We start from the raw sequence: 111,483 nt of genomic DNA, 5'->3' as shown, positions 1-111,483 counted from the left end.
CTCAAATGTGAGAAGACTACTCATTTAGAACTCTAGGAAAATGGTGAGCTCTGGCCATCCTCCTAGAACCCCGAATGAGGCTCCGCTAAAAACCTCTCCTAAAAATACGAACAAGTCCGAAGTGACAACGTAGACGGGACAGTTAGTGAAAATTGAGCAAAACTGATTTCATAAACAACACAATTCAAATTCAAAAGAAAACAGGAGTGTCATGTACATTACAAACAAAACAGTTACTTCGGACCGTTCGAGCGAGAGCGGGCACTAGGCGAGAACTTCAGCATGTTCTTTTTTTTCTTTTCCAAGTTAATTTACAAAATACGGCAGATACGCTATAGAAGGAGTGAGTGGCTTTGGGTGGTCCGGGGGTCTGTGGTACCTATCCTTACGACCTTATCATTTCCCGCCTACCCGTGATTTAGTGCTAAGGGGAAAAATCCTAACTGCTTTACGTTAAGTCAACAAATTGAGGTACTCTAAGTTCATCGGTTGAATTGAATATGACTATTTCAGAGCAAAAACAAACGACGCTTGTCAAGTACCACAAACTTCGAGAACAGATTCCCATTCCGGAAGTTCTGTGCCAAGGAACTCGGATTCAACTTACACCATGAGCGACGTTGCGGACCAGCATTCAGCAAGCCCCGCCAAGCGTTATGGTTTTCGGGTCTCTCTTGGGGCACAACATGTTAAACGAGGGGCCGCGGGGTCGTGTTCAACGATTGGATGTTAGGAGCAACTAAACCCCTCAAACAGAGAGAGACCCTCGCGATAAGGAAGAATTGACATTTACAGCAACTGGAAAATGTGAACGAAACCGCGACAAAACTTTGTTGACGGAGTAATCTAAGAACACTTTCAGTTTGGGATGGAAAAGTGGTAACAACCAATAACACATACATAACAATAAAACAAAAAACACAGTCCAGTCGACCCTAGCCTATTAGAGCCGGATCATCGACAAGGGGCCCCCCCCTTGAATAATATGGAGGGCGCCCCGGGACTAAACGATGAAAATACCTAAATGTAGAAGATCCCTGGATAAGGAAAAAGCCCGCGCAGATACCTGAAATATAAACCCAATTGGTTGCTACCGGGATGGAAAGTGGAAACTTTCAAATTTTGATTAAAAATGTTAAGCAATAAATAAATACTTGTTACACCAAAAGCGTCACTCGGAATAATTAGAAAGGGGATCAAAGTGAGGGAGTGCGCTGATAAAAAGTGAAAGCCACAGACCCACGCTAAAACTTGGTGTCATTTTCTTTTAGGAAAATTAGTGAATTGTAAAAACCTGCTTTGACAACAAGGGGAAAACGTGATCCGTCAATTTTATAAATTTAGCAAAACTAGAACCAGGCTGCCTTACGCTCCTTCGCAAGCTTATAATGTTAAAACATAATACATGGGGATGGTCGAGATAAATGTGGATTTTGTAAAACGTGGTGGAAACCCACGTGCGACCCATTTGTGTCTTATTATTGTTAAACTACATTTCGCGCGAAGTAGAACTAATTTTAGTACCCCAAACACATACCTAGTTCAAAACAGAAGTTGGACAGCAACATTTAGCACAGTTAAATAAAAAAAACCAACTAAAATCGCCCAATTAGCACACAGAAAAATACACGGTACTTCTGTACTACTCTGCGGTCAAGAAAAAAGTGCCCTCCAAAAAAACATGGCCGTTCATCCCCTGTCGACTTTCACCCACGCCCCCAAGCGGTCGCCGACGGTACCGAACGCCGGTAATTCTATAGCTTCATTGGCGGTTAGTTTTGAATTCAAAAGCGGTTATCTCACAAGATATTAATTTGAAGTACCCCTTCAACTTTTAAGACATTTGTTGTTATGGTTTTCTAGAGATCTAATCTCTCTAGAAAATGCTGACCATCAATTAAAAATCGGTCTGTTATGGTGTTAATAACAGGATCTCGACTGGGATCGTCGGAGGCAACCTCAACTTCTAAGTTATCATTACTAAAATAGTGTGAATAGAAGTCTCACATATACTTTTGTAACTGCTCAAATTCCTTGTTTGTAACTCTTGATCAGTGTCAGACATGTGCGGGCGGTTTGATGAAAGAGAAAACGTATATTACTGTTTCGGACACTATTTTCTAACGAAAAAATTAAATAAAAATCGATTAAGTATTAGTAAATATGGCTTAATCGTCGCTGTTGACCACTTTTTGATTTTTTTTGTTTTTAAAAAAGATACAATGAAAAAATTTTTAAAGGAAGAAAAAATAAAAAAAGTAAAACGTTGCCGCAATTTTCAATAATGTTTTAAAGACATTGCCCTTTTCAGATTACAAATTTTTCGCTTGGTTTAGCTAAAAACAGCTAAGTAAATCCCGCGCCATCTGTTGACCGAGAATCTCACTAAAACCTCATCCCGATTCGCCTTAAGGTGAAGTGTGAAGCTACGAAGTAAATTTAGCAAATATAACACTTACATTTTGGTAAAAAACGTACACTCACGAGTACAAGTCCAAAGTGTTGAAGACTTCTTCATTCTACTCTTTTCTTGAAAATAAGCCAGAACGACATTTTCTGTGGCAGTTAACGCTCCTTTTTCTCAGCACCATGCACTGAAAGCACCATACTTTTATTTTATTACTTTTTGTCATAATGCCGGTTTGGATTTTGCCGGCAACAAATTTTCAATAGCAGCAATTTCGCGTATATCAATAATTCAACATTATTTTCGGCTGTCATTTTAAACATTTAGCACACGAGTGACAGACATTGTTGAATTTGTTTCACGGCTACCTACTAGATTATTTTCATATTTAAATACGAATCGTCAATTTCTATTACCAACCCACGCAAAAGTCCCTAGTCTAATATGATAACTTGAGCAAGTCAGCGTCATTTCTTGATAAAAAAATACTAAATTTATTAAAGTATACAACCATACCCTTGTTAATTCGGACTAATTCATTAGGAATAATGAACCTGACAAAATTCTCGATGCCACCAACATTACATATTCGCAACTTAATATCTATTCACTTTGATTGTGACCACAACGAAAAACATAGTAGGCGCTGTTTAGCTGTGTGCTGCATACGTTTTACACTAAATATTTGTGTGGTGTGAACATGATGTGAAAATGTCAGAATTGTCAAAACTTGACCATGGCAGTAAACCAATGATTTTAATGTATTTATTAATATTAATAACGGAAATCAATATTTGAAGTAGAAGAAACTAAAAACGTCTGTCTAATTCTGTGATCACGTCTGTTGAAAAGTGGGGTTATATCCAGGTACAGATTATTTAACGTAAAAACTTCGGAATCACCTCATGCAATTCTCGATATTAATGAAAAACGAAGGAAATGGTCATTTGGCAGTAAGACAAACGCGAAAAATGCCTGGGGATTACCTGCTAAAAGTAATCAGAACTTTCAATTAGCATTGATTAATACAAATATTTTCAGATAAAAACTAATCAGACAGAAAGTACAAAAAAATAATTTACAGGGGATGAAAAGGCAGAAGGTATCAAACTACAACACTTACTAGCCAAAATGTACTACAAAAAAGCACAAATAGAGTTAACTTTATTGGTGATGTTAGTCTTTGTGAGTTGTTTTCCCGTTGGCTTCAATAAATGTCTCGAAACAAGTCAATATTAACCGTTTGGTCCCAACTTTGAGAAGACGACGTGGCATTTTCTTTTTGAATTCTAAAATTTTGTACCAAAACTCAATTTTATAGATATGCGCACAGTGTACGTCGAAAAACGTTTGCGCAAGTCGTCCTCCGTTCTGTCTTCTGTGAGCGTGACGTTTCTGTCAAAATGGCGCCTCTGAGAGTTGCCAACTGCGGCTGGATTTAGTGTTATCTAAAATTCCCTATCAATAACATAGCAACTGAAAAGTTACTAGGGAGTGGTCACAATCAAAATGAATAGATTATACTTGCAAAGCTTTTAAAAAAATTACAACTTGGATACAGACGTGTATTGCTGGTTGCCTAATCCACAAAACTTACAAAATATAAAGTATTTGTTAATTTAATTAATATAATAGTTCACTTATGATGATTCTGATTCTATGTTTAGTGATTTAAGCTTTCTACGTTGGATGTTAGTTTAAATAGATTACTGTTATCATTCGTTATCTTAATATCCTATCAATAATATAAATACACAATATGACTCTTCTGAACAAACACAAATTGTTCTTTGTAACCTGTTATATTCGAAAAATGTATTTTCTGCAACATTTTCGATTGGGTGTCTGTTTAAATTAATTTTTAACTGAAATTTTTGTTGAAATTAATGTGCTTCGTTGTCACTTGTGGAAATAACTTTTACAGTGGAGTCATGTTTTAAATAAACAAAGTTGATGAAATATCAATGAATTATCAGTGATGAGTTTTAAAATGAAATAATAATGAGAGATCGATTTGAAATAGCCACCACCAAATTCGATTTCCATTGCCAACGCAACGAAGCGCGCGGCAAAAGTCCCCAGAAACGCCAAACAGCAGAAGGCCACAGCTGATTTCGCGAGACGTCAAATGCGTTAAACAATAAATTCTAGTGGTTGTTTTCAAATTTTGCACAAGGTAAAGTGTTCAACGAGGCAACGGCGCTAATCGGGTGAGTTCCCCCGTCCCACACCGTCCCCCTTTGCCAATCACTCAACCGACAAACCTCGCTCAGTTACCGTTAGAGTTCATCGTCAAAATCAAAAAACTGACGTAAACTCGCCGCTTACACAACGTCGCGATTTGCACGAAGTCTCGCGGCGAACTTTGCCCCCGCAGCCCCGACATGTGCGACCTATCAGAGGGACTCAGTCTCAGTCGTGTTCCAGCTGTGATCTTGCCACCAGCGAGGACAATGTCGCACTACAGCGATGCCGAAGACTCCATAGACGTGGCCGATTTGGGCCTGCGGAAGCGGAAGTTGTGGGACCCCGAGACCGAGTCAATCACCTCCGAAATCAAAGAGTTGCTCGATGAAGATGTCAACTCTTTGGTGGAGGAGGACTGCATCGGGTGCCCCCTGCCGTCCACCCCCGAAGACGAGAACATGCTCGACTCGGAGATGAGCGACGTTCTCAAAGCTGCCGTTCTAGGTACAGGTAGAATAGGTTAGAAACTTTTTTTTTTTATTTATAAGGGTCCACCAGTTTCTGTACGACTTGAGATTGTAGACAGACAGATTTTAACAAACTGTCTCTTTTTCGTTGTGCGAGAGAAGCAAAGGGGCGACTCTTGTGAAGTAGCTTTAATCAGAAAGTATTTTTTAAATTAAATTTAAATTGATTGAATTGAAAACTTCAAAGTGGTGTTGGGAAAAGCCTGATTTGGAATTTTTATCTCTTCTAGGAACTGTTCTCTTGATTCAGTTTGTAGAGAAGTACGTACATGCGCATTTGCGAGTTAATCTAATAAATCAAATAGTCACGTGGTGGTGAAGAATGATCGTGATTCGAAAACACTTTTGTTAACACTCTAATTTCATGTCAATTCAAATATTCCGATTAAGATGTTTACCGAATAACATCTCCGTTGTGTAGATTTCGTCTTGAATTAAATTCAATTTTAATTTTTAATTTAATCGAAGTGAACCCTTGCCAGTAAATTAAATACTGATTAGAGATGATAATAAGATTGCTCAGGTGATAAAAACAATTAAAACAATGCAAGAAATTGTTGGGAATTGAATAACGGTGAAGCCAAATGGACACCTTGTGGCACACCAAACGTAGATTTTTACAAAATGGAATCTTGATTTTTTTTTTAATTCTAATAAGTCTTAATTACTTCGAATTTTCTGGAAAAGCTCTGAATTCATATGCGTTGTCTAAATAAAAACCTGATCAAGAGTGCTTTGTCCCAAATTGTGTTCGTTTCCCGTACGTCGTAGCTTGCAGCTTCTGAACTATCACTACTGTCATTGTTGTGAAGTTTAACCTCGAATGTGTGATTTGTAGCTATGTTTTTCATTTTGTTTTGTATTTTTATGAAAAACACGACTGGCGCAAGATTGACGTCACAGTGGTTTGTCACTTAAATAAATGCAACATATTATGCGACCGTAAATTTTTTTAAAGCACTCTTGATCGATTATTTAGTGTCGCAAAAATGTATTATAATGCAAAAGAGGATTTGTAATCGATTGTTTTGTTAATTTATTTTGCAACGCTGAGATGTATTATTATCGGGAAGGAACAAGGTGGGATGTTATGAATTCATCGATTTTAGCCTGAAGGAGTAAGGTGAACTGACTGTTTTAACCTGTTGCTACGCCCTCCTTTTAACACAAAACGTAAGTAATACAATGGGAACAATGTAAAATGATTTAATTTTACGCTATCTTTTTGAGCTCGAAATTTAAATTGTTAAAAAATAAAAAAAATATTCGTGGGTTTATCTGCACCGGCCTCGTTTAAAATATCATTTGTGAATTCAAATTCACTTCAAAATTGTGTGTTAAACACAGTTCACGTTGTTTTGGCATAATGGGAGGCCATGATTATTTTTTTTAAGCTTGGACACACTGATTTCCGTCACCAAAGCGTCGGACATGCGGACCTGTCAAAATGAACATAACATGTTGCTGAATTTCCCGCGATCTGAGTATTTTTCTATTGCAAAACTAGTAAAACTGACAACAAAGCACTAGACATTGACGCTATTTATAACCTCAAAGTTAGGAAAAAAAATCTATTTCCATGACCTCCCAATATGTCAAAACAACGTGAATGCATTTTATGTGAGAAAGTTTTTTTTACTAGCGTTTTGTTCCATGTCGCTTTCACTTTTCATTTTATTTTAATAGTTCAGAAAATTGAAGCTACCAAGACGTTTTATTTTTTGAACATGGAAATGTAATAATAATAATAATACGGACTTTATTAAAGAGAGAGAAAAAAAGAAGCATACAAGACAATATATTAAAAAAATACAATATAAAAATTTAGATAAACAAAATACAAAGATGAGGCGAAGTCTAGCAACAGCTATCCTACTTAACCTCAAAGAAAAGAAAAAAAAGAAACAATTAAAAACAAAAGTAAAAGGGGAATAAGAAAGTTAGATAACTAATATGCAAAAGAAGAAAAAATCCTATGTGTATAAAAATAAAGAATATATTCTTAGAGTAAGATTTAACAAAAAAAATCAATTCACAAAAATAATGCTTAGTGTAAAAGAAATCAACTAAGACAATATAAACTGAAGAAATTAATACAACAAAAAATAATTACATGTAATACGGTGCGATCAATTAAAAAATAAATCGAATCGGCGTGTTACCTATGGCAACCCATGCTATAGCATAGGCTCCAAAGCAAACTCGATTTATTTTTTAAATGATCGCTCGGTATAAAAATAAAAGAAAGACTTTTTTTTTTCTAATTTCTTTCTCCTACTACTCTTCTCCATCAAATAACATCAAATATCATTCAGAAGAAAGAATTGCTTTGCTTTTGCACGGAAGCTGTTTACTAATTTTTCGAAGAGGAGCGACCCTTTTTGTCCTTTTTCCTCTTGATAACGTCGCATTCTTTGGAAATCAAGGGTAATTACGTGGGAGTTAGATCCGGTGAATAATGAGGTTGGCTCGATATTTTTCAACCTTCTTGTGACACTTTGGAAATTAATTTATCGTAATATTCATCTGTTACACTCTGGTTGCCTAGGTGCCGTGTAGTAAACCCAAAGTGTTCAATTAGAAACTCCCGGAAATGAACCACGGGAAAATTTCAAATAATGAGAATGAAAATGAAATCAGTCAAGGAAACGCATAAAGAAAAACAAAGCATTTTTTGTAGTTTATTAAATGATGTTTTACACCAAACTGGACGCTGCAGAAATTAACTTAAATTTGCAATTGCGACTCTTAACACCAACTCCCGTGTTCTCGTTCCCCGAATTCTCCAGGAAACATCTTCCAGAGTGGTCTCTCCCGGATGACGAGTCATTCGACATCACCTCCGTTCGCGACCCAGGTGCGGATCCGAGAGAAAGTTTCAAGCACCTGTTGATTATTACAACACTTACGAAACAATTTTTTTTCTTGAATAATTCCTTTCCTGTTCCATACACATTTGTGGAAACCTTCGAAGCATCTCGGACAAAAAAAAAAAAAATTTGTCACTTGAAATCCACCGGTTCCCCAGTTGTTTCCAAGTCGTATATTTTTAATAAAAGTGTGCACAATCACTTCTAGTTGTTGTTTGTTGTTCAGACGAGTAGCTGAAAAAACTTGATCGATGTGCGAGGTAGGGACGTAGATACATCAAATCATTTCAGAAAGGATAGCGTGCGCTAAAAGTGTCGTAAAAACTAGAACTAATTTATTTAGGGAAACGTTACGAATTAAATTTTTCACACGAATCTTGTCGAATGATTTTTTTGAAGACTGCACGTCTAAGTTAATTGGTTTTTTGTTATTTGAAAAGTGCTGACGTCAAGGTTACACTTGTAAACAATAACATAATTACATAATTCTTTGAAATAAATTTGATGTACAAAATATCGGGTGTTCATTTAAATTTCTCCTGAAAGTTGGCGTTGAAGAGTCGATTGTGAACGCACCACTCGTCAATCTGCACAAACAACACAAAAAGTGAGGTTAGATGTAAACAGCTCATCTGTGGTGCGATCACAATCGACTCTTCGAGGCCTACTTTGAGGATACATTTAAATGAACACCCGATATATTGCAAGTGGGAATTTTTAACACTGAGTGATTAAAGTAATGTCTAAAATCGTTGTCTTTTAATTTTTTTTTTTATGAATAGTTTGCATGTTGTCAACAGACGCATAATAATATGTATTTAAATTTTCGTTAATTCATGAATGAGAACAATACCATTTTGATTTATAATTTTTTGTTAATCTTGGCATTCCGAGAATTTACAACCGTTGTTGTTGCAAACATTGGTGTTGAAAAGTGACTAAGGGCCAGTTTCATAATAAACTTAAAGTCGACTTTATCTTAAAGTGACTTTAATGGATTGTTGCAACAATATGTTTCTATGGTAAATGGTAAACTTTAATGTTAAAGTAACTTTAGGCTGATTATGAAATTGGGGGTAACTGACTATTTTTAATCGACCGATAAAATTTCCACAATTCCGGAAAAAAAACGATTTCTTATCTGCGGCGGCACATTTCCGAGCGTTGCATTTATTTCTTTCAGTTTTACCACGGTATCATCGCACACCCTGTATAAAACTTTTACTTTGGGAAAGCGCCGCTTTGATATTTTATTTATGAGATTGCACAACAAGCGTGACAAGCGAATCGTGAAATAATTTACTGTTGCATTAATGAAACTGCTATTTTTATCACAATTAGAGAAACGAAATAATGAGGAATTAAATAAAAACAACATGATGAGATCGTAATCGAGATATTTTGGCTTCGAATCATCATTTCGAGTGGTTCTATTGTCGTTGCAGCATCGTACAAATTTGTAATTATCAGTACAACGGATCTTCTCGTTTTGGACAAACTTGTTTTTACTCGACTTTTGTAAACAATTCAAATGGAAAAAGATTTCACGTTGTCTGTGATTATTTTCACGGTTTGTGATTCGGAACGTGTACTGTGGAAAGTTTCCAGCACTAGACAGGCTCGAATTTCTCTTTTGGAGTTCGTGCTAGACGAAGAACATTTCGATTGGTGGGGGTCGGTTATGTTTTGGCAAAATTTTCAAAAAAAAAAAAATCGAAGTGTGGTTATTTATATTAGAGTACGGTAGGGGTATTTTACAGCGCGAAAACTAGGCGTCAGGCTCGAGGCAAAGCCGAGGGCCTGATTTTGTCAACAATTGAACACGTTGAGACCACATTGATCACAATCATTTCCCATTAAGAATACACTGTGAAGATTTTTTTTCAACGACAACATCTTCATTTGAATCTATGACAACTTTCAGCACTCCAAACATTATTATGACTCGTGAAGATCAACAGCTGATGTAGATTGTTCTTCTAGATCCAAGGTTACCACTACAACTAAAGCGTCGGAGGGGTTTGGCCCTAAACATCAACGAAAGATAATCGACGTAGAGTTTCACATCCTGTTTGTGCTGATAACGCACCAAGTCGTCGCACAAAGATGTATTGTTTACGTCGTGTTTAATTTTTATTTTGTTTATTCGTCTACGTTTCAAACGACACTTTTTATTTGTTCATGCTAAAAACGTATCGACACGTAAATTTCGTTTTGCAACCTTCGAAAATGTCCCGGTGTTATCTTTTCGACTGGTCCACATTGTCAGATTGTGTCAACAATTTTATCTCGTCGACGGCGCGTCTCGAAATGAAATCTTGAGATTTTTCATAATCGACGATAAATTTCGCTCGACTTATTTTTCCCGAAGAGTTATTTACCAGAAAGTTTTTCGAACATCTCGAGATAAAACTCGTTCCAAGTTTGTGGAAAAACAACAACACGACTTCGGTTGTTTTCCTCACAAATCACCCTGTTTACACTTTAAATTTACGACGAAGCAAACACACCACGAGGTGAACGCCTATGTTGTAGCCACGATCCACTTTTTCCGAAGACAGGAAAACTTATAATCTGATTATGTAATTAGTTAATATCGATTGATTTATTTGGTGGTTCAACAGGACGAAACGCTCGCTCACACGGACGAACCACTCCGGTGACGGTTTTCGGTCATTCGATCTGTTTTTCGGTGCGACGTTTCCGGGACGTGATCGAGTTGTTATTGAATAATTTACGTGATTTTCCGGTCAATGTCGATGAACTCGTCCGTTGCGGATCCGGAGGGCTCCGGATCGAGATGTGGGACGTGTTCTCGGCGAGTAAATAAGAATGTTGGGAGGCGAGGAGGCCGCCACCATCATCGATTTTCGTTTGTTTGACTATACGGGGTGTCGCAAAAAGAGAGACACTTTCGGTGAAGTTTCGATTTGAGCGTGCGCGATCGGGATGCCACGATTTACAAGAAGTTGTCAAATTTGATTTTTTAATGAATTTGTTTCTCAAATAAGGTCACCAAAATAATAAAGATTTTTTTTTATTTTTCAGCAAAATGTTCAAATCTTTTTTTTTTAATAATAATAATAACATTGTTGTTTTATTGCCCAATAGAAAAGCAATTGCAGGACAGTATTTAATAAACTATTAATTGTACATAATACATATAAAATAACGGAGTAAACAAGTCTAATACAGTTTCGCAAATTAACGAAGAGAGAGAGAGAAAATACATAACTGTAATTTTAGAGTAGATCACCTTTCGATAATGATGAGAAAAAAGAAACAGCTTAATTGAGCTAGTTAATTCGTTAATTAAGTAATTCGTCTTTACATTCACCTCCGTTGGCGACACAGGTGCGGATTCAGAAGAGGTGCAAGCACTTGTTCTTCCCCTACCAATATTTATTTAAAAAAAAAAAAGTTTCTTTCCTGTTTTGTACACTTTTGTGAAAACCTTCAAACCATCTCGGTATATTTTTTCAGTTCAATTCGTTTAAAAATGTCTACAAGATATTTAATAAAAGAAATTTGATTTTGATACCTATAAATAATTTATTTTTCGTACATGCTGCACAGAAAAGAGTCGATGACGCAACAACAGTTGCAAAAGATATTTTTTAGGCGCCCTTAATGAAAACGTTAATTTTACGTACTCACAAGCGGACGAAAAGCAACACTTTTTCGGACGCGCTGCCAAAAGCTGCCTTTTGACCTAGCCTGTTTTCAAAAGCCTCGGCTGCGCCTCGGTCAGAAACTTAGACTCGGACGAAAAAGATGCACTCTTTGGTCTTGTTACACTAACAATATTAAACATGGTGTTATGTACTTTTTGAATGTTTTTGAGTCAGTTCTTTGTAAATCAGAATACAACGTACGTAGGTGGTCAGGTGACATATGAATCTAACCAATTATTTATTTCCAGCGTCTGCAAGTAATCAACCGTTGCGTGCACGTGAAACAGAATAAATATTAAACCCAGTGTAGAATGTAATTGGTTTTTTGCCTTTACTAGCCTAGATTTGTTTGTTGTCGCACTGACGTATTTTAATGCTTTTGCAGATGATTTAATTTTTTGCGTTGTTGTTCGTACGTTTCTAAACTGGTGGACTCTTTTTATTTGATTTTTGTTTTATTTTTTGTTCGGTGTGGTTTCATCGGACAAGAAGAGTGGAGACTGTTTCCATCGTCCTTTCCAGGTGACGAGCTGGACATCACAGCTTTGGCCCACAATGCCGCCAGTCAGGCCGAACACGTGGTCAGGAAGATGATCCAGGCAGGCTGGTCTGTCTGTCACTTTCGCAACCTGCCAGCCTGGCTCCAGGACAACGATTTTCTCATATTCGGCCACAGGCCGCCGCTGCCCAGCTTCAGGGCATGCTTCAAGAGCATCTTCCGTTTGCACACGGAGACGGCCAACATCTGGACCCACCTCCTGGGATGTGTGGCTTTCATAGGTATGTCGAGTGGATCTCTCGAAGACCGCTTGTGTCTTTTATCGTCCTGTGTGATTGAGAGATAGACTGGAGAGGCTTTTTTTTTTCGGTGATCGGAGTTTGCGATTTTTATCAACGTCACGGAGGTTGTTTCTTTATCTCCATTTAGAAGTGATAAGTTTTTCCACGGTATCAGTGTGACCTGGTTGTTGGGAAACGTTTTTTTTTTTTTGTGTCATATCTGCAAGTGTGATAAAAAGCGATAAGAATGGGATTGAATCGAGTTTTATCACGTTTTTTGCACTGGCCAAATAATTTTTAATTTCACCGAATTTCGCAGTTGAATTCGTTATTGTAACAATTTCGATGCGATTTTTCTGTGCAAAATTAAATCGAACAAAATTAAAATTATGAATATTCCTGGTTTCGCGGAAATTTGGAATTTTGATTTTTAAATGAAAAATTTTCCATTAACCTATATTTTTGAATTGACAAATGTTTTTCCAGTAGACTTTTTAAAAAGTTAAAAAGACGCTCTGTAAACCACACGGCATATTTCCATCTAAATTTATTTTGTACTAACTTTTGCCTCTGCTAGTTACTAAAGCGGTGGAAAAGAAAAACAAGTATCTGCAGTGAATTTGAAGACATTTAAATTTGTTGTTTGAACTCAACTTACCCAACCTACTCTACGATATTAAGATGATTGATCACGAATTAAGTAATTAGATGTGAGATTTGGATTGAAAATGAACTTGTGACGTTAGGGTTGTAACTTAAAAAAATATAAGACGTCAGATGATACGATATCGCTCTCTTTAGATTAAAATCGACGAAACAGAAATGAGCGAGCAGAGCTTACTACACCGCACATACTCGTACTTGGCACAGATGCGTCGTTACCGCGCCGCTCCATGACGTCACATCGTGATCAAACAAGTGCAAAACACAATCGATGATTTTTTCTTTCTAGTAAACTTTGTTCAAAGAAAATCGGTCGATTGGTTTTTGAGTTAAGTGAATTCAAACAGAAAACCAGACAAACAAATTGTAAAAACTCTTGAAATGTCTTAAAGTTTGAAGATTTGTTAAGAATGAATGAATGAATGAATGGATGACTGAATAAAGGGTTTATTTTTCCACAAAGGAACATTTTAAAATGTATACAAGGTTTTGTAAATTATAAAACTATACTAATCTTCAATACATAATATACAGGGTGTCCCTGATATGCACGGCAAAATTTTAACCACGAGCTACTGGCTTCATGTAGAAAAAATATTTTAAAAATTCTGTCAAAAAATAAAAAGACATTTAAGTTTTGAGGTACAATTTTTTTAAATTGCTTTTAGTCTTCTACGTTGACCCACAACCTCGTAGTTAAAATTTCGGCACATTTTAAAAATACATCCTTGTATATCATATTTTATAAAATATATACAGGGTGTATTTTTAAAATTTGCCGAAATTTTACCTACGAGGTTGTGGGACAACGTAGAAGACTAAAAGCAATTTTAAAAAATTGTAGCTTAAAAATTACATGCCGTTTTAGATTTTGACAGAATTTTTGAAATATTTTTTCCGAGTTCTACATGAAGCTAGTAGCTCGTGGTTAAAATTTTGCCGTGCATTTTAGGAACACTCTGTACACGTATTATGGTAGATAGAGACGTATTGATTGTCGTTACGATTTTCAGATGGTAACATTTTTTCCACTCTTGGAAAAAAAAATTTAAAAAAAATAAAGAAAACAGATAGAACAATGCTTTCTTTTTATAGCTCAATTTTTTTTTAATAAAATGTGTTCCATAAATACAAAAAAAATCAGAAGTTTTAAGTTGTAGTAACTCGAGTATACGAATAAGAAGTATGACGTTTGGTGTTTTCTTCGGGGAACTTATTCATACTTTTTTCCTGTTTTTGCTTTCTTTGCTGTGTTTTTATAAAGAATTAAATAAAAACAGTAAGTTAGACGAAAGGAATCATCTAAACACCGTTTCCGTTGTTTTGGCATAATAGGAGGCCATGATTATTTTTTTTAACGTTGGACACACTGTTCGATTTCCGTCACTAGTGTCTGATATGCGGACCTATCAAAATGAGCATAACATGTTGCTGAATTTCCCGCGAACTATTCTTCTATTGCAAAGTAGTAAAACTGATAACAGTGTACTAGACATTGACGCTATTTATAACCTCAAACTTAGAAAAACATAATCTAATTCAACAGACAGCTTTACTACCAAATTAAATGCAAAATTTCCATGGCCTTCCATTATACCAAAACAACGTGAATGCATTTTAGTACGGTTTTATCTATACATATCTTTTTTTATGTTGATTACGACACATTGTTGACATGTTTCATGTCACTTGACTTTTTTTCTTGTTTGGAATCGTTCTTGTTTCTTTTCCAAGAAATTCAGCTGTGTCATCGTTGGATGATTATTTAATTTTTTTTCTGAAGACTTCATATTTTTATTTGAGTTATTTTAAGACGATCGATCGTAAGACTGTTTTTTTTTTCGTTGAAAAAATTAAAATTGAAACGTTTTATAAAGCAGAATAAAATACAAAATCAAAATATCTAACTGGTAAACTGATTAAACAATGAATAAACTAGTTACGTGTTGCATTATTAGATTCAAATTTAATTTAAATAATTTAACGCGTCAATTTAAATTCAAATTAATTTTGCGTTAACCACGAAAGTTATTAACTGAATGTGTAAATGTCTACAATAAAAAAAAATATATTGTTAAGAGGATAAGAACAGGCAATGATCGTCAGATTTTGATGGAAATGGACTGTCGGAGGTTATTGCTTCTGTCGTGGTTAAAATCGTTGCGACATTTACAAATCAATTTTTAATTGCGGTTCCTGCTGATAATTTTTTTATCGATCGTTGGCTGTCGGATTTAAATGTTTTAATGAGACGCGGGGGCGCACGTTTTGTGTAGGTGTGAGAAATCCGACACAAAAAAAGATTTCATCCGGTGTAGGTACCGAAAATGTTTTCAACAATAATTACATACTTAAGTGATGATAATTTTTTGATAATTTTAACTAGATGCACGAATCTTTGTTGCTGTAGAAATCTCATGAGTGGACGAAGTCCACGAGTGGAATTTCTTAATAGCAACAAAGATGAGTGCTAATCTAGTTAAAATTATCAAAAAAATTACCATCACGAATGTAATTTGGCGTGATTATTTTTTAAACTGTCAAATCTCAAAAGCGAAATCTGAATGGTACTCCATAATGGCGACGGTGCTGATTTTTTACTGTTTATATTGAAACAAATAGCTGCGCTACCTTAGCAACGGAAAAATAGTCAGTGTAATTTTGATCCTATTGGTCCATTTGAAATTTTTCCTCATTACGATTGGCTGAGAGGACTGTTGAAAAAATAATCACAAAAATTCGTCCGCTCGCTGCGACAAAAAATGTGAAATTTTCTCAACGATCGATAACACTCCGACTTGTTTTTTTGTTTTCTAGGCCCGTTCGAGTTCAATCAATCTTTTTTCAAGTTTAACACGGGAAGAATAAAAAAAATAGCGAGTACGAAAAATAAAAGATGACGTTTGAGATGGATTTGATCTAATTTGAAATGTGAGAATATCGTCGAATATTGGCGATTTTGTTGTTGTCGTGTTCGTTCAATAAGGCACGACAAAAACAAGGGCGCATCGTGAGCAGTCAAACGTTGCACTACGTGGCCTTCGGCATTGGTTACACAAACAATGGAAGATGTGATTGTCTATTTTAAGTAGTACTGTCAGCCATTACGCTATTTTTAGTTAATTAAAATTCATAAAACTAGCGCGGCGAGGGCAATAATTACACGAGGGATGTTAAGGTTCAATTTTAATTGCGAAATCGTCTGGATTTTACTGCGTGTTTACCGAATGCTCGCATAAAAATCTACCGACGTGATTATTTACTTACAAGGTAATAAGAAATTAATCGGAGTTTTTTATCGCCCTGTATTAAATGTTGTCGTGGGCCGGAGTTCATACACTTTTTATCACTATTAATATTCCCGTTTTATTAAACACGAATCAAAATCGTAGATATGCGTTCATTTAAGTTTATCCTCAACGTTGGTGTTGGAGAATCGATTGAGAACGCACCACTCGTGTAAAAGCGTAGATTTAAACAGCTGATCTGTGATCATTTATCCGTATAGTGCGTTCACAATTGAGTCTTCAATGCCTACTTCGAGGATAAATTTAAATGAACGCACGATATCTTGTTCGGCATTCCGTTACAGAGGGGAGCGATTACAATATGATTATTTATTACTTCTCCATAAATTAAAAACGTCACATGTTTGTTTCAGTTTGTGTTTTTTAAAATGCTTAAATTTTGTTTCTAAAAGCAAGATTTTTTTAAAATTATTTTACAACGCGATGATGATATCCGACGGCATTATACACTTGGGGAATTAAAATCCGAGGTACGTGTGAAGTGAGGAGATGACGAAATGGGGACAAACGCGAAAAGAAAATTGATCTCAACTTTTGACATCTGCAGACGGAATACTAAAGCGATTGCTAAGCTGCTGGTGATTAACCTGACAAGATTATAGAGATCATGAGGAAGAGGAAGATAATAAATATTACGATGTGCTAGGTGCCTTGACACACGATTAAGAAAAATTGAGACAAATTCAAGTTGAGTCGTTGATTGGTGCATACAGCGGTAACTGTCAAATTAAAAATGAGCCTGCTTTATTAATAATGGTTATGTTCTACGACCAGTTTTTTAATAATCACATGTCCACAAAAGTACGTTTTTAACGAACAAAATGGCAGCACTCAAGATGGCCACTCCGTTATGCACCAATTTTTTTTTTATATTCATAAGAAATACAACGAATTCATAAGAATTTGAGGTAATTGTTCACTTTAACTACTTCTGGAATTTTCGCGTTTTTTCTGGATAGACAGCCTCAGGGCGTCCTCCTAGATCGTGTACCACCATTCAAACCTTGTGCAAATGCCTTTTTTTTTCTCTCTTGTTGTGTTGCAAGGTCGCGTCAAGGTCGCGCCAAGTCTTAGTATAACTAAAGGGTAAGGAAAATTTTCATTTGCACAAGGTTTGACTGGTGGGAAACGATGTAGGAGAACGTCCCGAGGCTGTCTAGCCAGAAAAAACGCGAAAATTCCAGAAGTAGTTAAAGTGAACAATTACCGAATTTGACATGAATGTTTGTTTGAATTTTATTATTATTCATAGCTTATCGCCCAGTATAGTCGGTTGGTGTGTTATCGGCACACGTGGACAACGAAACTGTCGAATTGAACAAAAAACAAAGGTTTTTCATCGTCCACGTGTTCCGATAATGTGACCTAATTTTATCATAACGTAATTTTCTTTTTGTAATCGCAACATCACTTGTAACGGGTGTTTTTTTTTTAAATTTGGCGTCGAAATTGGCATTGACGAGTCTATTGTGAACGCACCATTCGATTACAACTCTGATCAGCTCAAGGAGGTTAAATTTGATCATTTTAACCTCCTTGGATCAGCTGTTTAAATATAACCTCACTTTTTGCGTGTTTTTAATATGCAGTTAGAAAAATTTCACCAATTAGTCTTCTTTTAAGACGAGCGTTTCATCAGCTCTTTAAATGTAACCTTACTTTTTGCGTTGTTGAAAAATCAGTGTTTTAAGACGCGTGGTTCATTCACAATTGACTCTACACCGACTAGTTTCGACGCCACATTTTAAAAAACACAATTTACAGCCCAACAGACGTCTTTTATGAGAAGATTCAAGTAAAATGCGGCAAAAAGTGAGGTTAGGTGCAATTTCGATACGATGCTGACGGCAGTTTATGGTCATCTGTTTTGGCAAGGGTCAAGGGTTTTGCATTTTGTGTGAGACATAACCTCAGATAAATAAGAGAAGATTTTGGCTCATTTCACAATAAAATCTAAATCATTAACGGTAGACAAGCTCTGTATTTAGTTTGACAGTTTTCACCTTATGAGACGACCGTTCAAGTAGCCTTTGTGGGTGTTCTACTGAAATAAATGATAAATGTCTATTCAACTTTGAACTGAACAATAGTTTGTCTCATTTCCAGATAACAGATTCAATCACTCAAAGTGATTTACATATTACTTTTGAACTTTCCTCAAGATCTAAATCAATCTCGTCATATTAGGAATAGTTCAGATAGCTCATTGCAAGTCAGCCATTTTTTAAAACTTGACGTATCCTTGACACATCCCTGCATTCCTATGCATTCTCCCATTTTTCAACTTCAAAATCTTCGTTGCTTCACTTGGAGGATTTTGAAATCGTTCAAGGCCATCGAGCAACTGTCGATGTCTGCTTCTGTTTTTTTATTTTAATTCCGTCCATGATGTTAGTTTTCTCACAATTTTTGGTATCACTTCCTGGTGCTTTACAGCTTCGTCTTTCTTTGTATTCGCGTGTTCGGACCTGACCATTCTGCTTTAATGAAGGACAAAAAGGAATGAGAATCCTTGTACACAGTAAACACGTTTTGACATTGTCGCTCTCACAATAAGAATTCAATTTCGTTTTCACACTTGAATCCGACTTGATCTTTTTTAAGGAGATTTATTTGTCATTATTTCGAAGGTCAAAAAGTCAAATTCATTTATTGACCGTTACATGTGTTCGTAGTGTAGAGATCAGTGTGTCAGCAAATTGATGTCGATTTGCGGTACAATATTTCTAACTGTAACGAATTCATAAAAAGAAATTGGCTTCTTTAAAGGGACATCTGTACCTAAATTATTTCAACACGTTTTTCTTGTTTTTTAATTACTTAGACAAAAAACCTGCGGGACTTTGTCGTTACTCGTTATGATTGTGTTAATTGAAAGCACAACACAGCTCGCACAACCCGACAAATCTCTTTTACGAAAAGAATAAAATAAAATACAGCGGAAAAGTTGGGTTAGGTTGAATTTTGATACAACGCTGATATAAAATAGCAGCTTCCATTTATTGTTATTCTGTGGGAAACATAACCTCAAATAAATAAAGCAACATTTTGTTTGTTCATTTCACAATAAAATCTAAACCGTTATTTACAGACATTTACTTTGACAGTTGTCCTACGAGTCGACTGGAGTCGACCTTTTCCCTTTTCCTTTCCGTTTTTGCCAGTCAAATGGTTGAACAATAGATCGTCTTGTCTGAATCTTCATATACAACACTCGTCACTTAAAATGATAGAATTTTCTGTTATGTCAGATTGAAAATGACTAAATGCAAACTTGAACTTGAGATACCTACTTGTCCATTTTTTCTACATATTTTCCTCAATTTCAAGAAGTTTTTGTTACTTGGGGGGCTGAGCATGAAGTTCAACTCCATTTGTAACTCTAATTGCTTTGCCATATTTATAACACGGTAGCATGTTCAAGGTTAACAAACTCTGCCAAAGTAACCTTGAAGTATTGATACCATGCATCCCTTACTGTTTAAATCTTATCAAAGACGGTGGCGTTTTGATAACTTCTTTACGACTCCAGATTCTTTCTTAGCTTCGCCATCATCAGATATGCTTTGCTACACTAATACGAAGTCAATTTAGTCTTCGTCGTAAAGCGGGGTATGATTCTGAAGAGTGATGCATTGTTTGTTGTCAGTCCAAATATCCCTCGTTGCTCCTTGCTCCTTTATATCACCGTTAAATATTTGTTTGAATCGATTTCCATTTGCAGCGATCGCAATATTCTTCCTGATGCGTCCCACCATGGAGATCGAGCTGCAGGAGAAGATCGTGTTCGGCGCGTTCTTCGCCGGCGCGATAATCTGCCTGGGGATGTCGTTCATGTTCCACACGGTCAACTGTCACTCTCAGTTCATCGGCAAGCTCTTCTCGAAGCTGGACTACTGCGGCATCGCCATGCTGATAATGGGTTCGTTCGTCCCTTGGGTCTACTACGGCTTCTACTGCCACTTCCGGCCGAAGGTGGTGTACCTGTCGGTGGTGTGCGCGTTGGGCATCACCAGCATCATGGTCAGCCTGTGGGACAAGTTCTCCGAGTCCGGGTGGCGGCCGTTCAGGGCGGCCGTCTTCATGACCTTCGGCCTGAGCGGCATCGTCCCGGCCATCCACTACGGCATAGTCGAGGGCTGGTTCAACAAGGTCAGCCAGAAGTCGCTCGGCTGGCTGATCCTGATGGGGCTGTTGTACATCATGGGGGCGATGCTGTACGCGCTGAGGGTGCCCGAGCGGTGGTTCCCCGGCAAGTTCGACATCTGGCTGCACTCGCACCAGATCTTCCACGTCTTCGTCCTGGGGGGCGCCTTCGTGCACTATCACGGTATTTCCGAGATGGCCATGTACAGGGTCACGATAGGGCAGTGCGAGATGCCCGACATACCCATCTACTAACCAAAGAGCTTCGAATGCACGACACTGTTTCCATTTTCGTTCAGTTCAATAAATCAATTGCAAATCAAATGATTTGTGCTTTATGTTATGGTTCGTTGTTAATTGTTGCGTGTAAGATACAGCACAAGTCAGAAGACTGTGCGAACAAGACTCGACACTACTTACTACTTACCTTCCGTTGTAAGTGTAAATGAGAAGCTTTTGGATGAGGCTTTATAGTATACATGTCTAAAATATAAACGATAACGATAATAAAATATATATTTTGCTATTATCATCAAAATTTTTGAGAAGGGTATATCGTGTAACTGTATTATAATATATCAACATTGTAATAAAGAACGGAGTCTAGATATATTTTTTGGGTGTTTTATCTGTACTTAACTTCTGAAGGTGGTCTCGAGAAGATGTTTTCTTTTTTTTTCTTTCACAGATACTACACTTTCTTTAATGTAGATTTTATTTTTCACTTGTTTGTTGCTGTCGGTGCCCGATGTCGGATTCTTTTGTGATAATTTAAACTAGATCGTCTATATTTATTATTATATTTTAGTAACTATGTTGTAGATAATTGTTTTTAAATATTAAAAAGAATGTAATGTTAAACATGGAAATATATCACGTGGTGACCAAACTGTTCGTCTTTGATTTGAACAAGATGACCTCCACCTCGGAAGTTCTTCCACCAAGAGAAACTTCCAATTCTGACGCTTGATGACCAATTTGAAGTTTCACAAGATAGTGACAATTGCTTTAACAGGAAGATTAGAGCCACTCTAGAGAATCTAGATCAACAGAGAAACAGTGACGAGATGTTCGCATTTATTGGAATTGCAATCGTTGTATTCCAAGAGATATAATTTCAACGTTTCGTAATCGATTTAAACCATTTTTTCGTTTCGTGAGATTTGATGACAGAGAAATGAAATGTGAGAGAACAATAATAATGATAATAGTTTCTTAGTGCTTATATTTACAATAGAACTTATATACGTCAAGACTGTAGGTATAGAAATAAATTGTTAAACACATTTATTGAATAAAATTACATATTCTATAAGAGCAATTTCATTGTAAAGGTGTTTTTTTAAATTTGGGGTTGGAGAGTCGATTGAGAACGCACCATTCGTGTAAAAGCGTAAGATTTAAACAGCTGATCCGTGAGCGTTATCCGTATAGTGCATTCACAATCGACTCTTTAACGTCAACTTCGACGCCAAATTTTAAAAAACACCCGTTATAATTTTTCTCTGTATTGAAGATATCGCTATAGGCTGGTGAACAAGTGTATAATTTAATAAATATTTGTTACTTATTATTTTAGAAAAAAATGCACAGACACGGATCGAGTGGGAGTATGACTCTTGCAATCTGTCAACTGTATCAACAGTGTGCGCCCCCAACGCTAGCCGAAATCGCCAATTGAAAACGTTTTGTGTGGTGCACGAGAGGGTTTAATTTTCATTTGGGAGAAATGTTCGGTGTTTGATGCAACTTCTGTTTAGTACAATTCCTTGTCTGATTCTTGCGCCTTGTGGGATTTTAAATATCTCGGATATCCACCTATGAAAGCAATGTTTGCAATGAGTGATGGAATTATCGGTCTATTCCTTATCAGCGGCAATTTGATATTTGATATTACGATTTAGGAGGTCCTGATGCTGCCAATCAATGCCTGACCGACCTGCCTGACAAAAGATAACTGCTGTTACTATATTTTCTTATAATTAATAGCGCTATTGAAAAATATTATTTATACAAGGTGTAACAGAAATAAGTACATTAATTTTAACCAGGAACAGAACTCGTCATGATGAACAATTTTTCTATGTACCATTTTTTCTAAATCGGCAAATTTTTTTTAGCATTTTCCCCCTCATAAATTAACGAGCCGGTTATGTAAACCTTCGAAGCACAGGTTCTAACAATGGGCAGTATAATTTTGTTTTCGTGAAAATGCTTAGAAACGGTCCCCACAGATATTTGCCAAATATTTGCAAATGTCTGTTTTTGTTTCGTCGATTATCCCTGTCGACCAGGTAGCGTGGTCTCCAGTGGCGGGTAGCGAAATTTGTGGAAACTTTTAAACAAATTTAACTCATTAACGAGAACGTTTACAAAAAAATAATATTTAGAAAAGTTGTTGCTCTTGATGAGTTTAATTACCAGTTAAAATTAATGTACTTATTTTTGTTTCAAGCTGTATACTGTGTGTCTCAGCTAAGACTTTCCAGCCTAATATCTCGGTTATTTGCCAACGTATTTTTATGAAATTTAAAATACGCATACTTGTATTTTAGACGGTGAAGGTTCAATTAGTAGAGTAGAGTGGCCAAATATGGAATACCATTTTTATTTTTATTAATAAAAGTTGAAAATTTAGGAAAAATTAAAAAATATGAATGCAAAGTATTTGGGGGAAATACTATGAAGCCAATTCTAGCATTTTTGGTAACAAGGCTTTTAAAATTTAACAGTAAATCGTAATATTCTGAAAAAAGTATTTCTGCAGTTAGTAAAAAAAGTGTTCATAATATGGAATACCGCTATGGTTAATATGGAATACTACAAATTATGATTATAAAAAATTATTAAATTCTTTATTATTTTAAGAAAAACACAAACAAATCAATCAAATAAAATATTTAAATAAAATAAAAACATAATTAAATAAAAAAAACAATTCTAGATGCTTTCCTTAAAAAACGTCAAAATATCAAAAACAATAACAAACAAATCAAATAAAATATTTAAATAAAATAAAAACAGATAATTAAATTTAAAAAAACAACATATCTGGATGTTTTTCTTAAAAAAAAACGTCAAAAGATACGTCGAAATATATATTCCATATTAGGAACTAACATAATTTGAGAATGAATAAAATTTATAGAAACATCGGTTACATATTCGTGAAAAATAGTATGAGGCATGTTAACAGTCATCCCACTGCATGCTCATGATTATAGGGTAATGAAGAAGTTCCTGTTATTAGCACTATATAATAAAATTTACTCACCCGACAAAATAGTTTTAAATCTCACGAAAACAAATAATTACCGTTTATGTGGTGAGTTCTGGTACTAAAGTGTTAAAATGTTTGGGGCACCACACTACTGCTTCCAGGGTGTTACTTCTTGATGAAATTGTTAGATGCCACTAGCATTAAAGAAAATATTACAGTATTCCATATTAAGTACCTATTCCATATTAGGATATTAGGTCACTTTACTCTAATAATAAAATTACCTCAAGTTAAAAAATATAATTTTAACACATGGTTCCTTTATCGAAAATTATGCGCGATTATTATTAGATTGTTAAACATTAAAAAGTAGGTGTCTACACAAACAATTAACTAAATCACTCGTCTGATTCAACAAAAAGATTAGAGTTTGTTGTTAAAAATGTAATCTAAATTTTGAAGGTATTTGAGCAGTTACCTTTTGAAACAATTGATGAAAAGTTGCCAAGCAACATTTTGTACACTTAAAATCTGTCAAAAGTGGGAGCGCTTTATTAGAAAAGTCAGACTGTGTAAATTTATTGAAATATTGTTGAAAAAGGAAATAATTTTTGCCAATGGAGAGTGTCGTAAGAACTTCAATGACACAGTTCGTTTTCTCGTGGAACACTATCCAAATGTAGGCTTTAGAAAATTTAAGGTTCAGAGAATTTATTTGAAGACACAGGAAGCGTACGTGAACTAAATTACCTTGCCAAAACATCCCGATCGTGTTTTAGTCCTTTATGGAAGAATTAAATTAATTAAGCATCCAGTATAATAAATTACGTCCAAATGTTGTCTTTAACTTTGTAAGTGTTTGTAAGGTTAGAAAGATAAACGTCAAATATTACGTCACCTGCGTTTGTGCGAAGAGGTGTGACCAAAATTCGGCGATAGTGCGCGTTTGTTTCATACGCGTCTACGTTTTTGCATCTGCAGTCACGTTTACCACATTTTTTTCTTTTTCCTTGCAAATCAGACGTCTTTGAAGGACGAGTTTCTCCTTACAGCATTTTTTATTGACGATAAATTTTTTGATATAAATCTTAAGTGATCCAACATTTTAAAAAAGCATGTAAAAATTACGTTTTTAAGATTTGGGTAATTGCATTAATGGGATCTTACTCTTCACCGTCTACAATATCTGCATGTTAAATTTCACAAAAATCCGTTTTAAAATAACGATATTAGGCTCGAAAGTCTTAGCTGTATACATTACCTACCTTAATAATTTGGAAAATTAGTGAAGATTTAATAGCGAATCAATGCTTTCCAATTTTTGTACTCAAGAAGAGCGAAACTATCGAGTAGAGTGTCTTGCCGATCTGAAAATTGAAACAAATATCGGATCGATGATATCCTCGCCAAGAGTAATACTCACAAACGCAAATAAAGTGAAATTTATAATAAAACTGTCTGTAAATTTTATGCTGATTGGTCTAGTCGTGTTGGTCAAAATCGTCAACAGAAGCTTTCTATTTTTGACATTCCAGGTGTACCATTTTGGGATGGAAAAACTTTTTAACATTTTCTCCGACTGGAAAATAATTGTACATCAAAGTAAACATTTCAGAGTGAATCACCTCGTCTTCTAAAAAGTGTCCAGCTGTTATCAGACTTGTTATGGTCAAAAAGGCACAAACCGCCATCAGACAACTGCGCCACGATATCGTATCCTGCAATGTAGACCAAGTGATAGGTAAAACCTTTGAGAAAGTCGATACCTTTCGCATCCGGGTTAATCTTATCTTATCAAGAATCAATCGACTTAGAATTTGCCGAACAGGTGGCGTTAATAATATTTTCGTCGTGCTATGCTGTTAAGGTATGAATAACGTTCAACAATCGACAATGTCAACATGTCAATAACACCCTGGCAACGCTCAGATCGCATTTTTTTAAATTTTATGTCAATAACAATAACAAAAAATAAATAACACTCAGATCGCATTTTTTTTAATTTTATGTCAAAAACAATAAATTTTATGTCAATAACACCCTGGCAACACTCAGATTGCATTTTTAAAAATTTTATGCGTTGCCAAAGTAACAACGCTTTGCCAAAGTGACAACACTTGAATTTTGGAATAATTATTTATTATACAGGGTGTCTCAAAATTCGCGAATTCCGAATTCAGAGCGTTGTAGGGGATCGCTTCAGTAGTCCAAATATGGAAATAAAAAATAAATCGAGACTCCCCCCACAGATACATTGATCTGAAGGTGCACTTTTGAAGTGCGTTTTCTTCAAATACAGGCTGAAAAGGTCAGTGTTTATTGTTATTTATGGTGCAGATGATTGTGGAAAATAATAACGTAAAACAATTTTTTGAAGAATAGTTTTACCTACTTTGGAGTAAAAAAATCTTATTTTTGTAATTTTTCGTAAAAATGGAACGGCAACGTAGCTAGAATAGTAATTTGTCATTGTGGATATGAAGGCTGCTATGTACTGAACAAAATTAAAGTGCTTATATATTTTTCAGGAAGAGCGAATTTTTTTTTTCAAAGTATTTTTCGAGCTGCACTGGGTCCTTCCCTACCACGCTCTGAATTCGGAATTCGCGAATTTTGAGACAGCCTGTATACCTAATGTTTAAAGTGATTTCGCACGATGAAAAAAGTTGTACGTACTACGTTCTGTTAAGGGTGGGAGCATTAACAAACAGCTCCCTTGCTCGTTATGGCCTTCTTAATACGTAAATAACTACAGTGTGGAAACTACTTATGGAATAAATTCAGTAATTTCAAAACTAATGACATTTGTCGGTAACGCTGAAACAGGTCAATTTTTATTTATGATAATGCTTATTTTAAGTAGCTTCACTTGTTCATGACGTCATCCATTTATGAGCTACGACGTCACACTCATTTTTTAGATAGACCTTTATACTAGTTAAACGATGAATGAAAAAAAAAGCTACTTTAAATAACAATTTTTTTGAGAAAATGAGAAATTTTACTTCACACAATTCAATTTAATTTTTAACGTAAAAATTATTTTGTATGGGTTTATTTAAAATAGAAGATTTATTTTAATGGACCAAACAATTTAAAAGATTACGCTAGAGAATTTGCGCTGAAATGAAACAAATCAGCCGTGACATTATTGAGCGCAGTGTACAAAGTGTCGGTGAGTGCCAAATAGTTGGCGGGGGACAATTTCAACATTTGCGTTACATTTTATTGTTAACCTTAGATCTTTGTTTGCTTTTGTTTAAGGTCAATTAAAATTTTTACATTAAAAATTAAATTAAATTTTTGAAGAAAAATTTGTCATTTTCTCAAAAAAATTGTTATGTAAGGTACCAATGCAATGTTTTTCATTCATCGTTTAGCTAGTAGGAAGGTCTATCGGAAACAGGAGAAAAAAGTGAGGGTTGTCATTTAAAAAAATTGGTGAAGTCATAACTCAAAAATGGATGATGTTATGAACAAGTGATGTAACTCAAAATGAACATTGTGAGAAATAAAAATTGACCTGTTTCAGCGATTTCGACAATTATCATTAGTTTTGAAACTACTGAATTTATTCCATAAGTAGTTTCCACACTGTATAATGTGGTTAGCAGAAAGAGAAAATTTAGAGAAGCAGTTTCTTACTTGTAAAAGGGAAAGAGCAAGACTTGTAGTGATGACGACGGCGCCCAAAGTAAATGGCACTATGAGATGCTTCATTAGAAGCAACATATTATCTCTCCATCTGTAACAGAAGAGTTTTATTTGATATTGGTAAATGTTGTAAAAAGCTAAGAAAACAAGAGGAAGACCGCTTGAAAAATTTAAAAGTCAAAAACAGATCAAAACGTGAACGCCAATAATCAAAAAAGCTTCAGATGAAGAAAAATGAGAAGAAAATTGAATTCAAAACATGGGAGACTACGAATTGAGATGACAAAAATGCCATGAACAATTAATTACCGGATAAAGTCACAATGTCTTTTGATTAAAGACTTGAGTCTCGACTCTATCAACTGTTGATAATCAACATTATAAATTAGCGTCTCCTCAGAATCTGTACCATGGGTCATTTCTTGAATGAATGTTTTACACATGTATATCTGAAATTTCACGTGCTGCGTCGCATAAATCACTTCATAACAATGTGCTATCATGACAAAAATTGCTAAATAAAGCGTTAAATTAAAGAAAATGAAAAGAAAGTCGGCTTGCCGAGGAAACAGCAAGTGAAAAATATGTCGAACAAAGACCGTCTCTGAGGGATTATGGGAGAGAAGATGACTGGTAGCCCACGTCACAGCCAGGATGGTGTTGATTGCCACAAACATATTTATTCGTTTGGATTCTCTTGTGATTTTCAGTTTAGTTTCTTCACCGGCGGAATCGATCTCCCACAAATCGATCACTTCCATAACTTGTTCTACAATTTTATTTTTGTACAATAGAATGGAGATTGCGAATTCGGCCTAAAACAAAAACTTTAGGAATAAGTTGTGTCGTTTCTGGACAGGTATTACGTAACACATTTGCAAGAAGAGCGGTGCATGATTGATTAAGTTTTCTGTGGTCGCTGCCAGAAAGAAGAAGTAGAGTTGAGCGACTAACAATGCCAAGTAGAAAATAAGCGTAAACTTCAGTACGAATTTACCAATTCTTGTCTGATAAATATCGCTGCCCAACACACGAACCATATTCATGGGGTCCTCTAAAAAATGCTCACGAGGAAGTTGACCAGTAATGTTTTAATGAACTTACCATTTAGGAGGTTCTGATGCAGGTAATCCATAACTGTTGATTTTATTTTCAAAAGCAAGGTATACATTGTTACACCATTGTGGTATCGTTGGAAAAACAAGCAGCGAATGAAGTGTGTTACAGAAAGAAATCGAACATTTCAATTATATTTTTCCAAAGTATGGATTGGACAATTTAGGTAATCAAAAACTAATGAGCTTATTGCGTAGTTCAGAGAAAAGCTTCGATAACTATTTACCTATGTTACTAGTTAGGAAATGTGTAACGAGTGAGATGCTAACAGAAACATACAAAATGGCATTTCCTAACGTGTTTTGTACAAGATGTACCTTAATTCGACAAAATAATTAATTTGACTATTCAATTCACCTGTTATTTTTCAAATATTAACCAATAAAATAGCAGAAATTTACTTTCGTAGCCTAGCAACAGAAAATTCCAGCGAATATTCCACTAGTGAAAATATAACTGATAATTTAATTCATGTATAAAAAATCCCATAAGCCGCGATGCATTTGTCACTTTGACATCGGATAAAGTTAGCCCTAACTTTGCATCTGGATAAAATGTGCTTAAACTTCCATGGCAAACTTTTTCGAACCTGATTATTGTCTGTTGTTATGATAACGAACCAACAATCTTAAACATTGACACAGCTTGTAATAAATTGACGTGCAAAATGGCCAATTCAATTTTTCATAATTACCTACCTATCATTATTCATTAAATTATCTCATCGAATTACGCTCGAGATTTTTTTCGTCCAGGATAAAATTTCATTTTTTAAACTCTAATTTGGTTTTTTTTTGGTAAATTGACTCCACAAACCACCAGATAAAAAAACTCGTCCTTCGGACTCGTTTTTTTATCGGGTGGTTTGTGTCGTCAATTTACCAAGCAACCACATTATCGTAAAAAAATTCAATTTTATCCGGACAAAAAAAGACCTCTCGTGTAATTACAGTCGACTATTCCACTAGTGGTCGAGGTGAATATTTTAAACAAATCTTGATTATTATTTTTATTCAAGGAAATTATTACTTTCTTACGAAGTTAACTGAACAATGAAATCATGTGTAAGGCAGATTTGCGAACTAGTTTTGAAAATTTTTATATTAATCATTCATGGTCATTGCGCTTTTGAACACCATTCGTGCTACGCACGCATGGTGTTCATAAAGCGAATGACCATTCGTGATACCACCACAAAAATATTCGACAATCTTTGACTACTCGTGGTATTATAACTGATTATTTAAGTGGAATATCAAGAAGTTACGTTTATTTATCAGGTCGATTTGAAGTTTCATTTACACAGGTGTCTCCAAAAAAGAAGATGAGTCCATAGCTCCCTTATTTATTAGGCGATTTTAATTATCAATGCACCAAATTAAATAGTTGTGAATAGGCTACAAGATGGCCTACTAAATTTACGGAACCCACCGGAATTCAGCCGGAGTCGACCCAGAACGCCACTGGAACCGACCTGGAACTCACCCGGAGTCGACGTGGAACCCACCCGGAGCCGACTCGGAACCCACCCGGAGCCCACTCGCAACCCACCCAGAGACGACCCGGAACGCACCCGGAGCCGACCCTTCAACCCACCCGGAGACGACTTGGAACCTACCCGGAGCCGAGCCGGAACCCACCCGGAGCCGACTCGGTATCTACCCGGAGTCAACCCGGAACCCACCGGTAACTCACCCGGAGCCGAACCGGAACCCACCCGGAGCCAACCGCGTCACTCGCCCGGAGTCGACACGGAGCTCCCCGGAACGGAGTCAACCGGAACCCATCCGAAGCCGACTCGGAAACCAACCGGCACCCGCCCGGAGTCGATTTGGAACTAACCGGTGCCGACCCGGAACCCACCCGGAGCCGAATTGGAACCCACACGGAGTCAACCGGAATCCACCCGGAACCCACCCGGACCAACTTGGAAACCAACCGGCACCCGCTCGGAGTCGATTTGGAGTTCCCCGGAACCAACCGGAGCCGAACCAGAACCCACCAGGAGCCGACCTGGAAACCACCTGGAGCCGACCTAGAACCCACCCGGAGCCGAACCGGAATCGCCCCGGAGCCGCCCCGGAACTCACCCGGAACTCATTCGGAACTGCCCCGGAACTCACCCGGAGCCGACCCGGAAATCAACTGTCATTCTCCCGGAGTCGACTCGGAGGCCTCCGGAACCAACCAGAGCCGACACGGAACTCATCCGGAGCCGATTGGGAACCCGCTGGGAGCCGACCCGGAACCTGCCCGGAGCCAAACCGGAATAGATTCGGAGCCGACCTGGGACGTTCCCGGAGCTAAACCGGAATAGACCAGGAGCCGAGCCGGGACTCACCCGGAGCCGACCCTTAACCCACTGGAGTCTACCCGGAACTCACCTGGAGCCGATCCGGTAATCAACCGGCATCCGCCCGGAGTCGACCCGGAGGCACCCGGAACCAACCAGAGCCGACTCGGCACTCACCGGAGCCAATCTACCAGCTGCAGCACATAAAACTTCATTTTGCTCCTCATAACATATATGTACTATTTTTTCTTCAAACCTTCATAACAAATTATTTAAGACATGTTAAGAAACCAGGTAGGAATTTCAAATGATTTAGCTAGTTTACTTTACTGCCGCTCATCAGCGGAGATAATAACTTCACGGACGCCCTCAGCGGAGATAATAACTTTATCTGCCGCTCGTCAGCTCGTTAGATGCCATGACAATGAAATGACACTTTAGCGTTATCAATGCAGCAGGATAATGTCCTAATTTACGGACGTTTGAAGAAAAAAATAATTATTTGTGTATCAAGGCCAAAAAGTCCATCTTTTTCGTCCCAGTTTGAGTTTTCTGGCCGAGGCGCCGCCATATCCTCTGGTGAATATTCTTGGGTCCATTTCCTTCCCTCGTCAAGAATTTGAACGCGCTTCTGTGTTCTAGCTAAATTTCACTAATTTTTTGTTGGTTAAGGCTACACAAAAACAACAAAACTCTTTGAATGTGAATTAAATTTGGTCAGTAAGCATCATAATGTCACAGCAACAGGGGATCGTCACTTGTTTTCGTCATGGCTGCGTAGATAATATAAAAATCTCCCCTAGCAGTTATCAGAGTTTTTTGTGAACTACTCAATATGTCCATTTGTTCTTGATTACCTAAATTGCCCAGTCAAAAAAAATATAATTGAAGCGTTCGATTTCGTTCCGTAACATATTTTTGATTTGGTGCCTGTTTTTATAACAATCCCTCGATTGTATTATTCGTGTAAAAATTGATTCCTTACGTTTGGAAATAAAATCAAGAGTTACGGATTACCAGTATTAGAAACTCCCAAAAGTAAGTTACCACAAAAAATGCTTGCGCAGAGGAATCTCCCTTTTTCACACTATCACGATAGAGTTTACGTTTAATCTGCCAAAGGTACGGTTCCGACTCGTAAATCTTGATAAACTCTTGAAGAAATACTCAACTCATGTTGTCTGAATGGCGCCTCAGTTAAACTGAACTGACAACGCCACACACACTGCGGTTGGTTTGACATTTGGAACTGCACAGTTATTCAGAATCGTTTTTTCATTCTCATCCGGCCGCCCGAACAGTCTACGCAGTTTTCTACCACAGACGCTCCGGAAATACGGAAGGCCTGGACTGCGCAGTTTTTCGGAGAGTGTATCGGGTGCATTAAAGAAGCAGTTCACGTTATGTTCATATTTGCAAGTTGTAGTTGTATGTTACGTTATGTAGTTTATGTAACGTCAAGCATATTTCAAACCACAGCCAACACAAATGTGCTAGATTGTGAACATCCGTTATGTTAGATTTTAAAATTTATTTCTATTCATCTCCGTCAAAAATGTTTAAAAACGTAAGTAAAATGATGTTCAATTTCTGCTAAGGTACTTTCTAAATCAGAAAGAATTGATTATATTTTCTGGTTGTTATAATTATTTAGAAGATTTACTGCACAAGAAAATGATGGTGGGGTAAAATACTGTTCATTCACTTTGTTTGTTTATTCTATGCAAATTAAGTTGTTTACTTTAAATATTCATGTGCTTTGTGTTTAATTGTTTCACATGTTCTATTGTGCCATAACATTTAGATTTGAAAAATATTAATCATACAAATTGTAAGTGTTAATGAAAAAGAAAAAATCAATTCGTAGAATAACCTATAGTACTTGTTGAACTGTCAAATTTCTAAATTGTTACAAAAGATGATTGGTGTTGTTACATCTTGTAATAATTAATAGCACTATTGAATAATAAATTCTCTTAAGACATTCGGAATGTCAGTGAACAACAATCACTAAAGATTTAATAGCGAATCAATGTTTTCCAATTTTTGTACTCAAGAAGAGCGAAACTATCGAGTAGAGTGTCTTGCCAATCTAAAAATTAAAACAAATATCTAATCGATGATATATTCACCAAAAGTTATACTCACGAACGCAAATAAAGTGAAGTTTATGGTAAAACTGTCTGTAAATTTTATGCTGATCGGTCTGGTTGTGTTGGTCAAAATTGTCAACAGAAGCTTTCTGTTTTTGATATTCCAGGTGTACCATTTTGGAATGGAAAAACTCGCCAACATTTTTTCCGACTGAAAAATAATTCTACATCAAAGTAAACATTTCAGAGTGAATCACCTCGTCTTCTAAAAAGTGTCCAGCTGTTATCAGGCTTGTGATGGTCAAAAAGGCACAAACCGCGAACAGACAACTGCGCCACGATATCGTATCCTGCAATGTAGACCAAGTGATAAAACCTTTGAGAAAGTCGACACCTTTCGTCATCCAGGTTAATGTTATCAAGAATCAATTGTCTTAGAATTTGCCGAACAGGTGGCGTTAATAATATTTTCGTCGTAAAGGCGGCCTTACACCAAGGCAACAATTGGCAACATGTTGCCTGCAACATTTTTTAGTAATGACTGGCAACATTACTAAAAAATGTTGCAAGCAACATGTTGCCAATTGTTGCCTTGGTGTAAGGCCGCCTTAAGGATCTCGATGATAAATAAGGTAGCGACAACTCATTGTTCATTTTTGAGACTCCAATTAAAAGAGAGGACATTATCGACAAATGTCGTGAGTGTGACAAAGACAGAAGTATACACAATTTTATGGGGTGTTTGTATCGCGTGAAACAGATTAACTTGCATAGACTCCAAATTAAGTGAGATGAAAATATTGGCGCAACCGTTGTCGTTACCTTTTGTAATCGAGAACCTTATTTCGTCGTGCTATGTTGTTAAGGTATGAACAACGTTCAACAATCGACAACCGTTAAGATGTCAATAACACCCTGGCAACACTCAGGGCTGTTAGAGAGGTTTTAACCGCCCGCAAATTTTAACAGACCGATTTTTTCAAAATTTTATGCGTTGTCAAAGTAACAACGCTTTGCCAAAGTGACAACGCTTTCCATGATTTTCAAATTCTTTTCATTCAAATGCTGAATCTTTGAATAATTAATTATTATACAGGGTGTCTCAAAATTCGCGAATTCCGAATTCAGAGCGTTGTAGAGGATCACTTCAGTAGTCCAAATATGGAAATAAAAAAAAATCGGGACTCCCCCTACAAAGATACATTGATCTGCTGAAGGTGCACTTTTGAGGTGCATTTTCTTCAAATACAGGCTGAAAAGTTCAGTGTTTATTGTTATTTATGGTGCAGATGATTGTGGAAAATAAAGCTAGAATTGTGACTGTGGATATAAAAGCTGCTATGTATTGAACAAAATTAAAGTGCTTATATCTTCTTCAGGAAGAGCGAATTTTTTTTTTTAAGAGTATTTCTCGAGCGCCACTGGGTCCTTCCCTACCACGCTCTGTATTCGGAATGTTTAAAGTGATTTAGCACGACCAAAAAAGTTGTACGTACTACGTTCTATTAAGGGAGCATTAAGGCCCTCCTTCGTCGGGCCTCAAACAGCTCCCTTGCTCGTTATGGCCTTTTTAACAGCCCTTAATACGTAAATAATTATAACGTGGTTAGCAGAAAGAGAAAATTTAGAGGAGCAGTTTCTTAGTGCTTATTCACAATGGACATAAGCTTGACATAAGGCATAAGAAATTCATAATACATGCAGTGGATATACTATTCATTTTTACGTAACTTATGAGAAGTGACCTCAGTGAACATTAATGTTGTGTACAAAAAGGCATGAAGAATCATATTTGAGTTATATGGACATATAAATTATTTTCCAATTGCCCAAATTTACAAATTATTCTTAGGTATCTCTTATGTATTTCTTATGTCTTATGTCCATTGTGAATAAGCACTTACTTGTAGGAGGGAAAGAGCAAGACTTGTAGCGTTGACGACGGCGCCCAATGTAAATGGCACTATGAGATGCTTCATTAGAAGCAACATATTATCTCTCCATCTGTAACAGAACTGTGTTATTTGATATTGATAAATGTAAAAAGCTAAGAAAACATAAGGTAGACCGCTTGAAAAATTTAAAAATCAAAAACAGATCAAAACGTGAACGCCAAGAATCAAAAAGGTTTCAGATGAAGACAAATTAGAAGAAAATTCAGTTCAAAACATGGGAGATTACAAAAATGCAACGAACAATTAATTACCGGATAAAGTCACAATGTCTCTTGATTAAAGACTTGAGTCTCGACTCTATCAGCTGTTGATAATCTGCATTATAAATTAACGTCTCCTCAGAATCTGTACCATGGGTCATTTCTTGAATGAATGTTTTACACATGTATATCTGAAATTTCACGTGCTGCGTTGCATAAATTATTTCATAACAATGTGCTATATTGACAAAAATTGCTAAATAAAGCGTTAAATTAAAGAAAATGAAAAGAAAGTCGGCCTGCCGAGGAAACAGCAGGTGAAAAATATGTCGAACAAAGACCGTCTCTGTGGGATTATGGGAGAGAAGATGAGTGGTAGCCCACGTCACAGCCAAGATGGTGTTGATTGTCACAAACATATTTATTCGTCTGGACTCTCTTGTGATTCTCTGTGTAGTTTCTTCACCGGCGGAATCGATCTCCCACAAATCGATCACTTCCATTACTTGTTCTACAATTTTATTTTTGTACAATAGAATGGAGATTGCGAATTCGGACTAAAACAAAAACTTTAGGAATAAGTTGTGTCGTTTCTGGACAGGTATTATGTAACACATTTGCAAGAAGAGCGGTGCATAATTAATTAAGTTTTCTGTGGTCGCTGCCAGAAAGAAGAAGTAGAGCTGAGCGACTAACAATGCCAAGTAGAAAATAAACGTTAACTTCAGTACGAATTTACCAATTCTTGTCTGATAAATATCGCTGCCCAACACACGAACCATTTTCATGGGGTCCTCTAAAAAATGCTCACGAGGAAGTTGACCAGTAATGTTTTAATGAACTTACCATTTAGGAGGTTCTGATGCAGGTAATCCATAACTGTTGATTTTATTTTCAAAAGCAAGGTATACATTGTTACACCATTGTGGTATCGTTGGAAAAACAAGCAGCGAATGAAGTGTGTTACAGAAAGAAATCGAACATATCAATTATATTTTTCCAAAGTATGGATTGGACAAATTAGGTAATCAAAAACTAATGTGCCTATTACGTAGTTCAGAGAAAAGCTTCGATAACTACAGGGTGTCCCAAAAATGGCGTACTAACGGTGCACTACGGTGTAGAAGAGATTACCGTAAACGTCAGAAAAATGTTAAAAAAATTCTATTGGACTTATTTGCTGATTTGGCGGTCTTTGAAAGTGGCACTTAACAGGTCAATTATTTTGAAATATTAGTATGAAATTGTCATGGCAGCTACCTCTTATCGTACATATTATCACAAAGTACAAGATCACTCACTACCAATATCTAATCTTGCATAACAGAGAATTTAGAAGCTTTGGAAATCGAAAAAATTATTTTAAATCCACTAAGGTAACATTTCAAGGTAATGATGTACGTATATGCCTTTGTTTAGATTGTATTAGAGCCATTCCACGATAAATGAAACCGTTTCAACAAAAAATGAATTTAGCTATTTTTTAGAATCGATTTGTTAATAATGTCACTTTGGATTTAAAATGTCCAAAATCACATTTGAATCTGAACGTTTAAATATTTTTTTTGATTTAAATGAAAAAACACTTTCGTAATGAGAGCGCTTGCAAAAAGCTTCTAATTCGCATCAAAATCTAGTTGCTGTGTAGCTACTGTTTTCGGATATTTTGACATGTGACAAAAATGTTTTTGTGTCATACAATTAAGGCGTAATTGTTCAGTGTGTCTTTGTAACAAAGGTATGTATGCATATTTATTTACACAAGTTTACAAAAAGTATGTTTTTCGTGTCCCGTCCGTCATGCAAAACTCAAGATAATTGAAAATAAACCATAATGTCCTTGAATCGGTTATTGTTACTTTTATGTATTAAAGTAGAAGGACCGATATATGAAGAGAAACTATTTAAAAAAAATATATGGTGCCATTTGCGAACATTAGAGCACCATTTTTCCTGTCCCGTCCGTCATAAAATAAATAATAATGTGAAACATGTGATATAAAAATTACTCCTATAATAGTTTTTAGTTATTTACATTAACTTTTGCTACATTTTTTATTTTTCTATAAACGAAATCTGCCTAATAAATGGTTTATGCATATTTTTTGTACATATAGACAAAAATGGATGCAAAGAGGAAAGAAAGATTCAAAAAACAAAATAAAAAGGCTTCGCGGCGATACTGACACAAGATTACATCAAGTAATAAGGGAGAAGGGTTTCTATAACATGACGCTCAAAGAAAGAGAGTGGAAAGAGCAGGAGAAAGAGTTTCATTGAAGAGTAATGCTGTTTTATCGAACGAGAAAAGAATATCTGAAAGGGCTCGTAAAAGAAGATTCAGGAAAAAGTTGAAGAAAACAGGAGGAAAAGTTGAAATTATCAGGTTCTCAGTTGTGTGCCTGCAAATGTCCTCAAACATTGAGTAAAGCCTTCAAAAAAGTTAAAAACCCTTTACCGACAAGTACTCATAAACAGAAAGTTTTCTTATTACGATTTTTGAATTTTGAACTTTGTTTATAAAATGAAGTACGAATTATTGTTATTTTTGTTCATTTTGTAGTTAAAAGTACTTGTTTATTGTAATGGTTGGTAAAATAAAGTATATTAAAATTGAAAGTAATTATTGTCCCGTCCGTCATGTCCCGTCTATCATGATTTAAAAAAATCAATAATCACTTATTCATTCACCATTTCTTAAATGTGACTGCTACATTTCATTGATTTAAAAATTACAACATCAGTGTAATATTAGTTCTACTTGGTTTATTAATAATTTCGCATATTTTGTAGATAATACACTTAGAATTTATTTTAACATTATGTTCATGTCCCGTCCGTCATTCAACTTTGCAATTAAAAAAAAAAACAAGTAAACAATAAAGGCGATAAAACTTAGCAATAAAATGAATCATTGGATCACATTGAACAGTACTGTCAAATCTTGTTTCAATATAAGTACTAATTGATTAAAAAAAAAAGAACTTTTGAATAAATGTTTCCGATTTGTCCCGTCCGTCATAATGGAATGGCTGACTACCGTTAATAATAATAATAAAAATAATTGATTTTTTTGTCGGAAACATTTTTTCCATATTTTTTTCATGTACATTTAAACATCCTCGATAAGGTAGTAAGTAGTTTGAACGCCATTTTTTGTACACCCTGTATTTACCTATGTTACTAGTTACGAAATGTGTAACGAGTGAGATGCTAACAGAATCATACAAAATGGCATTTCCTAACGTGTTTTGTACAAGATGTACCTTAATTCGACAAAATAATTAATTTGATTATTTAAGTGGAATATCAAGAAATTACGTTTATTTATCAGGTCGGTTTGAAATTTCATTTACACAGGTATCTCCAAAAAAGAAGATGAGTCCATAGCTCCCTTATTCATTAGGCGATTTTAATTATCTATGCACCAAATTAAATAGTTGTGAATAGGCTACGAGATGGCCTACTAAATTCACGGAACTCGGTATCTACCCGGAGTCAAACTTAACCCCTACCTGAAACTCACCAGGAGCCGACCCGGGACCCACCCGGAGCCGACCCGGAAATCAACCGGCATACGCCCGGAGTCGACCCAGAGGCCCCCGGAACCAACCAGAGCCGACCCAGGACCCACCCGGAGCCAAACCGGAATAGACTCGGAGCCGACCTGGGACGCACCCGGAGCCGAATCGAAACCCACCCGGAGCCAAACCGGAATAGACCCGGAGCCGAGCCGGGACTCACCCGGGGTCGACCCTTAACCCACTGGAGTCTACCCCGAACTCACCTGGAGCCGATCCGAAAATCAACCGGCATCCGCCCGGAGTCGACCCGGGGGCCCCCGGAACCAACCAGAGTAGACTCGGAACTCACCGGAACCGATCCGGAACCTGCTCGGAGCCGACCCAGAACCCAACCGGAACCGACCCAGAACCCACCCGGAGCCCACCCGGAATCGACAGCGGGCTCCGATTTTCCAAAAAGAGAACCGGCCCGGGCTTTCCAAAAAGACAGCCGTTGTCGATTTGTGGAACGTCCGGGCCAGTTGTTGATTTTTGGAAAGTCCGGTCCCGTCGTCAATTTTGGGAAGGTGAGTGCCCTTTCCGCTTTTGAAGGTTCGGGTCGGCTCCGGGCCTTTAAAACGCCCGTTTCACACGCGTTTTAAACTGGCCACTCATGCCATAAAGACCCCAAATTACACACAAACTTGTTAAATAAACTACTATACTTCATCTAAATGTAACCGTATAAAATACATACATATTTAATGGTAAACGTATGAGAAATTTTATTTTCCTTTTTAGTAAACCTCGGAAATAGTGAACCAGTTTTAAAGTTCACTATATCCGGACTCTACTGTATCAAAAAAATTGTGGTAAAAAGAGCTACCGCAATGGAACTACTGGCCTGGCAGCTTTATTAACAGAAAAAGAGGACAAGGGGCTAAAAGGAAAACAACCGCCAGAGAAGATCACTACATACAACTGCATGGGGTCAATTCTTGACTATGATCGTTTATTTGCGAATGCGCATTTTTGCGAAGAATAAATTGCGAATGGTGGAAAGAAAGCCTATTCTTGACAAGTGTTCGCAACACATTTTTAGGCATTCGTAAAAAAGAGTACAGTTTATATGGCAACACTGCAAAATACAACAAATCGAAGTTGTCTAACGTAATTTATTTAATAATTGTCATATACAAATTAAAAAGCTGGGAACAAATGCAACTAAAAAGCAAAAGCAAATGTTGGTGGATCAGTGTGAAAAAAAATCACTTCTTTTGAATATTTTTGAAAAAAGAAACTAAAACAATTTTAGTATATTCCTTGCACAAATCTAGAAAAACTGTTTCCCTTACGCTTGTTTAATATTATTTAATTCTTCAAGATTATTTGGGAACGCAACTCATTCATTTAATACCATTGGATTGTTTAGAGCTTCAACTACCTCGTTGATTCAACAAGACATTGACGCTTGGGACGTATTTATACAATATTTATTTGAAACAACATCATTGTAGTAAGCCCCACCAGCGGCACCAGCGAAAGTACTATTTTCACTACGATTTTGCGTGTAAAAAAGTGCCACTTTCATTATGATATGGAAAAAATAGTATATTATACGAGTCTTATAAGAAGCATTTTATCGCACGCACGGTTTTAGAGCACGACGAGCGTAGCGAGGAGTGCCCTAAAGGAGTATGTGCGATAAAATGCCTTATAAACGAGATGGCATACAGTATTTTTTCTACTTTGCCACTTTTTCAATAAAAAAAAAATAATTTAAAATTTAAAACCGTTAAAGTTGAAGGATTCCATCCAAGGTCACGTCTGCGGTCTGCCGCGACACCACAGTATCCGTCAACATTAAAAAATTAAATTTCACTATTTTTAGTATTATTATTATTTCACGCCTTTTCCTATTACGATACGCAAAACAGTATCGTAATAGCATCAGTACGAACGCAAAGTAGAAAAAAATAATTATTTGTGTATCAAGGCCAAAAAGTGCATCTTTTTCGTCCCAGTTTGAGTTTTCTGGCCGAGGCGCCGCCATATCCTCTGGTTAATATTCTTGGGTCCATTTCCTTCCCTCGACAAGAATTTGAACGCGCTTTTATGTTCTAGCTAAATTTCACTAATTTTTTGTTGGTTAAGGCTACACAAAAACAACAAAACTCTTTGGATGTCACAGCATTTTTCGTCATGGCTGCGTAGATAATATAAAAATCTCCCCTAGCAGTTATCAGAGTTTTTTGTGAACTACTCAATATGTCCATTTGTTCTTGATTACCTAAATCGCCCAGTCAAAAAAGATATAATTGAAGCGTTCGATTTCGTTCGGTAACATATTTGATTTGGTGCTTGTTTTTATAACAATCCCTCGATTGTATTATTCATGTAAAAATTGATTCCTTTCGTTTGGAAATAAAATCAAGAGTTATCGATTACCAGTATTAGAACCTCCCAAAAGTAAGTTACCACAAAAAATGCCTGCGTAGAGGAATCTTCCTTTTTCACACTATCACGATAGAGTTTAGGTTCTTTTAATCTGCCAAATGTACGGTTCCGACTCGTAAATCTTGATAAACTGTTGAAGAAATTCTAGACTCATGTTGTCTGAAAGGCGCCTCAGTTAAACTGAACTGACAACGCCACACACACTGCGGTTGGTTTGACGTTTGGAACTGCACAGTTATTCAGAATCGATTTTTCATTCTCATCCGGTCACCCGAACAGTCTACGCAGTTTTCTACCACAGACGCTCCGGAAATACGGAAGGCCTGGACTGCACAGTTTTTCGGAGAGTGTATCGGGCGCATTAAAGAAGCAGTTCACGTTATGTTCATATTTGCAAGTTGTAGTTTATGTAACGTCAAGCATATTTCAAACCACAGCCAACACAAATGTGCTAGATTGTGAACATCCGTTATGTTAGATTTTAAAATTTATTTCTATTCATCTCCGTCAAAAATGTTTAAAAACGTAAGTAAAATGATGTTCAATTTCTGCTAAGGTACTTTCTAAATAAGAAAGAATTGGGTAGCTCGGTGGCCGCATGGCTGTGATTACATTTTCTGGTTGTTATAATTATTTAGAAGATTTACTGCACAAGAAAATGATGGTGGGGTAAAATACTGTTCATTCACTTTATTTGTTTATTCTATGCAAATTAAGTTGTTTACTTTAAATATTCAGGTGCTGTGTGTTTAATTGTTTGACATGTTCTATTGTGCCATAACATTTAGATTTGAAAAATATGAATCATACAAATTGTAAGTGTTAATGAAAAAGAAAAATCATTCGTAGAATAACCTATAGTACTTGTTGAACTGTCAAATTTCTAAATTGTTACAAAAGATGATTGGTGTTGTTACATCTTGTAATAATTAATAGCACTATTGAATAGTATATTCTCTTAAGACATTGGGAATGTCAGTGAACAACAATCACTAAAGATTTAATAGCGAATCAATGCTTTCCAATTTTTGTACTCAAGAAGAGCGAAACTATCGAGTAGAGTGTCTTGCCAATCTGAAAATTAAAACAAATATCTAATCGATGATATATTCACCAAAAGTTATACTCACGAACGCAAATAAAGTGAAGTTTATGATAAAACTGTCTGTAAATTTTATGCTGATCGGTCTGGTCGTGTTTGTCAAAATTGTCAACAGAAGCTTTTTGTTTTTGATATTCCAGGTGTACCATTTTGGTATGGAAAAACTTTCCAACATTTTCTCCGACTGAAAAATAATTCTACATCAAAGTAAACTTTTCAAAGTGACCAACCTCGTGTTCTAAAAAGTGTCCAGCTGTTATCAGACTTGTGATGGTAAACAAGGCCCAAACCGCGAACAGACAACTGCGGGACGGGATCTCATCCTATAATATAGATCTACTCAAAAAATTGACATGTTTCGTCATACAGGTTGATTTTATAAAAATTCATTCGACTTAGAATTTGGGCTTTACACTGTTTTTCTTTTGGTTTTCCTATTTTGTCAATTGTATTTCACTATTTCTCAAAAATATTTCCTATTTCTATTAAATGTCCAGAAATAGTGAAATACAATTGACAAAAGAGGAAAATAAAAAGGAAAACACTGTAATAATATTTTTGTACTCATGGCCTTGAAAGCAACGCTTCCAACATTCAACGCTCGCTCCGAAACGAGTGCTTCCCGGTCGACTCGAATGTAAAAATTGCAAAAAACACTGGCCCTTTGAGACATTAAAAAAAAATCTGGCTTGATAATAATAAAATTTAGTTCATAAAATACAACTTCCCTGGGTTTTCCTCCATTAAAAAATTACGGAAAGATTTATAATCGTTGAGAATTGTTACTACAAAATTCACAAATTATTGCAAAAATTGAAAATCAAGTGAAACAATTGTTTCCAATAACCAAAGATCACTGCCTACTTGGTTTTATGTTCGTTTATGTTTAATGTATTAAAACAAAAAATTTTAATTTAATTTTCGTACAAAAAATATTGTACGAACCACTTGCGTGAAGACATCTTTCGTTCATTCGCGCATTAATTAAAGGCACTCCCTCCTTCGTCGCTCGTGCTTTAAAAAATGCGCTCATGCGGGAACATCGTGTTCCCGCACTTGGTTCGTAAATAACTATAACGTGGTTAGCAAAAAGAGAGAATTTAGAGAAGCAGTTTCTTACTTGTAGGAGGGTAAGAGCAAGACTTGTAGTGATGATGATGGCGCCAAAAGTAAATGGCACTATGAGATTTTTCATTACGAGCAACGCATTATCTCTCCATCTGTAACAGAACAGCTTTATTTGATATTGAGTATTGCAAAGAGCTAAGAAAACATGAGGAAGACCGCTTGAAAAATTTAAAATTTAAGTACAGATCAAAATGTGAACGTGAAGAAACAAAAAGGTTTCAGATGAAGAAAAATTAGAAGAAAATTGAATTCAAAACATGGGAGACTATGAACTGAGATGACAAAAATTCCATGAACAATTCATTACCGGATAAAGTCACAATGTCTGTTGATTAAAAACTTGAGTCTCGACTCTGTCAACTGTTGATAATATGCATTATAAATTAGCATCTCTTCAGAATTCGTACCAATTGTCATTTCTTGGATGAATGTTTTACACATGTATATCTGAAATTTCACGTGCTGCGTCGCATAAATCACTTCATAAGAATGTGCAATCATGACAAAAGTTGCTACATAAAGCGTTAAATTAAACAAAATGAAAAGAAAGTCAGCCTGCCGAGGAAACAACAAGTCAAAAATATATCGAACAAAAACCGTCTCTGTGGCTTCATGGAAAAGATGAGTGGTGGCCCACGTCACAGCCAGGATAGTGTTGATTGCCACAAACATATTTATTCGTCTGGATTCTCTTGTGATTCTCTGTTTAGTTTCTTCACCGGCGGAATCGATCTCCCACAAATCGATCACTTCCATTACTTGTTCTACAATTTTATTTTTGTACAATAGAACGGTGATTGCGAATTCGGCCTAAAACAAAAACTTTAGGAATAAGTTGTGTCGTTTCTGGACAGGCATTACGTAACACATTTGCAAGAAGAGCGGTGCATGATTGATCAAGTTTTCTATGGTCGCTGCCAGAAAGAAGAAGTAGAGTTGAGCGACTAACAATGCCAAGTAGAAAATAAACGTTAACTTCAGTACGAATTTACCAATTCTTGTCTGATAAATATCGCTGCCCAACACACGAACCATTTTCATGGGGTCCTCTAAAAAATGCTCACGAGGAAGTTGACCAGTAATGTTTTAATGAACTTACCATTTAGGAGGTTCTGATGCAGGTAATCCATAACAGTTGATTTTATTTTCAAAAGCAAGGTATACATTGTTACACCATCGTGGTATCGTTGGAAAAACAAGCAGCGAATGAAGTCTGTTACAGATAGAAATCGAACGTTAATTATATTTTTCCAAAGTATGGATTGGACAATTAAGGCAATCAAAAATTAATGAGCCTGTTACGTAGTTCAGAGAAAAGTTTCGATAACTATTTACCTATGTTACTAGTTAGGAAATGTGTAACGAGTGAGATGCTCACAGAATCATACACAGAAGATTGTTATACATGTAAACGTGTGACAATTGACAAATGATCTTGCTAACTTGAAAGATGGACTTGGTTGCAGCAAATTTTCTTATGCATTTTCAAAATATCGTGGAAAATGTTAAAAATCAGTAAGTGTAATACTCACTAATACATATATAGGTCAAAAAATTGAATAATATGTATTTTTTTGCTATTAAGAAGTTCTGTTGTGCTTTCAAGGCCAGATTGAAATTAGAATATAAATTGATAAGAAATTAAAATAAATTAAATTACTAAAATAATTATGCTCCTTCTCCAACGTTTGGACCATAATTTCCATTTGCTGGAAGTTATTCTTCTTGTTCCTTTTTTTAACGTTAGCAGAAGAACGGCAAGAATCAATTTTTAAATTAATTAACGCGGATTTGACGTTTGACGTGAGCAATGTCCACTAGCTAAGGAAACTGCGCAATCGCGACGCTTGTTAAATAACGATGTTCATGACAGACCGCGGCAGTAACAATCATTGCTCAAATTTTGTGGGTAGAATAGGAGAAAATCATAAAATGGTTATCGACATTGTTACAACATTGCAGAGATAGCAATGTTGTTACTTAGCAATCTTGAATTAGACGAAAATGAGAATCGCACCGATTATTATCCGACACGGTTTTCACATTCTTCTTGTTACATCACTCTCAAAGTCACTGTAACATTTTTCATATTGCCGTTTCGATTTTTCAGGTTTCAAATGCGACACTGCACAATTTATAATATTTTTTTAACTCTGGATGAGTACACGGAACTGAAACATCGTAATTTTCTTCGGACATTTTTGCAACTTTTCTCAAAGTGAATTGTTTTATTTATGTCGTTTCATGTAGGCCGACTTTATTTTTATTGACAGTGAAGGAAATTTTTCTTGTTCATTTTATAATTACAAATTTTCGGGTTGCACACAAAATGTTGTGTACATTTGACGATCTCGAGATTGTCTTGCCTCGGCCGCAAAGCGGCCTTGGCGACAATTTTTCTCTCGGTTCGTCAAAGTACGATTTCGCATTCTTGATATACTATGGCAGACAAAAAATTTTGAACGCCTTGATATTCCTTTGACATATAAATGTAAAACTGGCTTTATGGTCAACTAAGCTCATTTTTTCTTTTTGTCTTTCTTGTCATGTCACCAGTGACAGATTAGTCGCACGACTTATCCCTCTGGTGAAGGGTTACTATTTTTGGCTTTAGTAAATTTAGATATGGCTGGGATTGTATCACTAAACTTGATAGATGTTTACTTCAAACGTTCAATTTTTCGATTTAATTTATAAACGTCATAATAACAGTAAAGGGCAGTTTACAATACATATTTTTGATGTGCCAAAATTTGATCATTCAAAATTTTTTGTCCGCCATAGTACAAATAACTATTGTGTAGGTATCAAGGCCAAAAAGTGCATCTTTTTCGTCCCAGTTTGAGTTTTCTGGCCGAGGCGCCGCCATATCCTCTGGTTAATATTCTTGGGTCCATTTCCTTCCCTCGTCAAGAATTTGAACGCGCTTTTATGTTCTAGCTAAATTTCACTATTTTTTTGTTGGTTAAGGCTACACAAAAACAACAAAACTCTTTGGATGTGAATTAAATTTGGTCAGTAAGCATCATAATGTCACAGCAACTTGACAGGGGATCGTCACTTGTTTTCGTCATAGGTGGGTAGATAAGTAATATAAAAATCTCCCCTAGCAGTTATCAGAGTTTTTTTGTATTGTATTGAAAGTATTGAGTAGAGTGCCTTGCCAATCTGAAAATTGAAACAAATATCGGATCAATGATATCCTTACCAAGAGGTATACTCACAAACACAAATATGGTGTAATTTATGGTAAAACTGTCTGTAAATTTTAGGCTGATCGGTCTGGTCGTGTTGGTCAAAATTGTCAACAGAAGTTTTCTGTTTTTGATATTCCAGGTGTACCATTTTGGAATGGAAAAACTCGCCAACATTTTTTCCGACTGTAAAATAATTCTGCATGAAAATAAACATTTCACAGTGAATCACCTCGTCCTCTAAAGAGTGCCCAGCTGTTATCAGACTTGTGATGCTCAACAAGATCCAAACCCCGAACAGACAACTGCGTCACGATATCGCATCCTATAATATAGATCTACACAAAAAATTGACATGTTTCGTCATCAAAAATCATTTGACTTAGAATTTGGGCTTTAATAATGTAAACGTGGTTAGCAGAAAGAGAACATTTAGAGAAGCAGTTTCTTACTTGCAGAAGGGAAAGAGCAAAATTTGTAATGAGGACGACGGCGCCCAAAGTAAATGGCACTATGAGATTATTAATGGGCCTGTTACGTAGTTTAGAGAAAAGTTTTGATAACTATTTACTGAGTGACATTAGGTAGAAGTGGATCACCAAGAAATAATATTTATTTTATAGTTATTTATTGTATGGATAAATTATAAGGCAAATAAAACTCTCGAAAATGTTTTGGTACGAGGCCGCACGGCCGAGTGTCTAAATTTTCAAGAGTTTTATTTACCGGTAATCTACAAATGCAATACGACATTTTATCCACAACCAGGTACAAAGAATCGCGTTTTTCCTTTCTTTTTTTTTAATTTTTATTTTACATTTTCAAATGACGTTTGTAATTTGACTTTAAGCGCCATAGTGTCTTATTACTTATTACTTATAAGACACTAGTGTCTTATAACATAAGACATAAGTGTTTTATTAATTCCAAAAGAAGTCTCACAAAACAGTAGAATTATGACTTCATAATGTATCGGTTGTGGATAATAGTTATTTATTGTATAAGTGTTTTAGATAGCGTTTTATCCACTCAAGAATGTTTAAAGTCGAGCGTTTAATTTTCTTAACTGAATAAAACGCAACATTTTATCCACAATCACACTCATTTCGAATCAGAATTGCTGGAATTTCATCCGATTTTATCAAAAAGTGATTTGACATTTCCCTCTGAGAGCGGCTGTCACTTCAAAAATCATTAAAATGAAATAAAAAATATCGAGAGGTGTTGAATGATTGCTATTTATTTTCGATTGTTTATCGACTGCATTTGTAAAAATTTGTGAAGTTGGTGAAAAATGCAAGAATGTTATTCTGTTTCTGAGATAATCCTTGAGGAAGCTGAAGAAGCAACTCTCCAATAATTATTGCCTGCGAAGTCCGGGCAACATTATGAAAAAGTATTTTCTGGATTTAATGACTGGAAAGAAAAACGGAGGGTAATTATCGCATTTCTTACATTTGAAGAAGAAGTATGCAATTTCATCTATGTGGTCGAAGTACTCGATGCTGAAGGCCGCTATAAAGGTTTATAAAAACATAGACATTGGAAAATATAGTAAGCTCACTGCCTATCTGAAGAGTGAGTCGAGAGGATGCAAGGCGAAGAAAGCTGCAGTATTGGAAAGAACACATGTGGAAGAATTTTTTTCTATTAATATAAATGTTAATGTTAAAATAGTGAAATTTTTTTAATAAACAATTGTCAATGTCAAAATTAAGAAAAAAACCATCCTGTACCACCCCAAAATGTGCACATATGGACCAGCTGTATAACAATTTGACAGCAAATCATAATTAAGGTTATGTTCATTTCACGTCCCGGACTTGTTTTCCGCGAATTCATTTTCAAAATAAATTTAATGACAAATCAGCGGAAATATTTTTCGAATTTGAAATAAAGTCTCGCTCGTCAGGGCACAGGCTCAGTTAGATTAAAAAAATGTTGACACTCAGTGTGACTAATCGTATTATCATGAAAATCACTATTTGGCTCATACCAACATGATAACGTTTTGACAATTGTTTATTAAAAAAATTCAATTATACCGAATGACTATAAATGATTGAAGCAAAATAGTGGATTGGCAACAATGATGCAGTTGGTAGTGCAAATCTTCTCGTGCATCATCTGTCAATCATTTCTATTTAGGTTAGGTTAAGTCACGAAATACATTGGCGTTAAAAAAAAAAATAGATTTTTTTGACGTTTGTTTCAATTTTGAAAATTGCGTGTGTCATGCCAACGATGTTGCCAACTAAAGATTTCAAATGTGTTACCAACATAACAAAATAATTTTCAATCATTGATAGTCACTCGGTATGTGTGTTAATTCAAAATTTGAAACTTCATTTTTGACATTTTTTCATTTCGGTTTGCAATTTTTTTAGATAAAATAATTTGAAACACGTAGCTACTTACATGCAGGAAATGTCTGAACAAGAAAAGGAGATAAAACGTAAGAAAACACTTTTAACGGAGAGCGAAAAGCAAGCAATTGTAAACTGTTGTTTGGAAAGAAGAGAAATAACTCCAGGAATTTTAAATAAGCAGTTGTATAAATTTGCTGCAAATATTTTTTTTGGTAAAATATTATTAACATGTCTACACAAATTTGGAAATGTAATAATTTATAGGTCAGTGAAACGCAGGTACACGAGATTTTGAAAAAGTTTGAAAACGGGGAGGTTTTAATGGGTGTCAGTCAGGGTAGAAGAAAAGAAAAAGATGATTTTAATGATTTTTTTACCATTTTTTAAAAGAAGATATTTCGCGGAAAATACATTAAAATGCATTACTCATCTCACTCGTTATATAAAATGAGGCATTTCCTAACTGGTTACATAAATAGTTATCAGAACTTTTCTATGAATTACTCAATATGTCCATTAGTTTTTGGTTACCTAAATTGTCCAATTAATACCTTAGAAAAGATATAATAGAAGCGTTGGATTTCTTTCCGTAACACACTTGATTTGCTGCTTGTTTTTCTAACAATCCCTCGAATGTATTGTTTGTGCAAAAATTGATTTCTTTCCTTTGGAAATGAAATCACGAGCTATGGATTTCCAGTATCAGAACCTCCTAAGCGGTAGTTCATTAATATACAGGGTCACTTTGAAAGTTGTGTAGAAATTTTAACCAGCGGTAGAACTCCACAATAAGTAACGACTGAACCAGTAATGCCTTATGCAAATCTTGATATTGTTCGAGAAAAAGGGGCTAAAAGTTTTTCAAAAAAAGTTTGGGAGCGCTACTGAATTTTATGAAATGGGTCAAAAGAAAAGCATAGTAGACCTTGTTGTTGTCATTTAATTCGAAATTAAGTCACTTTGACAAGAATCTCAATCTTAACCTCAATTTAAATCACAAATGGCTTTCACCAACCTGAAGGAAACTGATATGGTTTTGACCTCAAAGGATATTTCCCAATGCACGAACCTTTGTAAACATTGTGCAGCATCTTCGCGATTTCGAAAATCGCATTAAGTTGCTTATTTCAAATATTCAAGTGTTTTGTGTTTAATTGTTTCACATGTTCTACTGTGCCATAACATTTAGATTTGAAAAACATTTAACAAACAAGTTGTAATTGTTCATGAAAAAGAAAAATAAATTCGTATAATGACCTATACTTGTTAAATTGTCAATTTTGTAAATTATTATAAAAGATGATTGGTGTTGCTACATTTTGTCATAATTAACAGCACTATTGAAAAGTACATTCTCTTAAGGCATTCGAAAAGTCAGTGAACAACAAATGCTAAAGATGCAACAGCGAATCAATGTTTTCCAATTTTTGTACTCAAGAAGAGCGAAACTATCGAGTAGAGTGTCTTGCCAATCTGAAAATTGAAACAAATATTGGATCGATGATATACTCACCAAAAGTTATACTCACGAACGCAAATAAAGTGAAGTTTATGGTAAAACTGTCTGTAAATTTTATGCTGATCGGTCTGGTCGTGTTGGTCAAAATTGACAACAGCAGCTTTCTGTTTTTGATATTCCAGGTGTACCATTTTGGAATGGAAAAACTTTCCAACATTTTCTCCGACTGAAAAATAATTCTACATCAAAGTAAACATTTCACAGTGAATCACCTCGTCCTCTAAAGTGTGCCCAGCTGTTATCAGACTTGTGATGGTCAACAAGGTCCAAACCGCCATCAGACAACTACGCCACGATATCGTATCCTGCAATGGAGACCAAGTGATAAAACCTTTGAGAAAGTCGACACCTTTAGTCATCCAGATTAATCTTATCAAGAATCAATCGACTTAGAATTTACCGAACAGGTGGCGTTAATAATATTTTTGTCGTGCTATGTTGTTAAGGTATGAATAACGTCCAACAATCGATAACCGTTAAGATGTCAATAATACCCTGGCAACACTCAGGGCTGTTAGGGAGGTTTTAATCGCCCGCAAATTTTATCAGGTGCCCAATTCTTGAATCGATGGAATTAATTCTCATTGAAAAAATAGGCAAATTTTCTCATGAGAAATGCAAAAGTGTATTCTGGACTTATGTCAGACGGATTGTTCCACTAGTAATCCGGAGAATTATTTCACCTAGTGTTTATCATGGGAAAATAATTTTTTCGCGAGAAATTCGACTGTCAAATCTGACACTTTTGTTAATACATAATTGTTTGTAAAAGAAAAAAATGGAAGAATTCATTTGCAATCTAAATAATGGTTGGCCAAGCACAAAGACTTTATCCGAAATTAGACCCGTTTGATCCAAATTATCAACATATTGCATTTTTAAATTCTCACGTGAAATCATTTTCCAAACAGTTCAAGAATACAGAGATGAGAACATTTTAAATTCCACTGGGAATTTTAATTTTTTTAAATTTTATGCGTTGCCAAAGTAACAACGCTTTGGCAAAGTGACAACGCTTCCCATGATTTTCAAATTCTTTTCATTCAAATGCTGAATCTTTGAATAATTATTTATTATACAGGGTGTCCCAAATTCGCGAATTCCGAATTCAGAGCGTTGTAGGGGATCACTTCAGTAGTCCAAATTGGGAAATTAAAAAAAATCGGGATTCCCCCCACAAAGGTACATTGATCTGAAGGTGCACCTTTGAAGTGCGTTTTCTTCAAATACAGGCTGAGGAGTTCAGTGTTTATTGTTAGTTATGGTGCAGATAATAACGTAAAACAATTTTTTGAAGAATAGCTTTACTTTGGAGTAAAAAAATTCTGTGTGCCTCACCCATATAAGCGCACGGTTGAAGTGAAACTTCTATCGTCTTCGTTAACCACGCAAAGTGAAATTAATGTTATAGTATACAGTGAGCGGCAAAAGTATGGAATAAATTCATTAAAAATTAAACAAAATTTTTTTCAAAAAAATCTTTGGACAAGTCAATTTTCCCATTTCTTTTCGAGTTATGACGTCATCGATAGTTTTTTTTAAATGGAAACCCCCAATTTTTTTTCTTGATTCTGATAGCCCTTTTAAATGCCAGTATGAAAATTTTGTTACCTTACATAAGGAAATTTTTGAGAAAAAAAAAATAAATTTGGAAAAATTAAGCAAGTTTATGAAGAAATTCCCCCTGTTTTAGTTTTATCCCAGCACCCAATCAAAATTAAAATTTCTATACGTTGTGTTTCTGTTAAATGAGTCATTTTCGAAAACGTTTTGTAAAACAAATAACACATACGAATGAAATTGACAGTAACATTTGACTGTTTGATTTACTTACTTGATTTTTTGACTTGTTTTTGTTCGTTATAAAATTTATTTTTTCCAAATTTATTATTTTTTTTCTCAAAAATTTCCTTATGTAAGATAACAAAATTTTTATACTGTCATTTATACAATTAAAGGCGCTATCAGAATCAAGAAAAAAAATATGGAGTTTCCGTTTAAAAAAACTATCGATGACGTCATAACTCGAAAACAAATGACTGCTTGGAATTTTCTTTGAAACTAAAACATGTATTTTTATAAACTAAAATTGAACTGTGCAAAGATTTTTTTGAAAAAAAATTGTTTAATTTTTAAGGAATTTATTCCATACTTTTGCCGCTCACTGTACATTTTTTTTCTTTCATAATAAGTCTCTCCGTTATTAATTATTATATCTAAATAAGGGAGATCCGGTGATACTTCTGGATATTTAAATCAATTAGATATAAACATATTTAGTCGGAATAATTTTTTCAATAATGACTTTTTACATGTAAAACATACAATGGCACTATTTGAACGTATAAACATTTGGTAATATAGTACACAAATTGTTACTAGTAGAAGATGATGAAGTTGATGGATTATTTATATTCGAGGGTTTTTCTACTTCCATTGAATTCCTTTAACCTACAAAAATAACTTGTAATATTATAATAACAATTAAAAGAAGTTTTTGCGCGATTGTACTCTATTTGGTTGTTTACCACATCTGTTTCTAAGACGGTAAGCTATGTTTACCCGTTGCTAACGATAAACTCGACGGTAAGTAATTTTTGGTGTTTTAGAACGGTAAGTAAATTTATTCAAAATTAATCAATTATTATAATAATTTTTATGTAGACAGAACTTCAAGACAAGAAGTTGGGGCACTTTCTGGAAACTTATAAATAACATTAGTGGACTTGTCGCAACATTAGCATTGTCAAAATTGTCATACCTCGAATTTTCCTTGTCTTCTTGATTAAACATTGAGGTCGTTGGTTTAGGAAATTCTCTATTTATGTGGACAGAAGTTGAAGACAAGATGTTAGCACTTTCTGGAAACTCATACGGCTCTTGTAATCGGCTTTCCTTGCCGGTGTAATAAAATAACATTAGCGAATTTGCCGCGACATTAAAAAAAAAAAAATTTCATACCCCAAATTTTCCTTGTCTTCTTAATTACACGCTGAGGTCGTTAGTTTCAAAAATTTTTTATTTGTAACGCACCCCACATTCAAAGTTTCTTCTACAACATCCACTTCGTTTTCGGAATCACTAATATCACTCATTTTACTGCTTCTTTTTCAACACAACTGGCGATATTTGCGCACAAAAACTGCAATGGCGGTAGTTGTTTGCAGATTACCTTAGAAACGCGATACAAAAATCGACATTGTGGCAACACGATGTGAAGGGTATAAACACGTATCGCATTGGGCCTATTCTAGATGTGAATGTTTTGTAATAAATATTCAATTGCGCAAAAAATCTCATAAGCATCACGAACGTTAATGACAATGTACCGATCTCAGACAATTTTGGAGTCGTCGCAAGCTCCTCCTCCAAACAATTGTCTTCGATCGGTACATTGTCATTACCATTCTTTATACTTAATACTATCCCACCTCCACCCGGCGGCACGGCAATTTTGCCGGAGTACATACACTATTACGGATATTACTATCAAGTAATAGTGCAGTGCTTATCAACATAATTACCGGCGTCTTGCCTCCGCATTTTGACTTTGTTGTGTATTATGTTCTGTGTCAATGTTAAGGAACTTCCTCACGATGTGACATGAGTATAATAATATACCTTTTTGAATTTCAACTACCAATGTGTTATCTAAATCCAGAATTTTTAAATTTTTAAAAACAGATTGCGGTACTATTCCCGTTGCTGAAATTACAAGTGGTAAAATCGAAATTTTTTCTAAACACCAAAGATTTCTCATAGCAACGGACAGCTCTAAATATTTATTAATTTTTGTGTTATATGTCTGTGTTATATTATGTGAATTTGGAACAGCTATATCTAAAAGATATGCTTGCTTTTTTTGTTAATTTAAAATTATAATGCCTGGTCTGTTATGCTTAATATGAATGTCAGTTAAAATTGTTCTATCAAAATATAACTTGTAACTGTCATTTTCCAAACAACTTTCTGGTGTATAACTATAATGTGGTTGTGTATTCTTTAATAAATTGAATTTAACAGCTAAATTCATGTGTATAATTTTAGCGAATATATCGTGACGTTTTTTATATTCGCTTTGAGCCAAAACGGTGCAAGAAGAAATGATGTGTTCAATTGTTTCCCCTTCAGTTCCGCAAATCCTACATTTATCAATTATCGATTGTAAACCGCATATGTGTTTTTTATAATTTCTTGTATTTATAACACGACCTTGTATAGCAAATATAAAACCCTCCGTCTCAGGGTGAATATTTGATTTCTTAAGCCATGCATGAGATGCCTGAATATTAACTTCTGGTTGTTCCAGTTCTTTAAAGTATCTCCCATGTAAAGACTTCTGTTTTATATTTGCTATAGTGTCAGGTATATTTGGCTTAACAATATCTGAAATTATATTATCACTTAAATTTAAAGGTGTGTAGCCTTTATCGGCTGAAACCAAAGCATTAAAAAAGGTGTTATCACGAGCTCTATTGAGGAAATAATTTTTTAGTGAAGCAATTTGATTTTTTAGCAGTACTTCTAGATTTGAAAAACCCCTACCACCGTTTTCGCGTGGTAAATTAAATCTTTCAATAGCAGATTTAGGATGGTGTTTACTAAATTTGGTAAAAAGAACTCTAGTTTTAATGTTTATGTTCTGTAAATTAGTTTTGGACCATTTTATAACACCAAAAGAATAGGTCAACAATGGAACAGCATATGTATTAACTGCTTTAATTAAATTATTACCGTTTAATTTTGATTTTAAAATAGATTTAATTCTTAAATAAAATTGCTTTTCTAAATTTTCTTTTATAATTGAGTGTTGAATATGATTTGATTGATTAATACCTAAATATTTATAAAATTCTCCTTTATTTAAATTTTTAATGATTTCTCCTTCTTGAATTATATATTCTAAATGTTCGTAATGACCGCGACATATTGATTGCATTTTACACTTATCAATACCAAAACTCATTCCAATATCATTTGAGAAATTTTCAGTTATTGTTAGTAAAGATAAAATGTGATTCTTTTTTGATGCATAAAGTTTTATGTCATCCATATAAAGAAGGTGATTTAATTTGGATAGTGTGGTATTATTAAGTCTAATATTGAAACCATATCCAGTGCTATTTAATAGATTTGTCAAAGGATTAATGGCTAGACAAAACCATAAAGGACTTAAAGAATCTCCTTGATAAATTCCCCGTTTAATTTGAATAGGCTCGGATTTTAATTTAGTATTGTTTATTGATAAATTTAAAGTAGTTCTCCAAAATGTCATAACATGAGATAAAAAGTTAATCAAATCCAAATTAATTTTATAAATTTTAAGAATTTTAATTAACCATGAATGTGGTACTGAATCATAGGCTTTTATGAATGCGGTATAAATATTTCTATTATTTTTTCTAGCTTGTTCCATTATTACCGTATCTATTATGAGTTGTTCTTTACAACCAAAACACTCTTTAATACAACCTTTTTGTTCTTCATTAAGTATATTTAATTTTTGACAATGGTCGTAAATTATTACTTTAATGCAAGATGTCATAATTTTATAAATTGTAGGCAGACATGTGATTGGCCTACATTTTGATGGATTCTTAGTATCGGAATCTTTTGGTTTCAGATATGTTATACCATGGGCCAAAAACTCTGGAAATGTGTTAGGTTCCCTAATAAATCCGTTAAAGTGATCAAGTAAGCATTTATGAATACAAGTAAATTTTTTTAACCAAAAGTTATGAATTTGGTCACCTCCAGGGGATTTCCAATTATGTGCAACGTAGCTAGAATAGTATTTTGTGACTGTGGATATGAAAGCTGCTGTGGATTGAACAAAATTAAAGTGCTTATATCTTTTTCAGGAAGTATTTTTCGAGCTCCACTGGGTCCTTCCCTACCACGCTCTGAATTCGGAATTCGCGAATTTTGAGACACCTTGTATACCTAATGTTTAACGTGATTTAGCACGACGAAAAAAGTTGTACGTACTACGTTCTGTTAAGGGCCATAACGACCGCGGGAGCTCCCTTACTCGTTATGGCCTTCTTAACAGCGCTTAATACGTAAATAACTATAACGTGGTTAGCAGAAAGAGAAAATTTAGAGAATCAGTTTCTTACTTGTAGGAGGGAAAGAGCAAGACTTGTAGTGATGACCACGGCGCCCAAAGTAAATGGCACTATGAGATGCTTCATTAAAAGCAACATATTATCTCTCCATCTGTAACAGAACAGCGTTATTAGATATTGATAAATATTGCAAAAAGCTAAGAAAACATGAAGAAGATCGCTTGAAAAATTTAAAAGTCAAAAACAGATCAAAACGTGAACGTCAAGAATCAAAAAGGTTTCAGATGAAGACAAATTAGAAGAAAATTTAATTCAAAACATGGGAGACTACGAATTGCGATGACAAAAATGCCATGAATAATTAATTACCGGATAAAGTCACAATGCCTTTTGATTAAAGACTTGAGTCTCGACTCTATCAACTGTTGATAATCTGCATTATAAATTAGCGTCTCCTCAGAATCTGTACCATGGGTCATTTCTTGAATGAATGTTTTACACATGTATATCTGAAATTTCACGTGCTGCGTCGCATAAATCACTTCATAAGAATGTGCTATCATGACAAAAGTTGCTACATAAAGCGTTAAATTAAACAAAATGAAAAGAAAGTCGGCCTGCCCAGGAAACAACAAGTCAAAAATATGTCGAACAAAAACCGTCTCTGTGGCTTCACGGAAAAGATGAGTGGTGGCCCACGTCACAGCCAGGAGGGTGTTGATTGCCACAAACATATTTATTCGTCTGGATTCTCTTGTGATTCTCTGTTTAGTTTCTTCACCGGCGGAATCGATCTCCCACAAATCGATCACTTCCATTACTTGTTCTACAATTTTATTTTTGTACAATAGAACGGTGATTGCGAATTCGGCCTAAAACAAAAACTTTAGGAATAAGTTGTGTCGTTTCTGGACAGGCATTACGTAACACATTTGCAAGAAGAGCAGTGCATGATTGATCAAGTTTTCTATGGTCGCTGCCAGAAAGAAGAAGAGTTGAGCGACTAACAATGCCAAGTAGAAAATAAACGTTAACTTCAGTACGAATTTACCAATTCTTGTCTGATAAATATCGCTGCCCAACACACGAACCATTTTCATGGGGTCCTCTAAAACATGCTCACGAGGAAGTTGACTAATAATGTTTTAATGAACTCACCATTTAGGAGGTTCTGATGCAGGTAATCCATAACTCTTGATTTTATTTTCAAACGAAACGTATACATTCTTGCACCATCGTTACAAAAACAAGAAGCCAATAAAGTGTGGAACAGAAAAAGAAATCGAACATTTCAATTATATTTTTTTCAAAGTATGGATTGGACAATTTAGGTAATCATAAACTAATGGGCCTGTTACAAAGTTCAGAGAAAAGCTCAGTGGCGGCTCGTGACTCGTGGACGAAGGAGAGCTCTGTCACATGTAAGTACAATCGCAGGCAAAGAATACTGGTACAGTATTGTAACGCTCCGAATAGGTTCGATAAATTTTAAAATAATTTCAACGAAATATTTTAAATACCGTTTATTTGCGACGGAAATGCTGGTCAGTTGTAAATTTTATTGTTGCTTGTCGGCATCACATTCTTCAAGTGAAATCTGCCAACCTTTCTTCGAAAAGACAGGTACGCGCCCGGTCCGAACACAACACAAAGATAACAATTTTCATGGGAAAAGAAACATTGCAAAATTTACTCGTTCGACAATTTGGGGAGTCCAATCAGGGGATAATTGAATTAATGAATTTGATGTTAGCAGGTTTCAAATTGAGAGAACCACAAAATTAATGTTCATTGGGTAATTCACCTTTTTTAGCATTCTCAATTTTGTGGCATATTTGTAACTAAAGGGCGAAAATTGCAAATTAGAAACAGAGCGCTTTATCGTAGAAAATAATTAGAATCGTTTGCACTTTTAGTTAGAAACGTAACAAAGCAAAGTAGAAAGGGAGTCGGTAGAAAACACAGACAACACGGTAACGGTAAAGCCAGGTAGTCCGTTTCTTACGAGCCGCCACTGGTTGTGTCCGAGTATCTGGACGAAGTCGGTATTGCGGTAAGGCCAGGAAGGAGTCCGGACCTTAACCCGATAGAAAATGTGTGGGACGGGATGAGGCGACGAGTCCGGGCTCTTCAGTCATCTCCAGTTACGCTGGGTGAACTTGGTGAGCAGATAAATCGCTATTTGGGACAATCAGAACCAAGCAGATATCCTGTCCACATATTGAAACTACTTATGGAATAAATGAAGTAATTTCAAAACGAATGATATCTTCGTAAAACGTTAAAACTGGTTTTAAATTACTGCACTACACTACACTAATGTACAGTGAAGTATGTAGAAGGTCTTTTTGTGCTTCGCCCAGTTGCTGACCTCGGCTTCGTCTTGGTCTTCAATTTCTGGACTCAGCTCAAAAAGACTCACTTCTACTCTTAATGATATAATTGATATAATATACTATTTCTCTATAAAATACGTTGTCAATAACAATGTCATTTTTAGAGTGATTACCTCAAAAGTGAAGAAAAATATAATTATTGAATTGGAAACTCTGGCCAGTGCTGAAGCCAGAGTTGCCACATTCCTCCCTACTGACTGTCAAATTTGTAACATTTTAGTTTACTTAAACTTAAAGAAAAATTTACAAATTGTTACGAAAGATAATTGTTGTTGCTATATCTCGTCATAATAATTAAATTTACTTGTATTCATAAATGCTTACTTGATCACTTTAACGGATTTATTAGGGAACCTAACACATTTCCAGAGTTTTTGGCCCATGGTATAACATATCTGAAACCAAAAGATTCCGATACTAAAAATCCATCAAAATATAGGCCAATCACATGTCTGCCTACAATTTATAAAATTATGACATCTTGCATTAAAGTAATAATTTACGACCATTGTCAAAAATTAAATATACTTAATGAAGAACAAAAAGGTTGTGTTAAGGAGTGTTTTGGTTGCAAAGAACAACTTATAATAGATACGGTAATAATGGCACAAGCTAGAAAAAATAATAGAAATATTTATACCGCATTCATAGACTACAAAAAAGCCTATGATTCAGTACCACATTCATGGTTAATTAAAATTCTTAAAATTTATAAAATTAATTTGGATTTGATTAACTTTTTATCACATGTAATGACATTTTGGAGAACTACTTTAAATTTATCAATAAACAATACTAAATTAAAATCCGAGCCTATTCAAATTAAACGGGGAATTTATCAAGGAAATTCTTTAAGTCCTTTATGGTTTTGTCTAGCCATTAATCCTTTGACAAATCTATTAAATAGCACTGGATACGGTTTTAATATTAGACATAATAATACCACACTATCAAAATTAAATCACCTTCTTTATATGGATGACATAAAACTTTATGCATCTTAAAAGAATCACATTTTATCTTTATTAACAATAACTGAAAATTTCTCAAATGATATTAGCATGAGTTTTGGTATTGATAAGTGTAAAACGCAATCAATATGTCGCGGTCATTACGAACATTTAGAATATATAACTCAAGAAGGAGAAATCATTAAAAATTTAAATAAAGGAGAATTTTATAAATATTTAGGTATTAATCAATCAAATCATATTCAACATTCAATTATAAAAGAAAATTTAGAAAAACAATTTTATTTAAGAATTAAATCTATTTTAAAATCAAAATTAAACGGTAATAATTTAATTAAAGCAGTTAATACATATGCTGTTCCATTGTTGACCTATTCTTTTGGTATTATAAAATGGTCCAAAACTAATTTACAGAATATAAATACTCAAACTAGAGTTCTCTTTACAAAATTTTGTAAACATCACCCCAAATCTGCTATCGAAAGATTTAATTTACCACGCGTAAATGGTGGTAGGGGTTTTTCAAATCTAGAAATTCTACAACATAATCAAATTGCTTCACTAAAAAATTATTTTCTCAATAGACCTCGTGATTTTTTAATGCTTTGGTTTCAGCGGATAAAGGTTACACACCTTTAAATTTAAGTGATAATATAATTTCAGATATTGTTGAGCCAAATATACCTGACACTATAGCAAATATAAAACAAAAGTCTTTACATGGGAGATATTTTAAAGAGCTAGAACAGCCAGAAATTAATATTCAAGCTTCTTATGCATGGCTTAAAAAATCAAATATTCATCCTGAGACTGAGGGTTTTATATTTGCAATACAAGATCGTGTTATAAATACAAGAAATTATAAAAAACACATATGCGGTATACAATCGATAATTGATAAATGTAGGATTTGCGGAACTGAAGGGGAAACAATTGAACACATCATTTCTTCTTGCACCGTTTTGGCTCAAAGCGAATATAAAAAACGTCATGATATATTCGCAAAAATTATACACATGAATTTAGCAGTTAAATTCAATTTATTAAAGGATACACAACCACATTACATTTATAAACCAGAAAGTTGTTTAGAAAATGACAATTACAAATTATATTTTGATCGGACAGTTTTAACTGATATTCATATTAAGCATAACAGACCAGACATTATTATTTTAAATAAACAACAAAAGCAAGCATATCTTTTAGATATAGCTGTTCCAAATTCACACAATATAACACAGACATATAATACAAAAATTAATAAATATTTAGAACTCTCCGTTGCTATGAGAAATCTTTGGTGTTTAGAAAAAATTTCGATTTTACCATTTATAATTTCAGCAACAGGAATAGTACCCCAATCTCTTTTTAAAAATTTAAAAATTTTGGACTTAGAGAACACATTGGTGGTTGAAATTCAAAAAGGTATATTATTATACTCATGTCACATCGTGAGGAAATTCCTTAACATTGACACAGAACATAAAACACAAAAAAGTCAAAATGCGGAGGCGAGACGCCGGTAATTATGTTGATAAACACTGCACTATTACTTGATAGTATTATCCGTAATAGTGTATGTACTCCGGCAAAATTGCCGTGCCGCCGGGTGGAGGTGGGATACGAAAAAATATTACTTTTGAAAAATCAATTCTCTAAAGATATTTGGAAAGTCAGTGAACATTGATCATTAAAGATTTAATAGCGCATTAATATTTTCCAATTTTTGTACTCAAGAAGACTGAAAGTATTGAGTAGAGTGCCTTGGCAATCTGAAAATTCAAACAAATATCGGATCAATGATATCCTCACCAAGAGTTATACTCACAAACACAAATATAGTGTAATTTATGGTAAAACTGTCTCCAAATTTTAGGCTGATCGGTCTGGTCGTGTTGGTCAAAATTGTCAAGAGAAGCTTTCTGTTTTTGATATTCCAGGTGTACCATTTTGGAATCGAAAAACTCGCCAACATTTTTTCTGACTGAAAAATAATTCTGCATGAAAATAAACATTTCACAGTGAATCACCTCGTCCTCTAAAGAGTGCCCAGCTGTTATCAGACTTGTGATGGTCAACAAGATCCAAACCCCGAACAGACAACTGCGCCACGATATCTCATCCTACAATATAGATCTACACAAAAAATTGACATATTTCGTCATCAAAAATCATTTGATTTAGAATTTGGGCTTTAATAATGTTAACGTGGTTAGCAGAAAGAAATCATTTAGGGAAGCAGTTTCTTACTTGTAGGAGGGAAAGAGCAAAACTTGTAATGAGGACAACGGCGCCCAAAGTAAATGGCACTATGAGATTTTTCATTAGGAACAACGCATTATCTCTAAGTCTATAACAGAACAGCGTTATTTGATAAAAAAAATGATTTGATAAAGAGCTATGAAAACGCTTAAAACATTCAAAAATCAAAAACGTGTCAAAACACTAACAACAAGAAATAAAGAGTTTTCAGATCAAGAGAAATTAAAAGAAAAATACATTCCAAATATACATATTATATAAAGATTACGAATTGAGATTATTAAAATGTCATTACCGGATAAAGTCATAATGTCTGTTGATGAGAAATTTCAGCCTTGACTCTGTCGACTCTTGATAATCTCCGTCATAAATTAAATTTTCTTCCAAATCTGTTTGATCTGTCATTTTTTGGATGAATGTTTTGCACATGTATATCTGAAATTTCATATGTTGCGTCGTATAAATAACTTGATATGGATGTGCCATTGTCGCGAGAACATTCAAATAAAACATCAAATTAAAGAAAACGATAAGAAACTTGGCCTGACTAGGGAACAGTAAGTGAACAAAAACCGTCTCTGTGGGATTATGGGAAACAACAAGAGTAGTAGCCCACGTCACACCCATGATGGTGTTGATTACCACAAACATATTTATTCGTCTGGATTCTCTTGTGATTCTCTGTTTGGTTTCTTCACCGGCGGAATCGATCTCCCACAAATCGATGACTTCCATTGCTTGTTCTACCATATGATTTTTAGACAAAAGAATGGTGATTGAGAATTCAGTCTAAAACAAAAACTTTAGGAATAAGTAGTGTTGGTTCTGGCCAAGTATTACGTAACACATTTGTAAGAAGAGCGGTGCATGATCGATCAAGTTTGCTGTGCTCGCTGCCAGAAAGAAGAAGTAGAGTTGGGCGACTAACAACGCCAAGTAGAAAGTAAATGTTAACTTCAGGAAGAATTTACCAAGTCTTGTCTGAAAAATGTCGCTGCCTAACACACGAACTAGTTTCAAATAGTCGTCTAAAAATGTTCATGATCTTTTGTACTGATACAGGCTGATTCATCTTTTACCGCCGGTGGCAAAATGACCCTTAAGAATTGAGAAAAAATTATGAAATTTACAGATTTGATTTGTCGAAAAATTTATTTTCAGCTGGTATAATTGATTTCAAAAATTTATTTCAATAATACCATATGCTAAAATTAATGTAACATTGTAAAATTGTGTGAAAATACCTGAGTGTGCATATGCCACAAGATTCAATAAATTAAACAACTAATAATTGAGAAAATGCCAAAATTTGACCTAATTAACTTATAAATTCCATTTTTTGATATTCTGTGCCTTATGGATAATAAATTAGGTCTGCAAAATATGAAAGTGAAATCATGATTTCTAAGTCAATTTTGCCACCGGCGGTAAAAGATGAATCACCCTGTATATTAATGAACTTACCATTCAAAAGGTTCTGATGCAGGTAATCCATAACACTTGATTTCCAAACGAAAGGAATAAATCTGTACACCCAACCGTAATACTGCAAGAAATACAAGAAGCGAAGGAAATAGATCACGTGTTTTGTATAGTGACCACAGAACTCTAACGTTTTGTGATAGACAATATCGTTAGGAAGTTAAACAGCTTAACAAAGAAGCAGGTAATGGACGTAAATAAACAGATCTTTAAGGGTCGGTCTTTAGCCTGTGGGCTCTGGATTTAGAAAGAGGGAAGACGGTAGTCTCTTTTGGACGAAGAGCTCCTCTTCTTACTAGGAGGCGTCAAATACTAATTCACTCGTAACTAGTACTGCCTATCATAAAACGTTAGAGTTCTGGGATCACTATACAAGGTTTTGACAATTTTAACAAAAAAGGTCCATTTAATGTGAAATCGACAAAATTGTTAATTATTTATTGTTATAACAATGTTTTCGTATATTTTAATCTGTAGTTAAATAATTTAACTCACGTTGGTGAAACCGGCCCTAAGAAATGTTAAAAAATGAATACTTACCCAATATGAGCAGAAATAAATATTTTTCAGTCCATACACTTATTTAATTTGTCTCTATTTATACGCATTATGCAGAAACGTAACTAGAACACCATTCATTAATTTATTCAACTCCTTGAATTACATTATAAATGAATTTATTAATATTTTAAGCTAATGAAGCACGATTGTAATTAAGGCAGTTTAAATAAGAACCACTTTAGGTGAAAATCATTATTATCGTCATTATAAACAGGTATTTAGATCAAAAGTATTAGGAGTAATTAAAGGAAAAAACAACAACGAAAAGATAATTTTCTGTTTATGTATTAGTGCTTGCAATCTGGTAGCTAACTGCAGGAAAAGAAAAATAACTAAGTGAGTTCATGTTCGATTTTTTTTTTGTGCTTCCCTTGAAGATAAAATAATATAATATCATTCAGCAGAAGCTCTTTTTGTGCTTCGCCCAGTTGTCGACCTCAACTGCGTTTCGGTCTTCAATCTCTAGGCTTAGCACAAAAGACACACACTTCTACTCTTAATGATGTAATATACTATTGCTCCACTAGAAACTGATGGTAGGGTAGGTTAATGTTAATTCATTTTATTCGTTTATTCCGCAAATAATGTTGTTTACTTTAATTATTCACGTGCTTTGTGTTTAATTATTTCACATGTTCTATTGTGCTACAACATTTAGATTTGAAAGATATTAATCATACAAATTGTAAGTGTTCATAAAAAAGAAAAATCAATTCGTAGAATGACCTATTCCAACAAGAATAGGTCATTCTACGAATTGATTTTTCTGTCAAATTTGTAACATTTTAAAGTACGTTTCTAATCAGTAATCACCTTTCGTGCAAACTGCAACACAGCACGCGTGCTTGACAAATGCAATATACAGGGTGTTATTTTAATGTGTGACCAAATTTTAACCACGAGCTACTGGCTTCATGTAAAATTTGGAAAAAATATTTTTAAAATCCCATGTCAAAAAATAGAATGACATTTATTTTTAGAGCTATAATTTTTTTTAATTGCTTTTAGTCTTCTACGTTGTCCCATTTGGAAAATCAGTGAACACTAATCACTAAAGATGCAATAGCCGATCAACGTTTTCCAATTTTTGTACTCAAGAAGACCGAAACTATTGAGTAGAGTGTCTTGACAATCTGAAAATTGACACAAATGTCTAATCGATGATATCCTCACCAAGAGTTGTACTCACAAACACAAGTAAAGTGTAGTTTATGGTAAAACTGTCGGTAAATTTTAAGCTGATCGGTCTGGTCGTGTTGGTCAAAATTGTCAACAGAAGCTTTCTGTTTTTGATATTCCAGGTGTACCATCTTGGAATGGAAAAACTCGCCAACATTTTTTCCGACTGAAAAATAATTCTGCATGAAAATAATCATTTCAGAGTGAATCACCTCGTCTTCTAAAGAGTGTCCAGCTGTTATCAGACTTGTGAGGGTCAAAAAGGAACCAACCGCCAACAGGTAACTGCTCCACGATATCGTATCCTACAACATATCCAGAAAAAAAATAGCAGAGAATATCGACAAGTTTCGTCATTCAGGTTAATCTTATCAAAAATCAATCGAATTAGAGTTTGCCAAACAGGTGGCTTTAATAATATTAACGTGGTTAACAGAAAGAGTCGGTTAAGAAAGAATTCAAAAAAATAAAAATTACTTGTAGGAAGGAAAGAGCAAGACTTGTAGCGATGACGATGGCGCCCAAAGTAAATGGCATTATGAGATTTTTCATTTGGACCAACGCATTATCTCTCCATCTGTAACAGAACAGCGTTATTTGATATTGATAAATATTGCAAAAACTAAGAAAACATGAGGAAGTCCGCTTGAAAAATTTTAAATGCAAGTACAGATCAAAATGTGAACGTGAAGAAACAAAAAGGGTAGCTCGGTGGCCGCATGGCTGTCGGAGACAGTGGTCCGAGGTCGCGGTCCCGGCGCTAGTGGGTTCGAATCCCACCGAAGGGGGAGGATTTTTTCGAAGGAAGGAAACTCCGCCGGGCCATGGATGCGTGTGTATGTCTAGCAGGGGCTGACGGTAGGGTGGTGGAAGGAAGAGCGACACTCTCCCGACACCACCGCGAGGTCAGCAGGGTTCAAATCCCAGGCCGGATGGGCCTCCCATGGATGTTTGTGCTGTATTTCATGTTGTGTTGTCCAGAAAGAAAAAAGGAGAAGAGAGGGTGGGTGTGGGTGGCCGGGGAAAGTACCCCGGAGCCCCGCCGCACAAAGGAAAAAAAGAGGAAAAAGCCGACCGCAAGGTACCTGATAGACCAGTACGGTGAAAAGTGAAAGGCAAAAAAAAAACATAGGAGACTACGAATTGAGATGACAAAAATACTATGAACAATTCATTACCGGATAAAGTCACAATGTCTTTTGATTAAAGACTTGAGTCTCGACTCTATCAGCTGTTGATAATCTGCATTATAAATTAATGTCTCTTCAAAATCTGTACCATCGGTCATTGCTTGGATGAATGTTTGACACATGTATATCTGAAATTTCACATGTTGCGTCATATAAATCATTTCATAAGTATGTGCTGCCATGATAGAAATTGCCAAATAAAGCGTTAAATTAAAGAAAATGACAAGAAACTCGGCCTGTCGAGGAAACAACAAATGAAAAATATGTCGAACAAAGACCGTCTCTGCAGGATTATGGGAAAGAAGATGAGTGGTAGCCCCCGTCACACCCAGGATGGTGATGATTGCCGCAAACATATTTATTCGTCTGGATTCTCTTGTGATTCTCTGTTTGGTTTCTTTACCAGCGGAATCGATCTCCCACAAATCGATGACTTCCATTATTTGTTCTACCATCCGATTTCTAGACAAAAGAATGGTGATTGCGAATTCGATCTTAAAAAGAAACTTTAGGAATGAGTTGTGTCGTTTCTGGACAAGTATATTACGTAACACAATTGTAAGAAGATCGGTGCATGATTGATTAAGTTTTCTGTACTCGCTGCCAGAAAGAAGAAGTAAAGTTGAGCGACTAACAACCCCAAGTAGAAAAGAAATGTTAATTTCAGGACGAATTTACCAATTCCTGTCTGATAAATGTCGCTGCCCAACACACGAACTAGTTTCAAGTGGTCCTCTGAAAAATACTAATGAGGAAGTTGGCCAGTTATGTATTAATGAACTTACCGTTTAGGAGGTTGTGATGCTGATAATCCATAAGTTTTAATTTTATTTTAACACGAGAAGAAATAAATATTTTTCAGTATATACACTCATTTAATTTGTTTCTATTTGAATGCACTTGGCAGACACTTGACTAGAACTAATTTATTGAACTCATTGAATTCCATTGTAAATGGCATTTATTAATATTTTAAGTTAATGATGTAGGCATGCAATTACAGCATTTTAAATAATCACCAGTTTAAGTGAAAATCATTATCATTAACATTATTTACAGGTAGATTAAAATAGTAACTTAATAGTTATTTAATTAACTATTTTGTTGATGAAGGCGATTAATAATAATCGAAACTGTTTAAAGCACAAACGAGTGTAGCGAGTGAGTGCCTTTAATAGTTGAGATTATTAATCGCCCATTAACAAACGAGTTGATTACAAAATTTTTCAGTTGACCGCAAACTTTTTTTTTGTGACAAAATTTCAAATTAAAGCCAAATCGAAACCAATTTCATCTTTTGCGATAAAGATGAGACCTTATAAAATACCTTCATCCTTTTTTTGTCCTCAGGGTAGGCCATTTTTAAAATTTTCAACACTTTCTATTTACTTTTCCACAAAGACTGTCAGAAGAAGTCAACTCCATTCGCATTCAATTTTGCGTAAAAATCACGGTTGCTAAGAAAAGCTAGTTACTTTTGAAAAATACGACATGCGAATTATAACCAAAAAGGTCGGCTTTTGAAAAAGTGAATTCGTAATTGTGCAGTTATGGAGCTATAAAATATGTGTAGAAAACCCTGCTGCAGTGTTGGTAAGTGCAAACAATTCATGTTCGAGGTTGTTTATACATGAAAATCGCAAAATCGTTGATTAATGAAAAATAGTGTATTAATGGGGTCCATTAATACACTATAATATTTTAGACAAATTAATTCATTAATATTGAAATTAACAAGCGGTCAACGGAAAAGAACTTTATGAGCAATATGAATTCGTTTTTTCTACACTAGAAAAACGAATCATCAAGAATTCACATCACTGGTAAGCTGTCTACGACCAAACTGAGATGCCTCTTTCGCCGCTTAGGAAAAAAAAATTGTGTTTTTTTTTATGGTCACACAGAGAGCAAGGCACAGGAAAGCGGGAGCCAAGTTAAGCTGACTTTTTGTTGACAGTTTGCGAATATTAGACAGTTTGTGATTAGTATTTGATGAATCTAAACTGGCAAAACAAATTCCAGAGCCACCTGCGAACCCATTCTTTTAGAGACAGTTTGTATAAGTAGTTGCGGCACAGTATATGTTAAGTGCATCGAAATTAACACGGAGTAACTTTCTTTGACATCTGTTGCATCAGTTTGTTTCAACTACTCCGCGAATCATTAACTCCTTTTCAACAACATCATCATTACGAAACTATAGGAGATGTGGGTGTACAAGGTAAGTCCATTCAATAGCCGTAAAATCAAAGAAATTAAATAAAGCAAAGGGCACAGTTTTCGGATATGAAGACCGATTGCGTAGAACAAAAATGCTTAAAAATGCTTCTGAAAGAACTTGGGTTTTTGATTGTCGAGCGATGATGGAGCCAAATTGTTCAATATTTTCACCCCTTTTTTACCGTGATCGAACGTAATACATTTTTGTCCAGCTGTAACCAGTTTTGTGTGGCACTGATTTCACAAACCGGATTATCTATTTATGATTTGTAAACGGAAACTTGAAAACACAATATTTACTAATCGTCTTACGTCAGTGGCGTAGAAAGAACAAAAATGTTGGAAAATATTAAATGAAATGTTAAGTATTAAAATAAAGAGGAGAAAGAATTGCATCGAGAAAACTATGGAAACACGGAAGAAACGAAGAAAAAACCGGTGTAATAACTTGAGAGGGATATTTTTTTAAATGTTTTTCATTTGTGAGTGAGAGGTGATAAGCAAAAGGCAGCAGGCAAGAAAGAGAGGGCATGCCGAAACTGCCGAATCTAAGGAAAGAAAGCAGCCAGAGAGAAAGAGAAAAGGGTAGGACGTCTGAAGAAAGCACGAACCCATTCTGAAAGAGTTCCAGAACGGGAGGATCCTTAAGTAGGAGCGAAGAAGGAAATAAAAGCAAGCAATTCGATAAGGAAATGAAAACCATGATTAGAGAGATAAGAGAGGATGCGGTGGGAATAAGATAGGAGAATAAAGTACTAAGAAGGGAATTAGCGGCAGTGATTGAGGAGAAGGGGGAGCTAAAGAAAGAATTAGCGGCAGTGAGAGAGAAGAGGAAGAGAATAAAAATGGCAGGCGGAGGAGGCAGATTGGATGGAAAGGATGAAAATGATAGAGGAAAATATAGGAAAAATAGAGATGGGAGTGGAAGAATAGTTAGAAGGGGAGATAGGGGTGAAACTGAACGTAAAGAAAGCATTTAAAATAAAGAAAGATAAGATGGTGCTGGTAAAAATAGAAAGTTGGGAGCAGAAGAAGAACATTATGCTAATAAGAGTGAGAGGTGTATATAGATTATTATTATTATTATTATTATTATGTTTGATAAGTTGACCAACAGGATGTCCCAATTATAGGTCAACTAAGCATTGATGAATTAAGAGACAAAACTAAAGCAGAAACCAAAGGAAACGATGCAACCACAATTGAGAATTAACAAAACCATCTCAAGCCATACCAAGCAACTAGCATTCTATTGCTGGTCTCGAACAAGAGGGTTGAGATAGCACTTCCTGATAGCGTCGATGCCACAACAAAATATGTCAACCGTATCCTCAATGTTTCCGTAATTGGTCATCATCCGGACGACGGGCGACGAGAGTCCAGTATTTGTCCGTCTAGTCGGAAGAGAGAATGTGCTTTTCGTGCGACAAGCCGGACGATTAACCTTAAAGGTAACTTGCGATAATAAATCTGAACAGTTGACAAGACCATGGATCAATTTGAACAGGAAAACCACTGAGTGCTCAGCACGTCTTGAAAGTAGTGATGACATTCCAAACTGTCCCAAAAGAAGATCGTTTGGATGGCCTCTGGGTGGGTAACTACCAGTTAACATATGTACCCCATTCTTCAAAAACCTGCGTTGAACACGTTCTAGAGAGGCTATGTGATTGTTGTACATAGGCGACCAAAATAGATGACGATTTGACAAATGAAGAAAGCAAAACGCAAAAGAAATTAAGAGAGGTGGCTAGAGAAGAGAGATATAGAGGAAAAGGGTGAAAATAAAATCCAAGAAGATACAGAAGATAAACGGGGAATGGTTTATATAGGATGAGAGAGAGAGGAGAAGCTGATGAAAAATTTTCAGAAGAAGGAGAGAAGAAGAGAAGACGAACCGGCGAGAAAAGGTATAAAGAGAAGGTAAATAAAAAGGTAGATGGACAAAGTAAACGGAAACCGGGAAAGAAGCACAAAGGGCAAAGTCGCTACCGAAAGAGTACGAATGGGAAGGTCGAGGGACGAAAAGAGAAAAGAAAAAGGGAAGAGCTACCGGGGGAATAATAACAGGGGTGAAATTGGGGATTAAAGAAAAGCGACAAGAAAAGAAAGAGGAAAAATTAATCAACAACAATCAAATATGTCTGCTTTGAATGAATATTTAATTGTAATTTCCTACATTCGAGTAATAACTGCAAGGACCGTGGTTGGGTCAGTCTGATTCAGGAGTTTTTTCTTTCCACTGAACCATGACGATTAGGAATGTGACAATTGAGTGGAAAAAAATTTAAAAGAAATACTCAGTGTTTACTTTATTATAAAGAATTTCAATTTCAGAGTGTGGAGTTGCAATTTTGACAATTTGATAAAATGCTGACGATACGAGTGGAATAAGAGAAACAAGACGGTTTTACTCATTTTCATGGCGAATTGCTTAAAACTATTTGCTATCAATTTTGCTGGAGTGGTTTTAAACTATAAATTTACATTTTAGTTTAGTTAACCTTAAAAAAGTGTAAATTGTCACAAGAGATAATTGCTGTTGCTATATCTTCTCACAATTAATAGCACTATTGAAAAGTGCTACGAGTATCTCTTAAAATATTTAGAAAGTCAGTAAACATCTATCACTAAAGATTTAATTAATAGCGAATCAATCTTTTCTAATTTTTGTACTCAAGAAGACTGAAAGTATTGAGTAGAGTGTCTTGGCAATCTGAAAATTGAAACAAATATCGGATCAATGATATCCTCACCAAGAGTTATACTCACAAACACAAGTATGGTGTAGTTTATGATAAAACTGTCTGTAAATTTTAAGCTGATCGGTCTGGTCGTGTTGGTCAAAATTGTCAACAGAAGCTTTCTGTTTTTGATATTCCAGTTGTACCATTTTGGAATGGAAAAACTCGCCAACATTTTTTCCGACTGAAAAATAATTCAGCATCAAAATAAACATTTCACAGTGAATCACCTCGTCCTCTAAAGAGTGCCCAGCTGTTATCAGACTTGTGATGCTCAACAAGATCCAAACCCCGAACAGACAACTGCGCCACGATATCGCATCCTACAATATAGATCTACTCAAAAAATTTACATGTTTCGTAATCAAAAATCATTTGATTTAGAATTTGCGCTTTAATAATGTTAACGTGGTTAGCAGAAAGAGAACATTAAGAGAAGCAGTTTCTTACTTGTAGGAGGGAAAGAGCAAGACTTGTGGTGATGACGACGGCGCCCAAAGTAAATGGCACTATGAGATTTTTCATTTGGAGCAACGCATTATCTCTCCATCTGTGACAGAACAGCGTTATTTGATAAAAAAATGATTTGATAAAGAGCTAAGAAAACGTGAGGAAGGCCGCTAAAAACATTCAAAAATCAAAAACGTGTCAAACCCTAACAACAAGAAATAAAGAGTTTTCAGATGAAGAGAAATTAGAACAAAAATAAATTCCAAATATATGTATACACGATGATTCTGAAATAAGTTTGGAAAAAATTTTGTGGAGTATCCTTGACACAAATTAATCTGCGTAAATTACTTTTGGAGGTGAAATTAAAAGGATGGAAACTACCCAATATCCTTGTATTTTCAACGCCTATGAATAGGAAAAGTTTGTCCGAATTAGTTCACTTCATTAGCAACCATTGTTACATCAACTCCACAATAAAATTGTAGGTGCAAGCATACTGCTTTGTAAATGTTTCTATGGAAATGATCGAGAGGAGTAATGTTACTTTTGTGACTGACGGGCACATTTTATCTTTGATTATTATTGTTGCTAAACTACTAAGATAATCAGGTAAACACTTTTAACTCAGCAGCGTACTAGCAATTCTGACCAAATTTTCAGTTTCATTTGTATCTCGAAAACGAAAAAACTTTTATAAAATTTTTTTTTGTCTATGACTTCTTCTCATCATCACCAATTACCTTTTTTCCAAACTTGTTTCAGAATCACCCTGTATAAAGATTACGAATTGAGATTATAAAAATATCATTACCGGATAAAGTCACAATGTCTGTTGATGAAAAATTTCAGCCTTGACTCTATCAATTCTTGATAATCTCCTACATAAATTAAATTTTCTTCCCAATCTGTACGATCTGTCATTTTCTGGATGAATGTTTTGCACATGTATATCTGAAATTTCACATGTTGCGTCGTATAAATAATTTGATATGCATGTGCTATAACCGTGACAACCACCAAGTAAGACGTCAAATTAAAGAAAACTATAAGAAACTTTGCCTGACTGGGGAACAGTAAGTGAAAAATATCTCGAACAAAAACCGTCTCTGTGGGATTATGGGAAACAACAAGAGTAGTAGCCCACGTCACACCCAGGATGGTGTTGATTACCATAAACATATTTATTCGTCTGGATTCTCTTGTGATTCTCTGTTTGGTTTCTTCACCGGCGGAATCGATTTCCCACAAATCGATCACTTCCATTGCTTGTTCTACCAAATGATTTTTACACAAATGTACGACGATTGAGAATTCAGTCTAAAACAAAAACGTTAGGAATAAGTTGTGTTGGTTCTGGCCAAATATTACGTAACACATTTGCAAGAAGAGCGGTGCATGATCGATTAAGTTTTCTGTGCTCGCTGCCAGAAAGAAGAAGTAGAGTTGAGCGACTAACAACGCCAAGTAGAAAAGAAATGTTAATTTCAGGACGAATTTACCAATTCTTGTTTGATAAATGTCGCTGCCCAACACACGAACTAGTTTCAAGTGGTCCTCTGAAAAATACTAATGAGGAAGTTGGCCAGTTATGTATTAATGAACTTACCGTTTAGGAGGTTGTGATGCTGATAATCCATAAGTTTTAATTTTATTTTAACACGAGAAGAAATAAATATTTTTCAGTATATACACTCATTTAATTTGTTTCTATTTGAATGCACTTGGCAGACACTTGACTAGAACTAAATTTATTTAACTCATTGAATTCCATTGTAAATGCAGTTATTAATATTTTAAGTTAATGATGTAGGCATGCAATTACAGCAGTTTGAATAATCACCAGTTTAAGTGAAAATCATTATCATTAAACATTATTTACAGGTAGATTAAAATAGTAACTAAAAGAACTTTATGAACAATATGAATTCGTTTTTTCTACACTAGAAATACGAATCATCAAGAATTCGCATCAGTGGTAAGCTGTCTATGACCAAACTGAGATGCCTCTTTGGCCGCTTATGAAAAAAAAAATGTTTTTTTTTGTGGTCACAGAAAAAGCAAGGCAGGAAAGCGGAAATGAAGTTATGCTGACTTTTTGTAGAGAGTTTGTGAATATTTGACAGTTTGTGATTAGTATTTGATGAATTTAAACGAGGTGGCAAAACAAATTCCAGAGCCATCTGCGAACCCACATTCTTTTATAGACAATCTGCATAAGTAGTTACGGCACAATATAAGTTAAGTGCATCGAAATTAACACGGAGTATTTTTCTCTGACATCTGTTGCATCAGTTTGTTTCAACTACTTCGCAAATCATTAACTCCTTTTCAACATCATCATTATGAAATTATAGCATATGTGGGTGTTTAAGTTCAGTCCATTCAATAGCCGCAAAATTAGAGAAATAAAATAAAGCAAAGTGTACAATAGTTTTCGGATATGAAGACCGATTGCGTAGAACAAAAATGCTTAAAACAAATATAATTTCTGAAAGATGATGGAGCCAAATTGTTCAATATTTTCAACCTATTTTTACCGCGATCGAACGTAATACATTTTTTTGTAATATCTAGTTGTTAAAGGTGGCTTTCCGGACTGTTTGTCACCATATAAACAACCTCATAACGGCCGAATGGAAAGTTAAAATGTTGAACAAATCTGACAAACAGCAGCAAATGTAGACAAGATCGAAGATGATGCTTCACAATTTTAACACTAACACAAGCGCGATTTTCCAGGCAATAACGATGACCTCACTTCCGGACATCGGGAATATCTTGATTGCGATTTTTTATTGATTTCATTCATTTATTTTCAACGGAAACTTAAGCGTTGAACAAATCTGACAAACAATATTGAAACAATTTTTTTTACAAACAACGACGTCCTCCGCACACTTATTCGGTTTTTTCGATAGTGTTGAAAAAAATTATATCAAAAAGATAATTGTTAACGAATCGTAGAGATATTACAAAAACTATTGTACAATACACGTCCGTTAGAGCCTTTACTGCCTCGCCAGTATTATTCGACTCGCTCTGCGAGCTCGTCTCACAAAATCTCTGGCTAGGCAGTAAAGGCTATCCTAGCGGACTTCTACTGTAAAATACTATTGTCCAGCAATAACCAGTTTTGTGTGGCACTGATATCACAAACCGGATTATCTATTCATGATTTATAAACGGAAACTTGAAAACACAGTGAGAGAGAAGATGAGAGGAAGAGAAGAGAAATCGTAGGCGGAGGAGGCAGTTTGGATGAAAATGATAAAAGAAAAGATGGAACAAAGATAAAAGAAGGAGAGAAAGAATAATGTTATAATAAGCGGAATAGGGGGAATAAGAGAAAATATAGAGAGTGGGGTGGAAGAATAGTTAGAAAAGGAGATAAGGGTGAAAGTGAACATAAAAGAAGCATTTAAAAGAAATTAAGATAAGATGGTGCTGGTAAAAATAGAAAGTTGGGAGCAGAAGAAGAACATTATGCTAAATTAGAGTTAGTTGAATGAAAGAAAAGGTGAGAGGATGTAATTAGATGAGGATTTGACAAGTGAAGAAAGCTAAACACAAAAGAAGGTAAGACAGGTGGCTAGAGAAGAGAGAGATAGAGGAAAAAGAGTGAAAATAAGATCCAGGAAGATACAGATAAACGGAGAATGGTTTATATGGGATGAGAGAGAGGAGAAGCTGAAGAAAAATTTTTAGAAGAAGGCGAGAAGAAGAGAAGACGAAGCGGCGAGAAAAGGTATAAAGAGAAGGTAAATGAAAAGGCAGATGGACAAAGTAAATGGAAACCGGGAAAGAAGCACAAAGGGGAAAGTCGCTACCGAAAGAGTACAAATGGGAAGGTCGAGGACAAAAAGAGAAAAGAAAAAGGGAACAGCTACCGCGGGAATAATAACAGGGGTGAAATTGGGGATTAAAGAAAAGCGACAAGAAAAGAGAGAAGAAGTAGGAAAGAAAAGTTCATATAAGTAATAAATGGTGGAAAATAATGATAATATACAGTAAAGAGATGAAGACAACAAGAAGACGTACCTATTGAAAGAAAACAGGGAAGATTGTATACTCTTGGGAGGAGACTTCAACGGGAGAATAGGAGATAGAGGAGCAAGAAATTATGAAGAGGAGAGGGGGAAAGGTAAAAGAAAAACCAAAGACAGGGAGGAAATTGCAGAAGGGAAGAGACTGATGGAATGGATCGAAGAAAATGGATGGGTGGTACTGAACGGGAACAAGCAAGGGGACGAAGAAGGGGAATGGACCTATATAGGTAGCATGGGGAAACAGTGATAGATTACGGAAAAGTGAACGAAAAAGCATGGCAAAAAGTAGAAGAATTCAGAATAGGAGAGAGAGCAGAGCTGGACAATCTCGAGATAGGTTTGAGGAAGCGAAGGTTAGGAAAATAACACAGAAGGAAAAGGGTGGGGGATAGGAATAAAATCTAGTCAGTATGGATTGGTTTTTATTGTTTTTCCTTATGAAAAACTATCGAGCATTTTTGCTTTAGCCTGAACGAAATTGGTATTTGTTGGAACGTATTGATTAACAAAAATGTGCACCGAAATTGCTCGTGTAGAGATTGCATTTCAATTTCACAATTCTGGTGAGATCTGGAAGTGCAGCCTTCGCATTTCAAAAGGGTTCTTTCTAGTTCATTTAAACTGAATTATTACAATGAAAAATGTGCTGAAAGAATTTAAGACACTGCATATCGTGTTCCTGTCGATGCAGAAAAACCGAGCGGCTGTAAATCGTGGAATAAAGTGCGTCTGACTTCATCAAGCAATGAGTAACAATGGTAGTGGTACCTTTCCAGCAACAGGGTCGAAATGGCGCAAGCGAAGGTCACATAAAAGAAGAGGGAATAAACCTGGAAGTTTTCGACGAAGAACATTTTCAGGAAACTTATTCCCGCAATGGCCATCCAAGCTGAAGCGATCAACACACCTGACGTGCAAAATATCACCTGCGTCAGGACAAAAATAAACAGATGGTGTCTTCGTTTCTGGATTTTTGTGCCCGTCACGGTCAGGTTTTTCACGAGTACGAACCACTGTCGCCGTGTGAATACCATGACGGTGATCAAAGAGTGACCATTGTGACTGTAGAGCACAAGGTCCATAATAACTTTTAGACACAGCTGCACTGTTGGTAGGGTTCGGTAAATCTAGCTGCGTTCGTATAAAACGTACATTACACCGACTGTGTAAAACGTGAATGTGACAAACGGGTAAAGCTTTTGGAAAGTAGTGGGCACTGTATTTTCGAAGGAAGATGGAGTCAGTGACAACCATTTTTCAGTTTTGAAATATAGCACTACAATTTTCATGTCCATTGTAGCCAGTTTAACGATAGAAATAAGGGCTCGTACGACAACGATGTCGGTGAATGTCATGTTTTAGTAATCAACAAGAATCAAATATGTTTGCTTTGAATGAATATTTAATAGTAATTTCCTACAATCGAGTAAATAACTGCAAGGACCGTGGTTGGATAATAGTGGAAAAATTTTGCAGAACGTTAGTAAACATTGGGTCAGTCTGATTCAGGAGTTTTTTCTTTCCACTGAACCATGACGATTAGGAATGTGACAATTGAGTGGAAAAAAATTGAAAAGAAATACTTAGTGTTTACTTTATTATAAAGTATTTCAATTTCAGAGTGTGGAGTTGCAATTTTGACAATTTGATAAAATGCTGACGATACTAGTGGAATAAGAGAAACAAGACGGTTTTACTAATTTTCATGGCGAATTGCTTAAAACTATTTGCTATCAATTTTGCTGGAGTGGTTTTAAACTATAAATTTATATTTTAGTTTAGTTAAACTTAAAAAAGTGTAAATTGTGACAAGAGATAATTGCTGTTGCTATATCTTCTCACAATGAATAGCACTATTGCAAAGTGCTCTCTCTTAAGATATTTGGAAAGTCAGTAAACATCCATCACTAAAGATTTAATAGCGAATCAATTTTTTCTAATTTTTGTACTCAAAAAGACTGAAAGTATCGAGTAGAGTGCCTTGCCAATCTAAAAATTGAAACAAATGTCTAATCGATATATCCTCACTTAGAGTTATACTCACAAACACAAGTATGGTGTAGTTTATGGTAAAACTGTCAGTGAATTTTAAGCTGATCGGTCTGGTCGTGTTGGTCAAAATTGTCAACAGAAGCTTTCTGTTTTTGATATTCCAGGTGTACCATTTTGGAATGGAAAAACTCGCCAACATTTTTTCCGACTGAAAAATAATTCTGCATCAAAATAAACATTTCAGAGTGAATTACCTCGTCTTCTAAAGAGTGTCCAGCTCTTATCAGACTTGTGATGGTCAACAAGGCCCAAACCGCGAACAGACCACTGCGCCATGATATCGCATCCTACAATACACATCTACTCAAAAAATTTACATGTTTCTTAATCAAAAATCATTTGATTTAGGATTTGGGCTTTAATGATGTTAACGTGGTTAGCAGAAAGAGAACATTTACAGAAGCAGTTTCTTACTTGAAGGAGGGAAAGAGCAAAACTTGTAGTGATGACGACGGCGCCCAAAGTAAATGGCACTATGAGATGCTTCATTAGAAGCAACATATTATCTCTCCATCTGTAACACAACAGCGTTATTTGATAAAAAAAATGATTTGATAAAAAGCTAAGAAAACGTGAGGAAGGCCGCTAAAAACATTCAAAAATCAAAAACGTGTCAAAACACTAACAACAAGAAATAAAGAGTTTTCAGATGAAGAGAAATTAGAAGAAAAATAAATTCCAAATATACAGGGTGTTTCTGAAATAGGTGCATTAATTTTAACTGGTAATAGAACTCATCAAAAGGAACAACTTTTCTCTCTGCCATTTTGGCGAAAAACGTTGCGTAATGGCTTAAAAAACTAAAACCGTTCATATCTCCAAAAGTAAGCTACCTAAAAACGTGAAACAACCAGATTCTTACGAGGTGGATTTTTTGCTATACGGGTAGATTTATTTGAATTTCGATTTCGGCGTTAAAACACGTTTTCTGGATGAAAATAGATGTTTTTTCATATTAGCGCTGATTTCAATTAGCCATTGCAGTATTTAGTGGCGTAGGGCTATTTTAATGAAAAATCTCTCCAATTTTTTTTTGGAACTAAACATCGTTCTTCGGCAAAATGGTAGATAGAAAAGTTGTTCCTTTTGACGAGTTCTATTACCAGTTAAAATTAATGCACCTATTTCAGAAATACCCTGTATGTATACAGGGTGATTCTGAAATAAATTTGGAAAACATTTTGTGACACAAATTAATCTGCGTAAATGACTTTTGGAGGTGAAATCAAAAGGATGGAAACTACCCAATATCCTTGTATTTTCAACGCCTATGAATAGGAAAAATTTGTCCGAATTAGTTCACTTCATTAGCAACCATTGTTACATCAACTCCACAATAAATTTGTAGGTGCAAGCATATTGCTTTGTAAATGTTTCTATGGAATTGATCGAGAGGAGTAATGTTACGTTTGTGATTGACGGGCACATTTTACCTTTGATTATTATTATTGTTGCTAAACTACTAAGATAATCTTATCTCATCATCACCAATTACCGTTTTTTTTTCTAAACTTATTTCAGAATCACCCTGTATAAAGATTACGAATTGAGATTATAAAAATGTCATTACCGGATAAAGTCACAATGTCTGTTGATGAAAAATTTCAGCCTTGACTCTATCAATTCTTGATAATCTCCATCATAAATTACATTTTCTTCCAAATCTGTATGATCTGTCATTTTTTGGATGAAAATTTTGCACATGTATATCTGAAATTTCACATGTTGCGTCGTATAAATAATTTGATATGCATGTGCTATAACTGTGAGAACCACCAAGTAAAACATCAAATTAAAGAAAACTATAAGAAACTTGGCCTGACTGGGGAACAGTAAGTGAAAAATATCTCGAACAAAAACCGTCTCTGTGGGATTATGGGAAACAACAAGAGTAGTAGCCCACGTCACACCCAGGATGGTGTTGATTACCACAAACATATTTATTCGTCTGGATTCTCTTGTGATTCTCTGTTTGGTTTCTTCACCGGCGGAATCGATTTCCCACAAATCGATCACTTCCATTGCTTGTTCTACCAAATGATTTTTAGACAAATGTATAACGATTGAGAATTCAGTCTAAAACAAAAATGTTAGGAATAGGTTGTGTCGTTTATGGACAAGTATTACGTAGCACATTTGCAAGAAAAGGGGTCCATAATTGATTAAGTTTGCTATGGTCGCTGCCAGAAAGAAAAAGTAGAGTTGAGCGACTAACAACGCCAAGTAGAAAATAAATGTTAACTTCAGTAAGAATTTAGCAAGTCTTGTCTGAAAAATGTCGCTGCCTAACACACGAACTAGTTTCAAGTAGTCGTCTAAAAAATGTTCATGATCTTTTGTACTTATATATTAATGAACTTACCATTTAAGAGGTCCTGATGCTGGTAATCCATAACTCTTGATTTCCAAACGAAAGGAATAAATCTGTACACCCAACCGTAATATTGTTAGAAATATAAGAAGCGAAAGAAATTCCGGAAGGAAATTGAACACATGTTTTGTATAGTGATCCCAGAACTCTACGTTTTGTGATAGACAATATCGTTAGGAAGTTATACAGCTTAACAAAGAAGCAAGTAATGGACGTAAATAAACAGATCTTTAAGGTTCGGTCTTTAGCCTGTAGGCTCTGGATTTAGAAAGAGGACAGACGCTAGTCTCTTTTGGACGAAGTGCTCCTCTTCTCACTAGGAGGCGTCAAATACTAATTCCTTCGTAACTAGTCCTGCCTATCATAAAACGTTAGAGTTCTGGGATCACTATGCAAGATTTTGACAATTTTAACAAAAAAGGCCCATTTAATGTGAAGTCGACAAAATTGTTAATTTAATTATTTATATGAAAATGTTTTAAAAATAAAGTAAATAAATTATTATTTTCCATGATCATGGGATTTTAGTGGTTTTTGCTCACTGAATATCGTTAGCAAAGATGGCGGTTGAATCACTAGTGAGCAAAGTGAATGTTGTGAGAGTTTGTGGATAGAGGACGCCAAATATGTTGTGCTGAAAGTTTTTTTAATTTTTTTAAAATGCTTTCTGAATATTGGTAACTAAAGCTTGTCTTATTTTTGACTTATTAAATTTGTAACCTGTTATTTAGATTTCAATTGACGAAAAAACGTGGAATTGCTTGGGATAAACTTCTGGGAAAATTCATGCTAAATGCATTGTGTGCTGGTATCACTGATTAAACTAAAATCAGTAAACAAAATCACAAACACGCAACGCCTAACAACATAACTTCTTTTGTTTCGAATTTTGTTGATCCACGTTTTGTCGTGAAAAACTGTTTTTCTACAATCGATGCAGAAAGTAGGTCTATGCGCTTGCATTTGACAACGCAAATTTGACGTTTTCCAAGGACTTTGTCGCTCCCGCGCGAAAAAATGTACAAAACACTCGCTCTTCGAAATTTTTGTTAAAATCAGATGTCCAGTGATTATTGTAACTAGTGACAACGAATAAACAGAAAGAATTGTTGTGTCAGTTTGTGTCGGTGTTGTAACGGTCCGAATAGGTTCGATAAATTAAGAATTTTAATTTTAAAATAATTTCAACGAAATATTTTAAATACCGTTCATTTGCGACGGAAATGTTGGTCAGTTGTAAATTTTATTGTTGCTTTGTTCACAAGAGTGGCACCACACTCCTCAAGTGAAATCTGCCAACCTTTCTTTGAAAATGCAGGTACGCGTCCGGGGCAAAACATAGCCCAAGGGGAACAAGTGTTCAGGGCAAAAGAAGCGTTGCAATAAATTTATTGTAATTACATGTTCGACAATTTGGGTGGTCCAGTTAAAATCAGGGGATAATTGAATTAATGAATTTGATGTGAGCAGGTTTCAAATTGAGAGAACAACAAAATTAATGTTCATTAGGTTAATTTACTTTTTTAGCATTCTCAAATTTGTGGCATATTTGTAATTAAAGGGCGAGAATTGCAAATTAAAAACAGAGCGCTTTATCGTAGAAAAGAACTAGAATCGTTTGCACTTTTAGTTAGAAAAGTAACAAAGCAAAGTAGAAAGGGAGTCGGTAGAAAACACAGAGGACCGGGTAACGGTAAAGCCAGGTAGTCGTAGAAATCAGACGTGTGAGTGAGAGAGAGAGAGAATGAAATTTACGAAGTAATTATTAATTAGAACGGTTTTGGGGAATCAAACCAATGTAGAACAATTTTTAGAAGTAGCAGATCAACGGAATTTAGTTGCATGACATGACAATTACGTAACAGCGTTTCAAGCCCAATTTAGGTTTCAAAATAAGGTTAATTTGTTTCATTGTAATTCTGTTTGTTTCATTGTAATTCTGTTTGTTTCATTTTAATTATGTTTGATTCATTTTAATTATGTTTGTTTCATTTTAATTCTGTTTGTCTCATTTTAATTATGTTTATTTCATTTTAATTATGTTTGATTCTTGATGCTGAGTTTTGTTATTGTATAGAGTCGGTAATTCAGTGTTCCTGTTAATTCTGTTTGTTCCATTTTTTAGATTGTGTTTGTTTCTTGATGTTGAGGTTTATTATTGTATAGAGTCAGTAATTTAGTGTTCTTTTTCAGAGTTCTAATCCAACAACAAATTATGTACATTCGGTCTGGTCCTAACAAAAGTCTAAATTTAAACATTTAAAATGATGGTGGAAAAACGGAAACTGTAATTTCAAAAGTTCTAGAGATATCGAAAGGGTATCGCGGTCGGCGTAAAGTAGAACCGAACTTTGGTCAAGTAGGGGTTGCGAAAGGGGGGTGCGCCAGAAATGATAAAACCGATTGCGGGACGGGAAACAAGGCTTTTTTGATTCACTCGGGGTTTGATCTCCAAAGTAGTCGGAGGTACGTTCAGTACTTCCGGCAGCCATTTTGTGACCACGTTCTTTACATTCACTAGGTAGATTATTTCTCTAATTCTTGTACATTATTTGTAGTTGCGATTTAATTAGTCAAACAGCATTTAGTTCTTTATCGTTCTAAAGTAAAGATTATATTATTTTCTTTGAGCTTTTGATGACCACGTGACTCGTTAGAATCTTATATTAATTTCTTTATCGCGAAGTATGTGATCTTCTTGCATTTACCGATTGGGGAAACGTGCTCTTGTCAAGGGGAACCAGTATGCAATTATTATAAAACATTTCCATTCATTACTTATGTCTTGGATTCTCGAGTTCGGGAAGCTACCGCCAGTGTCCGTCGCACTCAATAAGCTGTGGTCCGGCGTAAGAGCATAAAATTAGCCGCGTCACCCCCAAGGGGGCCAGTGCCCAAACTAGGCCAGCTGACACGTGAAGAGAGGTACCCTTTGGCCCTGTTAGAACCTTTTTTCCCTTTTATTTTCGACCACCGGATTAGACCGGGGTGATCTATGAGATTCCAGGGCATCGCGTCGGGTTCAATTTAATTGGAGAAACAAGTCAAATCTAAATCGGATCACATAGTTCGCATCTCAAACTCGTATAATGCTGTTCGCGCCAGAAACTCCTTTATTTGCCCAGCTTAGTCATTTATTCATGAGTCAGATCTCAATTCGAGGGGCGCGAGCCAAATCTCATTGGGTCAAATTTCCGCCAAATTCTGTTATAAAATTCATTTATTTATTTCTATCATTTGTTGGGACCAAACTTCACCACACTCGATTATTCGTTAAATAAAATTTAAGCGAAGTGTGCGCAATCGTTTTAATTTCATCTTTGAAAACCTTCCAAAGGTACGGCCTCTCGTTAGAGCCTAATTAAACAAAATGAAAAATAAAACACAATGTAGGATCCATAAATATTTCTTTTCTCATTATTTTTGTTTCGTATTTTTCCGCAAAATTTCATCCGAGGGAATGCGGCAACCAACAATACACCAAATGAGGAAAAAAAAAATCGAGGAAAAGTTAAGTCGAAAGGTTACAGTGTTCTTTGTGTTTTTACAAAAAACATTGCTCAAAAGCCTGTAGAAGGAAGGGAAACTGTTGAGGAAGCGTTTTCGTGTACACCTCCTGAAATTGTAAGTGCAGCAAAAGAACCAGAATGGATTACTTTTCAAAAACCGTAATTATTGTACCTTTAATGTCAATATTGTGAATAATTAGTTCCTGATTTTAAGAAGGTATTACATTGATTTGATCCAAAAAAATAATATGTAGTAGTCATAGTTGCGATTGTAGAAAAAATCTTTTGTGTGTTGCGAGCGCAAATGTACATTGTCGATTTCGAGATCTCTCAATCGACAATGTATCACTTTGCGCTCTTAATACACAAATAGCTATTTCCTGAGTTGCCTGTTGGCTAATTTTGTAGAAGTTATTTTTTCAGTGATTTTAACAGTCATGAAAAATAGTGATGCAGCTAGATGTACAGTTTACGTTAATACAGGCTGTCCCCAAAAAGGAAGACGAGTCCATAACTCCGTTATTTATCGGAAGATTTTAATTATCTGTATGCCAAATTAAATGGTTGTTAATAGGCTACAAAATGGCTTAATGAATTCAAGTATAGCCCAATGGGCTTCAAGGGTAAACTGTCAAAATATTTTTTTTCAATGGGATTACATATTTTTTTTTAATAATTCTGATAGAGATTTTTATTCTGAAAACAATAATGTATCACAAATATACACTTAAATACCAAAAATTCACAAAAAAAAATGTAAAAAAACGCTACTATCGTCTATGTTCCATTTTGCGCTAAACATTGGCGGCATATCTGCGCAATCCCACATGTTATTATTTGTAATTTGTTTTTCCAGCTACCTTAATTTGGTTATTACACTGTAACGCAGTGCATTTTGATAGCTTTTCGCTTGATGCTCGTCATTTGTTTCAAAAGTTAGTGTTATTTTTTTTTATGTGAAGTTATACTTGTGATACATTGTTGTTTTCAGAATTAAAATCTCTATCAGAATTACTAATAAAAAGTATGTAATCCCATTTGAAAAAAAATATTTTGACAGTTTACCCTTGAAGTCCATAGGGCTATACTTGATTTTATTAGGCCATTTTGTAGCCTATTAACAACCATTGAATTTGGTGTATAGATAATTAAAATCCTCTGATAAATAAGGGAGTTATGGACTCGTCTTTTTTTTTTGGGGACACTCTGTATAACGTCATTTTTTACTCTGTCATATTTTTGTCATTTTGATTTATTTACATTAAAAAATAGCGATTTGCGGCATAATAAAAAGGGGTAAGCAGCAGGCGAAAGCGATGATTTAAATACACTAACTGCAATTAACTCAAAATTCAAAAAGTGACAAAAAATGCTGCCCGAAATTTCGATTCCGCGACTCTATTTTATGATCATGAAAAAAATCAGATTCAACACGCATGAGCAAATGTGCATTTAATCACTTGTACGACTGGGCTCCTCGTCTTCGGCTCAGACGCCCAACTTCCCTACTCGTGATTAAATGCATTACTTTGCTCACTTGTATTAAAAATAGCTAATTTTCGTGTTCGATTCCCGAGATACATTACGTGAAAAATGGTATAATTAAATAGTATATAAATTTTGCAGTTTATATGCCTAACTTGACATCTGTCAAAGATAACCTCTAAATTCATGTTTTCATGAATCAAAAAGTGCTTTTTGTCTTCGCCTATTTTCAAGTCTCGGCTACGCCTCGACTAGAAAACCCAGACTCGGACAAAAAAGATGCACTTTTTCGGCCTTGATACACAAATAACTAAATTTACATTTTAACGTTTATTTCGCTGATCGGTTTGAATTTTCGTTTACGAATGTGAATACGAATATATGCGAATCTGAAATTAAGAACGTGTAAGAATTAAGATACACCCACGGCCATCCAAAAATAACTAAATCATTGGTTTCACACGAAAATCAAAAATACATGCTTATGTATTTCAAAAATTGTTATGGACCAACGCCAGTTAAAGTTAACTGTAGGTTAAAATCCTTCGTTATTTTAGTTACCTATTGTTATAACAATGTTTTCGTATATTTTAATCTGTAGTTAAATTTAACTCACGTTGGTGAAACCGGCCCTAAGAAATGTTAAAAAATGAATACTTACCCAATATGAGCAGAAATAAATATTTTTCAGTCCATACACTTATTTAATTTGTCTCTATTTATACGCATTAGGCAGAAACGTAACTAGAACACTATTCATTAATTTATTCAACTCCTTGAATTACATTATAAATGAATTTATTAATATTTTAAGCTAATGAAGCACGAATGTAATTAAGGCAGTTTAAATAAAACCCACTTTTGGTGAAAATAATTATTATCGTCATTATAAACAGGTATTTAGATCAAAAGTATTAGGAGTAAATTAAGGAAAAAACAACAACGAAAAGATAATTTTCTGTTTATGTATTAGTGCTTGCAATCTGGTAGCTAACTGCAGGAAAAGAAAAATAAATAAGTGAGTTTATGTTCGATTTTTTTTTGTGCTCCCTTGAAGATAAAATAGTGTATATACTTCAGAGCAGAAGATCTTTTTGTGCTTCGCCCAGTTGTCGACCTCAACTGCGTTTCGGTCTTCAATCTCTGGGCTTAGCACAAAAAGACACACTTCTACTCTTAATGATGTAATACTATTGCTTCACTAGAAACTGATGGTAGGGTAGGTAAAGTACTGTTAAATCATTTTATTCATTTATTCCGCAAATAATGTGGTTCAGGTGCTTTGTGTTTAATTGTTTCACATGATCTATTGTGCCATAACATTTTGACTTGAAAGATATTAATCATACAAATAAGTTGTATTAAACGTACAGAATAACATTTAAATTTATTAAAATCTAACATCAAATAACATTTTTAATTTACAATGCGAAAATTTCCGATAATAATGCGGAATCTGGAAAAGTGCCCCGAATGCTTGTAGCGTTTCCACGTTGAATGGCAAGGGAAATCCTCTCAAAAAGGAATTTCTTAGATTTTGAATCCCCTGATTCCGCGATAAGTCGGTCTCCGATGACATTAATGAAATCTATTGTAAGTGTTCATAAAAAAGAAAAATCAATTCGTAGAATGACCTATTCTTGTTGGACTGTCAAATTTGTAACATTTTAAAGTACGTTTCTAATCACCTATTGTGTAAAGTGCAACGCAAATGCATTATACAGGCTGGTATTGAAATGCGTGACCAAATTTTAACCACGAGCTACTGGCTTCATGTAGAACTCGGAAAAAATATTTAAAAAATTCTATGTCAAAAAATAAAATGATATGTATTTTTTGAGTTATAATTTTTTTTAATTGCTTTTAGTGTTCTACGTTGTCCCACAACTTCATAGGTAAAATTTCCGCACATTTTAAAAATACACCCTGTATATCATATTTTATAAAACGTACACCAATCCTTGTTTTTAAGCATAATTCCTAGAGGTTACTTCGCTGAGTGTGCACTTGGCACGAAAAGTGATTAGAAACGTACCTTTATTTTATTTAAACTTAAAGAAAAAATTGTAAATTATTACAAAAGATAATTGCTATTGCTATATCTTCTCATAATTAATAGTACATTCTCTTAAGACATTTTTGGAAAATCAGTGAACATTAATCACTAAAGATGCAATAGCCGATCAACGTTTTCCAATTTTTGTACTCAAGAAGACCGAAACTATTGAGTAGAGTGTCTTGACAATCTGAAAATTGAAACAAATGTCTAATCGATATATCCTCACCAAGAGTTGTACTCACAAACACAAGTAAAGTATTGTTTATGGTAAAACTGTCTGTAAATTTTAAGCTGATCGGTCTGGTCGTGTTGGTCAAAATTGTCAACAGAAGCTTTCTGTTTTTGATATTCCAGGTGTACCATTTTGGAATGGAAATACTCGCCAGCATTTTCTCGGACTGAAAAATAATTCTCCATCAAAGAAAACATTTTAGGGTGACTAACCTCGTCTTCTAAAAAGTGTCCAGCTGTTATCGAACTTGTGATGACCAAAAAGGCACCAACCGCCAACAGGTAACTGCTCCACGATATCGTATCCTATAACATATCCAGTCAAAAAACGGCAGAGAATATCGACATGTTTCGTCATTCAGGTTAATCTTATTAAAAATCAATCGACTTAGAATTTGCCAAACAGGTGGCTTTAGTAATATTAAGGTGGTTAACAGAAAGAGTCGGTTAAGAAAGAATTCAGAAAAAAAAAGAGTGTGTGCTTAAGACCGCACGACAGATGATGTTGTCAAATCTTCTCTACGATGACATATGTCAAAGTTAAGACAGTCAACTTTTTTTTTAAATAGTACACTATACATTTCTTAGCCTATTCTTGTAAAGCTTTTTTTTCTACATTTGAATGTGTAAAAAAAGTTGACACTTACATCAGAAAAAAATCGAGAAAAATAATAAAATATGATTTAATTTATTCGAAAGCGTTATTTTCTAAAAAGAGCTAGTAAGCCAAACATTTGTAAATTCGCATTATGTTGGTTCCCTGCATGTCACTATTTACAAGACAACCACGTAGCTAAAAAATAAAATGATTTGACGTTGTTTGTTTTCAAGCCTCGGTTACGCCTTGGCCAGAAAACTGAGACTTGGACGAAATACCAAATCCATACTGAATTTACTATGCTAAATTCGCGTTATGTTGGTTCCCTGCATCTCACTATTTTAAGAAAATATAAACGATAAAGACATGACAAATATTGTAAGTTTACAGATAAATGTAGGATTTAATACGTAATTCTCAATTATATGGCTTCAACAATTCATCTATTGAAAAAATTTGTGTAGCAAAATGTGAAGAGGAAAATGGACAAACTATCATAATACAGGGTATTGGTATTGCTATGAAAACTTGTGTTGTGTTCAATATCATCGTGAAGAAAATAAAACTTACACATCCAAACCTAACCTCACAAATTTTGCCAGAGTGTACCTCTAAAAGCTGACGTATTTGCAGTTTCTATTGAAAAATACAGATTTTTATGTTTATTTAAAAACAGCATTGAATTTAAATAATATTTTTCGTATCCCACCTCCACCCGGCGGCACGGCAATTTTGCCGGAGTACGTACACTATTACGGATAATACTATCAAGTAATAGTGCAGTGCTTATCAACATAATTACCGGCGTCTCGCCTCCACATTTTGACTTTTTTGTGTTTTATGTTCTGTGTCAATGTTAAGGAATTTCCTCACGATGTGACATGAGTATAATAATATACCTTTTTGAATTTCAACCACCAATGTGTTCTCTAAGTCCAAAATTTTTAAATTTTTAAAAAGAGATTGCGGTACTATTCCTGTTGCTGAAATTATAAATGGTAAAATCGAAATTTTTTCTAAACACCAAAGATTTCTCATAGCAACGGATAGTTCTAAATATTTATTAATTTTTGTATTATATGTTTGTGTTATATTGTGTGAATTTGGAACAGCTATATCTAAAAGATATGCTTGCTTTTGTTGTTTATTTAAAATAATAATGTCTGGTCTGTTATGCTGAATGTGAATGTCAGTTAAAACTGTGCGATCAAAATATAATTTGTAATTGTCATTTTCTAAACAACTTTCTGGTTTATAAATGTAATGTGGTTGTGTATCCTTTAATAAATTGAATTTAACTGCTAAATTCATGTGTATAATTTTTGCGAATATATCATGACGTTTTTTATATTCGCTTTGAGCCAAAATGGTGCAAGAAGAAATGATGTGTTCAATGGTTTCCCCTTCAGTACCGCAAATCCTACATTTATCGATGATCGATTGTAAACCGCATATGTGTTTTTTATAATTTCTTGTATTTATAACACGATCTTGTATTGCAAATATAAAACCCTCAGTCTCAGGATGAATATTTGATTTTTTAAGCCATGCATGAGAAGCTTGAATATTAATTTCTGGCTGTTCTAGCTCTTTAAAATATTGCCCATGTAAAGACTTTTGTTTTATATTTGCTATAGTGTCAGGTATATTTGGCTAAACAATATCTGAAATTACATTATCACTTAAATTTAAAGGTGTGTAACCTTTATCCGCTGAAACCAAAACATTAAAAAAGATGTTATCACGAGCTCTATTGAGGAAATAATTTTTTAGTGAAGCAATTTGATTGTGTTGCAGTATTTCTAGATTTGAAAAACCCCTACCACCGTTTTCGCGTGGTAAATTAAATTTTTCAATAGCAGATTTGGGATGATGTTTACTAAATTTGGTAAAAAGAACTCTGGTTTTAATGTTTATATTCTGTAAATTAGTTTTGGACCATTTTATAACACCAAAAGAATAGGTCAGCAATGGAACAGCATATGTATTAACTGCTTTAATTAAATTATTACCGTTTAATTTTGATTTTAAAATAGATTTAATTCTTAAATAAAATTGTTTTTCTAAATTTTCTTTTATAATTGAATGTTGAATATGATTTGATTGATTAATACCTAAATATTTATAAAATTCTTCTTTATTTAAATTTTTAATGATTTCTCCTTCTTTAGTTATATATTCTAAATTTTCGTAATGACCACGACATATTGATTGCGTTTTACACTTATCAATACCAAAACTCATGCCAATATCATTTGAGAAATTTTCAGTTATTGTTAGTAAAGATAAAATGTGATTCTTTTTAGATGCATAAAGTTTTATGTCATCCATATAAAGAAGGTGATTTAATTTGGATAGTGTGGTATTATTAACTCTAATATTGAAACCATATCCAGTGCTATTTAATAGATTTGTCAAAGGATTGATGGCTAGACAAAACCATAAAGAACTTAAAGAATCTCCTTGATAAATTCCCCGTTTAATTTGAATAGGCTCGGATTTTAATTTAGTATTGTTTATTGATAAATTTAAAGTAGTTTTCCAAAATGTCATAACATGGGATAAAAAGTTAATCAAATCCAAATTAATTTTATAAATTTTAAGAATTTTAATTAACCATGAATGTGGTACTGAATCATAGGCTTTTTTGTAGTCTATGAATGCGGTACAAATATTTCTATTATTTTTTCTAGCTTGTTCCATTATTACCGTATCTATTATGAGTTGTTCTTTACAACCAAAACACTCCTTAACACAACCTTTTTGTTCTTCATTAAGTATATTTAATTTTTGACAATGGTCGTAAATTATTACTTTAATGCAAGATGTCATAATTTTATAAATTGTAGGCAGACATGTGATTGGCCTATATTTTGATGGATTTTTAGTATCGGAATCTTTTGGTTTCAGATATGTTATACCATGGGCCAAAAACTCTGGAAATGTGTTAGGTTCCCTAATAAATCCGTTAAAGTGATCAAGTAAGCATTTATGAATACAAGTAAATTTTTTTAACCAAAAGTTATGAATTTGGTCACCTCCAGGGGATTTCCAATTATGTGAACTATTAATATTTTTAACTAAAATTTCAAGGCTAATTTGAATATGATGTGGATTATTACAATCTGGTATCTCATTTTCTAAATTAGGAATCCATTCTGCCTGATTATTAAATTGAATTTAATTTGACCATATGTTTGACCAGAATTCTTTAATTTCATTTATATTTGGTAGACCATTATTATTTTGAGTTTTATTATCTGCTAAATTTTTGTAAAACAACTTCTCATTATTTCTAAATAGTTTATTTTCAAATTTCCGTTGTTTATTATTTTTATATCTTTTTAATCGTTTAGAATAAATATTCAATTTTTGTAATAAAGTGTCTTTAATTTCTATTAAAATTAAATTAAAACTAAATTATATTCGTTATATTTTAAACAATGTATTCTGTTTTTATTTAAAATCGATTTAATACAGTTATTTAGATGATTAGAATTTATACCTTTTAAATATTGAGTTATTCTACCTAAATCTCGTCTGATATTGTTAATGCGTTTATTTAGTCTTCGTTCCCATTTTGGTAATTCTTTAGCTTTTATATTATTTGTCTGGTCAATTTCTTTTGAACCATTTAATCTGATAATTGTTAAAGCTCCACTATATATGATACTGTGTAATTTTTTAAAACTTGTCGTGTTATTTACAAATTTAGGTAGAATGAATTGATTTAAAATTTCAATCATTGCAAAGAATTTTTTGGAGCTTTGTTGTTTAGGTAATAGTGGTCTATTAAATGGTTCTATATGTTCAAATTCGTTCAGAGTTCTATTAAATTCATCTTCAATTTGTTCTTTAAAATTTTGATGGTAGTAAAAATTTTTATTAATAACATGTATATCATTATAACTCAAGTCTAAATTATGTATGTCTGTTTGTATGGTGTTTGGTGAATCGATAATTGGACAGAAAGAGTCATTATGATTAGATAAACTTTGTGGTTCAACAGAATTTTGGAGTAAATTATTAGAAACTTCATTATTGTCAGAATAATTAATTGACAATTCTAACTTTACATCATTTTTGATCTTTTCTAAAATTGCCGAAGTTTTTCTTCATAATGGCTCTCCTCTGGTCAGCTAAATTTTGAATAGTAACAGGAAACTGGGGGTACTTACTTTGGAACGCTTTAAATAAATCAAGCCTGTAAGTACTCACAACATCCTGTAGTTTCGTGATCCGAAAATATTCCCGTATAATGAAAATATTCATTTCCATAGTCCATTTTTTGCGTTTTCTAACTTCTGTAGCACCATTGGATTGCAGTGAAGCACTTGCAACAACATTTGGCGCGTTTTTATTAGAGAGCGAATTTATTGACATTTAGACAGTTGTCACGGCACTCTCTAATAATTTTCGTATCCCACCTCCACCCGGCGGCACGGCAATTTTGCCGGAGTACTATCGCGGCCAAAATACTTTGGTCGTCAATGTGACATAAATGACATTCAATTGTAAAGCAAACTTTAGGATGTTTAACCTTATTTTTTACTACTGTCAAAATTATTTTAATCTATCAGTGTCATTCGGATGGGGTAAATCCCAGCTGCAGAGGCAGGGTTCAAAAGCAAAAGATCAACGTGGTCGCGGTTTAGACAACCTTCAGAAGCAAGTAAGACGATTCTATATTTATCAAAAACTGAAGGTGCCATATTTTTGACAAGAATAATTTGAAATTGTCATGTATATTGACATTAATACTTGATTTACATTTGAAGTGTCAAAAAGTAACGACCAAAGTATTTTGGCCGCGATAGTACATACACTATTACGGATAATACTATCAAGTAATAGTGCAGTGCTTATCAACATAATTACCGGCGTCTCGCCTCCACATTTTGACTTTTTTGTGTTTTATGTTCTGTGTCAAAGTTAAGGAATTTCCTCACGATGTGACATGAGTATAATAATATATCTTTTTGAATTTCAACCATAATATTATTTATAAGTGTGTATTGATGAATGAATGGCCGCGTGATATGATTTCCGAAAATCTCTCTAGAGTGATTTCCGGAAATCAGTGTGTTGTGTGATGTCCATGGTGATTTACACTAAATCATCGTCTTATTGGTTGCTAAAGTAAAAATTAGAAAATTTGATTGGTTACAATTTTATGCATGCGATTTTCAAAAAAAGCCGGACATTTTGATTTCAGTAGCCAGCTTTTTTCGTAAATATAGTGTGGGTTGCATTTTAAATTACGTCAGGCAGTCAGGCTCGTTATCACTCGTGAAATATCCTGTATATATATACAGTTACTCCTGCAGCTCTGCACTGAGGTCAGTCAGGTCACAACACAACGTACAATGAAAATTTAAAATTCACAAGTGACGCACAGTTGATTGTTTTTCGCTCGCTCCGCTAAACTCGACTCCCGAGATTTTGGCTTGCCGTGAACGTGACGGGCTGCCAGATGCGAAAGTGATGCATGAAACTAGAATAATTAAATGTATGTGGTGCGCCTAAAGAAGTTTTCACTTCAATAAATTGAGGGAAATACTTTCTTACTTGTAAGAAGGAAAGAGCAAGACTTGTAACGATGACGATGGCGCCCAAAGTAAATGGCACTATGAGATTTTTCATTTGGACCAACGCATTATCTCTCCATCTGTAACAGAACAGCGTTATTTCAAATGGATAAATGTTGTAAAACGCTAAGAAAATATGAGGAAGACCGCTTGAAAAATGTAAATTTCAAAAAACAGATGAAAGCGTGAACATCAAGAAATAGAGAGGTTTCAAATGATGAATAATTAATAGTTATTTATTTAACGAGTTCGTGTGTAATTTGGGCTTTTTTGGCATGAGTGGACCAGTTTAAAACTCGAGTGAAACGAGAGTTTTAAAGGTCCACGAGTGCCAAAAAAGCGCAAATTACACAAGAACGAGTTGAATACAACGTTTTTTTGTTCGACGAGCCCCTCCAAAGGCTCCAAATGGCTGAAAATCTTTAAAATTAGCTTGACGTTTCATTTTGACAAGTTGTCAAATTCTTCAAAATCCGTTCACACAGGAGAAAATTCTCAAATTCTGACAATGTCGAACAAAAAAAGAAAATTAAACTACAAACATGAGAGACTATGAATTCAGATGACAATAATGCCATGGACAATTAATTATTACCGGATAAAGTCGCAATGTCTTTTGATTAAAGACTTGAGTCTCGACTCTATCAGCTGTTGATAATCTGCATTATAAATTAATGTCTCTTCAAAATCAGTACCATCGGTCATTGCTTGGATGAATGTTTCACACATGTATATCTGAAATTTCACATGTTGCGTGAAATAAATCATTTCATAACCATGTGCTGGCAGGACAGAAATTGCCAAATAAAGCGTTAAATTAAAGAAAATGACAAGAAACTCGGCCTGTCGAGGAAACAACAAATGAAAAATATGTCGAACAAAGACCGTCTCTGCAGGATTATGGGAAAGAATATGAATGGTAGCCCCCGTCACACCCAGGATGGTGATGATTGCCGCAAACATATTTATTCGTCTGGATTCTCTTGTGATTCTTTGTTTGGTTTCTTCACCGGCGGAATCGATCTCCCACAAATCGATGACTCCCATTATTTGTTCTATCATCCGATTTCTAGACAAAAGAATGGTGATTGCGAATTCGATCTTAAAAAGAAACTTTAGGAATGAATTGTGTCGTTTCTGGACAAGTATATTACGTAACACAATTGTAAGAAGAACGGTGCATGATTGATCAAGTTTGCTGTGCTCGCTGCCATAAAGAAGAAGTAAAGTTGAGCAACTAACAACGCCAAGTAGAAAAGAAATGTTAATTTCAGGACGAATTTACCAATTCTTGTTTGATAAATGTCGCTGCCCAACACACGAACTAGTTTCAAGTGGTCCTCTGAAAAATACTAATGAGGAAGTTGGCCAGTTATGTATTAATGAACTTACCATTTAGCAGGTTGTGATGCTGATAATCCATAAGTTTTAATTTTATTTTAACACGAGAAGAAATAAATATTTTTCAGTATATACACTCACTTAATTTGTTTCTATTTGAATGCACTTGGCAGACACTTGACTAGAACTAATTTATGGAACTCATTGAATTCCATTGTAAATGCAGTTATTAATATTTTAAGTTAATGATGTAGGCATGCAATTACAGCAGTTTGAATAATCACCAGTTTAAGTGAAAATCATTATCATTAAACATTATTTACAGGTAGATTAAAATAGTAACTAAAAGAACTTTATGAACAATATGAATTCGTTTTTTCTACACTAGAAATACGTATCATCAAGAATTCGCATCAGTGGTAAGCTGTCTATGACCAAACTGAGATGCCTCTTTGGCCGCTTATGAAAAAAAAAATGTTTTTTTTTTGTGGTCACAGAGAAAGCAAGGCAGGAAAGCGGAAATGAAGTTAAGCTGACTTTTTGTTGACAGCTTTTGAATACACGACAGTTTGTGATTAGTATTTGATGAATTTAAACGAGGTGGCAAAATCAAATTCTAGAGCCATCTGCGAACCTACATTCTTTTATAGACAGTCTGCATAAGTAATTGCGCCACAGTATATCGAAATTAACACTGAGTAACTTTCTCTGACATCTGTTGCATCAGTTTGTTTCAACTACTCCGCGAATCATTAACTCCTTTTCAACAACATCATCATTACGAAACTGTAGCAGATGTGGGTGTACAAGGTCAGTCCATTCTATAGCCGTAAAATCAGAGAAATTAAATAAAGCAAAAGTGTACAACAGTTTTCGCATATGAAAACCGATTGCGTAAAACAAAAATCCTTAAAACAAATATAATTTCTGAAAGAACTTGGGTTTTTGATTCTCGAGCGGTGGTGGAGCCAAATTGTTCAAGTTCACTCCATTTTTACCGCGATCGAAGGTAATACATTTTTGTCCAGCAATAACCAGTTTTGTGTGGCACTGATTTCACAGAGCGGATTATCTATTCATGATTTGTAAACGGAAACCTGAAAACACATGAGGTGTACAACATTATTTACTAAAGGTAAGGTGTGCTACGCCAGTGACGCAGAAAGAACAAAAATGTTGGGATAATATTAAATGTCAAGTTTGGTAGGAAGAAATGGTAAAATAAACAGGAGAAAGAATTACATCGAGAAAACTATGGAAACACGGAAGAAACCAAGAAAAAAGCCGTGCAAGAAAGGGATAGATAACTTGAGAGGGATATGTTTTTCATTTGTGAGTGAGAGGTGATAAGCAAAAGGCAGCGGGCAAGAAAGAGAGGGCATGTCGAAATCGCCGAAAGTAGAAAGAAGAAAGCAGCCAGAGAGAGAAAAAAGGTAGGACGTCAGAAGAAAGCACGAACCCATTTAGAAAGAGTTCCAGGATGTGAAGATCCTCAAGTAGGAGCGAAGAAGGAAATAATAGCAAGCAAATCGACAAGGAAATGAAAACCATGATTAGAAAGATAAGAGAGGATACAGCGGGAATAAGAGAGGAGAGTAAAGTAAGTACTAAGAAAGGAATTAGCGGCAGTGAGAGAGAAGATGAGAGGAAGAGAAGAAAAATGGCAGCCGGATTGGATGGAAAGGATGAAAATGATATAGGAAAAGATGGAACAAAGAGAAAAGAAGGAGAGGAAGAATGATATTATAATAACCGGAATGGGGGAAAAAGAGGAAATATAGAGATGGGAGTGGAAGAATAGTTAGAAGGGGAAACAGAGGTGAAAGTGAACGTAAAGGAAGCATTTAAAATAAACAAAGATAAGATGGTGCTGGTAAAAATAGAAAGTTGGGAGCAGAAGAAGAACATTATGCTAAATAAGAGTAAGTTGAATGAAAGAAAAGGTGAGAGGATGTATATAGATGACGATTTGACAAAAGAAGATACAGATAAACGGGGAATAGTTTATATGGGATGAGATGAAGAAACATTTTTAGAAGAAGGAGAGAAAAAGAGAAGACGAACCGGCGAGGAAAGGTATAAAAAGAAGGTAAATAAAAAGGTAGATGGACAAAGTAAACGGAAACCGGAAAAGAAGTACAAAGGGGAAAGTCGCTACCGAAAGAGTACAAATGAGAAGGTCGAGGGGCAAAAAGAGAAAAGAAAAAGGGAAGAGCTACCGGGGAAATAATAACAGGGGTGAAATTGGGGATTAAAGAAAAGCGACAAGAAAAGAGACAAGAAGAAGGATGCATGGAATGGAAAGTTCATATAGGCAATAAATGGTGGAAAATAATGATAACATACAATAAAGAGATAAAGACAACAAGAAGACGTGTCGAAGACGCAATGAAAGAAAACATGGAAGATTATATACTCTTGGAATGGATCGAAGAAAATGGATGGGAGGTATTGAACGGGAACAAACAAGGGGACGAAAAGAGGAATGGACCTATATAGGTAGCATGGGGAAACAGTGATAGATTGCGGAAAAGTGAACGAAAAAGCATGGCAAAAAGTAGATGAATTCAGAATAGGAGAGAGAGCAGATCCGGACAATATCGAGATAGCTTTGGGGAAGTGAGGGGGAGGAAAATAACAGAGAAGGAAAAGGGTGGGAGATAGGAATAAAATCTAGTCAGTATGGATTGGTTTTTATTGTTTTTCCTTATGAAAAACTATCGAGTATTTTTGCTTTAGCCTGAACGAAATTGGTATTTGTTGGAACGTACTGATTAACAAAAATATGGACCGAAATTGCTCGTGCAGAGATTACATTTCAATTTCACACTTCTGGTGAGATTTGGAAGTGCAGCGTTCGCATTTCAAAAGGGTTCTTTCTAGTTCATTTAAACTGAATTATTACAATGAAAAATGTGGTGAGAGAATTTAAGACACTGCATATCGTGTTCCTGTCGATGCAGAAAAACCGAGCGGCTGTAAATCGTGGAATAAATTGCCTCTGACTTCATCAAGCAATGAGTAACAATGGTAGTGGTACCTTTCCAGCAACAGGGTCAAAATGGCGCAAGCGAACGTCACATAAAAGAAGAGGGAATAAACCTGGAAGTTTTCGACGAAGAACATTCTCAGGAAACTTATTCCCGTTCCCGCAATGGCCATCCAAGCTGAAGCGATCAACACACCTGTCGCGCAAAATATCACCTGCGTCAGGACAAAAATAAACAGATGGTGTCTTCGTTTCTGGATTTTTGTGCACGTCACGGTCAGGTTTTTCACGAGTAGGAACCACTGTCGCCGTCTCAACACCATGACGGTGATCAAAGAGTGACCATTGTGGCTGTAAAGCACAAGGTCCATGATGACTCTTAGACACAGCTGCACTGTTGATAGTTTTCGGTAAATGTAACTGCGTTCGTATAAAACGTACATTACACCGACTGTGTAATCAACAAACAACAAATATGATTGCTTTGAATGAATATTTAATTGTAATTTCCTTCAGTCGAGTAAATAACTGCAAGGACCGTGGCTGGATAATACCGGAAACAAGTTTACAGAATGTTAGTCAATATGGGTCAGTCTGATTCAAGAGTTTTTTTTCCACTGAACCATGACGATTAGGAATGTGACAATTGAGTGAAAAAAAAACTGAAAAGAAATACTCAGTGTTTACTTTATTATAAAGAATTTCAATTTCAGAGTGTGGAGTTGCAATTTTGACAATTTGATAAAATGCTGACGATACGAGTGGGATAAGAGAAACAAGACGGTTTTACACATTTTCATGGCGAATTGCTTAAAACTATTTGCTATCAATTTTGCTGAAGTGGTTTTAAACTATAAATTTACATTTTAGTTTAGTTAACCTTAAAAAAGTGTAAATTGTCACAAGAGACAATTGCTGTTGCTATATCTTCTCACAATTATGTAATAGTACTATTGCAAAGTGCTCTCTCTTAAGATATTTGGAAAGTCAGTAAACATCTATCACTAAAGATTTAATAGCGAATCAATCTTTTCTAATTTTTGTACTCAAAAAGACTGAAAGTATTGAGTAGAGTGCCTTGGCAATCTGAAAATTGAAACAAAGATCGGATCAATGATATCCTCACCAAGAGTTATACTCACAAACACAAGTATGGTGTAGTTTATGGTAAAACTGTCTGTAAATTTTAAGTTGATCGGTCTGGTCGTGTTGGTCAAAATTGTCAAAAGAAGCTTTTTGTTTTTGATATTCCAGGTGTACCATTTTGGAATGGAAAAACTCGCCAACATTTTTTCCGACTGAAAAATAATTCTGCATCAAAATAAACATTTCACAGTGAATCACCTCGTCTTCTAAAGTGTGTCCAGCTGTTATCAGACTTGTGATGGTCAACAAAGCACAAACTGCCATCAGACAACTACGCCACGATATCGCATCCTACAATATAGATCTACTCAAGAAATTGACATGATTTGTAATCAAAAATCATTTGATTTAGAATTTGGGCTTTAATAATGTTAACGTGGTTAGCAGAAAGAGAACATTTAGAGAAGCAGTTTCTTACTTGTAGGAGGGAAAGAGCAAAACTTGTAGTGATGACGACGGCGCCCAAAGTAAATGGCACTATAAAATTTTTCATTTGGAGCAACGCATTATCTCTACATCTGTGACAGAACAGCGTTATTTGATAAAGAGCTAAGAAAACGTGAGGAAGGCCACTAAAAACATTTAAAAATCAAAAACTTGTCACAACACTAACAACAAGAAATAAAGAGTTTTCAGATGAAGAGAAATTAGAAGAAAAATAATTTCCAAATATATGTATACAGGGTGATTCTGAAATAAGTTTGGAAAAAATGTGGAGTATCCTTGACACAAATTAATTCTGCGTAAATGATTTTTGGAGGTGAAATCAAAAGAATAGAAACTACCCTATATCCTTGTATTTTCAACGCCTATGAATAGGAAAAATTTGTCCGAATTTGTTCACTTCATTAGCAACCACTGTTACATCAATTTCACAATAAATTTGTAGGTGCAAGCATACTGCTTTGTAAATGTTTATATGGAATTATTGGAATTCATCGAGAGGAGTAATGTTACGTTTGTGATTGACGAGCACATTTTACCTTTGATTATTATTGTTGCTAAACTACTAAGATAATCAGGTAATCACTTTTAACTCAGCAGCGTACTAGCAATTCTGACCAAATTTTCAATCATTTGTATCTCGAAAACGAAAAATCTTTTATAAGATTTTTTTTTTGTCTATGACATATTCTCATCATCACCAATTACGGGTTTTTTTCCAAACTTATTTCAGAATCACCCTGTATTAAGATTACGAATTGAGATTATAAAAATGTCATTACCGGATAAAGTCACAATGTCTGTTGATGAGAAATTTCAGCCTTGACTCTGTCGACTCTTGATAATCTCCATCATAAAGTAAAATTTCTTCCAAATCTGTACGATCTGTCATTTTTTGGATGAATGTTTTGCACATGTATATCTGAAATTTCACATGTTGCGTCGTATAAATAACTTGATATGGATGTGCCATTGTCGCGAGAACCGCCAAATAAAACATCAAATTAAAGAAAACGGTATGAAACTTGGCCTGACTAGGGAACAGTAAGTGAAAAATATCTCGAACAAAAACCGTCTCGGTGGGATTATGGGAAACAACAACAACAGCCAGGATGGTGTTGATTGCCACAAACATATTTATTCGTCTGGATTCTTTTGTGATTCTCTGTTTGGTTTCTTCACCGGCGGAATCGATCTTCCACAAATCGATCACTTCCATTGCTTGTTCTACCAAATGATTTTTAGACAAATGTACGACGATTGAGAATTCAGTCTAAAACAAAAACGTTAGGAATAAGTTGTGTTGGTTCTGGCCAACTATTACGTAACACATTTGCAAGAAGAACGGTGCATGATCGATTAAGTTTGCTGTGCTCGCTGCCAGAAAGAAGAAGTAGAGTTGAGCGACTAACAATGCCAAGTAGAAAATAAATGTTAACTTCAGTAGGAATTTACCAAGTCTTGTCTGAAAAATGTCGCTGCCCAACACACGAACTAATTTCAAGTGGTCCTCTGAAAAATACTAATGAGGAAGTTGGCCAGTTATGTATTAATGAACATACCGTTTACGAGGTTGTGATGCTGATACACTCATTTAATTTTTTTCGATTTGAATGCACTTGGCAGATACTTGACTAGAACTAATTTATTTAACTCGTTGAATTCCATTGTAAATGCATTTATTAATATTTTAAGTTAATGTAGGCATGTACAGTCGTTGACCAAAATCAAATAGGACAAAGTGTTACCTTAGACAGTTTCACAATTCAAAGATTTGTGTAGTGTAACTGGGACGTATGTGTCTCAGATTACAACTTGATTTGACTTGACGATTGATCTACAAAAAGTGAGGTTGTGTTTTTTTTTTACTTGTCACTTTGTCACTGTCACTATGTTCGATTAAATAATTGTGAGTTTTTGAAAACTGTCGGTAAACTTGTTCATTTGTATTTGGTTCTCTAAAGTAGGAAAACATGGATTTACGATTGTAATTAAAACGTCTTATTCTCAAATTTATACCAATGAATAAACTAAAATAAATGCCAACAGATTTTTTTTTTAATTTTTGACACTTTTGTTTCCTAAGAGATGGATTTCGCAAAAATATCGAATTACACAATCGAAATTTACTTTGTCCCATTTTATTTTGGTCAACGACTGTACCTAATTAGAGCAGTTTAAATAATCACCAGTTTAAGTGAAAATCATTATCATTGACATTATTTACAGATTAAAATAGTAACTTAAAGAACTTTTCCGTTGACCGCTTGTTAATCTACTATCCCTCCATTAATTAATATTAATGAATTATTTTGTCTAAATTATAGTGTATTAATCAACGATTTTTGCGATTTTGACGTTTAGATTAAATTTTCATGTATAAACAACCTCGAACATGCATTGTTTGCACTTACCAACACTGCAGCAGGTAGTGCAGCAGGGTTTTCTATATTTTATAGCTCCATAACTGCACAATTACAAATTCGCTTTTTCAAAAACCGACATTTTTGGTTATAATTCGCATGTCATATTTTTCAAAGGTAACTAGGTTTCCTTAGCAACCGTGCTTTTTACGTGAAATTGAATGGGAATGGAGTTGACGTCTTCTGACACTGTTTGTGGAAAAGTGAATAGAAAGTGTTGAAAAATTTAAAAATAGCCTACCCTGACGACAAAAAAAGAATGAAGGTATTTATAAGGTGTTATCTTTATGGAGAAAGATGAAATTGGTTTTGATTTGGCTTTACTTTCAAATTTTGTCACAAAAAAAAAGTTTGCGGTCAACGAAAAAATTTTGTAATCAACTCTTGTTAATGGGCGATTAATAATCTCGACTATTAAAGGCACTCCCTCGCTACACTCGTTCGTACTTTAAACAGTTTCGATTATTAATCGCCTTCATTAACAAACTAGTTTATTAAATAACTATTATGAACAATATGAATTCGTTTTTTCTACACTAGAAATACGAATCATCAAGAATTCACATCAGTGGTAAGGTGTCTATGAAAAAAAAATTGTTTCTTTTTGTGGCCACAGGGAAAGCAAGGCAGGAAAGCGGAAATGAAGTTATGCTGACTTTTTGTTGACAGTGTGTGAATATTTGACAGTTTGTGATTAGTATTTGATCAATTTAAACGAGGTGGCAAAATCAAATTCGAGAGCCATTTGCGAACCTACATTCTTTTATAGACAGTCTGCATAAGTAGTTGCGACACAGTTAAGTGCATGGAAATTAACACGGAGTAACTTCCTCTGACATCTGTTGCATCAGTTTGTTTCAACTACTCCGCGAATCATTAACTCCTTTTCAACAACATCATCATTACGAAACTATAGCAGATGTGGGTGTATAAAGTAAGTCCATTCAATAGTCGTAAAATTAGAGAAATTAAATAAAGCAAACTGTACAAGAGTTTTCGGATATGAAGACCGATTGCGTAGAACAAAAATGCTTTAAAATGCTTCTGAAAGAACTTGGGTTTTTGATTCTCGAGCGATGATGGAGCCAAATTCTTCAATGTTTTCACCCCATTTTTACCGCGATCGAACGTAATACATTTTTCCTACTACGTATCTAGAAAGTTTCATCTACTGCCCTAGCAACACACTTGTAATCGAAAGTGAATTCTATCTTGCGTGTGGTTGCTAGCTACGAAAGTAAAATACTTACGCGACTAGGCGTCTGAAGAAAGCACGAATCCATTCAGAAAAAGTTCCATAACGGGAAGATCCCCAAGTAGAAGTGAAGAAGGAAAAAAAATCAATATGGATTTGTTTTTATTGTTTTTCCTTATGAAAAACTATCGAGCATGTTTGCTTTAGCCTGAACGAAATTGGTATTTGTTGGAACGTATTGATTAACAAAAATGTGCACTGAAATTGCTCGTGCAGAGATTGCATTTCAATTTCACACTTCTGGTGAGATCTGGAAGTGCAGCGTTCGAATTTCAAAAGGGTTCTTTCTAGTTCATTTAAATTGAATTATTACAATGAAAAATGTGGTGAGACAATTTAAGACACTGCATATCGTGTTCCTGTCGATGCAGAAAAACCGAGCGGCTGTAAATTGTGGACGGTAATCTTGAATCGCATCTCTAAACTCTTGAATGTCACAGTCGCTGATGCAAGCCGACGTGTCTGATTTGTACGTCAGTGTCAGAATTTTGTCAAATTCCTTCTGTATCGTGTCACATAGAAAAATAATCGTCAAGAGTCCAATCTGAAACTCGTGGCTAAATAAGATTGAAAGTTTTTAAGTAAGGAACTCACCCAAAATATCAACACCATAATCATATTTGATACGAAGTGTAGAGTGTTCCAAATGTTGTTGTTGCTCTCATAATTATGATAGGTATTTTTGATGATGACATCTAGATGCATGAGACTCCTTGCACCGACCAAGAAGGTGGTCAGAAGGATCGTCCATCCAAAAATGTCATTGAAGGTTACCACCGCTTCCTTCAGGTGGAATAAATTGCGTCTGACTTCATCAAGCTGGATGTTTCTTTCGAGCAATGAGTAACAATGGTAGCGGTACCTTTCCAGCAACAGGGTCAAAATGGCACAAGCGAAGGTCACATAAAAGAAGAGGGAATAAACCTGGAAGTTTTCGACGAAGAACATTCTCAGGAAACTTATTCCCGTTCCCGCAATGGCCATCCAAGCTGAAGCGATCAACACACCCGACGCGCAAAATATGACTTGCGTCAGGACAAAAATAAACAGATGGTGTCTTCGTTTCTGGATTTTTGTGCACGTAACGGTCAGATTTTTCACGAGTAGGAACCACTGTCGCCGTCTGAACACCATGACGGTTATCAAAGAGTGACCATTGTGGCTGTAGAGCACAAGGTCCATAATAACTCTTAGACACAACTGCACTGTTGGTAGAGTTCGGTAAATGTAACTGCGTTCGTATAAAACGTACATTACACCGACTGTGTAAAACGTGAATGTGACAAACGGATAAAGCTTTTGGAAAGTAGTGGGCACTGTATTTTCGAAGGAAGATGGAGTCAGTGACAACCATTTTCCAGTTTTGAAATAGAGCACTACAATTTTCATGTCCATTGTAGCCAGTTTAACGGCAGAAATGAGGCTTCGCACGACAACGAGGTCGGTGAATGATCATGTTTTTGTAATCAACAACAGTCAAATATGTTTGCTTGGAATGAATATTTAATTGTAATTTCCTTCAGTCGAGTAAATAACTGCAAGGACCGGAAAAAAGTTTACAGAGCGTTAGTCAACATTGGGTCAGTCTGATTCAGGAGTTTTTTCTTCCCACTGAACCATGACGATTAGGAATGTGACAATTGAGTGGAAAAAAACTGAAAAGAAATATTCAGTGTTTACTTTATTATAAAGAATTTCAATTTCAGAGTGTGCAGTTGCAATTTTGACAGTTTGATAAAATGCTGGCGATACGAGTGGGATAAGAGAAACAAGACGGTTTTACACATTTTCATGGCGAATTGCTTAAAACTATTTGCTATCAATTTTGCTGGAGTGGTTTTAAACTATAAATTTACATTTTAGTTTAGTTAACATTAAAAAAGTGTAAATTGTTACAAGAGATAATTGCTGTTGCTATATCTTCTCACGATTAATAGCACTATTGCAAAGGGCTCTCTCTTAAGATATTTGGAAAGTCAGTAAACATCTATCACTAAAGATTTAATAGCGAATCAATCTTTTCTAATTTTTGTACTCAAGAAGACTGAAAGTATTGAGTAGAGTGCCTTGGCAATCTGAAAATTGAAACAAATATCGGATCGATGATATCCTCACCAAGAGTTATACTCACAAACACAAGTAAAGTGTAGTTTATGGTAAAACTGTCAGTGAATTTTAAACTGATCGGTCTGGTCGTGTTGGTCAAAATTGTCAACAGAAGCTTTCTGTTTTTGATATTCCAGGTGTACCATTTTGGGATGGAAAAACTCGCCAGCATTTTCTCGGACTGAAAAATAATTCTCAATCAAAGAAAACATTTCAGTGTGAGTTACCTCGTCTTCTAAAGTGTGTCCAGCTGTTATCAGACTTGTGATGGTCAACAAGGTCCAAACCCCGAACAGACAACTGCGCCACGATATCGCATCCTACAATATAGATCTACTCAAGAAATTGACATGTTTCGTAATCAAAAATGATTTGATTTAGAATTTGGGCTTCAAGAATGTTAACGTGGTTAGCAGAAAAAGAACATTTAGAGAAGCAGTTTCTTACTTGTAGGAGGGAAAGGGCAAAACTTGTAGTGATGACGACGGCGCCCAAAGTAAATGGCACTATGAGATTTTTCATTTGGAGCAACGCATTATCTCTACATCTGTAACAGAACAGAGTTATTTGATAAAAAAATGATTTGATAAAGAGCTAAGAAAACGTGAGGAAGGCCACTAAAAACATTCAAAAATCAAAAACTTGTTACAACACTAACAACAAGAAATAAAGAGTTTTCAGATGAAGAGAAATTAGAAGAAAAATAAATTCCAAATATATGTATACAGGGTGATTCTGAAATAAGTTTGGAATAAAATGTGGAGTATCCGTGACACAAATTAATTCTGCGTAAATGATTTTTGGAGGTGAAATCTAAAGAATAGAAACTACCCTATATCCTTGTATTTTCAACGCCTATGAATAGAAACAATTTGTCCGAATTTGTTCACTTCATTAGCAACCACTGTTACATCAATTCCACAATAAATTTGTAGGTGCAAGCATACTGCTATGTAAATGTTTCTATGGAATTGATCCAGAGGAGTAATGTTACGTTTGTGATTAACGGGCACATTTTACCTTTGATTATTATTGTCGCTAAACTACTAAGATAATCAGGTAATCACTGTTAACTCAGCAGCGTACTAGCAATTCTGACCAAATTTTCAATCATTTGTATCTCGAAAACGAAAAAACTTTTATAAGATTTTTTTTTGTCTATGACATCTTCTCATCATCACCAATTACCGGTTTTTTCCAAACTTATTTCAGAATCACCCTGTATTAAGATTACGAATTGAGATTAAAAAAATGTCATTACCGGATAAAGTCACAATGTCTGTTGATGAGAAATTTCAGACTTGACTCTGTCAACTCTTGATAATCTCCATCATAAATTAAATTTTCTTCCAAATCTGTACGATCTGTCATTTTTTGGATTAATGTTTTATACATGTATATCTGAAATTTCACATGCTGCGTCGTATAAATCGTTTGATATGCATGTGCTACCATCGTGAGAACCGCCAAATAAAACATCAAGTTAAAGAAAACGATAAGAAACCTGGCCTGAATAGGGAACAGTAAGTGAAAAACATATCGCACAAAAACCGTCTCTGTGGGATTATGGGAGAGAAGATGAGTGGTAGCCCACGTCACACCCAGGATGGTGTTGGTTACCACAAACATATTTATTCGTCTGGATTCTCTTGTGATTCTCTGTTTGGTTTCTTCACCGGCGGAATCGATCTCCCACAAATCGATGACTTCCATTACTTGTTCTACCATCCGATTTCTAGACAAAAGAATGGTGATTGCGAATTCGATCTTAAAATGAAACTTTAGAAATGAGTTGTGTCGTTTCTGGACAAATAGTACGTAACACATTTGCAAGAAGAGCGGTGCATGATTGATCAAGTTTTCTGTGCTCGCTGCCAGAAAGAAGAAGTAAAGTTGAGCGACTAACAACGCCAAGTAGAAAATAAACGTTAACTTCAGCAGGAATTTACCAATTCTTGTCTGAAAAATGTCGCTACCTAACACACGAACTAGTTTCAAGTGGTCCTCTGAAAAATGCTCATGAGGAAGTTGGCCAGTTATGTAAAAATGAACTAACCAATTAGGAGATTGTGATGCTGATAATCCATAAGTTTTGATTTTATTATAATATGAGAAGAACTAAATATTTTTCAGTCTCTACACTCGCTTAATTTGTCTCTATTTGAACGCATTAAGCAGAAACTTAACTAGAACACTATTCATTAATTTATTTAACTCTTTGCATTACATTATAAATGGATTTATTAATATTTTAAGCTAATGAAGCACGAATGTATTTACAGTGGTTTAAAAAATTACCACTTTAATTGAAAATCATTATCCTCATCTGGTTCAGGTTTCCTGTTAATCGCACCATTTTTGAAATTGACCAATTTATTTTTAAAATTTATTAGCATACTGTATTATCTTGGAGCAATTAAAATATAGTCCATTATATCATTAAGAGTAGAAGTGAGTGTTTTTGTGCTGAGCCCAGAGAGTGAAGACCGAGTCGAAGTCGAGGTCGAACTGTGCAAAGCACAAGAAGACCTTCTACTATTTTATCTTCAAGCGGATTTATTTTCTTTTTCTGCAGTTGCAGTAAAATGACAATTTTCAAATTTTAAGGCATCAGTTGTTACAATAATATGTATTAGTAAAGTCTAGTAAAGTCTAAAGTTGATTTTTTAACGTTGAACGACCATCTGGCTATTTTTGATTTTGACATCTATCATCCATGCACATGGGCGACTCGTGCTACAGCAGTGACATAGGTTAAATATTGGGTAATAATTTCGTTATTTCGCGTCCTTGATTCGACTATTAAGTCAAGTATACAATTATTATTGGTAATTTAAATAATGACTACTGTAACGGTCCGAATAGGTTCGATAAATTAAGAATTTTAATTTTAAAAATAATTTCAACGAAATATTTTAAATACCGTTCATTTGCGACGGAAATGCTGGTCAGTTGTAAATTTTATTGTTGCTTTGTTCACAAGAGTGGCACCACACTGCTCAAGTGAAATCTGCCAACCTTTCTTTGAAATAGCAGGTACGCGTCCGGGGCAAAACATAGCCCAAGGGGAACAAGTGTTCAGGGGAAAGGAAGCGTTGCAATAAATTTATTGTAATTACATGTTCGACAATTTGGGTGGTCCAGTTAAAATCAGGGGATAATTGAATTAATGAATTTGATGTTAGCAGGTTTCAAATTGAGAGAACAACAAAATTAATGTTCATTAGGTTAATTTACTTTTTTTAGCATTCTCAAATTTGTGGCATATTTGTAATTAAAGGGCGAGAATTGCAAATTAAAAACCGAGCGCTTTATCGTAGAAAAGAACTAGAATCGTTTACACTTTTAGTTAGAAAAGTAACAAAGCAAAGTAGAAAGGGAGTCGGTAGAAAACACAGAGGACCGGGTAACGGTAAAGCCAGGTAGTCGTAGAAATCAGACGTGTGAGTGAGAGAGAGAGAATGAAATTTGCGAAGTAATCATTAATTAGAACGGTTTTGGGGAATCAAACCAATGTAGAACAATTTTTAGAAGTAGCAGAACAACGGAACTTAGTTGCATGAAATGGCACTTGCGTAACAGCGTTTCAAGCCCAATTTAGGTTTCAAAATAAGGTTAATTTGTTTCATTTTAATTATGTTTGTTTCATTTTAATTGTGTTTGTTTTATTTTAATTATGTTTGTTGCATTTTAAATATGTTTGTTTCATTTAAATTCTGTTTAATTCTTGGTGCTGATTTTTATTATTGTATAGAGTCGGTAATTCAGTGTTCCTGTAAATTCGGTTTGTCCCATTTTAATTGTGTTTGTTTCCTGATGCTGATTTTTATTATTGTATAGAGTCAGTAATTTAGTGTTCCTTTTCAGAGTTCTAATTCAACAACAAATTATGTATATACGGTCTGGTCCTAACAAAAGTGTAAATTTAAACATTTAAAATAATGGTGGAAAAACGGAAACTGTAATTTCAAAAGTTTTAGAGATTTCGAAAAGGCGTAAAGTAGAACCGAGCTGATTGGTCACGTTGGTCAAGTAGGGGTTGCGAAAGTGGGGTGCGCCAGAAATGATAAAACCGATTGCGGGACGGGAAACAAGGCTTTTTTTGATTGACTCGGGGTTTGATCTCCAAAGTAGCCGGAGGTACGTTCAGTACTTCCAGCAGCCATTTTGTGACCACGTTCTTTACATTTACAAGGTAAATTATTCCTCTAATTTTTGTACATTATTTGCAGCCGCGATTTAATTAGCCCAACAGCATTTAGTTCTTTATCGTTCTAACGTAAAGATGATATTATTTTCTTGGAGCTTTTGATGACCACGTGACTCTTAGAATCTTGAATTAAATTCCTTATAGCGAAGTATGTGATCTTCTTGCATTTACCGATTGGGGAAACGTGCTCTTGTCAAGGGGAACCATTATGCAATTGTTATAAAACATTTCCATTCATTATTTATGTCTTGGATTCTCGAGTTCGGGAAGCTACCGCCAGTGTCCGTCGCACTCAATTAGCTGTGGTCCGGCATAAGTGCACAAACTGCCATGTCACCCGTAAACGGGACAGTGACCAAACTAGGCCAGCTGACACGTGAAGAGAGGTACCCTTTGGCCCTGTTAGAACCCTTTTTTCCCTTTTATTTTCGACCACCGGAGTAGACCGGGGTGATCTATGAGATTCCAGGGCATCGCGTTGGGTTCAATTTAATTGGGGTAATTGAAATCTAAATCGGATCACATAGTTCGCATCTCCAACTCGTATAATGCTGTTCGCGCCATAAACTCCTATATTTGCCCAGCTTAGTCATTTATTCATGAGTCAGATCTCAATTCGAGGGCCGCGAGTCAAATCTCATTGGGTCAAATTTCCGCCAACTTCTGTTATTAAAGCCATTTATTTATTTCTATCATTTGTTGGGACCAAACGCCACCATACTCGATTATTTGTTAAATAAAATTTAAGTGAAGTGTGCGCAATCGTTTTAATTTCATCTTTGAAAACCGTCCAAAGGTACGGCCTCTCATTAGAGCCTAATTAAAGAAAAATGGAAAATAATACACAACGTAGGATCCATAAATATTTCTTTCTCATTGTTTTTGTTTCGTATTTTTCCGCAAAATTTCATCTGAGGGAATGCGGCAACCAACAATACACCAAACGAGGGAGAAAAAAAAATCATCGAGGAAAAGTCAAGGAAGTCGAAAGGTTACACTACTTTCCCTGAAAATCATAGTCATCTTCATTATATACAGGTAGATGTGTTTAATTTTGCGACACCCTGTACAACAGATCAGAATTACAATTGATGTTTTAGTTTTTTGCGGACGCGAGCAACATCCTGAAGCTTCGAATTAGTCTTGGGATTTTATTTAATGTCATCGTTGTTACCACATTTTGTCACGCTGGTCAGATCTTAATCGATCAGGTATCTAGAAAATTGAACTTTTCTTTATCAACATTAATTGAAACATTTTCAGAGTAGTTGCATTTTTGACACTTCGACAAAATGTTCCTGGTACAACTGGAACAAGAGAAACAAGACGGTTTTACACATTTTCATGACGAATTGCTTAAAACCATTTGCGATCACTTTTGCTGGAATAGTTTTAGACTAAAAATTGGCACTTGCTGTAAGAAAGAATTTACAAGCAAATGTGCAATAATTTGTGCAATTTATGTTTTTACAGATGTTTCGCACAGCTTGTAGTTATGTTCTGATTTTCTACAACTTACAAAAGGCTGCTTGATCTGTAAAGATCCAATTATGCCATACCTATTTTCAAATTGTTATTTCTGCTCAGTTGCGTTTTAAAAATATTTTGAATATCTGAATAATTAAATAGTTAGGTACTTATACATCTTGAGTCAGACTAATATCGCCGACAGGTGGCGCCACTGGCGGTAGTTTTTACCGCCGGAAATCTGTCTACTAGTTTGTTTAACGTTGCGA

General features: G+C 34.9%; 5 protein-coding genes and 5 long non-coding RNA genes across 12 annotated transcripts; 2 read left to right on the top strand and 8 right to left on the bottom strand.

Annotated features, from left to right (window-relative positions):
- The first annotated feature begins 4,220 nt into the window (after positions 1–4,220).
- Positions 4,221–20,886, top strand: AdipoR (adiponectin receptor). 2 transcript variants are annotated; one of them, XM_069044305.1, is made up of 4 exons: positions 4,226–4,617; positions 4,835–5,098; positions 12,188–12,445; positions 20,141–20,886. In XM_069044305.1, exons 2-4 carry the CDS (start codon positions 4,861–4,863, stop codon positions 20,815–20,817), a joined length of 1,173 nt encoding a protein of 390 aa, XP_068900406.1. In that variant the 5' UTR covers positions 4,226–4,617; positions 4,835–4,860; the 3' UTR covers positions 20,818–20,886. The 2 variants fall into 2 exon arrangements, with proteins under 2 accessions (XP_068900407.1, XP_068900406.1); XM_069044306.1 differs by lacking the exon at positions 12,188–12,445 and having other exon boundaries at positions 4,221–4,617.
- Positions 20,887–27,383: 6,497 nt separating this feature from the next.
- LOC138129431 (putative uncharacterized protein ENSP00000383309) lies at positions 27,384–30,869 on the top strand. The gene is made up of 3 exons (XM_069045725.1): positions 27,384–27,476; positions 29,949–30,238; positions 30,299–30,869. Exons 1-3 carry the CDS (start codon positions 27,384–27,386, stop codon positions 30,867–30,869), a joined length of 954 nt encoding a protein of 317 aa, XP_068901826.1.
- Positions 30,870–32,545: 1,676 nt separating this feature from the next.
- On the bottom strand, positions 32,546–33,377 carry LOC138129865 (uncharacterized). The gene is made up of 3 exons (XR_011159411.1): positions 33,196–33,377; positions 32,994–33,149; positions 32,546–32,937 (listed from the first exon to the last, which is right to left on the bottom strand). It is a non-coding gene; the product is annotated as an uncharacterized lncRNA (long non-coding RNA).
- Positions 33,378–41,737: 8,360 nt separating this feature from the next.
- LOC138127635 (uncharacterized) lies at positions 41,738–42,584 on the bottom strand. The gene is made up of 2 exons (XR_011158298.1): positions 42,184–42,584; positions 41,738–42,127 (listed from the first exon to the last, which is right to left on the bottom strand). It is a non-coding gene; the product is annotated as an uncharacterized lncRNA (long non-coding RNA).
- A 2,529-nt stretch (positions 42,585–45,113) lies between these two features.
- LOC138127514 (uncharacterized) lies at positions 45,114–46,792 on the bottom strand. The gene is made up of 3 exons (XR_011158257.1): positions 46,710–46,792; positions 46,508–46,663; positions 45,114–46,451 (listed from the first exon to the last, which is right to left on the bottom strand). It is a non-coding gene; the product is annotated as an uncharacterized lncRNA (long non-coding RNA).
- Positions 46,793–49,869: 3,077 nt separating this feature from the next.
- LOC138127513 (uncharacterized) lies at positions 49,870–50,888 on the bottom strand. The gene is made up of 3 exons (XR_011158256.1): positions 50,578–50,888; positions 50,376–50,531; positions 49,870–50,319 (listed from the first exon to the last, which is right to left on the bottom strand). It is a non-coding gene; the product is annotated as an uncharacterized lncRNA (long non-coding RNA).
- Positions 50,889–61,438: 10,550 nt separating this feature from the next.
- Positions 61,439–62,625, bottom strand: LOC138129312 (uncharacterized). The gene is made up of 4 exons (XR_011159180.1): positions 62,361–62,625; positions 62,054–62,153; positions 61,834–61,926; positions 61,439–61,787 (listed from the first exon to the last, which is right to left on the bottom strand). It is a non-coding gene; the product is annotated as an uncharacterized lncRNA (long non-coding RNA).
- Positions 62,626–86,676: 24,051 nt separating this feature from the next.
- Positions 86,677–95,788, bottom strand: LOC138129366 (uncharacterized). The gene is made up of 6 exons (XM_069045654.1): positions 94,988–95,788; positions 94,429–94,934; positions 93,814–93,913; positions 87,861–87,953; positions 87,659–87,814; positions 86,677–87,603 (listed from the first exon to the last, which is right to left on the bottom strand). Exons 1-6 carry the CDS (start codon positions 95,045–95,047, stop codon positions 87,541–87,543), a joined length of 978 nt encoding a protein of 325 aa, XP_068901755.1. The 5' UTR covers positions 95,048–95,788; the 3' UTR covers positions 86,677–87,540.
- A 3,056-nt stretch (positions 95,789–98,844) lies between these two features.
- Positions 98,845–101,252, bottom strand: LOC138129688 (uncharacterized). 2 transcript variants are annotated; one of them, XM_069045959.1, is made up of 6 exons: positions 101,078–101,252; positions 100,536–101,026; positions 99,728–99,881; positions 99,508–99,600; positions 99,306–99,461; positions 98,845–99,249 (listed from the first exon to the last, which is right to left on the bottom strand). In XM_069045959.1, the coding sequence occupies exons 1-6, from the start codon at positions 101,084–101,086 to the stop codon at positions 99,187–99,189; spliced, it is 966 nt and encodes a 321-aa protein (XP_068902060.1). In that variant the 5' UTR covers positions 101,087–101,252; the 3' UTR covers positions 98,845–99,186. The 2 variants fall into 2 exon arrangements, with proteins under 2 accessions (XP_068902060.1, XP_068902059.1); XM_069045958.1 differs by having other exon boundaries at positions 99,306–99,600.
- A 3,495-nt stretch (positions 101,253–104,747) lies between these two features.
- Positions 104,748–107,261, bottom strand: LOC138127491 (uncharacterized). The gene is made up of 5 exons (XM_069043538.1): positions 106,799–107,261; positions 105,985–106,084; positions 105,765–105,857; positions 105,563–105,718; positions 104,748–105,506 (listed from the first exon to the last, which is right to left on the bottom strand). The coding sequence occupies exons 1-5, from the start codon at positions 107,248–107,250 to the stop codon at positions 105,444–105,446; spliced, it is 864 nt and encodes a 287-aa protein (XP_068899639.1). The 5' UTR covers positions 107,251–107,261; the 3' UTR covers positions 104,748–105,443.
- Between the last annotated feature and the right edge of the window lie 4,222 nt (positions 107,262–111,483).

This window comes from Tenebrio molitor, chromosome 4, assembly GCF_963966145.1.
Source record: "Tenebrio molitor chromosome 4, icTenMoli1.1, whole genome shotgun sequence".
In the NCBI taxonomy this organism is placed as follows: Eukaryota; Metazoa; Arthropoda; class Insecta; order Coleoptera; family Tenebrionidae; genus Tenebrio; species Tenebrio molitor.
Note: the sequence above shows the minus strand (reverse complement) of the source record. Positions and strands in the feature narration are given on the sequence as shown.

Excerpts from the sequence above, each read along its gene's own strand:
- AdipoR (XM_069044305.1), top strand. The coding sequence starts at position 4,861 with ATGTCGCACTACAGCGATGCCGAAGACTCCATAGACGTGGCCGATTTG. Across the intron at positions 5,099-12,187 it reads TCTCAAAGCTGCCGTTCTAG|GTGACGAGCTGGACATCACA; the intron begins GTACAGGTAGAA and ends CGTCCTTTCCAG. Across the intron at positions 12,446-20,140 it reads GGGATGTGTGGCTTTCATAG|CGATCGCAATATTCTTCCTG; the intron begins GTATGTCGAGTG and ends TTCCATTTGCAG.
- LOC138129688 (XM_069045958.1), bottom strand. Across the intron at positions 99,882-100,535 it reads AGACATTGTGACTTTATCCG|TGGCCTTCCTCACGTTTTCT; the intron begins GTAATGACATTT and ends AAATGTTTTTAG. Across the intron at positions 99,601-99,727 it reads TTGCTCTTTCCCTCCTACAA|GATGCGATATCGTGGCGTAG; the intron begins GTAAGAAACTGC and ends TCTATATTGTAG.
- LOC138127491 (XM_069043538.1), bottom strand. The coding sequence starts at position 107,250 with ATGGAAGTCATCGATTTGTGGGAGATCGATTCCGCCGGTGAAGAAACC. Across the intron at positions 106,085-106,798 it reads AGACATTGTGACTTTATCCG|ATGTAGAGATAATGCGTTGC; the intron begins GTAATGACATTT and ends GTTCTGTTACAG. Across the intron at positions 105,507-105,562 it reads ACTACACTTTACTTGTGTTT|ATTGCCAAGGCACTCTACTC; the intron begins GTGAGTATAACT and ends TTCAATTTTCAG.
- LOC138129431 (XM_069045725.1), top strand. The coding sequence starts at position 27,384 with ATGTGGTTAGCAGAAAGAGAAAATTTAGAGAAGCAGTTTCTTACTTGT. Across the intron at positions 27,477-29,948 it reads TGATGACGACGGCGCCCAAA|GCTACAAGATGGCCTACTAA; the intron begins GTAAATGGCACT and ends AGTTGTGAATAG. Across the intron at positions 30,239-30,298 it reads AGTCAACCCGGAACCCACCG|TCGACACGGAGCTCCCCGGA; the intron begins GTAACTCACCCG and ends ACTCGCCCGGAG.
- LOC138129366 (XM_069045654.1), bottom strand. The coding sequence starts at position 95,047 with ATGGCAGCGAGCACAGCAAACTTGATCAATCATGCACCGTTCTTCTTA. Across the intron at positions 93,914-94,428 it reads AGACATTGCGACTTTATCCG|ATGGAGAGATAATGCGTTGG; the intron begins GTAATAATTAAT and ends GTTCTGTTACAG. Across the intron at positions 87,954-93,813 it reads TTGCTCTTTCCTTCTTACAA|GATACGATATCGTGGAGCAG; the intron begins GTAAGAAAGTAT and ends GATATGTTATAG.